The 144,179-nt window shown below is 45.4% G+C and overlaps 1 protein-coding gene across 1 annotated transcript; it reads right to left on the bottom strand.

Annotated features, from left to right (window-relative positions):
- Positions 1-50,762: 50,762 nt before the first annotated feature.
- SLC9A4 (solute carrier family 9 member A4) lies at positions 50,763-127,626 on the bottom strand (the record flags this gene model as incomplete). The annotated part of the gene is made up of 12 exons (XM_079791493.1): positions 50,763-51,109; positions 58,482-58,569; positions 59,299-59,430; positions 88,564-88,660; positions 96,613-96,774; positions 98,012-98,082; positions 101,247-101,333; positions 101,951-102,153; positions 104,421-104,638; positions 106,261-106,520; positions 121,809-122,272; positions 127,371-127,626. 12 exons carry the CDS (start codon positions 127,624-127,626, stop codon positions 50,763-50,765), a joined length of 2,385 nt encoding a protein of 794 aa, XP_079647619.1.
- Between the last annotated feature and the right edge of the window lie 16,553 nt (positions 127,627-144,179).

Genomic DNA, 144,179 nt, shown 5'->3' with positions numbered 1-144,179 from the left:
GGTGCCCAGCCTTGCCCTCAGCCGGACTCACCAGGGCCTGGGCCCAAACCCACTGCACCCGCCCAAGACTCATGCACCCGCTGTGGACAGAGCCCTGACAGTGCCTTCAGTGGACACCTGCGGGACCTCTGTGTGCCTGGCATGCATCCAGCCTGGACCCTGGACAATCACAGCACACCTGCCACTGACCTGGCAGCACTCTTCACCGCTATTGTGGACTCACCCAACTCCAGGTGCCGCCCCCTCCCCTGGCCCGCCCCCTCCACTGAGCCGCCACAGCCACGGAGCTGCCACTGCTCGGCTCCACTGCCAGGCTTGGGGGCAGGACCCGCTGAAGACCAGGAGGTGGGTGTAGCTTCCCCTGCCTACTAGAACCCAGGACCTGAGGAGACTGAAGAGGCTGTGGATCGGTGGTGAGAGGGGAGGCCTGGGACGGAGAGGAGGCCCCAGGGCACTGGCTGTGGAGACGAGTGGGTGCAGTGTGGAAGCCTGGGCTGAGTCCCTGGGTAGAGCAGCACCAGCTCCCCCATCGAGCAGCCTGGGAAGCTCCTCTGACCAGTGGGAGGGGCCATGCAGTGGAGCTCAGGGCCAGCCTCACTGGAGGGGCCTTAAGGACACACCCAGCATTGAATCTGGGGGGCCCTCTATTTCTAGGAGCAGAAAGGGGGCTGGGTAGTAGGGCCAGATAGAAGGATCAGTCCTGCCCACCTGGAGGCAGGGAAGGTCCCCTCTTTTCTGGCAAAACAGCTGCTTCTGAGATGACCTGCAGCGACCTGGGGCAAGGGGAACAGCCGGGGCCAGGAAATCTGTGCCCCTGCAGCTGGCAGAGAGGAGGTGCCAGCAAACCAGGCAGAGCTGAGGCATTAGAAGGAGGGGAAGGGCCTACCACTTCCCCTACAAGCTACTGGCACCACCCCCAACATGAGTCTGATCAAACCATCCCGGCCAAGACCAGGATACCCTCTAGAGCCCAGCTCCATGGGGGAGGGAGAAAAGCTTAGAACATGGACAATCAAAGCATAAGACTCCAGGCAGACCCTGCCTCTGGGCTACGGAGTCTCCGCCCACTGCACCTCTAGGGGTTCCAACCTATTGAACCTCAATCAGGCTGACCAGGGCCAGAAAGGGACAGTGACTCACACTGACCCTCACTAGAGAAGCTCAGGGAAGCCCAGGATAGACACACCAAGTGACCAGATTCAACACATCAGAGCAAAATCCTGCGAGTTCCACAAATAGCAGACCAAAAGTTTTTGAGTGTTTTGTGTGTGTGTGGCTTTGTTTTTTTTCCCCCCATTTATTTATTTCTTCTATTTTTTTTTGCATATCTCTAAGTCCTCTCTTTCCTTTGATTCTATTCTCCTTTTGCTTCTTATTGTTATTATTAATTTTTCTTATTTTATTTTTCTCCTCTTTTCTTTTATTTCCATTTTACTTTTCCTATTTATATCTTAACTAGAGGCCCAGTGCACGGATTTGTGCACTAGTGGGGTCCCTCAGCCTGGCCTGTGCCCTCTCACAATCTGGGACCCCTTGGGGGATGTCTGAGGCCCAGTGCATGGATTTGGCCTGATCCCCACAGGCCAGGCCAGGCCAGGCCAGGCTGAGGGACTCCATTGGTGCAAGAATCCATGCACCAAGCCTCTAGTATGCATGTAAGATCTTTGTTTAATCTATTCCTGCCCTCCCACCTCCCCCCTTCCCTCTGAGATTCATCAGTCTGTTCCATGTTTCCATGCCTGTGCATTGAGCGTCTGCCCCCTGGTGTTCAGTGTGTGTCATAGTTATTGGTTGAATGGTTGAACGGTTGAATGGTCACTTAGGCTTATATATATATGGATATATCCATTATTACTACATTTTAAATTCATTATTATTATTTCATTTTTGTTTCCTTCTTTTTCCTCCCTATACTAGTTCTTTTAGCTCCTCCCTTGTTTCTATATTACCATTTATTTTTCTTCTTCTTTCTCCCTTTTTCTTTCTATCCCCTCTAAGTCTTTGGTCTCATGTCTTTTAGAATTTTTACTATTTTTTCTTTGCTTTGCTTTCTCTCCTTATTCCTTCTTAGTCTTTCCTGTTGTTGTTACTTTGTGTAGCTTGATTTTGGTGTGTTTTTGTTTGTTTGTTTGTTTGTTTTTGTTTTTGTTTTTTGGCTCAATCCTGTTGTGTCTTGTTTTGTTCTGTAAGCACCTGTGTAACAGCTGGCACTGTCAGCAAGTCAGCAGGGAGATTACTCCCATGAACAAGACATCAACAATCAAGCCCCAATTACAATAGGAGAGCCCAAATAACACAGACAAGGGGCAATCCTAGAGCACCCACCTCAGGTGAACAAAGAGACTGCATCACTAGACCTCTCAAGACACTTTCTACATAAGGCCATTCCACAATAGTTCTATCTAATACATAGAAACAAATTCAAAGAGACTGCTAAAATGAGGTGACAAAGAAACAACCCCCAAATGAAAGAAAGAAGTAATCTCCAGAAAAAGAACTAAGTGAAATGGAGGCAAGCAATATATCAGATATAGAGTTCAAGTAATGGTTATAAAGATGCTTAAGGAACTTAGTACAAATCAGATATAGAGTTCAAGTAATGGTTATAAAGATGCTTAAGGAACTTAGTACAAATTACAAGGAACTCAGTGGGAATTACAACAGCATGAAGAAGGAAATAGAAACCATGAACCAGAACCAGACAGAAAGGAAGAATAACATATCTGACATCCAATCTACTATTAATTCTGAAAGGAATTAATAGTAGATTGGATGAAGCAGAGGATTGAATCAGCGGTTTGGAAGACAAGGTAGAAATAAATACTCAATTAGAGCAGCAAATAGAAAAAATAATTAAAAAGCAGGAAGATCACTCAAGGGAACTCGGGGATAATATGAAACATAACATTCACATCATAGGAATACCAGAAGGAGAAGAATGTAATCAAGAAACAGAGAACCTGTTTGAAAATATAATGACAGAAAACTTCCCCAACCTGATGAAGGAAAAAGTCACAAAAGTTCAGGAGGCACAGAGAGTCCCAATCAAGATGAACCCAAAGATACCCACACCTAGACACAGCGTAATTAAAATGGCAAACGTTAAAGATAAAGAAAGATAAAGGAAGCAAGAGAGAGACAAATATTACCTACAAAGTAGTTCCCATTAGAATGTCAACTGACTTCTCAATAGAAACACTTCAGGCCAGAAGGGAGTGGCATGAAGTATTCAAAGTAATGAAAAGCAAGGGCCTAAAATTGAAGGTGAAATAAAAGGCTTTCAAACAAACAAACAAACAAACAAATGGTTAAAGGAATACATTACCACCAAAAAAGCAATGCAAAAAATGGTAAAGGGATTGCTTTAAGAAGACAAGAGAGAGGCATAAAGAAAATAAATATGGCAATAAATAAATACCTATCAATAATAACTTTAAAAGTAAATGGAGTAAATGCTCCAAAAGATATAGGGTGACTGAGACTGAATGGATAAAAAACATTACTCAGCTGGGCCAGCATGGCTCAGTGGTTGAGCATCAATCTATGAATCAGAAGGTCATGGTTCAATTCCTGGTCAGGGCATGCTCAGGTTGTGGGCTCGTTCCCCGGTGTGGGGCATGCAGGAGGCAGCCAATCAATGATTCTCTCTCATTGTTGATGTTTCTATTTTTCTCTCCCTCTCCCTTCCTCACTGAAATCAATAAAAATATATTTAAAAAAACAACAACAAACATTACCTATATATATGCTATCTACAAGGGACCCACCTCAGATCAAAAGATACACACAGACTAAAAGTGAAGGGATGGAAAAAAATCTTCCTTGCAAATGGAAAGGAAATAAAAGCTGGGGTAGCAATACTCATATCTGACAAAATAGACTTTAATACAAAGGCCATAACAAGAGGCAAAGAAGGCCACTACATAATGCTAAATGGAATAATTCAACAAGAAAATATAACCTTTATAAAAATACAGGAACACCCAAATATATATTTAAAAAACCTCTTGATGAACTTTAAGGGAGACATCAACAGCAATACAGTCAGAGTAGGGGACTTTAACACCCAACTGACATCAGTGGATAGATCTTCCAGACAAAAAATCAACAAGGAAACAGAGGCCTTAAATGACACACCAGATCAGATGGATCTAACTGTTATTTACAGAACATTTCACCCCCAAACAACAGAATATACATTCTTTTCAAGTGCAGATTCAATATTCTGAAAGATAGACCACATGTTAGAACACAAAACAAGTCTAAAACAAAACAAAACAGAAACAAAAAAAACTATACAAATTCAAGAAGATTGACATCATACCAAGCATCTCAGATCACAATGGCATGAAGTTATAAATCAACTACAATTAAAAAAAATTACCTCAAAAACACTCAAATACATGAAGGCTAAATAGCATGTTATTAAACAATGAATGGGTTCCCAATGTAATCAAGCAAGAAATAAAATGTTTCCTGAAAACAAATCTAAATGAACACATAAACAAACAAAACATATGGGATACAGCAAAAGCAATCTTGAGAGTGAAGTTCATAGCATTACAGTTCTACCTCAAGAAACAAGAGAAAGTACTAATAAACTACCTAACCCTATAGCTAAATGAATTAGAAAGAGAACAGCAAGCAAGTCCAGAGGAAGTAGGAGGAAGGAAATAATAAAGATCAGAGCAGAAATAAATGACATAGAGACTAAAACAGTAGTACAAAAGATTAATTATTCCAAGAGCTGGTTCTTTAAAAAGATAAACAAGATTGATGAACCGTTAGCCAGACTCATCAGAAAACAAAGAGAGAGGACCCAAATAAATAAAATCAGAAATGAAAGAGGCGATATTACAACTGACACCACATAAATTGTAAGCAAATACAAAGGATTGTAAGCAAATACTATGAACAAATATATGCCAACAAACTGGACAACTTGGCTGACATGGACAAATTCCTAGAAAAATACAATCTTCCAAACCTAATCAGGAAGAATCAGAAAACTTGACTAAACTGATAACAACTAATGAAATTAAGGGAGTAAAAAACAAAACAAAAATCAAAACTCCCAGCAAACAAAAGTCCTGGGCTAGACGGCTTCACAGTTTGACCAAATATTCAAAGAAGAACTAATAATTATCCCCCTAAAACTATTCTAAAAGAACTCAAGAGGAGGGAAGACTTCCAAGCTCTTTTTATGAGGCCAGCATTATCCCAATTCCGAAACCAAAGACACCACAAAGAAAGAGAATTATAGGCCAATATCCCTGATGAACATAGATGCTAAAATCCTCAACAATATATTAGCAAATCAGATCCAGCAATACATTATAATAAGATCATACACTTGGACTAAGTGGGGTCTATTTCAGGGATGTAAGGTTGGTACAATATTCGCAAATCAATAAAGGTGATACCTCCCATAAACAAAATGAAAGATAAAAATCACATAGTCATATCAATAGATGCAGAAAAAGCATTTGACAAAATCCAGCACCCGTTTTTGATAACAACTCTCAGCAAAGTGAGAATCGATTGATCATAACTCAACATAATAAAGGCCATATATGACAAACCTACAGCTAACATAATACTCAATGGGAAAAAAGTAAAAGTGTTTCCCTTAAGAACAGGAACAAGACAAGGATGTCTGCTTTCATAACTCTTATTCAACAAAGTACTAGAAGTCCTCGCCACAGCATTCAGACAAGAAAAGATAAAAGGCATCCAAATTGGAAAGGAGAAAGTAAACATGACATGATATTATTCACAGTTGACATGATATTATACATAAAAAGACTCCACCAAAAAACTACTTGATTTAATAAATGAATTCAGCAAGGTAGCAGGTTACAAAATCAACATCCAGAAATCCATGGATTTTTATACATCAATAATGAACTCTCAGAAAGAGAAACTAAAAAAACCAATCCCATTTACCATTGTAACAACAACAAAAAAATAAGATGCCTAGGAATAAACTTAACCTATGAGGTAAATATAGGACATTGAAAAAAGAAATAGAGGAAGATACAAACAAATGGAACTATATACCATATTCATGGATGGGAAGAATTAACATCAAGAAAAAGTCCATACTGCCCAAGGCAATTTATAGATTCAACACAATCTTATTAAAATACCAATACTATACTTCACAGAATTAGAAAAAATACTCCAAAAATTTATATGGAACCATAAAAAATCAGAATAGCTGCAGCAATCTTGAGAAACAAGAACAATGTTAGAGGAATCACAATACTGGATATCAAACTATACTACAAAGCCATTATAACCAAAATAGCCTGGTACTGGCATAAGAATAAGCATATAGACCAATGGAACAGAACAGAAACCACAGAAATTGACCCACACCATTACAGTCAATTAATATTTGACAAAGGAGGCAAGAGTATACAATGGAGTCATGAAAGTATCTTCAACAAATGGTGTTGGGAAACTGGACAGACACATGCAAAAAGCTGAAACTAGACCACCAACTTACACCACACACAAGAATAAACTAAAAAAGCTGAAACTAGAAACCAACTTACACCATAGACAAGAAAAATAAATGGGTAAAAGACTTAACTATAAGACTTAAAATCATAAAAATCATAGAAGAAAACATGGGCAGTAAAATCTCATACATCTCTTGTAGCAGAATTTTTGCCAAAACATCTCTTAGGCCCTAGGGCAAGAGAAACAAAGGAAAAATAAACAAATAAGATTACATCAAAATAGAAAGCTTCTGCACAGCAAGAGAAACCACTATCAAAATAAAAAGGGAACCCACCATATATATGGGAGAACATATTTGCCAATGATATGTCTGATAAAGGGCTAATCTCTAAAATATATAAAGTACTCATACAACTCAACAAAAAGAAGACAAACAACCCAATTAAAAAATGGGCAAAGGACCTAAATTGACATACAGATGACCAAGAGACACAAGAAAAAATGCTTAAAGTCACTAATCATCAGAGAGATTCAAATTAAAATGACAATGAGATATCACCTCACACCTGTCAGAATGGCTATCATCAACAAATCAACAAATGACAAGTGCTGGTGAAGATGTGGAGAAAAGGGAACCCTAGTTCACTGCTGGTGGGAATGCAGACTGTGCAGCCACTGTGGAAAACAGTAGGGAGTTTCCTCAAAAAATTAAAAATGGAATTCCCATTTGACCCAGTGATCCTACTTCTGGGAATATAAACCTCGAAACACTAATCGGAGAGAATGTATGCACTCCTATGTTCATAGCAGCACAATTTACAATGGCTAAGATCTGGAAACAGCCCAAGTGCCCATCCATCAGTAGATGAGTGGATAAAAAGCTGTGGGACATTTACACCATGGGATACTATGCAGCTGTAAAGAAGAGGGATCTCTTACCCATTGGGACAGCCTGGAGGGGCCTGGAAGTCTTCCCTCCTCTTGAGTTCTTTTAGAATAGTTTTAGGGGGACAATTATTAGTTCTTCTTTGAATATTTGGTCAAACTGTGAAGCCGTCTAGTCCAGGACTTTTGTTTGCTGGGAGTTTTGTTTTTTGTTTTGTTTTTTACTCCCTTAATTTCTTTAGTTGTTATCAGTTTAGTCAGGTTTTCTGATTCTTCCTGATTAGGTTTGGAAGATTGTATTTTTCTAGGAATTTGTCCATTTCAGCCAAGTTGTCCAGTGTGTTGGCATATATTTGTTCATAGTATTTGCTTACAATCCTTTGTATTTATGTGGTGTCGGTTGTAATATCACCTCTTTCATTTCTGATTTTATTTATTTGGGTCCTCTCTCTTGGTTTTATGATGAGTCTGGCTAACGGTTCATCAATCTTGTTTATCTTTTTAAAGAACCAGCTCTTGGAATAATTTATTTGTGGAATTTAATGAACAAAATTAATTGATCAACAAAATAATATCCGAAGCATGGAGGCACTTCGATGTGAGGTTGGGGGGATGAGAAGAGATCAACCAAATAACTTATATACTTATATGCATAGCCTATGGACATGGGCAATAGGGTGGTGAAGACCTTGGGTGGGGGTAAAGGGGCTGGGTGGAGAAGGGTTGAGGGGGGGAATGGGAGACATCTGTAACACTGTCAACAATCCTATCTAATAAAAGAGTAATATGCAAATTGACCATACCTCCACTACACCCACAAGCCATGCCCACCAGCCAATCAGGAGCAAGTATGCAAATTAACCCAACCAAGATGGCTGCAGCCACAGAGAGAGCAGGAGGCTTGGGTTTCCCTGGCAATGGAGGAAGCCAAGCTTTCTGCCTGCCCTGGCCTGCCTTGGCCTCCTCTTAAGGCTACAAAGTTTCAATTATAGAAGATAAATCAATCCCAGATACCAGGGCCTCCGCTTGGGTCACCGGGGGGCGTGGCCGGCCTGCAAACTACCACAGGCCCCTCATCCAGGCCTCCCCATGCCCCAAGGGAACCCCCACCCTGATCCAGGACACCTTTCAGAGCAAACCAGATGGCCCCCACCCATGCACCAGGCCTCTATCCTATCTAATCCTATCTAATCAAAGAATAATATGCAAATTGACCATCACTCCAACACACAAGATGGCTGCCCCCATGTGGTCAAAGATGACTGACCCCATGTGGACACAAGATGGCCACCACAAGATGACCAACAGGGGAGGGCAGTTGGGAGGGACCAGGCCTGCAAGGGAGGGCAGTTGGGGGCAATTAAACCTGCAGGGGAGGGCAGTTAGGGGTGACCAGGCTGGCAGAAGAGGAAAGTTGGGAGTGACTGGGCCTGCAGGAAAGGGCAATTGGGGGGGACCCAGGCCTGCAGGGTAGGGCAGTTAGGAATGACCAGGCCTGCAGGGGAGGGCAGTTAGTGGTGACCAGGCCTGCAGGGGAGGGCAGTTAGGGGCAAACAGGCTGGCAGGGGAGCAGTTATGCATTAATCAAGCTGGCAGGGGAGTGGTTAGGGGGTCATCAGGCTGGCAGGCAGAAGTGGTTAGGGGCAATCAGGAAGGCAGGCAGGTGAGCAGTTGGGAGCCAGCAGTCCTGGATTGTGAGAGGGATGTCCGACTGCCCGTTTAGGCCCGATCCCGGTAGGATCGGGCCTAAATGGGCAGTCGGACATCCCTTGAGGGGTCCCAGATTGGAGAGGGTGCAGGCTGGGCTGAGGGACACACAACCCCATGCACAAATTTCATGCACCGGGCCTCTAGTCCTAATATATAAAAACCCAGGGTCCATAACAACTGACCGAAGGCTCAACCGAACATGGAAAGTCAGTCCTGCAGTCAGTGACTGCCGAAGGGCCTGTGGATCAGGCCCTAAGAGAGGCCCAGAGAGAGAGGCAGGGTCTGATTCGTAGCCTCCATGGCAGCTGTTGATCAGCTGTTGCCTCTCTCTTTCTCTCTGGGCTTCGCTAGCAGCTACACCTTTGTTTCTCTCCGGGCCTCTGTGGGGGCTGCTAATCAGTCCTGCCTCTCTGATCAGGCCCAGAGATAGGCCTGGAGATGCTGACTGGCATAGAAACTGACCAATCAGAACCAAATCTGGGTGAACTGTGAGGAGCCAATTGCTGTCTAGGAGGCGGAGATTTTGATGCTGATTGGCATAGAAACCAACCAATCAGAACCAAATCTGGGTGAACTGTGAGGAGCCAATGGCTGCCTAGGAGGCGGAGCTTTTGACACTAACTGGCATAGAAACCAGCCAATCAGAATCAAATTGGCTGGCAGGGGAGGGCAGTTGGGGGCAAGATCAGGCCTGCAGGGGAGGGAAGTTAGGGGTGATCATGCAGGCAGAGGCAGTTGGGGCGAGATCAGGCCAGCAGGGGAGGGCAGTTGGGGGTGAAATCAGGCCAACAGGGAAGGGCAGTTAGGGCTGATCAGGCAGGCAGGCAGAGGCAGTTAGGGCAATCAGGCAGGCAGGCAGGTGAACGGTTAGAAGCCAGCGGTCCCAGATTGTGAGTGGGTGTCCGACTGCTGGTTTAGGCCCGATCCCTGTGGGATCGGGTCTAAACTGACAGTAGGATATCCTCCAAGGGGTCCCTGATTGGAGAGGGTGCAGGCTGGGCTAAGGGAACCCCCCTCTGTGCACGAATTTTGTGCACTGGGCCACTAGTCTATATATATAAAAGCCCAGTGACCGGAATAGCAGAATGACCAGAATGACTGAAATGACTGGTGGCTATGATGCGCACTGCAGCAGCCAACCAGCCTGATCCAGGCCCCAATTGGCCCCTCCCCCCCACCGATCCGGCCTGGAGGGCCCCCATTGGGGTGGGCTGGTTGGACCCCACCCATGCAGAAATTCATGTACCAGGCCTCTAGTAATATATATTTATATACATAGACATAGGTATATCTCTATCTCCATCTCCATCTCCATCCCCTTCTCCATCTCCATCTCCATCTCCATCTCCATCTCTATCTCTATCTCTATATGATTAAACTTTTGCACTCGGATGTCGAGTGTGACTTGACATGGTTAGCATTAGAATAAAGGAATCGAGAAAAAAGCAAGCGAGTGCAAAGGGTTAACTTGCATCATTTTTATCCTTTCTATATTTCAAAACATTTTGTGGGCATTTTTCAAACAAGCAAACAGACAAAAAGTCCTCATGAATCTCTTCCTTTGAAAAATAAACTGATATATGTTAATATCCATCTTTTATTAATGGGAGTCCCTACAGCAGGTAACAGTCAGACCCTACCCGTTATCACCCCCTAGAGTGCGTACTGGTTCTCAATATCGGTTGAGGGGCTGTAAAAATTCCCGGTGCCCAGGCCTCATCCCAGGCCAATGACGTCAGAAACTTGGGGTGGGGGCTTGGCCATTTGTATTCTGGAGTCCGTTGTGCAGCCAGTTGCCCTCGGGTGTCTTCAGATTGTGCTCTCCAACACCAAAAGTGAGATTTTGTAAATGATATTTAAAAGTCTATTTCGTGGGAACTGCTTGACAAATGGAGGCCCTTGGTTCTAAACAGAAATTTCAGGAGGAATGCAGCGTGCTGTGGCAGCGGGCTTGGAGGAAATGAAGTGGAGGCTGCCAGTAATGATAGGCAGGCATATGAAATGTTTTGTGTCAATACGGCCGGAGCAGAGTTTTCGGCGTGATTAATCAAGTGCTGTTGCCCGGTTAAATAAGTAAACAAAGGTGGACTAGGGATAGGAGCGGTGTGATTAGCATGTGTTCCCAGATAAGGGCCCTCCCTTCCTCTGAGCTGGGTTTGTGATTGATAACAGGTGCTGATGGGAGGCCTCCAATGGCAGCGCAGTCATTGGTTTTCATGGCAAAAGATTGGAGGCACGTGACCTGGCTGTTATCACTTCTCCCCTAAGTGAATGGCTACTCTCCCACTGCAGTGAGCTGTAAGCAGTGATCACTAACTGCATGATGAAATCGGTATTATTAAAGGTTGTTTTAAACATTTAGTTTATTAAAATCTGTGGCAATTATTTTTAATTCATAAAAATTGTTAGATATTTCCATTACACTATGGACAAACTATGTGAAAAGTAAATAAGAATGTGTAAGTAAATTGAAACTTGTTCAACTTTATTTATAGTGAAAGATCTCAATGTTCATCTAATGTTCATTTCCTGTACAAGTTATTTTTAAAATGAGTGTGTAGTGCAGGTGAAGTTAGCAGTGGAACTGATATATGTCTCCATTGCTGGAGACCACATGGAGTGGCAGAGTGTGCTGGAAAAATAATTTGATGCTACTTACAAAGGCTTTTTAAAATTCATGTCCTAAGTAATAGCAACGAGGTAATATTAATATAATGCATGAGGTTTGTAATATTTTGGTTCAAAAACATGAGAAAAAAAATAAAATTTGAAAATAATAGAACTATTTATAAATACAGAGGAAATCCACAAAAAGTAAAACCTTTCCTTGAAATGAAAATTAAAAACCAGGGCAAGGGTGTATATTTATTTAAATATCCACAAGTAAAAATATTTGGAAAATAATTGAATCTACATATAAGGTACTGCTAAGATATTTTCAACATGATAAGAGTATTAATTTTATAATTTAAAAATGATATATGAAGCAACATGGAACATTTTTGTGCTATGAATTTGATCAAGAATGAGTGGACTCAAAGCTCAAGGCACAACGATGAAATGACTTAAGAACTGGGTAAGGATAAGAAAAGTCTAACAGAGTGCAATCTTTGGAGGTGGTGATTATTATGGGACTTAAGATAGAGAGACAATAACTTGTATTGGGGGTTTAGTAACTCTAGAATAAATGACAATTTAGAACATAATGTCAGCAGGCAGATATTTGTGTAAAGCAGGTTCACCAGCTGTAGAATGCAGATAATCAATGGGAGAAATACATGCATATAGAAAGTATGTTGGGGAAGTGAAAAGATATCATTTTGTCAAGAACAAAATATTCATACCCTTTACCCAGACATTCACTCATTCATTCAATCAGCCTATGTCTATTGAGCAGCGACTTTGACCAGACACTTCCAGATGCACATTATATGGTGGAAGAACAGAAACAAAAACAGCCCCTGCATTCGTGGGGCTCATCTTCCAAAGCATCTGGCAGAAGGAAGTGTTAGGTTAACATAACTTCTAGGCACTAATTTTGGGTCACTATGCTTCTAAGGCAAGCATGTCAAACTCACAGCCCACAACGACAATTTTTGCGGCTCAGCCAATGTAACGTTTTAATAAAAATTTCGTAACTTGCCGAAACCGGTTTGGCTCAGTGGATAGAGCGTCGGCCTGCGGACTCAAGGGTCCCAGGTTCGATTCCCGTCAAGGGCATGTACCTTGGTTGCGGGCACATCCCCAGTAGGGGGTGTGCAGGAGGCAGCTGATCGATGTTTCTCTCTCATCGATGTTTCTAACTGTCTATCCCTCTCTCTTTCTCTCTGTAAAAAATCAATAAAAAAATCGTAACTTAATTTTTACAATATCCTGTTATACATAATTATTAATAACAAATTACAAGGTTCTCTAACGACTGATGACTATAATCGTGTTGCATTAATTTCCCTTACGCGTCTTACGCGCAGGCGCACCATTTCTCTCCATTGACACCAGCAGCAAATATTTTAGTGGCCGATGGCCACGTCATTAGTCTTGGCCTGTCTTGTTTGGTGTGCGCAACAGGAACTATTTCACTTTCAGAGAACAAGAAAAATAGGTTTATTTGTGTTACGCTTATTAATTAGTTCAGTTATTCAGTGCCTGGTAAGTTAATGTTAAAAATATTGATTTTTATTAAAATGTTCTATTATTTTATGTTAATGATGACTCATTTATTTCAGCCCTTTGTATTCAGCATGTCTCTATCGAAATAAACCTACCTTTCTATGAAAATTGAAGCTTTTGTTTTTTGTGGCCCACATAAACTTTAACCTTGTTTATTTGGCCCGTGTTAGCCTTTGAGTTTGACATGCTTGTTCTAAGTATTTATTGTTAGATTTAATGACAATAACAACCTTATGAAGGGAAAATTGTGTGAAGCCCCTTTAAATTAGGTGAAGGAGCAACTAGCTAGAGATCAGCACGCAAACTAAAATTGCACTCCTGCAAATCAATTTCCAACAGAAGAATCAGAACCAGCAGGAATAGGGATTATAACTCTTTGAAGGTGCATATAAATAAGGTGACCAGATTTTAACACTGGTAAAGCGGGACACCATTGACCGGGGGTGGGGGTGGGTGGGTGGGGGTCCTTTTTTTAAAAAAATATTTTTTTGATTTTTTACAGAGAGGAAGAGAGAGGGATAGAGAGTTAGAAACATCAATGAGAGAGAAACATCGATCAACTGCCTCTTGCACACCCCCTACTGGGGATGTGCCTGCAACCAAGGTACATGCCCTTGACGGGAATCGAACCTGGGACCCTTGAGTCCGCAGGCAGATGCTCTATCCACTGAGCCAAACCGGTTTCGGCCCGGGGGGGTTCTTGATTAAAAATTTGGTCTATATTGTAATTGCTTTTGGTTTTTTTAATAAAAGGAAATTCACTTCTTAGATCATCGTTGAATTTGCATCCTCTTTTCTTACTCATTATGTTAAAAATCTAAAAAAAATAATTTAAAATTATATTATAAATTATTATATACATATTGCTTAAAAACACAGTAAGTAGGTACATAATTACATGAACATATTTTATTGTTAGTTTATAAATTAAATTAATTTGATTGTTATAAAGTAACTATATTTTAAAAATTATTTTAATCCTATATTTCTTTCTAAATAATAACAATACTAACTTGTATTATTTTTCCTCTGAATTTGCCGTAACGTAAGTCATAAGTGTCACTGTCAAGGCCGGCGCTAGACTTTTTGCCACCACTATAAAATATAAATAATACGAGTACTGTCTGCTAAATTCAAGAAAATTTATGTATTTATGAAATAAATAAATAAGTTACTTACCTAAATTATCTGAATAGCTGATTTGTAATGACATCACTTGTTTAACTAGCTTACTAGCATGCAGTACGATGTGTATCGTCTGAGAGACAGTTACAAAATGTTTTCGTCGTTGCCAATCCCCAAAAATGCCATTGTTCATTAAGTCCAAACAATGGTGGTCGAATTCTAACAACTGATCAACAATGCGAACTTTGATAAGCAGTTCTCGATAATCAGTTCTCAACAATTATTTGTTATTATTAAAGTTTAACATTATAAAATTAACAAAAATAATATAAAACTCATATCCTGGCTAAATAGCCACATGGCCGCCCAAAACCATATATTCCCTTCCCGTTCTCCCGCTGTTCCCTAGCTTGTTTTGCATTCTTTCCAAAAATCGGGACTTTTTAAAAACGCCGCGGGACGCAGGGCAAATTGTTAAAAATCGGGACTGTCCCGCCAAAAGCGGGACATCTGGTCACCTTAATATAAACCAATAGTTTTTCATTTATTGGAATTGGTTTCCCTCCCATTTCTGTGCATTAGCATTCTACCTGAACTTTGAGACTGAGTATAAAGTCACACCTTCCCTACTTAAGAAAATCCATTCATTTAATAGAGAAATATTTGCTTGATACTTACTAAGTGTTGAGCATGCTGTTAGGCCTGGGACACAGTCAAATAATCCCGCTCTCTGTTCTCAAAGAGCCTGGAGACCAGTGAGGAGACCACAGGCCAGGGGGTCACGCTGACAGTAATGCGCTCCACACCAAGTCTGCAAGCAGGGCCACTTCCTGAGCAAGGTGGGATGTGAGCAGGGTTTTGGGGGGTAAGAGTTAGCCAGGTTAACGGAAAGTCAGGCATGATGGAAAACATTCAAAAGGAAAGGTACAGGATGATAAAGATGTTAAGCATTTATACTGGATGTCATACATTTTACACACATTAATCAAATCTTAACCTTATGAAGTAGGAATTGCATCATCATCTCTATCTTTAATAATAAAAGGGTAATATGCTAATTAGACCCGACAGTCAAACGACCTTCCGGATGTCCTTCCGGACAACCTTCCGGACAAAGCCGGGGCTTCGAGGCCTGAGCCCCTTGCACGGATTTTGTGCATTGGGCCACTAGTGTGCAATATAAAGAAATTAAGGCATAAAGCTGTTAAAAAGTGTGGCTCTAGATCCCGATTTTTATCCCTAGAGACTAATTAGACTCTTCTGCTTCTCACAGTGTGGGGCCCTCTCTCCAACTGCAGAGCATTCTATTGGCTGTGCGGAGCTGGGCTGTGTCCGGCACAGACAGGCTTTATCTCCCAGCGACACGGGGCACGCGGAGAGCTGCATGCCCTGCTTTCTTGTCTGAGGGTGTGTGTTACCTTACAGCCGCGGCGAGGCTTCCTTCTAGCTGTTGGTTGGAGAAGGAATGTCTGGCTTAGCAAGCCAGAGAGTAAAGAAACAAGTAAAGAAAAAAATCCCGCTCCGGCCCGTGTCGCTCAGTTGGTTGGAGCATTCTCGAGTGAGGATTAAACAAAAAAAGGAAAGAAAAACCTTTGGGAGAGATGATACTGGTCTCTTTGAAATGTTAGAAAATAGTCTAAACACACATAATTTTCCTTAACTATTTCTTCATATATCCAGCACACGTAAATGTCTCAAGAATGCTCTTAAAATCTTTTATATAACTTATTTGTTGATAATTTATGGGTGAAGTATACATATTTTTATCTTCCAAAATGTTCTCTTCCAAGCTGTGCTGGGCCTTTTCCGCTGAGAGAAGGCAGTGGCTTTGTCCTTATTCACATATTTTTCAATATCTCTGAGGTGAGAGGCTGGCTCTCGGGTCCGCAGGGATGCAGTGTCATTAGCGGGTTAAGTGGGAGGAAGGGAGCAGAGGGAGGCCGCACCACAGGCAGGTCACTGGGCGGCTTCCCAGGAAGCTGCAGCTGCACCCGCTCCAGGGAACCACCCCCATTCCCTGAGAATCACGGGGGAAGGACTGGACAAAGGGGAGATGGGTGCAGGAGCAGTGAAATTGGGGTGACATAGGAAAGGTGCCTGTCAGTCAAACCTGAAACAGAGATCGTTGGCCAGAGGGGGCAGGGACACTGCAAGCTCCCAAATGTGGGGACACATAATCACAGACAAGGGGTTCTCACTCTGCAGGCTCTCTGTGGCTCCCTGGCAGGCGCCGTGTCCCTCGAGGCCGCACGGCCGTCCAGGGGACCCGCACCCGGCGGCCTGGTGGCTGCAGTTGGGAACACAGGCCCGGCCGGCCGGCGGGTGCTGCGCTGGCCTGTGCAGACATGGGAGGAAATGGGGCAATGGCTTAGCCTTAGCTCTGCTGGGAGCGGAGTGGGACCGCTTCCGAGGTGGGCCGGCGGGCCGGGACCTGGAAACTCAGGGGTTTGCTTCCACAGAAAGCTTTCTACGATACCCAGTCCTCCTTTTCTCCTGGCATTGCAACCAGTGGGCACAAGGAGCTCCCACCGATAATGACAGTGCCAACCAGTCCACGCTTCTGAGAACACAGTAATACTGGAAAGCATAGCCTTATGGGGAATGTTAGACTCTGATCTATTTATTCTGCCTCTCACGGCAACCTCTATACATTTAAACTTCGAGTTTCTTTTCCAGATCTGCTATGTTTTTCTTCAAGTGTGGCAGCCGGACTCACAGGACAATGTTCTAGGTGAGCCATTTTCTCCAAGATAAAAAGCTTGCCCTGGGAGAACTGAAGCCGCAGCAAGAGGGAACTTGTGTCCTGAGTGGCCGCACTGGCCGGAGGGAGGACCTGGCCACGCATGGCTGCGCCGTGCGGCTCCCCAAGTGGCGCCCGGGAGGGCAGCGCGGGAGCAGGAGCCGGAGTCAGAGCCGCTCCGTGGCCCGGTTCCGGGCGCCCTGCTGGCCCAGGTGGGCGCTTCCTGCACCTCACAGCTCCCATTCCCCGACCCAGCACAGACCGATCGGTCACGTGGGAGGAGAGGGAAGGTGTGCAGAAATCTGTGTTCTGACAAATTCCCAAGTGACTCTTACACATAAGGAAGTTTGAGAATCATTAAGATAAATGTTGGCATAATAAGTGTTATTTTACAAGAGATTATTCTTGCTCTTAAGAAAACATTTAGTGTGCCCAGTTGTCCAGAAAATAACCTTTTAAACCTTTCACTTGTCCAGTGGCCTCTAATGAAAGCCTCCCCCCGCCCAGAAGACAATTTGAAATTGCGTGGCCAAAAGCAAGATGACACATTTCTTGTCCTGTCCACTCAGCTTGGAGGCACTCAGCTCTCAGTCCTACTTAAAGCGGGGCTCCGAGTCGTGTCAAGTTCTGCTGAAGCACTTGTTCAGACCCACTTTTTTTTTTTTGGGGGGGGGGGGCGGAGGTTGGATTTGTACACAGATCTGAGCCATCACATTTCTTTGGAAGAAGAAAGTGGGAGGACGCCCTTCTTTCCCTGCCCCCTACCCCTGCCCCTGCCCCCAGAGAACAGCCCTTTGGAGGTGATGGCTAGTGCTGGCAGGAGGCTAGCTACCAGAGCTAGTGGAACCATTCGCTCAAAATGCAGCCTCTTGTCTAAAAGGGCCGAGGAAAGATTGCCTCACTCTGCCCAGATGACAGGCCAAGCCAGGGAGCAGCGATGAGGCCATAAACGCCTCAGCCACACTGCATTTGCCACGGAAGAGGAGAGGCCTTCTCTTTGCTGCTCTGCAGCTCCTTCCTGAGAGCCTTAAGGAAGGTCACGCGAGGACTTCCAGAGTTTTCTTTGGTGGCTTCAGAGGGGAGAGATAGGAGGTGGCTTTGAACAAACAGGAACCTCACCCAGAAAGCCAATCTCAGATTTCACTCAGTTCCTCTGCCAGCTACAGCGGCGGCGGGGGCGGAGCGGAGCCACGTGCTGGGGAATGTGCCCTTCGGGAGGCAGAGCCCACCAAGCAAGGACTCACAGAAAGCAATCTCCGAAGCCAGCCTCCACCCGGCGCCAGCGCCACCCCACACCGAGGTCTCCCTTCCTCCCCAGGAGAACGAGAGCAAACACTGGGACTGGAGCCCATGGGGAGGGGTGCAGGGCGCCCGGGACTAAACCTCGGTGCTCTCCAAACTGTGGGCAGGGCTCTGAGGACGCCCCACAGGCCTCTGGGTCTCTCCCAGCTCACAGGCTGGGGGTGCTCGCCCCTCCGGTGACCCTCCACTGTCTTCAGGTGTCTCCTCAGCTCACTGCCACCCCAAGCCTGAAGGCACTCTAGGAGCCAAAGGGAAAGTCAAACAGGCAGAAAGCTTAGCATGAGATTAGCTCTCATTAAATTAGTTCACACTTTGTGCCCTGCAGGGCAGCATTTTACACGGAAAAGCTATTATGAAGTTTACTTTGGCTTTTAAAAGTTGATAATAAATTACTAATGTTATAAATTTCAATTTGAATACAGTTTTTTCTCTAAACTTTTATAGTCAGCTCATATTTGATTAATCAAATTTATAATTATTGAGAAACTTAAATTCTCTTAAACTCTCCATTGCTATTTGCAGTCTCATTAAGATGTCTACTTGAAAATCTCAGGATTATTTAAATTGCTTAGATATTCATTTTATATTAGAACTATAAAGTTAATCTGTTGTCTCTAACAGTTTATCTTAAATAATACAGATATGTAAATTATCAATTATGCACAAACTCATTAATTCAAAGATATTAATACCACAGATTAGATCTCACAAATATTTCTATAGTTTTAGTCTTCCCACCATTGAAAGACATTTACCCACTGAGGAAATATGATATGTCACACAACACTTCTCAACGTGGTGAGTGTTAATACTTCATCGATTTCAGGCAACATGAGGCTGATCCTTGTCTCTGACCCTATGGGGTGTGCCCGACCCTATTTTTGGCTGAATTAATAACTCCATTGTGGTGGGCAGACATGAGCAGGGCAAGGACGACGGGCCAGGTACAGAAGGTCACCAGGTGGACAGCCCCAGGTGCCTAGCCAAGGACAACTGTAGGGTGGGACCTCATCCCCTGGGTGACCTTCCTCCCCGAGCATATTACTTTAGACCCCCTGACCTTTCCTCCCCAGAGGTAACATCTGGGCCTCAGTTGTAGTTCAGCTCCAGGCCCAGAAGAGCAGCAAAACCAGACAAGTGACCCCACGGCTGCGGTCAGGCCCAGCTACATTGAATAATGACCCCCCTGGCACTGACCAATCAATCAGTGGAGACCATGACCCTGAAAGGACACACCTGGAAAGCTGCTGACTGTCCTACTGAGATCTTCCCCGGAACCTCCCCTAAGATCACCCTAAAACACTGAGGACTGAGGACCCAGCGCACTGTTCCTCCAGGGAGATGCCTGAGCCTTTCCCTCTCCCTTTCCTCCTCCTCCCCCCCCCCCCCCCGCCTTTCCCCCTTCCCTCCCATCCCCCAGGTGACTTACCATTATCTTTCTCGCTCCCAAGCTCCTAGGCCCTTCCTTTGCCTCTATAACTTGTTTCCTAAGCCCATTTATTTTAGGAATTGCTCCTTCTACCTCTATGGTTTTATAAACAAATGTTCTCTGATAGTTAGAGTCTTGGCTTTGAATTCTTTCCTAGCCCGAACTCAAGTACCAAGGTTGCTGGACCCAGGTCTGGTCCAACCGCACCGGTCTAACACCGTGGCCATTCTCACCACCTACAGCACCGTTACTCAGAGGAGGTGCCAGGTAGTCCCAGAGGTAGAACTAATTTTGCAGAGACGAGTCATTAGGAAAAGGGTCCCCCAGAAGTGGCACCGTGATGCAGAGTGAATTAGATTGTATATTTCTTTGGCTCCTAAGATATATAATATTTATTTATTTGACTCTGAAGATCTTTGGACCTGATGGAATCATACATTCATTTTCAAGTCCATTCTTCCTCTTCCTGAGAAATGACACCTGCTTGAATACTCCTCTCCTCTAAGGCTTTGTGACTACATCTCAGTTTTCACCGTCATTCTGCTGACGTTGCGATTAAGTTGAAAACTGTTAAGAGGCTGCCTAGAGAGCTATTTGAGGCTGATTCCTTGGGACACATGTGGATGATTAACTAGAGAGCTCCTTTCGTAAGAACTGGTCATGTTTTCCAAGCTACCTTAACTGGTCATTTCAGCCCTTACTTTTTACCCGTATAATCTTTGCTATTGCCAGACATAAATGTCGGGGATCATGTTAAAATAAAGCTCAAAAGAACAGAAGAGCCCATTGTTTTGTTTCACAGGAAGGATTAGCTAGACTCTGAAATTCCAGGTAGATAATTTTAGGAACAAAAATTTACTGATCTTATAATTAGAAAAGTAGAGTTTGGGAGTCGTCCAAAGACGGTAGAACCCAATGGTAAGATGAGTTCTAGGTACTGCGGGTACAATGGAAGACAACAGCAGGAACCAAGCAACACGCCACCACCAACCAACCAACCGGGCAAAATTATAGAAAAAAATAAAAAATAAAGTAAAGTACGAGTGAGCTTAGTCTCAAATGATGAAATTATCTGGGTTTTAATCCTTGTTCTGTCACTTACCAACTGTGTCATCTTAGGCAGGTGATAATTGCTCTGATTTTTATTTTATTTATTAATTAAATGGAAACAATACCTACCTTTCAGACAGAGATACATAAGCCAAAAGGGAGGCTTGTCCTATGCTTAGGGTACCAGAAAAGAAGAGCTGTAAAATAAAGTCTTGGTTTGTTAATGTGACATTTTATAATTCAAAAGAAAAAGGATTAATGTTATATTAAGAAAAGGAATAATAATTCTACTATATTTCCTAACATATTTTATATGTTAGATGAACACAAGGTTAAAATTATGAAACATATAGATGAACACAAGGTTAAAATTATGAAACTAATCATAAAATATATATATGGAGAGAGAGAGAGAGAGAGAGAGAGAGGTCTATAACACTACCAGAGATCATTATCTGGCTCAGTCCCAAGAGTTAGATGAGAATTATATATGTGAGAAAATTAAAAGTTTGGTAAACACAATAGGTGGCTGATAACCTTTAGTGTGAGAGGGACAAGCATTAATATAAAACCAGAGTGTCACAATTGCTTTGCTCACCCCTACCTGCCAGGGGAAATGCATCCTTGACAAATGGCATTCAGGCCTCCCTTAGCTACACATTGATTCCTGGAGCTTAGTATGCAGACTGGGTAAAGAGTAAGGAGTGAAAACTTAAAAAGGAAGAAAGATTACTTGTTGCAGAGAAGAAAGATTAGATGTGGAAAGAAACAGAAAGTATGAAAAAGGAATCTAGACCTTGCATAGTGACCTTTTGGGAGCCTTGGATAAAAGAATGATTTTGAGTACCAGCATACTGTGGTAGGTCCTAAGAATAAGAAAAATATGCAATTGAGTTTTAAAGTGTTTGATACATTTATCTTTGAATGTTCTTCATATTTAACCTTTTTACAAGAGAAAAATAAGAACAAAATTATTTTTCAGTTATTTGTTTTATTGCTTGACTATTTATTTTATCTTTGACTCCAAGTCTGTGGCAGGATGAGTTTTGAGGTCAGAACAAGCCATTTTGGCTTTGTGTAGGTTACATTATTATAATTATTTAATTCCAAATACACAGAGAAAAGCAAAAGGGTATTATGGAATCTATGCAGGGAAAGAGAGTAAGTTCAGACAATGAAGAGAAGCACATCAGAATGAAAAACACTTAAAATGAGGCATAGATCAGTTCAATGAGCGTGGGCTGAGTACCTGCTGTGTTGCAGGCATGGGGATAGAGCAGGCAATGCTTATAAACAAAGGCCATTCCTTCAATCAGCATCATTGCGAGTCCAAAGGAAGTTTGAAAGAGGCATATTTTGTTTGGAAATAATCGTAGCAATTAACATGTGTTGAGCAGTTACTATTGATGAGCAAAACCTTATATGCTTTCCAGGAAGTATATCTCTTATTTTCCCAACTCACATGCCCCTCATCATCATCTTTGAGATGGGAAATGAAGAGTAATTCCCCAACATTATAAAGGTAAAAGCTGATATAAAAACCCAAGTAGTCGGGCCCCAGAGCCCACACTCGAAACCACTAGTCTTTATCTACCTCCCCCAAAAGGAACATTTTGACACCTCCTCTTCTTGGCACTTATTCCCCCATGTTTGATCTCAGCAAGTCTTGTTACATTTCCTACTTGACACACCACTTTAAAAGTAAGCCCCAGCAATTCTTTTGTTTCTTGAGGTAGGCCTGCAGTGCTATGAACTTCCCGCTCAGGCCTTCAGGCCTCCCTTAGCTACACATTGATTCTCATAGATTTTGGGTTGTTGTGTGTTCATTTTCATTCGTTTCCAAGAAGTTTTTAATTTCTCCCCTGATATGATTGGTAACCCATTCATTGTTTAATAGCATGCTATTTGGTCTCCATGTGTTTGAATGTTTTTGAGTGTTTTTTTTTTTTTTTCTACTGTAGTTGATTTCTAGTTTCATGCCATTGTGATCTGAGATGCTTGGTATAATTTCAGTCTTCTTGAACTTGTAGAGACTTAGTTTGAGACAGCATGGAGGGACCTAGACAGTATTATGCTAAGTGAAATAAGCCCATCAGAGAAAGGCAAGTATCACATGATCTCACTCATATATGGAATCTAAGGAACAAAATAAACTGATGAACAAAATAGATGCAGACACAGAAGTATGGAACAGACTGATTAATCTCAGAGGGAAGTGGGGAGGGGAGATGGGGAGAGATTAACCAAAGAACTTATATGCATATATGCATGGATACAGACAATAGTGTGGTGAAGGCCTGGATGAGGGGTTGGAGGTAGAGTGGAGGGGGGTTACTGGGAAAAGAGGGGACATTTTCAACTATAAAGATAAATTTAATAAAGTAAACCCCAGCAGCCATAAGGTATATGTATCTGAGAAAGCTTTCATTAAATTATGTTCAAATCTGCTGTCCATTTATACATGTGTCATTGGGTGTGTGGCAGGGGATGAAACCACACTTTTTTTAATTAAATATATTTTATTGATTTTTTACAGAGAGGAAAGGAGAGGGACAGAGAGCTAGAAACATCGATGATAGAGAAACATCGACCAGCTGCCTCTTGCACACCCCGTACCGGGGATGTGCCCGCAACCAATGTACATGCCCTTGACCGGAATCGAACCTGGGACCTTTCAGTCCGCAGACCGACGTTCTATCCACTGAGCCAAACCGGTTTCGGCGAAACCACACTTTTAATACAAAAATTCTGACTACAGAAGTATTTGCAAAATACTGAGGCACATGTTCTCTAAACATCACATAAATATAAAAACACCCTTCTCATTTTTCTTCCATCCTTTAACAAACACTTCCCCACCCTGTACTCAACCATACACTTTCCTTGTTACCAGCCTGTGCAAGGATAGGTTGTTACATTTTCTGAATATGCTTTCTTACTGCTCTTTCTGAGTCATATTTGCCATTCTTATTTTTGGTTTCCTTATTCTCCTTTGTATGAGATATCTAAGTTTCAGAGAAACTCATGCTCATTTCCTTATCTTATACAAAACCAAACATTCCCTCAGAACATTTACAAAGTCTTATATTTAACCAAGATTGATGGAGCAGAACTTGATCTATGTGGCTCCTTTATCTGAGCATGTTTACGGTAAAGCTGAAATCATTTTGCTAAATGTGTTAGGCACTATATCAGGCTTTAGAGGAACAAAGATGAATAAGACTTGGTAGCGAATGATTCAGTGGCAGATTTGTTAATGGACCTTGTGTATCCCATGCATTTAGCAAATGGCTAGGGAAGGGAAACGCAGCCAGAGAAGCAAGAAACCTATCCCTGCAGGAGCCACATCTCCATATATGAAGATGGAACGACTTGGCCATTTGTAAAAATAGCCAATAACAGTCGAATGCCTAACAAGTGACAGACATAGTTTTAGGGTCTTTAAGTTTAATTTTTAAAAATCACCACAATCTTATGAAGTAGATATTATTATTATTGCTATTATCACCCCCAGTCCATATAGAAAAAACTGAGACACAGAGAAGAATGGTAACTTGCTCAGAGCCACCTCGCTGGCAGGGGATGAAACCACACTTTTAATACAAAAATTCTGACTGCAGAATTTGCATTTGTAACACCAAAGTCACATGCTTCCACTAACTGGGTAGTCTCAGGCAAGTCATTTTATTTTTTTATTTTATTTTATTTTTTTGATATATAAGGTATTTAATGACACATAAGAGGACAATGATACATAAAAAGGAAAATATATAGTACAGAAATCAACCATTAAGATTGTTTACAGAAAAATTAATAACATGAGACAAATACTTGTAATGTTAAATGAAAAATGTAGATACAGTATTGTATAATTGGTAATTGAATAAAATGTTATTTTGATTGAATAAAGTGTGATTTTTACTTTCTTGAAGGTGGATAAAGAAACCAGAAGGGCCCTAACCAGTTTGGCTCAGTGGATAGAGCGCTGGCCTGCGGACTGAAGGGTCCCAGGTTCGATTCCAGTCAAGGGCATGCACCTTAGTTGTGGGCACATTCCCAAAGGGGGCAAGTCATTGTATTAAATGTAAAACAATAGTATTTGTCCTACTTTGAAATAGTGATCACAATGAATTCAAGCACTACATTATTCTAACAAAGCAACAGTAAACTTTGCACTCATTGGAATGCCACTTGGCAGGCCATATATCAAGAAGCCTAGTTAGATGATGTTCAATCATTTATTTCTTAATCCATTCAAGAACGATTTACTGGACATTTATTACAGTTTTGACCGTCCTAGCTAAAGCTAGCAGAGAAATCCACGAACACAGCACTTCTAGACCTCATGAAGATTACACTATAGACAGAAGAAACAAACAATAAATACATGAATAAGCAAATAAATTAACCTATTTATCATGGTATTCTCTGCTTTTTTACCACTATCACCATATTATAAATATGTTTTTCATGTTGTAAAGATGTAATGGATTATTTAATTTTTAAAATTTGAGATATGCATCACCCTTCAAAAAGCAGTGCATTCCTGTGATGTGATAGCCACCTGCTATGTCAGACATCACTCCATCTTGCCCCTTGTCATTGAGACAGGGGAACTGGGCTCCTCCATCCAGGGCCCTGGTGTGGCGCTGGAGTTGGAAGGGAGCAAAGGGAGGAACTTGGTCTGCTGACACTTCTGTTGACGGATGAAGGCAGTGGTAAGCAATGTTCTGTGGGGACTGTGAAGTCCAGCCCCTGATACAAAAGTGGCATCAACGCTAATGCGTTTGAGTTCCAGCAAAGTCCTGGCTTCCAGCATCTGCCACCATGATGGCTGCAGCCGAAAGCAGCAGCAGCAGGAGCAGCAGCTTCCTCATAGGCTCCCTCTGGGGGTTGTAGGCATCCTATGTGAGCATTTAACCCCAAGCCCATCTCTCCGTCTTTCCCAATGATGCTAGGACCTGTAGAACAGCAATTAATATATTCCCATAAACTAGATAGTGGACTCTGTTCCTTGCAACTGAGGTCCCTAACCTGCCACATCAGTGAAGAGTTTCTGCCCAGAGACCTGGGGCATGTGAGACAATCCCTTCCAACAGAGAGGACACACATGTTTGCACCTCTCGTCACTAAGAAGCAAGCACGAGGGCTGGTGGACAGGCCTCTTTGGGTTTTAGAGCCAGCGTATTCCTCAGTTAGGAATACTTATCTGACCCGGCTGCCAAGTGGCACAGAAGGGTGCCAAGTGTTAGTGAGACTCAGCTCAGAGAAGGGCTCTCAACAGCGCCAAGCGGTGTTGCCCTCACAGAGGAAGCCTGTGGCAGTACAGATGCCTGTTGTAGGAAAAATGCGATATGGAGTCTACGGCAAGACTGTAGAAGAGCCACAATTTAACACCCTAGCCATACCATCTGCAGCAGAAAATTTCACATTATTTTTAAAACAGATTTTTAAAATCTTGTCATCCCACTGTGATCCTAGAGCATCTAACCGTGGGACAGCAAATAACTGTGCTGCCAACATGTTTGTCATGAACTGAGTTCCATCAGACCTCCATTGAGCCGGAAAGTTAGGTGGGCTGAGCAAAATGAAAACATCAAATCGGTGTACCTGGGACCAGGCCTGACAGGGCCCCGTGGGCACAAAAACTGCCCACGCAGGTGGCACGCGACTGCACCTCCAGGCCCTTCAGTCCAGGGATGGAAATGACACCCCCTTTGCTAGCCCCACCTTGTTGACATGTCTAACTTTGTCTTCAGCTTTATAAGTAGATCCTTCCCCAAACAATCCTTAATGACCAATATTTGAGGGTCTCATGGTTTCCTGAAAGAATCCCGAGGAGCGCAGGGAGGAATCACCTGTCTCAGACGAGTCGTCTCCAGAATCTCACTGATGCAGATGACCCTCAACTCTTCATCAGGTGGATCTCCCATTCTCTTAAACATCTACTTCTTAAGACATCCAAGATCCTTGCTATTTCCAGATCAGTTAGCCTTATCAGCATGTCATTGATGTAATGGACCAGTATGTCCTGCAGGATGATAAAATAGCCAAAGTCCTTGTAGCCTAATTTATGGAATAAAACTGAAGTGTTATAGTTTAAAACAAAATGGTGAGCCCTAGCTGATTTGGCTCAGTGGATAGAGCATCAGCCTGTGGACCAAAGGGTCCTAGGTTCAATTCTGGTCAAGGGCACGTACCTTGGTTACTGTGTCCTCCCCAGTGTAGGCCCTGGTCAGGGTTTGTGCAATTCTCTCACATCGATGTTTCTCTCTGTCTTTCCTTCTCTCTTCCACTATCCCTAAAAATCAATGGAAAAATATCCTCAGGTGAGGATTAACAACCACCACCACCACAACAAAAATAAATAAATAAAACAAAATGGTACAATAAAATGTGATGAAGTTCACTCTTTGCATCACTTGAATCCACTTGCCTTATATAACAAGGTAACCTATTTGGGAACATCTGCTCCAGGGTTCTTGGAGAATCTTTAAAGAGGGAGACAGGTTAGTGGATAAATTGTGCCCCCCACTCCTGCATCAGTCTTGGATTTGTAACTAATACCCTTCCCATGTTATTGTCACATAAAAATTCTGTGCATCTAGGTAGCTTTTCTAGGGGGGAGCTCAGACCCACATTCCTGATGGCTTTGGACCATTGCTCACTGTGCTTTTCCAAGGCTGTGGCTGCTATTAGATATGGAGGGCAAATCAATGGTGGTAAGGATGTTCAAGTACCTTCAATGAGAGCTGCAAGGGACTTAGTGAGAATTTCAAGGGTCTTAGTGAGAATGTCAAAGACATGAAAAAGAACCAGTCTGAAATTGAGCATACACTAACTGAAATAAAGAATATTATACAGAGATTCAACAGTGGAGTAGAGGATTCTGAGACTCTAATCAATGATTTGGAATATGAGAAAGCAAAATACACCCAAACAGAACAACAGAAAGAAAAAGGAATCCAAAAATGTGAAGATAGTGCAAGGAGCCTCTGGGAAAACTTCAAGTGTACCAACATTCACATTATGGTGGTGCCAGAAGAGGGAGAAAGAGAGAGCAAGATATTGAATACATATTTGAGGAAATAATGACAGAAAACTTTCCCTACCTGATGAAAGAAATAGACTTACAAATCCAGGAAGCACAGAGAGTCTCAAACAAGATGAACACAAAGAGGCCCACACCAAGCCACATCATAAATAAAATGCAAAAGGTTAAAGACAAAGAGAGAATCTTAAAAGCAGCAAGAGAAAAGCAGTTAGTTACCTACAAAGGAGCACCCATACAACTGTCAGCTGATTTCTCAACAGAAACTTTTGCAGGCCAGAGGGAGTAGCAAGAAATATTCAAAGTGATGAGTAGTAAGGACCTACATCCAAGATTACTCTGCCCAGAAAAGCTCTCATTTAGAATTGGGGGTGAGATAAAGAGCTTCACAGACAAGAAAAAGCTAAAGGAGTTCACCACCACCAAACCAGTATTACATGAAATGTTGAATGGTATTCTTTAAGAAGAGGAAGAAGAAAAAGGAAGAAGAAGAAGAAGAAGAAGAAGAAGAAGAAGAAGAAGAAGAAGAAGAAGAAGAAGAAGAAGAAGAAGAAGAAGAAGAAGAAAAAGAAGAAGAAGAAGAAGAAGAAGAAGAAGAAGAAGAAGAAGAAGAAGAAATATGAATGATAAAAAGGCAATAAATATATATCTATCAATAATTGAATCTCAAAATAAATAAACAAGGAATCTAATGAATAAAATAAACGGAAGAATAAAATGGAAATAGAGGCATAGAAACATGGTACAAACTGATGAATCTCAGAGGGAAGGGAAGAGGGGAGCATTACCTATGGAGACAGACAATAAGGTGGTGAAGGCCTGGGGTGGGGTGGGAACCAAGTGGAGGGGGACAATGAGGGGAAAAAGAGGACATCTATAATACTCTCAATAATAAAGATTTTTTAAAAATACTCAGCAAAAATATATTACAGAAGCTCTCAGTAACCAGATGAAGAAGAATTCAGGACATCAGTAATCCCAATTTCCTTTATTATTACTTGGTAATTGCATGGAAAAATTTTCATGAAAACAGGAACAGAAACTATGTATGAGCTAAATAATGGGAAATTTTCTTCATCAAAACTGATTTATCACCAGTCCTGAGTGCTTCACTTGCTCAGGATGTGACCAACCCAAAGTACCCAATCCCAGGATATCATCCAGTTTATTAAAGTGAAAATCTTTTATCGTGAAGTAATGATGATTTACTCTCACTGGATAGAAATTTATCGTATGTTTCCTCATGTGGATTTGAGTTATATCTAGTGTCCTTTCATTTCAGCCTGAAGGACGCCCTTTAGTATTGCTTGAATGGCAAGTCCACTATCAATGACTTCTCCCAGTTTTATTTATCTAAGAACATCTTAATTTCTCTTCATTTTTAAAAGGCAGTATTGAGGGGTTAAAATCCTTGATTGACAGTTTATTTCTTTAAGCACTTTGAATATGTCATACAACTGCCTTGGACCTACATGGTTTATGATGGGAAATCAGCTGTTAATCTATTGAGGATCCTGTGCATGTGATAAGTCATTTGTCTCTTTCTGCTTTCAGGGTTACCTCTTTGTCTTTGTCTTTTGACAATTTGACTAAGATGTGTCTCAATATGGACATCTTTGATTCATCCTATTTTGAGTTCTTTGAGCATCTTGAATGTATAGATTAATGTTTTTCACTAAATTTGGGAAAGTCTCAGTAATTATTTATTAAAATACTTTTCTCTTCTGGAGCTGTCATTATTCATAACTTGACATATTTGATGGTGTCTCATAGGTCTCTGAGGATCTGTTTATTTTTCTTCATTTTTTTTCTTTATGTTCATTATATTGGACAATATTTATTGACTTATTTACAAATTTGCTGACTTTTTATCTTATAATAGCTTAAATCAGCTGTTGATTATTGCTAGTGAATTTTTCACTTTGGGTATTATACTATTAAACTCCAGAATTTCTATTTGGTTCTTTTTTAAAAAAATAATTTCTGTTGTTTTATTGATAGTCTGTATTTGGTTAAATATTATTATCATATTTTATTTAATTCTTTACTTTTTTTTTCTTTATATTTTTGAACATATTTATAATAGCTGATTTAAAGTCTTTGTCTAGTAAGTCAAGCATTGGATCCACTTCAGGGATAATTTTGGTAATGCCTTATTTCCCAGTGTATAACCATACCCTCATGTTTCTCTTTGTGTCTCATAATTTTTTGTTGTTGTTGTTGAAAACCAAACATTTCAGGTAGCATAATGTGTCAACTCTGAAAATCCCTCCCATCCAAAATTTTTGTTATTGCAGTTTTTTTGTTTGTTTTGGCTGCTTGTTTAGTGCAGTGATGGCGAACCTATGACACGCGTGTCAGCACTGACACGCGTAGCCATTTCTGATGACACGTGGTCGCTGAGGCGGCCGCATGCCAAGGATGAAACATTTACTGCTCCTGAGGATGAAACATTTGCGAAATAATGTTTTTTCCTCAAAGTGACACACTACTCGAGTTATGCTCAGTTTTTTGGCGAAGTTTGACACACCAAGCTCAAAAGGTTGCCCATCACTGATTTAGTGAGTTCCCTGGATTATTTGATAAAGTGTGTATTTCCTGTAGTGCGCAGCCATTGAAGTCTCTGCTCTATTAGCTTAGTGATAATTGGTCAGAAATTTCTACAAATGCCTCAAGCTAGCAAATCTTCCAGTGACTTTGTTTATTTGTTGACTCATGCCTTCAATGCTCAGGCAGTTTACAAGTCTGCCTTAGCCTTTATTTTCTGCTTGTGAAGGAATTTTAAGATGACAAGAGTAACTGGGACTTTTTCAGGTCTATTGTACACATGTGTGAGGACTTCTAAATCCCCAGGAATGTCATAGCTTTAAAAACCCCTATGACTATCCTATTTCCAAGATCTTCTTTAAAAATTTCTGGCTGGTTCTTATTTTCTATTCAAATGGTATTGAATAGCCTTGGGCAGGTACAATATTAAACAATTGCTACTGATTCTTTTTGATGACCAAGTTGAAGATAGAGAGTTCCTCACTGAGCAAGTTCTCTTTCCCTCTCCTTCTCCTCCTTTTTCTTCTTCAGTGTCTTATTGATTCTTGGGCATTTGCATTTTTATGAATTTTAAAATATTCTTTTAAATTTAAAACTTTAAAATTTCTATAAATATTGAATATGTTTAGATTTCTATTTAAATTTTATTAAATAAATAGATGCCTTCAGGAAGAATTATTATATTTACTAGCAGCCCAGTGCATGAAATTGGTGCATGGGGAGGGATCTCTCAGCCTGGCCTGCACCCTCTCCAATCCAAGACCCCATGGGGGATGTCCATCTGCCTCTCCCAATTTGGAACCTCTGGTTCCTAACTGCTCGCTTGCCTGCCTGCCTGATTGCCCCTCACCCTCTGCCTACCTCCCTGATTATCCCTAACTGCTCCCCTGCTGGCCTGATTGCCCCTAACCACCTCTGCCTCACCCTGCACCCGGGACCCAGGATTCCCTCCTCCGGCCAATTGCAGGCACCTGGGACCTGGGCTTCCTTCCTTCTTGCTGGCTGCAGGCACCCAGGACCTGGGCCAGCTTCACCCAGGCTGGCCACAGCTGCAGGGGACCACAGGGCCGGTGGCTTGTCCCTCTCCCTGGCCGCAGGTGCAGGCTCAGCCACTGGCGCCCAGCACCGCTGGGTGGGCGGCTTGTCCCTCTCCTGGGCTGCAGCCTGGCTGGTCCCCATTCCTCTCTTGAGAGCTCATTTGTGCCTCGCTGCTCCCCATTCCTCTCTTGGGAGCTCATTTGTACCTGGCTGGTTCCCATTTCTCTTTCCCCAGTGTTGAGTGTCTGAGCAGTTATGGTGTGATGGTGTGAGGGCATGACAACGTGAAGGTGTGATGAACATTTGCATATTTGTTCTTTATTATATAGGATTATGTTGAGTATTTCTGTCTATCTTCTAACTTTGAGTCCTTATTAATTTTGTCCCAACAATTTTCATAATTTTCTCTAAAATGATCTTGTACACTACTTATTTTTGAGGGGAAAATGTCCAATAATCCTACCTAATAAAAGAGTAATATGCAAATTGACCATAACTCCGCTACACCCACAAGCCACGCCCACAAACCACGCCCACCAGCCAATCAGAGGGAGTATTCAAATTAACCCAAGCAAGATGGCTACAGCCGCGGAGAAAGTAGGAGGGAGGCTTGGGTTTCCAAGGCAATAGAAGAAGCCAAGCTTTCCCCTGCCCTGGCTGGCCTAAACCTCCACTCAAGGCTACAAAGTTTCAATTATAGAAGGTAAACAAATCCAAACAGAAATGGCTGCCAGCCATGGAGCGAGCAGGAGGCTTGGCTCTGCTCCAGGATACAAAGTTTCAATTGTAGAAGGTAAATAAATTCCAGATACCAGGGCCTCTGCTTGGGTCACCAGGGGTCGTGGCTGGCCTGCAAACCACAACAGGCCCCTCGCTCAGGCCGCCCCATGCCCCAAGGGAACCCCTACCCTGATCCGGGACACCCTTCTGGGCAAACCAGCTGGCTCCCACCTGTGCACCAGGCTTCTATCCTATCTAATAAAAGAGTGATATACAGATTAACCATCACTTCAACACACAATATAGCTGCCCCCATGTGGTCAATGATCCTGCCCCCATGTGGACACAAGATGGCCACCACAAGATGGCCAGCAGGGGAGGGCAGCTGGGAGGCACCAGGCCTGCAAGGGAGGGCAGTTAAGAGGGACCAGGCCTGCAAGGGAGGGCAGTTGGAGGTGATCAATCCTGCAGGGGAGGGCAGTTAGGTGTGACCAGGCTGGCAGAGGAGGGAAGTTGGGGGCAAACAGGCTGGCAGGGGAGCAGTTAGACATCAATCAGGCTGGCATGGGAGTGGTTAGGGGGTGAACAGGCTGGCAGGCAGAAGCGGTTAGGGGCAATCAGGAAGGCAGGGAGGCGAGCAGTTGGGAGCCAGCAGTCCTGGATTGTGAGAGGGATGTCTGACTGCCCGTTTAGGCCCGATTCTACTGGGATTGGGCCAAAATGGGCAGTCGGACATCCCTCGAGGGGTCCCAGATTGGAGAGGGTGCAGACTGGGCTGAGGGACACCCCCTTGCCCCCGTGCATGAATTTCATGCACTGGGCCTCTAGTACCAAATAATAGTATAAATATGAAATAACAAAAACACTAATACACTTTTAGTGCTTATGTAAATTTCTGTACTATTTGGTAACATATTTTAAATTTTACTGCTCACATACTCTATGATTTAGTAATTGTATTTCCTAGAAAATATTGGATAGTTTTTAGACATGGTAAGCAAATTGTGGTGTATTTTCACAGTGGAATAATCTGCAGAAGTAAAAATGAAGGAACTATGTAGCTAAATATAATAATACTAGAGGCCCGGTGCACAAAATTTGTGCATGGGGGGCTGTGTCCCTGCCAGCCTGATTGATGCCTTACTGCTCCCCTGCCAGCCTGTTTGCCCCTAACTGCTCTCCCCTGAAGGTCTGGGTCCCCCCCAACTGCCCTTCCCTGCAGGGCCAGTCGCCCCCAACTTCCCTTCTCTGCCAGCCTGGTCACCCCCAACTGCCCTCCCTTGCAGGCCTCGTCCCTTTTGGGGGGGCAGCCATCTTTGACCACATGGGGGCAGCCATCTTGTGTGTTGGAGTGATGATAAATTTGCATGTTACTCTTTTATTAGATAGGAGAGAGGCCTGGTATATGGGTGGGGGCCAGCTGGTTTGCCTGGAAGGGTGTCCCGGATCACGGTGGGGGTTCTCTTGGGGCATGGGGCGGCCTGAGTGAGGGGCCTGTGGTGGTTTGCAGGCCAGCCACGCCCCCCAGCGACCCAAGGGGAGACCCTGGTATCTGGGATTTATTTATCTTCTATAATTGAAACTTTGTAGCCTGGAGTGGAGCCAAGCCTCCTGCTCTCTCCGTGGCTACAGCCATTTTTGTTGGGATTTATTTATCTTCTATAATTGAAACTTTGTAGCCTTGAGTGGAAGCCTATGCTGGCCAGGGTGTGTGGAAAGCTTAGCTTCCTCCATTACCAGGGAAACCCAAGCCACCTGCTCACTCCATGGCTGCATCCATCTTGGTTGGGTTAATTTGCATACTCACTCCTGATTGGCTGGTGGGCATGGCTTGTGGGTGTAGCGGAAGTATGGTCAATTTGCATATTACTCTTTTATTAGATAGGATAGAGGCATCTTAGGAACATAATATGTAGTAAACAAATAACAGTTTCAAGATTACATATGACATAACACCACTTTTATAAAGTTTGAAAAGAAAGTGGAACAATATATCAGATAAGAATGCACACATTTGGAATAAAAGCATAAACATAAAAAATAAATGTAAAATTTAGAATATGGGCCATGACAGGGCACAGTAGAGAAGCAGGAATTGGGATAAAGAAAGAACACATGCAAGGATGTAAAAATTGTTCTGTTTTTTCAAATGGGTTTTATGTTTTATGCACAGCTGTCATATAGGAAAAGATAAGAATTATATATTAATTTAATCTTTAAATTTTTTAAACTCTGATCAAATCCTAGTCAATCTCTATGTAAAGTGCTAACATATTTTTTTTTAGCTTGGTTCTCAAAATACTGTGTTTTTAGTGATGCATACTGAAATGCTCACAGGTAAATTGATGTGCTCTCTGAGATTTTCCACAAAATAGCCTGGATGATGAGATGCCCAGGGGTGAGGACACAGCTGAAGTAAAGTTGGTCTACATTAATATTCACTGAATCTGAGGATGGATACCCTTCAACTAATTATAGTCTTTTTATTAGTTTTGTCTACATTACAATTTCTGATATTAGAAAGTTGTTCTCTTAATCCTAGCACCAACAAAAGAAATTTAACCAGTGATAGAAAAAAGGTAGGTCAACTGAAGCAAGTGGTGCAGAACTGGGAGCTGTGTGACCTTGAGTGGAGAAGTCTACACAGGTAGTCGATTCCCAGTCCAGGCAAGTTCCAGTTAGGTCATAATGGATTGTCTTATACCAAAGAGCTCATTGCTATTTTATTTTGTTTGTTTTTCAACTTGAAAGGTAGCAAAAACAAATGGAAAATTACTGGTTCAGTTTTAGCAGTGCTGTCAACAATTAAATAGCTTCCTCTCTTTAGGAAGTATGAGGAAAATTGTCCATATTTGCTATCTTTCCTATTTCACAACCAATCCCTAGAGGTCAATGGGCCTGTGCAGAAATCTCATTCAAGGAGTAGGTCAGAGTTCCCTGAACCAGTAATACAAAGAAAATATTGTTAGTACCTTAATTTCTCTCTCTCTCTCTCTCTCTCTCTCTCTCTCTCTCTCTCTCTCACACACACACACACACACACACACACACACATGTTCCTGGATAAATAAAGAATAAGGGTAGCTGTTTCTTAATTTATTTGGGCTTGATAGATTTTACATGTATTTTTGCCTGGGGTTTTACATGCATTACTTATTATGGTAACTTGTCTAAATTACCATAGTTTGAATGTTACAAGGCTGTAATTTGATACCACATCCTAAACCAATATTATATCAAGCACATTAAATGAAATGTATCCTATCTAATAAAAGATTAATATGCAAATTGACCATCACTCCAACACACAAGATGGCTACCCCCATGTGGTCAAAGATGGCTGCCCCCATGTGGATACAAGATGGCTGCCACAAGATGGCCAGCAGGGGAGGGCAGTTGGGAGGGACCAGGCCTGCAAGGGACGGCAGTTGGGGGCAATCAGGCCTGCAGGGGAGGACAGTTGGGGGGGACCAGGCCTGCTGGGGAGGGCAGTTTGGGGGGACCAGGCCTGCAGGGAAGGGCAGTTTGGGGGGATCAGGCCTGCAGGAGAGGGCAGTTAGGGGTGACCAGGTCTGCAGGGGAGGGCAGTTTTGGGGGGCCAGGCCTGCAGGGGAGGGCAGTTTGGGGGGACCAGGCATGCAGGGGAGGGCAGTTGGGGGTGACCAGCCTGGCAAGGGAGGGCAGTTGGGGGTGACCGGGCCAGCAGGGGAGGACTTTTAGGGGTGACCAGGCTGGCAGGGGAGTGCAGTTAGGGGCAATTGGGCCTGCAGGGGGCAGTTAGGTGTCAATCAGGCTGGCAGGGGAGTGGTTAGGGAGTGATCAGGCTGGCAGGAAGAAGCAGTTAGGGACAATCAGGCAGGCAGGCAGGCAGGCGAGCGGTTGGGAGCCAGTAGTCCTGGATTGTGAGAGGGATGTCCGACTGCCCTAAACGAGCTCAAGACTGAAGCACACCTCTCTACTTCTGAATCTGCTCAACTCTTGACCTCATTCCAGAATCACAACCACTTCAAGAGGGAGGTAGAGAAGATGTCTACCCTCAACTTAGTGATAAGAACTAACTTGAGAGGTCAAAGGGCTGGGACAGCATCACGCACGTGCGAGGGATGGCACTCCAACCCAGCCTTCAGATTCTGAATTCTTCCTTGTGGCTCTGTGGGAGGAGGCGGCTGCTGGGTCATCCCCAGACAGGTGGTACCGCCGGGTGACAGTCCTCGCTGAGTCCTGGGAAGAACTGGGCCTGGCGTGCTCAGCCACCAGCTGACCACTTGAGACTTACTCAGTCCTTTGAATGCAGCATCGCGTCCCCAGGGCTCTCTGTGTCGGGCATCTGAAGAGCTTTTAGTCTAGAAGACTTGCAAATAATGTGTCAAGTATAAATGTGTGGATTTTCCCCGAGTCTCTCCAAGTGCAGGAAGCGTCTAGTGGTGTGATGTGATCACAAGCAAACCTTTTCTCCTCCAAGGAACTCATCCCACCTCCTCCAGTCGTTACAAAATCACTACCTTGCTTGCGAGGACTCTCCAAATGGCTTATTTCCTCTCATTCGGCCTTGAGGAACTCCCCATGGATGCTTTTTATTTTCAAATATTCATTTAATCCTTTCACTATTTTTCCAGATATTTTTAACAGAGAGCCTGACACTCCATGTGCTGAGTAGTAAAACTGCACAAATTCCAGCTCTATTGTCTACACTCAGAACCTGAGATCCAGCCCCAGGAGTGCGGGTGGAGCGCAGTCCCATGCTGGCCCAGGCCCAGGCCCAGGCTCTGACACTGCCCTCCTGCTGGGCTCTGGGCCACTCCCAGGGGCGTTTCCCCGTGACCCCTGTCCTTTTGTCCCCTTCTTTTAAGAATATCCCCTTATAGGAGGACAAAATATTGATCTTCCTTTCATCTTTCCGATTGGTTGGCTTTTCCCTTCTGCATGTGTACCTCCGGGGACAGCCTTCTCCCCACGCACAGCCCGTGTACTGGCCGCGGAGCCGGAAGCAGGCCCTGCTGGGTCCTCCAGCCTGACTCCGCAGAGGGCGCTGCCGGTGACACCCAGGGGACACCTAGCCCAGCTCCACTTGCTCTCTGTGAACGAAAGGGGCCACATGCTGACCTGACAAGCTCAGGGGAGGCCTGCATGACGGTCTTGCAGACTCAGAGACCTAAAGGAACCACAAAGGATGGTCTGAAATTAAACTTTAACTAAAAGCAGTTGTGGTGGGTAGTCACCTCCTAGGCGGGTATCTTCCCTGACAAGGTCAACCTTTACCTTAACTGAGCCTATTGTCCTTTTGCATCTATGACAACATATCACTGAAATGTGAGGGTAACTTATAACTTCCCTTTTTCTGGACCCCTTGGGGCACAACCTAATGTGCTGAGCACCAGGACAGAGACCACACTTCCTTCATTGATGTTGTTATCCTGTTAACTGCTGACTGTTAACTATCCTGCACCCACCTAAGTAAAAGAAGCATGTGTCTATCATTTGACTTTTTATCCAATCCCAGGGATTTTCCTGCTTTGCTTTCTCTAATTCATCACCAATGGGTTTCATGTAACCCACCTAAGTCTCCTCCTTTGATTGCGAAGTAAAAAAATAGATGAAAAACCCGCCTTTCTCCTGAGCCCTATCCCAATCCGTTGAGATTCTGCTTCTTGGCAATTGTCAGCAGTTGGGCTCAAATAAACTCACAAACATTCTTTACAGGTTTCAATGTTTTATGTTGACAACTCGGTCACCCAGAAAATCCCTGAAGGGAAACCAAACACAAGAAGCCTGCGGGACGGGGCCTCCCTTCCCTCTGCACTGCTCCAGGGTCATGGCGCTAGGTGAGCTCTGATTTTAAGTCTCTCACTGATTCTATACTATTTCCATTAGTTCAAAGATAAAGTCCAATAGCGATAAAAACACTGAAAGTCTTAAAAAATGGTTGTAGTGACTGTTCTCACTTCCTTAAACTTAATCCAGGATGCAGGCTCCGGACCAGGGGTGAGCATAACCACTCTGGCTCCCAGCTGTTGCTTCCCTGTCAAGGAAATGGAAGGGAGGGGCGGCGGTGCCCCCAGGAGTGACCACGTGGGTGATGGCCGGGAGCACTGGGATGGGGGCATGAGCGCGCATTCCATTGCGGGTCGCGGGTGCATCCTAGGCAGCAGCTCTGAGCCCAGTGGGCAGCGTCAGTGGTCAGTGGCTCCGGAGTGACGCTCTAAAGGTTAATGTGCTGCCATTTGTGTCCTCGATGAAAAACGATTTTCTGAGACTCAATTTCTTCATCTTAATAATCACTTCATAAGATTGTTGTAAGAATTAAATTTTTAAAAGCATGTAGGTAAAGCTCTTAGTAAAAAGCCTGGCACAGCACGTTTTCAATGAATGGCACGTTGCTCACCACGAGCTCCCATGCAAGGTGTGGTCTTGGCCCTCAGTGGCTGTCGCTGTATTTCCATTGTCAGCACCCGTCACAGTGCAGTGTCTCCAGACTGCCATGACTGCGAGATTGTCTGCTTGGAGTTGTCAACATAAAACATTGAAACCTGTAAAGAATTTTTGTGAGTTTATTTGAGCCAAACTGTCGACAATTGCTAGGAAGCAGAACCTCAACGGATTGGGATAATGAGGCAGAGAATGGCAGGTTTTCACCTTGTTTTATCCATCGCAATCAAAGGAGGGGACGTAGGTGCGTTACATAAAATCCACTGGTGATGGATTAGGGAGGCGGGAGAACACAAAAGGGGGGAGGAGGGGGACACCGCTGGGATTGGATAAAAAGTAAGGTGATAGACACAGGCTTCTTTTACTTAGGTGGGTGCAGGATAGTTAACAGTCAGCAGTTAACAGGATGACAACATCAATGAAGGAAGTTATGGTCTCTGTCCTGGCGCCCAGGGCATTTGGTTGTGCCCTGAAGGGTCTGGAAAAAGGGAAGTTACAAGTTACTCTGACATTTCACAAGGATGTTATTATCCTAGATGCAAAAAGACAATAGGCTCAGTTAAGGTAAACACTGACTTTTATCAGGGAAGGTAAAGTGGGTGGTCTAGGACATGATTACCCACTGTAACTGCTTGTAGTTAAAGTTTAATTTTAGACCACTCTTTGTGGTTACTTAGGTCTTTGAGTTTGCAAGACCACCATGCAGGCCTCCCCTGAGCTGTCAGGTTAGCACATGGCCTTCTTTTTTGTCCACAGAGAACTCATTTGATAACCAAGAACTACGTTTTTTGAAAACAACATCTAATTGACACAATGCAATATACATATAATGTACTAAAGAATCGTACACTGGAAACCTATGTAATTTTATCAATTACCCCAATGCATTTAATAAAATAAATAAGTAAATAAATAAAATCAGACAGAATACATTTTATATGTCTGAAAAAATAATATTCATGACATAAATGATCAATCCCATCATCATCTAATTTTAGGTCATCCATTAAGTTGAAAAATCATATTTTCGAAATCCCATCATCTTGCACTGAATCGATTTGCCCATATTCTAGCAAAGTTCTTTCTGGTTGGATGGAGATTCTGCTCCTCCCACAGGTTCCCTCTGAGGTGAGGAAGAAGCATATGGATCTGAGTCATTAAATTCCCAGTTCTTCTCGGGGAGATGGTTTAGTTTGGTGGTTATGAACCAGACAAACCTGATTTCCAGGGTCTTCCTTGGTAGCAGGGTGACCTTGCACCTGTTACTTTACCTCTCTAACCCTGCCCCTTGTCATTTCAGGCAGCGTGAGGCTGCACTGCATATGCGAAGTGTCTTGAGTAGTGCCTGGCATAGAACAGGCGCTCTATAATGTCGGCTGCCATTCTTGCTCTAGTCAAGACTGATTTCTCCGAACACACAGTGTAAACCTTGCCTTCGGGACCATCCATTCGATCTGAGGTCTGTATTTCTGCGCCTGGAAGTAATAATGATCATCTTGGTTGTTTACCACCTGGTTCCAGTTACTTGCTGAACAAACCCTAACTTTAAGAAGGCCAGGCAGTGGGAAACTTTATTGCTAACCTTTCCTACTTACGTGAGCACTCCTGGCTTGGAAGCTCATTAGTGTCTCAGAAAAAAACTTATTAATCAGATATTGTGCAGAGATGAAACCACATGTCACTCACTAATTAAGGGTGAGAACAGCACCAGCGCAGGCAGCTGTCTGTTCTGCTTACTGCTCGGCTAGCTGTGAACAGTGTCTGGTGCCTGAGGGCGCTTCCCGCCTGCCCTCCTGGGCTTTCCAGGAGGAGTTAGAAATAAGCAGCTTGACAGAGTTCAGTCAGGAGAAATTAAAATCCTATATAATAAAAGCCCAGCGACGGAATGGCAGAATGACCAGAATGACCGTTTGACCAGACGCTCAATGCAGAAGCTGCTCCCTGGTGGTCAGTGCGTGGCGCTCCCAGAGCAGGAGCAGCCGCTCAGAGGGCAGGTCCACAGCCTCTCGGCTGACCAGGATGAGCGGAGCTCCCACAGCGGCTGACGTTGCAGGCCACCCCTCACCAGTGCACGAATCACAGCACTAAAAGCTGGCAGTTACTAAGCACCGTCCTTGTGGCAGGCAAAGGCCACACACTCTCCACGGAACCTCAGATAATCCCAGAACCTGCCTCACAGGGTTGATCTAAGGGTTTCTATTCATAGCTTTAAGAATGGAATGAGATCATCAGCTTTTAAGTAGTTGAGGGAAAACACACACTGCTCCTTTTTCATTCTCTTTGTCCGACCTTCTTTCAAGAAAAGGAACAACTGGTTCCCATGGTCCACCCTGAGTGCTGTGCGGAGAGCTCATGGGACCTTGGCTCCAAGTGAGTCTGCCCTCCAATGGCCTTTACACCTAATGCTGCTGCCTGAGCATCTTACTCAACCGTGTCACTGACTGAGCACCCGTATCACTGATTGAGCACCCGTGTCACTGCCTGAGCACCCGTGTCACTGCCTGAGCACCCGTGTCACTGACTGAGCACCCGTATCACTGACTGAGCACCCGTATCACTGCCTGAGCACCCGTGTCACTGACTGAGCACCCGTATCACTGACTGAGCACCCGTATCACTGACTGAGCACCTGTGTCACTGACTGAGCACCCGTGTCACTGACTGAGCACCCGTATCACTGACTGAGCACCCGTATCGCTGCCTGAGCACCTGTATCGCTGACTGAGCACCTGTATCGCTGACTGAGCACCCGTGTCGCTGACTGAGCACCCGTGTCACTGACTGAGCACCCGTATCACTGACTGAGCACCCGTATCACTGACTGAGCACATGTGTCACCGACTGAGCACCCGTGTCACTGACTGAGCACCCGTATCACTGACTGAGCACCCGCATCGCTGACTGAGCACCCATATCACTGCCTGAGCACCTGTATCGCTGACTGAGCACCTGTATCACTGACTGAGCACCCGTGTCGCTGACTGAGCACCCGTGTCACTGACTGAGCACCCGTGTCACTGACTGAGCACCCGTATCACTGACTGAGCACCCGTGTCACTGACTGAGCACCCGTGTCACTGCCTGAGCACCTGTATCTCTGCCTGAGCACCTGTATCGCTGCCTGAGCACCTGTATCGCTGACTGAGCACCCGTGTCACTGACTGAGCACCCGTGTCACTGCCTGAGCACCTGCCATGTCCTAGGCGGTGCCCGGGTGCTCATAGAGCAGCAGGGAGCCAGCCGCCCTGTCATACTGAGCGTGCGTTCTGCCAGGAGAGGACGGGGGTGCGGGCAGGAAACAGCCTCAGAGAGACGTGAGGTGCAGCTGTGAGAGGGCACGGGCACCGTGAAAACATGGGAATAGAGCCACATGGGGGCTCCACTAGGGAGGGGCAAAGGGAGGCTCACTGAGGGAAAGTGGACAGATGGAGGAGAGCAGGCAGAGGCCTGGAGAAGGGCATCGGGCAGAGGGGACAGCCCACAGAGGGGCAGCAGGACAAAGAAGAGGCCGAGTGGAAGGGGGTCAAGGCTGGGTCAGGGGGCACATCCTGCAGGGATTGAGGGCCCGTGAGAACCTGGCCTCCCCTGAGTGCAGGGGGAGGCGCCGGGGCTGTAGGTGAGGACCCGCTGGACTGACTTAGTGGGGACAGACCCTCTGGCTTCTGTGTCAGGAGCAGACTGAGGGGGGAAAGGAAGCAGGGAGACAGCAGGAGGCGACAGCACCCTCCCCGAGGGCGATGCGGAGACAGTGGAAACTGTGGCAGCTGAAGTGGTGGCTTTGGGGTGTGCTGGAGGGAAGCCAGAGCATGAGGAACAATGTGGGGGGCAGTGAGGAGGAGGCCCCATGCTCAGCTTGGCCTCTGGGAAGGCAGGGTCTCCAGCAGCTGCTGGCAGGGGGCCTGGGGTCAGAATCCATCCGTTTCGAGGGTCTGACTGTAAAACCCAGACCTTAGTTTGAGCTCCACATGAGGGACATGGATGTTCATGACCAGCCTCCCACCCTGAGGTCCAGGAGGCGGGTCATTTCTGTCTGGCTGCCCTAATCCCTCCATGCCCCCCCGCACCCCCCCCCCCAGGCTCACTTCAGTGATGACAAGTACTTATTGGAAACAAGCAAATGGTTTTATTTTTGGTACAAAAAAAACAATAAAACAGAATGTACAGTATTATGGAAAGCAAACGTTGAAAACTAGAAAAATGAAGCCCCCTTGTGGACACATAGATCAGCTGTGCCCGGAACCCGGGTCACACGTGACACAAAAGGGCTCAGGGTCCAATGCAAAGGCTTGCCCAGGTGGTCCGACTCCAATCCCCAACTTCAGTTCCAGGGCAGAGAGGATCCTGCACCATAGAACAGAAGGGCCGAGACCAACCCCAAGTCCCGGGGCCTAAGGCAATGCCTGCGGTGCTTGCAGAGAAAGAAACACTCCTGAGACCCTGGGACAGGGCGATCAGCATCCAGATCGCTGCCTCTAACTCCCACCCGGGGTCTGTGGTGTTCCCAGCTCTGCCCCTCCCCCCCTCCCCCATCCCCTCCCAGGCCCTTCCCATCCTCCACCCTCCTCAGCTCCGATGGCAGGTAGGGCGGGTGGGGGGTCATGTGGGAAATCTGAGGGCCTCTGCTTGAAGAGCCAGAGACAGCATCTGTCCACCCAGGCCCCCCTGGATGAACCCTTTAACACAGAGGCCTCATGAGTGAGTGTTTAGAACCGGTCCCCCTCCCTCCCTCCGACTCTGCCACTGAGTAACTTGGTTGTTTTGGGCACGTCGACCTCTGGAGTGTTAATTCTCTTTCCTTTAAAATGAGAACAAAAGCCCGGTGGGTGTGGCTCAGTGATTGAACATCAACTATGACTCAGGAGGTCAAGGTTTGGCTCCCTGTCAGGACACATGCCCAGGTTGTGGTCTCAATCCCCAGTGTGGGGCATGCAGGAGGCAGCTGATCCATGATTCTCTGTCATCAGTGATGTTTCTATCCCTCTCTCCCTCTCCCTTCCTCTCTGAAATCAATGAAAGATATCCTATATAATAAAAGCCTAATATGCAAATTGTCCCCTTGACCAGGAGTTCCATCGGGAGTTTGACTGCTCGCTATGACATGCGCTGACCACCAGGGGGCGGCACAGAACATGGCGGGCGTCAGCGATGAGGCACTGGCAGTGGGCAGCAGTGGAGGCACTGCCAGTCCCAGTGAGCTTCCGGGTGAGCAGGGCGGCAGCTGCCAGGACCTCAGGGGCCGGTCAGGCTCACCATGGGTTCACGCAGGAGCCGGTCTGCTGAGGCCAGCTGGGAGAGAGTGTGCTGCCCACCTGGCTTCCGTGTGGCACCGCTGGGTGGCCCAGAGGCCCATGCTATGCCCTGGCCTGTGGCGTCTGGCTATGTTTACCGCATCTCTGCGTGGGGACTCGGGTGCCATGACTCAGGTGGAAGTGGGCACGAGGGGCCCGGGGCCCAGGTGCTGCCCAGGGCCCAGAGGTCAGCTGGAACCTGCCCTTTCATGCCAGATGCTCGTGCTTCAATCACCGGCCAGGCCTAGGGACCACACCCATGCACGAATTTTGTGCACTGGGCCTCTAGTCTACAATAAACCATCTGTCTTATTTGTGGATGAAATATACTTGCAAAAACCTTAGACAACACCAACATATATTTATTGACTTTATTTTTAAAAAATTACTTTTCCTAATTTTAGAAAGTTATGAAACATCACTAGAAACTATTTTTTCCCTGCTGAAAATCCTTGAAAATGTATCCCTCTATTTTATATACATACATTAAAAACACCACTCTTTTTGAGGGAAGGCCTCTTATGGAGAAGACCTGGAGCTGAGGAGTGGAGCCACACCCTCTGGCTTGCCAGAGGAGCACTCCCTTCCTGTACTGGCCTACCGTGGGTACAGAGGCAGGCCTTGGGAATTCACGGTCTCTTTGGAAATAAACTGTGGTTAAAATTGGACACCAGGGTAACTGTCCCCAACGTAGGATATGCAATGATTTTGAGGGAACTACACAGAAATAAACAAGCTGTGATTGGGAAACATGCATCTATGTTCAGATCTCTCCTCTGGTTTTGCTGTGGACGGATGGGTGCTGGTAGAGACATGGCCAGGTGGTCATGTTTCAGTGCTTTCTGTTTCTGCCACATCCTCTCACCAGGCCCCCAAGTGTCCTCTATTACAACAACCCAATGTCTCTCAGGAAAGTCTCAGATTTCTGTTATTTATGCCTCCTCATGTTATCCACTCCCTGTATGCCTTTTCTCAGGAATAGATATTTTAGCCTAAATAGTTATAGCTGTTAGTCATCCAGCTCTTAGCATAAAAGAAGCACAAAGCTAAGAATCTTACAAGTTATTTTATTTAATCTTTGTTATCATCTTATGAAGTAGATGAAATTAATACCTTAGAATATTAATCAGTAATGTTCAGCTTAGGGAAGATAGTTAAGTTGCCCAAAGTCCTATAGCTAGGAGTGGTCTGACTTCAGATTCTGAGCTCTGAACTAATTATATTGATTTTAAAATCTAAATGATCTGAGTGGCAGGCATCCAAACAGGTAAGGAGGTGTGAGGGCTTCCCTGTGGGCTGAAACCAGCTCTCTCAGCTGAAGAGCTGAGTCTGCCACACACCTTCCTGAGCAGGCACCTGCCATACAGTAATGGTCACTCTGTCACTGAATTCGGGTGGTAATTCTAGCCCTACCTCCCATGATGCTTTAACATTTCCAAGAAGAGAAAACAGAAGTACATGGCCTTCATGAGCAAGAGAAAAGCGTGAAGGAAGCATAATACAACGCCCAGAATCTCCTCTCCACTTTGTCCTAGCAGATCCCTCTGCTACCGCTGGCCAGGGTTTCCCTGTTAGCAGAGTGAGATGAGAGCGGTGCCGTGGCATCACATCACGGCTGGGGAAGATGAATACGAACATTTACCATAAGAACCAGAAAACATGTGAAAAAACCTTAAGGTGGAAAGCCTCTGTATAGGTGAATACAAGGAAACGCTACTTTATCCAACTTCAGAATTCATGGAAACACAAAACCATTCAGCCTAGCAATATAAATAGGTCTGAGAAAACAAAAACAAAAGCAAAGTAAACAACTTACAGAGAAAATTAAGATTCTGTGGGCTGTGTGTCTGATTTTTTGAGGTTAAAGATAAAAGGGCAAATTCTGCCCCTGGTGGAGCAGGTAGACTGCTCAGGGGGCCAGCAGCCAGGCCCGGAGCAGCCAGGCCCGGAGCAGCAGGCCTGGGAGAGCAACCCTCATGGGATTGCAGCCCTCACGGAGCCGAGGAAGGAAGAAGAGCCAGATCTTCCTCAGCACTCGAGGAAACTTTTGCTGCTAACTTGTGTGGTGTCTGCTCAAAACACTTGTCCTCGGAAACTAGAGCATCCCTCGGGCGCCTGTTAGACACTCAAGTCATCCCGAGTCACGAAAGGAATGAAGATCAGATCACACTGCCTCTGGAAGCCATCTTGGATGGTAAACAAAGAGGCCAGCCCACCATGAGCTCTCAGAGTCTACCAGAGCCACCAGGACTGCTCGCTCCTCGCCTGCCGTGCCTTCCGGGCACACCCCAGGGCTGCTTCTCAGACATGGGCAGCCCTGACCAGACAGTGTCTAGGTGAGCAAAGTCCTCAGAGAAAACAACTCCATTATGGTTTCCACCAGTTAAAGGAGAACGTTCCAATGTACTCTCTAACCCTAACCCTCTCCCTGATGGAGCCAGCCTCTCCGAGAAGAACCATAGTTGATAGGGAAAATGAGACATTTTCGGGGGGCTAGCAATCGGAATTAGTCCCAGGAACCTGCTTTCTACCGCACTCTCTTGCTAGCCGATAGTTTACTCCATTTGTGAAAGAATGTGGGAGACGGGTCTGGTCCGTCCTTGGTTCCTCCCATGCCAGGTGTCTCCTGCTTACCTGAGCTATGCTGTGCTCAAGGCTGCAAGCTTTCTGCAGGATCGCTGCTAAGTAAGTCTTTCTCTGCCCTGTTTTGTTCTTTTTAACCCCTTCAATATATATAGAGGAAATTTCATTGTCCAGGTCATTCAAGATCTGGATCTCAGAGTCCCCTGAACCAGCAGCGCTGCTTTAATTAAAGGCTCTTTCCCAAACTCAGTGTCTGACGGTCACTTCAGCGCCAGTGTCATAGATTCCACATTCCGTAACATAGTCAGGTGACTCCCAGCAGCACCGCGGCAGCCCCGGGAGGGCCTCCGCAGGGCGGGCTCTGGCGCTGTGTGGAAAGTCCAGTGAGGGACCAGGCCACTCCCTACCTCTCAAGAACTTGCCTGCGTGTGGATTTGGAAAGGTGATTTCTGACCACCCCTCTGTCTCTGCCTCTCCATCTACCGGTTAAGGGTAGTGACTCACTGACACCCTCTCCAGGGCCACAGGTATTTTTCTGTGGCTTTGACGGCTGGTTTGTTTAAATAAAAAGAAAAGGCTGGAGATACCTGGGTCTTCTATGTGCTTAGTCCCTTTGGGCTGATTGCTTTTACGTGGTAGTATACAATTTTATTAAGATCCAAATATTTAGACAACTTGGAAGCAGTCTTGTATTTTATTTTATTTTATTATTTTTTAAATTTTTATTTATTTATTTTTAAAATAAATCTTTATTGTTCAGATTATTACAATTGTTTCTCCTCCCCCCCCACCCCATATCTTCCCTCCTCCCGGTTCCCACCCTTCCCTCTGCCCTCCCCCCCTCGCTATCCTTATCCATAGGTGTATGATATTGTCCAGTCTCTTCCCGTACCCCCCACACAGACACCCCCTTCCCCTGAGAATTATCAATCCACTCCCATTCTATGCCCTTGATTCTATTATGTTCATCAGTCTATTCTGTTCTTTAGATTTTTAATTCACTTGACTTTCAGATTCATTTGTTGATAGGTATGTATTTGTTGTTCATAATTTTTACCTTTACTTTTTTCTTCTTTTTCCTCCTTTTAAATGATACCTTTCAGCATTTCATGTAATACTGGTTTGGTCGTGATGAATTCCTTTAGCTTTTTCTTATCTGTGAAGCTCTTTATCTGCCCTTCAATTCTGAATGATAACTTTGCTGGGTAGAGTAGTCTTGGTTGTAGGTTCTTGCTATTCATCACTTTGAATATTTCTTGCCATTCCCGTCTGGCCTGCATAGTTTCTGTTGAGAAATCAGCTGATAATCGTATGGGTGCTCCCTTGTAAGTAACTAACTGTTTTTCTCTTGCTGCTTGTAAGATTCTCTCTTTGTCTTTTGCCCTTGGCATTTTAATTATGATGTGTCTTGGTCTGGTCCTCTTTGGATTCCTTTTGTTTGGGGTTCTGTGCGCTTCCTGGACTTGTAAGTCTATTTCTTTTACCAGGTGGGGGAAGTTTTCGGTCATTATTTCTTCAAGTAGGTTTTCAGCGTCTTGCTCTCTCTCTTCTTCTGGCACCCCAAAAATTAGGATGCTGGTACGCTTGAAGTTGTCCCAGAGGCTTCTTACACTATCTTCTACTTTCTGAATTCTCTTCTCTTCTTGCTTTTCTGGAGGTGTGTCCTTTGCCTCTTTGTATTCCAAATCTTTGACTTGATTCTTGTGTTCCTCTAGTCTGCTGCTGGGTCTCTGTATAATATTTTTTATTTCAGTCAGTGTATGTTTCATTTTTAGTTGGACCTTTTTCATATCCTTGAGGGTCTCATTAAATTTATTGACTTTTTCCATGAAATTCTTGAAAAACCTTATAACCGTGGTTTTGAACTCTATGTCGTCGTTTGTTCTCCTCCATTTCTTTTGTTTGGGATCTGTTTCCTTGCCTCCTCATTTTCGCTGCTTCCCTGAGTTGGTAGGGTAACTTTGTGTCCTATTGGTTCAATGGGTCAGCCTCCCAGTTACCTGAGGTGGACGCTCTTGGTGCACCGCTTTTTAGACTGTGTGTACAGCCTTGTTGTAGTTAAGTTTTGATTGTTGTTGGTGTCACTGGGAGGAATTGACCTCCAGACCAATTGGCTGTGAGGACCCGCTGTGTCTATAAAGGAAGAATTGCTGTGCTGGAGACACGTTTATGGGCCGGGACTTGTTCCAGTAGGGCTTTGGCACTCACTGAGTCTGCCTCTTGAATGTGTCCCTTATGCGAGTGGTTGAAATCTGGTGTCATCTCACACCGACCACTAGATGCCCTCGTTTCTGGGTCTCCAATGGGGTGCAGGTCAGCTACTGTCTGAGGCCACTCAGCAGGAGTTACAGCAAAAACTGCAGTTTTCTCCTCTTTGCTTGAGTGGTTTTGGAGCAGTCTCACTGGAACTGCAGTTTATTTGGTTAAGCTGCCACAGGGAAGGCCATTTATATGCAAAAGCTGCTGTTTGGAGCCTGGGCAGGTTTGTAGAATGTGCGGGGCGGGTCTCAGGGTGGGGCGGGGTCTCAGGGCGTCACTAGGCTAGGGCGTGGCAAACAGCAATGGCTGCTAGTCTGCCTTTTCTGCCTTTCCCGTTTCCAAGTCCCTGCGTCCCACGCTCCAGCGCAGTAAACACTGATTGCTGGGCGCACCTCTGCAAGAAAGTCACTCTCACTTTCCGACACGATGGCCGAGAGTCCCACTTCTCCCTGTAGGTGTCTGGGTCCCCCGCGCATCCCCAGAAACTGGATTTCAGAGTGATCAGGAGCTTATCTCCCTTTGGGTTGGAAAAAAAGCTGCGCGTCCCATTGCCCGCCACCAGCCCAATTCATGCGCCTCCGCACCTCAGCCCTTCCACGTTTGTTCTTTCTTTTTCCTTCTTAGTTGTAAATCTACCATTCAGCCAGCTTTCCCGTGGTTCTGGGTGGTAGACGCTTTGTCTTTTAGTTGTATTTTTAAAATTGTTGTGCGCGGCGCAGTTTAGTTGTTTAACTTTGCTGCCATCTTGGTTCTGTCACCAGTCTTGTATTTTAGATTCAGAAGAAGAAAGACAAATGGTTCCTTTGCCATTTTTACCACTGCAGCGGAACCTGAGTGAATGCCATTCACAAACTATAAACCCGTGGGAAGTCCTGCATTTTCATCAGCCACCTGCATGGGGTAACACCAGAGGACAAGGCTCTGGGGAGCTGGGCGACCTTTAAAGATGTACAGGGTTAAATCAGTTGGTGATGCTCAGAGATGTCAAAAATAGCAGCGATAAAGGACATATGGTTAATTTATCATTATAGATTAGCCATTTGGCACAATAAATAGTACTTCATAAATCTTAAATATCTAGGAGGCCAGAAGACAGAGAAGAGGAAAAGAGGGGAAAGAGGGAGGAATGATAAAGCCATAGAGCAAAGTTGGTGAGCTGGAGTGTGAGGTTCAAGGTCAAGTTTGGGGACAATGAAGATGGAAAATTAAATTGGAGAATAGTTTCAATCCTTAGGGCAAAATACCATACCTTAAAATGCACATCTAATAAATGCCTGTTATATAATTGCTATTTAAAGCTTGATTATGGCTATTTTGTTTCTAATATTTGTTTTTGAAAGAAATATTCCAATTATAATATAGACAAGCTCATTGTCTGCAGATTAATTCTTTAGTCTGTATCTATTGTTGTTACTGATTAAGTATAGCAATGCTATGATAGGTTTTACCTCTCCCTGTAATTACTGAATAGTGCGAATCAAAATCAAAATCAAATGCATGCTCCTGGGAGGGAGGTCAATTAGCTTGTGAAGCAGCAACTCACCATGTGACCTTGGGCAAGATGTCCTCATTTGTAACCTCATGGAGTTGGGTCAGAATATTTCTAGGGCTCCTCTGAGGTCTACCTTGATTATAAATTGTACATGCATATTGTCAAGGTAAATTACTAACCACATTGTAACTCAATAAATTAAATGGATCACACACTCTTAGAAATCCTTAGTGAATAATTTCTGGGGTGATAAAAGTCTTTGACTCACAGGAAAGCATCTACAAAGTATATCAGCTAAGAATATGGCACCGCCTGCAGGTTAGTGCTCACATCCTCCAAACCCCCTGCCTCTTATGCCTGACTCACAGCTTCAAAAAAGCAAGCTCAGTAGCTTTCTTCAGAATTCTGAAAACCCTCCACCCACACAATAAGGAGATGGCTCAGGAGGAGTGCACGAGCAACCCTGTGCCCCAACACAATTATTTCCTTTGGAGCAAAGGCCTGCGAGACCTGCCGGGCTCCCTCCTGTGCTCAGCCGACTGTCTGGCGCCCAGGGCTGAGGCCTCTTCCCCGCTCTCCTCTCCAGATTCACGCTCCTCATCCACGGTGTGAAATAGTGGTTTGGGCCTCAAAGCCTTTTTTCTCTGGCCAACATGCTCTTCTTGGCTTGGACTTATTTGATAACCAGAGCTGGACGGCTTCCCTCCTCTGTTTAAACTCTTCATTGTGGTTATTTGTTGTGTCCGTTGTCTCTCTTGCAGCGATCGTGTTTGAGAGTGCGCGTCGAACATGATGAAGGAGAGTTCTGAATCGCTGTTGTCTGCATCTAGGAAAGCATGACAAGAAGAGGTAAGAGCAAGACCAGGTCAGAGAGAAGAGAAATCCCGATGGCGAGAGCTCAGCGCGAAGCAGGCCTTTTTGAGGGTCCAGCTCTGAGACTCAACGTTCTTATCAGCGTGACCTTCTCCCTCAGGTCTGCTACCCCAGCGGGAGAGTAGAGTACAGTTGACTCTTGAGTAGCATGGGGATGAGGGGCACCAATGGCCTGCACAGTCAAAAATCCATGAAAACTGTTGACTCCCCAAAACTTTACTAATTGCCTACTGTTGACTGGAAGCCTCACCAGTAACCCAAACCGTTGATTGACACATGTTTTGTCTGTTAGATGTATTCCTACAACTGTAGTCTTAAAATAAAGTTAGCTAGAGAAAATAAAATGCCATTAAGAAAATCATACGGAAGAGAAAATTACTTTACATAGTTATTTAAAAATCCACATATACTAGTAAGTGGACCCATGCAGTTCACACCTGAGTTGTTCAAGGATCAACTGGAGAAGCTCTATGTGCAGTGTCATTAACCTGTGTATTAAGCTTGTCTCGTCCAGGTAAGCTTGTCTCCTCCAGGTAAGTAGGGAGTGTTTTTTTTACAAAATCAGAACAATTGGTCCTTTGTGTTGTCAAAGACTGATGCTAAACTGAAGGGTAATGATTCTGTGACATGAAAAGGACTGTCTTTAGCTAGGTTTGTTTTGTAATCAGTGTTGCCAGAAAGCATTAAATCTGAGTTTTTTCCCTTTTAACCTTGAACTAGCCAATTTCAGAGAAACAGGGTCAGAGTGCGAGCACAGTAGACAGCCATGTGTGGCAAAGCAACTATGACCAGATGCTCTCATTTCAAAAGAGGGAAGAAGGGGAACACAATGGCCATGACAATGAGGACAAAGTCCATTTGTTGGAAACATATTATGTGTCTGCCACTGTGCTAACCATCCTACATCTATTATTATGCCATCGGATCCTTATCCTGACCCTTTGTGAGGAGAAAGAGTGTGGCGCTCATTTTCCAGGCGAAGGCTTCAGAGGGTAAGTGACTTTCAGCATCACACAGTGAAGGCAGGTCTGGGCAGAGCCTGCCTGGCTCTCCCCCTGTACCAGGCTGTCACCTTACAATGTCACGTGCGGTCCGGACAGCTGCATCAGGAGACGGGGAAAGCCACTGGGGACCCAGGCAATGTCCCCTCTTGGCTGCCCTCACAAAGAGCTGCAAGGTGCCCAGGACATGGCCTTTTCTTCACTGTGCACACACCCTCAAAGGGTATTTTTCACAAGATCTTTAATTCTCATTTTCTCAAAATGTTAACCTCAGACATTTATTTTCCTTTAAATATCCTCCTGAGAATTGAGGTATTTTAAGGCCTTTTTTAAACCTGAAATCAAGTTCTTTCTCCCACTTTCTTCTCCCTTCTAAAAAGCAAGACAAAAAAACAGAATCCCCAGAGCTAGTGCTAACATGCACACAGGCTTACACTTGACCCCATGTGGTTAGCACCTGGGACATCACAAAATCTTAAATTCCTGTTCAATGATGTCTTCCAGAAATGTGACCAGTTTATCCTGAGGAGGTGGTCTGGAAGATGAGGGGGACAGAAAGCTGGGATCAACGCTTTGAATAAAGAAAACATAGTATACTAGAGGCTCAGTGCACAAAATTTATGCGGCGGGGGGGGGGGGGCGGATCCCTCAGCCCAGCCTGTGCCCTCTCGCAGTCCAGGAGCCCTTGGGGGATGTCTGACTGACGGGGGAGTGGGCCTAAGCCAGCAGTAGGACGTCCTTAGCACTGTTGCGGAGGTGGGAGAGGCTCCCACACCTCTGCTGCGCTCACCAGCTGTGAGCCCGGCTCTGGCTGAGCAGCGCTCCGGCTGTGGGAGTGCACTAACCACCAGGGGGCAGCTCCTGCATTGAGTGTCTACCCCCTGGTGGTCAGTGTGTGTCATAGCAACTGGTTGTTCTGCTGTTAGGTCTATTTGCATATTAGCCTTTTATTACATAGGATTACTTGTTCATTTTTAATGACTCCCCTTTAACTTGTGCTCTACAATTGGCCTGGAAGCAGAGATCCCTTTATTCTTTGGTGCTTGGAACACTACCTAAACACCTAAGAAAGCACAGCCCATGTGTCTCCCTCAGCGCCCAGCCTTCCCCCTCCCCCCGCCCCGGCTTCCAACCACTCCTTTCTAACATGTGCTTCATCAGTGGGCAGGCTCTACTTGCCATCTCCTGACCACCTTCTGGTTATTAGAAAGTGGGTTCTATACACGAGGAAGAGGCTTGGGCAGGCGACTTTGGACATGAGATCTGTCCAAAATGGGAGAAAGTAGTTCCGTGGAAAGTGGGGGGAGGAGGAGAGTGGGGACGACTCTCTGTCCCATTTGCACACCCATCCTCCCACACCCAGGCAGCACAGTGCCAGGGGCAGGGGAGGGCATGGAGAGCACAGTGCCAGGGGAAGGGGAGGGCAGGGAGAGCGCAGTGCCAGGGGCAGGGAGAGCGCAGTGCCAGGGGGAGGGGAGGGCAGGGAGAGTGCAGTGCCAGGGGGAGGGGAGGGCAGGGAGAGCGCAGTGCCAGGGGGAGGGGAGGGCAGGGAGAGCGCAGTGCCAGGGGGAGGGGAGGGGAGGGCAGGGAGAGCGCAGTGCCAGGGGGAGGGGAGGGGAGGGCAGGGAGAGCGCAGTGCCAGGGGGAGGGGAGGGCAGGGAGAGCGCAGTGCCAGGGGGAGGGAGAGCGCAGTGCCAGGGGGAGGGCGTAGAGAAGTGTCCTCAGCAGTAAGATGTGAACATCTGGGCTTCCATCTGCCACAGGGAGACCTCCCTTCTGGACCTATACCAGGCGGGCGGCAGGAAGGAGAAGCAGGGCAGGCAGGGCCTCTGCTCAGGCCGGAGCCTGCTACTGGGCTGGGAGCTGAGTCCGGTGCAGACCTAGAGGCAGGGCAGCCCTCCCCACGCCCTCCTGGCGCTGTGGTAGGTTTAGTTGTGGTAAAATACACGTCACATACAATTAGCATTTTAGCTGTTTTTCATTTTAAGCATTTTTGGGTGCACAGGTCTGCGGCACCGGGTGCCTGCTCCGTGCTCCACAGCCTTGGGCACTCCATCCAGAGCGCCGCGTCTCCCCGCCTGCTCTGGTGCCAGTCTCAGCCATAGAAGGCTGTCCAGGCAGCACCTCTGTTCCTGTAGCATCAGGTGAACCCCAAGGGCGAAGGAGCCTGGGAAGAGGAGGTGGCGACCCCCCAAACCAGCAGGGAGCTCCCAGACACCCAGAGCCAGGGCTGGTCTGCCCCTGGAAGGCGAGGGCGGGAGGCCGGAGCGCCGGGCCCCTCCGGCTGCTCCCCAAAGCCCCTCCCCATTCCCTGACCTTGTTCGGCCCAGAAGGCCTCGAGGATTTCAGTAATTGTGCCCAGATACACACCAGGACTGTCTCAGTCTCACCAGGATGGCTATTATAATTCTTTAAAACGTGTTAAGGATAAGTCCCCTGCACTGCTTCTCCCTCTCAGATTTCCAGGTGAGCCAGCGTTCACTCCCGGAAGGACGTGTGGCTCAGGGGCACATCTAAAAGGAAAACCACTGGGAGGAGGACGTCACTTCACAGCTCCATCAGTTCACGTGGAGCTGACGTTTCTGCTGTGCTGTCTTCCTTCCCAGGATCCTCTCCACCTCCCGGCCACGTCCTCTCGGCCCTCTCCACGAGTAACACAACCGCTGGTGCTCATGGCGCATTCGCTAGCACTGGTGTCCCCCCCTGTTCCAAGAGCTTTTTGTGAGCCGACTGGCTTCCCTTGGGGCCACACTCTGCATGCCGAAAGGACCAGGACCCTGCCCTTTACAGATGGAATGGCAGCACGAAGAAGTGGGGTTTGATGTTTTCTTCATGTAAGTCCTGGGTAGATCTTCCTGGGATTTTATGATTTTTACTGAAAGTATGAGTGAGCTGCCTTTTAGGACATCGATTGCAAGGATATGCTCTTTTGACCTGGTAATCTGGTGAATAATGTAAACACATTTCCAAATGTTCAACAACCACATGTCTGGAGTACATTCCACTTCGTAAGGTGCAGTATTCCTTTAACGTTCTGCTGTATTTTTAAAAAATATATTGTTATTGATTTCAGAGAGGAAGGGAGAGGGAAAGAGAGCTAGAAACATCAATGATGAGAGAGAATCATTGATCGGCTGCCTCCTGCATCACCCCGCCCCCCGCCCGCCCTCGGGGATCAAGCCCACAACCTGGGTATGTGCCCTTGACCAGAATCGAACTTGGGCCAATGCTCTATCCACTGAGCCAAACCATCTAGGCTGTTCGGCTGTATTTTGTGTCTAATGCTTTATTAAGATTTGTGCATTAGTGCTCAGGAAAGTCGTTTTCTGCTGCCTTAGCAGGTGGTATTGGGTTCATCTCACCAGAAAGGACTGTGAAGCTTCGTGTCTTCTGTTCACTCTCACAACATAAACAGCACCGATGAGTCAGAGCATAAAGAATTAATCTATTATGCACCTTGTACTGGAGCTCCTTTTGTTTGCTTTTGTTTGTGTAATAGCCCTTTCATAACATAAAATGATACTAGTCACGAGACTGTGATCTGAGAGATACTAGACCAATGAGACAGAATTAAGAGTTCAAAACTCTCTCAGGATGAGTGGCTTTAGTACAACAAAGATGGCATTTAATTTTAAAGATAAAAATGGTGTGGGGACAGGAACATAACCATTTGAAAACAATCTCTATCTTAATCTCCACAAAGATAAATCTCAGATGATTTGAAATATATATGAGAAAGTCAAGCTATTGAAGTTCTAGATGAAAAATATTGGGTCTAGTCAAACCCTGGTCCTCAAACCAGGTTGTTTATAGAAATAATGTCTCAAGTTGTGGAATTTCAGTTCTCAACCTCATAACCCTTTCTTGCTGATACAATAGCATGACAAAAAAGTGTCCCTCAGGCCACAAAAAAAAGGAGAGGATGTGAGTTAGTTTACCACTAAACCTTGCTTGTTATCTCAGGAAGTTGTGCCATGAATATTTTTTAGGGGAGATGTGTGTATGTGTGTGTGTGTGTGTGTGTGGGGGGGGGGCGTTGCTTTTGTTGCTGATGAAATGGACAATTAGCACAATTTTAAAACATAAAGCGGCCACCAAGTGTGCTAATGTTGCTAAGGGTGTGAAAGAAACAATGACCACAGGCCATTGGAGAGGCAGGAAAACTGTGGCTGATTTGGGTAAAGGAACAGCAGTTAGCCCTGGCAGCATTTCCAGGCAGTGAGGTGTGAACAAGCGAAGGTGCCACAGGCTGCCCTGAAAGACACCCCTGGGACCAGTGCTGAAGGGGGTGGTTTGATAAATTTAAGAGAAGTGTGTGTTTATAGGTTAAACAGTACATTAGACATGTACCGTATATAAGAAAAGTTAAAACAGGGAATCATTTGGGGGTCTGGAATGAGTTAATTCAATTTACATTATTTCTAAGGGAAAAAAATGATTCGGTTTTCAAACAAATCACTTCTTGAACAGCCTTCCAGAATGAATTAAGTTTGAGAACCAAGGTTCCACTGTAAGTCATTTCCTAATTTTTCTTTGGAAATCAAGTAAATTTGATTCATCAGAATCTGAATGGCAAGTGTGTCCAAAAACTAAAAGATAACTGTGAAACTTGAGGAAAAAGCATTAACAACAAAAATGAGACAATAGATGATGTCTTAGTTATATAATGTTCTTCAAATTCATTTAAGGAAACCAGCAACCGAATAGAAAACAATGTGCCAAGGAAACACAGAAGCTTCCTCAAAAGAAAGACAGATGGTTCTAAAATTATGAAATGATGCTCAACCGCACTAAAAACGAAAGGACTCACGAAAATTAAATTTTATCCTATCATATCATAGATTACTCAAAAGTTTGACAATAGCCAGTGATGGTAAAAGTGTTCAGCAATGACCTTTCTCACAGACTTTTGATGTACATAAATTTAAATATATATAATTTTTTAGCCAACATTTTTACTTCCAGGAAAAAGTACTAAGAAAATAATTGCATGTTTGTGCAAAAATCCATCACAAGTGATCCAAGGCACTTATTATATATCATTGCTTATATTCACACAAAAAATGGAACTACCGTAAATATTGGTCAATAAGGATTTAGCTAAATAAATCATGGTGCTCTTATGTAATTTATTTTTATTAAGTCATTAAAAATGATCAAAAGGTTCATATCTATTGACATGGGAAGATGTCCACAACATATGGTTGAGTGAATTAGACAATTTATAAAAGTTACAGAACAGTGACTATGCTATGATTTTATGTATATGATGGTGCTGGTGGTTTGTGACTTTTGTTTTTGTGTGTTTTTTGTATCAGGTCTGGATCAGGAGGGTGTAGAGAGAATTATGGGATTATATAGTGATTATATCTGGGTTTGGGGTTTCAAGTACTTTTAACTTTCTTTTTATTCCTTTCAATACTGGTTGATTTTGTTTTTATATCAAACAAGTTTTAAAATCAGAAATAAAAAAAAATAATTTTAAAGAATAATTTATTCACTTTTCAAAGATTTAATTCTAAAAACCTATATGTGTCCAGCCGGCATGGCTCAGTGGTTGAGCATCTACCTATGAACTGGGAGGTCATGGGTTCAATTTCTGGTCAGGGCACATGCCCGGGTTTTGGGCTTCATCCCCAGCAGCCAATCAATGATTCTTTCTCATCATTGATGTTTTTATCTCTTGCTCCGTCTCCCTCTCTGAAATCAATACAAATATATATAAAATAAAATAAAATCATATATGTTTAGGTCATTGGAATTTCAAATGTGATTTAAAATCTTGAAATTTTAGGAAAATTTAAATTGGTATGCATGCATATGTGTGTGTGCATACAGATATTAAAAGAGAAATATTTAATCAGTAAATTTGATAAAATTATTTTAGTAAAATTTAACCAACTTTGGAGAATTCTGGAAATTTTTAAACCATGGGTGAATTCTGTGACTTTAAAAATGTGCCCATTTTTTTTGTTTTTCTAAGACGGGGGTTAACAAATTAGGAGCCTTGGGCTATATTCAGTCTGCAGCCTGTGAACTGAAAATGGTTGTTACATTTTTAAATGGCTGAAAAAATTAAAAGAATATTTCATGACAAGTAAAATGATAGGAAATTCAAATTTCAGTGTCCATCAATGAATTTTTGAATTAGATTAATAAAAAAGTTGTTTTTTTTTTTCCCTTTCTCTGTCTCTCTCTCCCTCTTTTTGGTTCTAGAAGTACCTATATAATAGTCTTGATTTTTCATTTTGGCCTCCAAGCCCCAAAATATATATCATCTGGCTCTTTCCAGAAAAGAGGACAGCAGCCAGACACGCAAGTCACCTTGGTGGGCAGCAGCCTCCCTGTCTCCCCTTGCCGGCTGAGGATGGCTGTAGGGAAAGGAGAGGTAGCGGATGTTTTTGGCACCGGCCTGTAGGGAACAAGCAGAAATAAAGGCAGAGTTAGCTACTGCGATTTGAAGTTTCACGTGGCAAACAAAGTGAAGGACACAGACTCACCATATACTGTGGCATCTTTTTTGGATCACTGGCTTTCAGTTATTTTTGTTTAAAAACACAGAATGCTTCAGCCTTTAATATACTGTGTATTTGCTTTCCTTATCGTGATAAAACAGACCATGATAAACCTCTCAAAGTTATTCCCACAGCCTCACTGAGATTAGGGTGGAGAGGAGGACCTACCCCAGACCCAACTCCATCCATTGGTCCCAGTAAGGCTGCTTTGATATGGCCTCAAATGGAATAGCTCAGATGCACAGTGGATAATATGGAAATAAGGTCCAAGTGTCTTGGCTAAAACAACCTCTTCGCTGGGAGAGGTGTAAGCTTCCTAGAGCCAGGGGCGCTGGTTCCCGGAGGTCCAGGCTGTTCAGTCCTGCTCGCCATGGAGTCCCGTCCAGACTCAGGGCACAGCACGGGCGCTGCCGTGGCTTACCCTCCCGGAGGAGAGATCCCGTGGGTTCCTCAGATCCTGGACTCGGAGAGGGATACCTGAGTGTGTCCTGCCCCGCTGCTTTTGCATTTCTCTGTCAACAAGGCAGTGGTTTTGTTTGTTTAAGTGTCAGTGGTCGTCACCTGAGGAGGCCCCGTCCTGGGATGAGCCAGCTCTCAGGTGTGTCCACCTTACAAGCCCCTCTTACCGGCGTTCCCCAGGGCAGGCTGTGGCCTTTCCTCATACTCTCCCGTAAGGTGTTCTGGCGGCGGATCAGGATCTCCTTAGCCTGCTTCTCAATTGTTCGGGGTTTGAGGTTGTATTTGTTATAGGACGGTGTCTGCAGGAAGAGGAAACATCAAATACGAAGGGAATCTCCAGTAAAACTGTCATCCTCAGGAGGTTATAAAAGTATCACAAATTAAGACTACTAGAGCAAGAAGACACCATGCAAGTCGTCTGAGCATTTTCCTCAATCACAGGGGAGCAGGCTGTGGCCCCCAAAAGAAAAGTCCGTGACTGTGGTCACCCCTTTTGGGACTCCTGTGGTTGGAGTGGTGCCTCCTGGCTCACAGAGCAGTGCTCTCCCCTGTCCTGTCCCTCTGTTACGCTTGCAGGTACCCCCAATGTTCACAGACTTGTGCTGCCCCATACACACAATTTCTTTCCTAGTGTTTTTTATACTAGGCCAGTGGTTACTGAATTTAATGAATCAGGAAAATGTCAGAACTACGTTGGGAATTTCTATAAGGTTGCTATTTTTTAATGTTGCCAACTAAAGATAAATTTAAAAAATCAACCAAATACATCATCTCAGATAAAGAAACAGATCCAGAGACAGAGAAGCATTGATCAAACCATCAAACCTCAGAGGGAAGGCAGGGGAGGGTGGGGGTAAGAGGGAGAGATCATGCATATAAGCATAACCAATGTACACAGACACCAGGGGGGTGAGGGCATGAGCAGGGTGGGTGGAGGAGCAATGGGGGGATGAGGACACATATGTAATACCTTAATCAATAAAGAAAATAAAAAGGAATAGTCCTTCAAACTGAATCAATTTAGCTTTATGAAAAATTACTTCCTTGTCCTTATCAAGGCCAGGAAAAACCTCTGTTGTACCACAGACCAACATCAGTCCTCAGATGTTTACAAACTGGAACTTCTTCTCCCTTCTTTTCACTCAACGTTACCAGTGAATGTCCTGTTTCCTGAGGGTTAGTAGGTCTCTTAAATAATGGGACCAGGACTGAAGATGCGATCACTCTTGGCTAACCAATGCTTTAACAGAACATTCAATTCAATAGCAAAAGAGCAAATGTCTATGTACAGGTGCCATGATAGACATGAACTTTTAAAAAATGGTTAAGTTAGAATTATGATCTTCAAAGGGTTCTAGTCTACTGAGGGAGTTATACACATAAGTATATACTGTTATGTGCTCAGGTAAGTGAGAAGATGTTGGGGTGTGCAGGGAGTATGGAGGACAGGCAAAAGGCAATCAGTTGTATAGTGTTTGTATTTTAATGTGTATATATATCTAGTGAAGTATATTTGTGGCCTTTATCATCTATTAACTCAATCACAGTTATTAAGCCTCATAAAATGGCAATTGTCTAAAAATCCTCTCTAATAAAATGGTAATATGCAAATTAACCATCACTCCGCTACATAAGCCACGCCCACCAGCCAAGCCACACCCACCAGCCAATCAGGGTGAGTATGCAAATTAACCCCAATCCAAGATGGCTACAGCCACAGAGAGCAAGGTTTCCCAGGTAACAGAGGAAGCCAAGCTTTCCATAGCCATTGCAGGCCTAAGCCTCCACTCAAGCTACAAAGTTTCAATTATAGAAGGTAAACAAATTCAAACAAATGGCGGCAGAATGGAGCTTGAGAGAGCAGGCCAGGGTTGCCGGCGGCAACAGGGGAAGCAAAGCTTTCCTGCACACCCTGGCCGGGCTCAGCTTAAGGCTACAAAGTTTCAATTGTAGAAGGTGAATTAACTGCCACAGAAATGGCTGCCAGAGCCCCAGGCTTGGCTCTGCTCCAGGCTACAAAGTTTCAATTGTAGAAGGAAAATAAATTCCAGATACCAGGGCCTCCCCTTGGGTTGCCAGGGGGCGTGGCCGGCCTGCAAACCACCACAGGCCCCTTGCTCAGGCCGCCCCACACCCCAAGGGAACCCCCACCCTTATCTGTGACACCCTTCAGGGCAAACCAGCTGGCCCCCACCCGTGCACCAGGCCTCTATCCTATCTAATAAAAGAATAATATACAGATTGATCATCACTGCAACACACAATATAGCTGCCCCCATGTGGTCAAAGATCCTGCCCCCATGTGGACACAAGATGGCCACCACAAGATGGCCAGCAGGAGAGGGCAGTTGGGAGGCACCCGGCCTGCAAGGGAGGGCAGTTGCGAGGGACCAGGCTTGCAAGGGAGGGCAATTGGAGGTGATCAACCCTGCAGGAGAGAGAGTTAGGGGTGACCAGGCTGGCAGAGGAGGGAAGTTGGGGGCAAACAGGCTGGCAGGGGAGCAGTTAAGCATCAACCAGGCTGGCAGCAGAGTGGTTAGGGGGTGATCAGGCTGGCAGGCAGAAGCGGTTAGGGGCAATCAGGAAGGCAGGAAGGCAAGCAGTTGGGAGCCAGCAGTCCTGGATTGTGAGAAGGATGTCCGACTGCCCATTTAGGCCCGATCCCACCAGGATCGGGCCTAAACGGGCAGTCGGACATCCCTCCAGGAGTCCCAGATTGGAGAGGGTACAGGCTGGGCTGAGGGACAACCCCCTGCTGTGCACGAATTTCGTGCACCGGGCTTCTAGTAGTTCCATAAAAAAGGCATAGGTTGGGGGGGAGGGGTGGTCAAGGAAACAAAGGTGAATTAGCAAAGCCAGCTTTCTCTTTGTGCTGATGGGAGAGCTTTGACAGCCACTCTTGACAAATTAACCAATGTGATAAGAACGTGTCCAAAAAGTTGAATTTTAAAGACAGTTTGAAATATGGGTTTTTATCTACCATCACTAATGATGGACCTCAACCTAAGTATCTATATTATAAAAACCCAGTGGTCCTAACAACCAAAGACTGGTGCGGGTGGGAGGGGCTGTGAGCACGGCAGGGCGTGCGGGGGTGGGCATCTGTGAGATTTTGCGTGCTGGGCTTCTGGTATTTTATATGTTGAGACATTAAAGAAAGACATATAACACTATCATAAAATATTTTAAAAATAAACATCTAGAATATTAAGACAAACTTTTATAATTTTTTATCAATGTTAAGTTCACACAAAACTGAACTCAGTGTGTGTGTGTTTACACACATATACATATACACTGAGTGGCCAGATTATTATGATCTCTGAATGCATAATAATCTGGCCACTCAGTGTGTATCCTATATAATAAAAGGCTAATATGCAAATTGTCCCCTCAACCAGGAGTTCGATCAGCAGGCAGGCCGGCCAACCGCCCATGTCCCCTCCCCTGGCCAAGCTGGCTGGACCCCACCCATGCACGAATTCATGCACCGGGCCTCTAATATTTATATATACACACTGAGTGGCCAGATTATTATGTGTTCAGAGATCATAATAATCTGGCCACTCAGTGTATATGTATACATATATGTGTGTGTACTTTTATATATATTTATTGCTAGTAGGGTTTTCCTACACCTTGATTTGAGAGAAGGTTGTACTTTAAAAAAAATTCAAACACTTTTTTTTCTATTTTGCCTCATATCACATCACTCATGTGCTTGTCCAGTTTCCCTGTCTGCAGGGAGCATAGGAGGTGCTATGCATATAATGTATATTTAAGTTGTTTTCCTTTCCTTCCTCCTTTTCTGACTTTTAATGAGGAGTTGGTGACTGTTTAAAACCTGTATTTCCCACTAAAACTTGAGCTCAATGGGATAAAGATGTGCATTATAGATGTGCATATCATTGCTGAAGGGAACTGAAGCTAAATAAATTGAAACTATATCCTTTGAAAGTATATTGAGGAATGACATCAGAGGAATGGCAGTGTGAGACATCCCCCTGGCATCTCCCCCTGAAATTTCAAAAATGTAACCAACTATAATTCAACAAAGAAATCCCTACTCAATACAGAGGCATGCCTGAGAGACCCACTCACTGAAACATCTAAGGTGGGCAACTGGGAATAAAGAGGGAGATGAGAAGGGAGGAAAGCACAGATGGTCTGCAGATGCAGCCCTACAGCCAGGAGCTCTTGGCTGGGCCTGGAGAGGGGAGGAAGCCAGCAGTAGCAGGTGCTTCCTTCAGATGGGAGGAACTGACAGCTGGGGGGTAGAAGGGGGGAGGGAGTCCAGCAGGGCCAGTGAAGGGGACAGTGATGGAGCCAGCAGACATCTGACAGAGCACCTAAAGTGTTCACCTCAGGTAACTGGGAAGGCTGAGCCACTGGGCTCTATAGGACACTTACCACACAAGGCCACTCTATCAACTCAAGGAAACTTAGCAGCTCTGCCCAATACATAGAAACAAACACAGGAAGCAGCCAAAATGCGGAGACATAGAAACATGTCACAAATGAAAGAAATGGAGGAAAGCAAACTACTGGATATAGACTTCAAAACCACAGTTATATGGTTACTCTAGAATCTTCTAGAAACCTCCAAGAAACTTAGTGAGATTTTTGAGGATCTTAGTGAAAATGCCAAAATAATGGAAAAGGACCAGTCAGAAATTAAGCACACACTGACTGAAATTAAGAATAATATACAGGGATTCAATAGTAGACTAGAGGGTCCTGAGAATCAAATCAACGATTTGAAATATGAGGAAGCAAAAAACACCCAACCAGAAGAGCAAAAAGAAAAAAAAATCCAAAAATATGAAGATAGTGTAAGGAGCCTCTGGGACAACTTTAAGCATACCAATGTTCGAGTTATGGGGGTGCCAGAAGAGAGAGAGAAAGAGAGCAAGATATTGAAAACCTATTTGAAGAAATAATGACAGAAAACTTCCCCTACCTGGTGAAAGAAATAGACTTACAAGTCCAGGAAGCGCACAGAACCCCAAACAAGAGGAATCCAAAGTGGACTATACCAAGACACATCATAATTAAAATGCCAAGGGCAAAAGACAAAGAGAGAATCTTAAAAGCAGCAAGAGAAAAGCAGTTAGTTATCTACAAGTGAATGCTTATACGACTGTCAGCTGATTTCTCAACAGAAACTATGTAGGCCAGACGGGAGAGGCAAGAAATATTCAAAGTGATGAATAGCTAGGACCTTCAACCAGCAAAGCTATCATTTAGAATTGAAGGTCAGATAAAGAGCTTCACAGACAAGAAAAAGCTAAAGGAGTTCATCACCACCAAACCAGTATTATATGAAATGCTGACGGGTATTCTTTAAGAAGAGAAAGAAGAAGAAAAAGGTAAAGATAAAAAATATAAACAACAAAATGCCAGCAAATACATATCTATCAACAATTGAATCTAAAAATCAAACAAGTAAGAAATCTAATGAACGGAATAAACTGGTGAATAAAATAGAATCAGAGGCATGGAAATGGAACAGACTGATGATTCTCAGAGGGAAGGATGGTGGGAAGAGATTAAGCAAAGACCTTATATGCATGTATGCATTACCTATGGACACAGACAATAGGGTGGCGAAGGCCTGGGGTTGGGGGGGAATTGGGTGGAGGGGAGCTATGGGGGGAAGAAAGAGATACATCTGTAATAATCTCAACAATAAATATATTTAAAAAAAAATCCTTATACATCAATAATTGCCCTAAATGTAAATAGTCTGAATTCACCAATAAAGAGGCTGAGTAGCAGAGCGGATCAAAACCAAACCCAACTATATGCTCCTACAAGAGACACATCTAAGATGCAAAGGCAAAGTTAGTTTCAAAGTAAAGGGGTGGAAAATTATTCTCCACGCAGGTAACATCCACAGAAAAGCAGATGTAGCCATATATATATCTGATGAAATAGATTTCAAGATAACAGCAGACAAAGATGGGCATTTTATAATGATAAAGGGGACACTTCATCAAGAAAATATAACACTTCTTAATATATATGCACCCAACCAGGGAGCACCATATTATATAAAACAGCTACTAACAGAACTAAAAGGACAATCAAAGCACAATTATAGTTGGGGACCTTAATACTCCATTGACAGCTCTAGACAGACCAAGCAAACAGAAAATCAATAAAGAAATATTGGCTTTAAACAAAACACTAGACCAAATAGACACAATTGACATTAACAGAACATTTCATCCCAGAACATCCGATTATACATCCTTTTCCAGCGCGCATGGGACATTATCAAGGATAAACCATATGTTGGGTCACAAAACTAGCACAAATTCAAGAAGACTGAAATTATACCAAGCATATTCTCTGACCACAATGCCTTGAAATTAGAAATCAACTGCAAAAAGGAAGTAAGAAACCCACAAATAGGTAGAAATTAAACAATGTACTACTAAAAACTGACTGAGTCAAAGAAGAAGTAAAAGATGAGAGCAAAAGATATATAGAGACAAATGAGAATGACAATATAACATATCACAGCCTATGGGATGCAGCAAAAGCAGTGATAAGAGGAAAATTTATATCATTACATGCCTATCTCAAGAAACAAGAGAAATCCCAAATAAACAACCTAACATCACATATTAAAGAATTAGAAAAAGAACAAAAGCAACCCAAAGTTAGCAGAAGAAAGAAAATAAAATAGAGCAGAATTGAATGAAATAGAGAACAAAAAGTTCATACAAAAAATTAATAAAACAAAGAGCTGGTTCTTTGAAAAGATTAAAAAAATTGGCAAAACCCTGGCTAGACTCACTAAGGAAAAAAGAGAAAAGACCCGTATAAACAAAATCAGAAATGAGAGAGAAGTTACCATTGACATCACAGATATACAAAAGATCATACTAGAAATTATAAAAAACTATATACCACCACATTCAATAACCTAGAAGAAATGGTAAGGTCCTAGAAATATATAACCTTCCTAGACTAAATCATGAAGAACTGAAAATCTATGCAGACTGATCAGCAGTGAGAATATTGAAACAACCATGAAAAAACCTCCCAAAAAATAATTCCATGACCAGATGCTTCACCAGTGAATTCTACCAAACTTTCAAAGAACATTTAAAACCTGTCCTTCTCAGACTCTTCGAAAAATTGAAGAAGAAGCAATACTTGCTAACACATGTTATGAGGCCAACATGACCCTGATACCAGCTCCTGGCCAGGACAACACACAGAAAAGAAAACTACAGACAAATATCTCTGATGAACACAGATGCAAAAGTCCTAAATAAAATACTAGCAAATAGAATAGAACAGTGCATCAAAAATAATACATCACAATCAAGTTAGGTTCATTCCAGGGGCACAGGGATGGTTCAACATACACAAATCAATCAATGCAATACACCACATTAACAAAACAAAAAAAGGGTAAAAATTATATGATCTTATCAATAGATGCAGAAAAAGCATTTGATAAGATACCACAGCCATTTATGATTAAAACGACCAATAAAGGGTGAAGGTTGGAAGACGGCTGCTGACGGAAGGCAGACTGCAAGATAGTGCATGAGTGAGAGAACAAAGGGAGAGTGTGTGGTCGCACGGGGAGTGTTTGTTGGTGAGTTGAGGGACTGTGGGGGACTGCTGGACAGGGTTCTCCTGACCGGGCAGCCTCCACTACTGCTGGGATCCCTCCCAGAGCAACTGGCTCTGACACGGAGACCACGCCATCTTGAAGGGGAGAGTGGATGTTGTCGGAAGCCTGAAAATCCCAGGAATCTACAACTATGGCACCCAGCAAACAGCTGCGAACCCGAGAACATCGGTCCCCAAGTGGCACGAGCATGCGGATTCGGAGGAGCTCTGTGCCTCCTCAGGGAAAGGTCAGATTTCGCCTGGCATAAGGTGAGGTCTGTAGTCTGGGCAGGAGAGAGAAACGCACAGGGCAGGAGCTGGAAGACCTTCGGAAGTCTGCACCCAGAAAAATCCACAGGTGTTGGGGCTGGCGTGATCCGTGAATGTGGAAGGGGATCTGCAGAGCTGCTAACAGAAGGGAACTCTAAAAAGCAACCCATTTTGATCTGGACGCAAAAGAACACCCTAAAATTTTAAAAGTGTGCGGGCTGCTTAGACCCAAGGGGAAAAAAGACTGCACAGACTTGCACCACAGCGCCGGAGTTCGCACACTTACTCTGGCTCTTTTTTATTTTTATTTTTGTTTTTATTTTTTTCCTTTTTAAATCCTTGCTTCTGATTACTAAGTCCAATACATAGGATCACCCAAATGGGGACACTCTAAGAGACTGCAAGGGAATCAGAGCGGGGAATAACGATCAGAGAACCAGCTCTGGGTCAGCCCATTCCCCCAAACCGGTATTAAGTGCCACAAAGAAAACAAAATCTAAACTCTAGCTAGAGAGGACCTATAGACCCAGAGGTCAATCCAGAAACACTGCCACCCAGGGGTTGAATCACAAATTAACTCTTGTGTAAACACAAATAAAGGACTATAAGAAATAAAGACATACTGCCTGCTTGAAAATCAGGACTGGCTTACAACACTGAGGAGCAGTGGAATGCAGGGAACTTCAATACTGTCCTGACTAAGAAACAGGCGTACCAAACAGAACAGTAGAGGAAGTGAATGACCTTCACTTCTGCACATTTTTATTTTTATTTTTTTTCATCTTTTACTTAAGAAACTAATATTTTTCTTTTTTCCTCACTTGATTTTACCTTTTTAATTATTACATTTTTATTTTCAATCAGTATTATTACTATTACTATTTTACCCTTTTTTAAAAAGTGTCATTTTATTTTCTCTTTATTTTACTTTGGGATTAGTGTTCTACATTTTATTTTCATCTTTCCCTTAGCATCATTTTACTCTTTCTCAACTTTACCTTTATGCCAACACTCTCTTCCTCACTTTTCCCCTTTTGTTGTCCTGTTTCTCTTACCCTATTCCTGCTTTAGATTTTCCCTATTCCTTCTTTTTACCCCCTGTTAAAATTTCACTCTACTTATATATCTAACTTCCAATCCCCTGCTCCAAGTCCATACACACCTCTCTCTTCTCTTTCTTCACTATCCAATTTTTTTTTCTGTCCGTCCTTTTGTTGTTGTTTGCTGGATTGTTGATTTTATCATTTGTTTTTTTTTAATGCTTGTCTGTGATATTGTTTTTCTTTTTTTTTTTTGTTTTTTGCTTCTGTTTTCCCTCACCTCACTTGATATTAGTTGTTGTTTGTAGTTTGCATTAATCTCTAGGTATTTGTTGCTGGCATTTGTTGGGATTAGTGGCTGTTCTATTGGAGTTTCACCCCATATAAATAGTTTTCCCCCCTCTTCTTTCTTATTCTCTTTCTTTTCTCTCTTACTTTTTTCCCCTTTTCCCAATTTTATTTTTGCACTCCATTTTTCCTCTTCTTTCTTTCTTTCTTTCTTTCTTTCTTTCTTTCTTTCTTTCTTTCTTTCTTTCTTCTCCTTTAATTCACTTTTCTCTGGTGGTCACCTTTATTTGGGGTTATTAGTATCATGAATACATTTGTGTTCAGTGCCTTGTGCATTGTGCCTTGTTGTGTTGCATTTTGTGCCTTTAAATCAACACAGGAAAGAGAGAACTACATAAGCAGACACCCGGAGAAGAGAGATCATTAGGAGACCAAGAAACAGCCCACATATGAAAGAAAAGCAGGCATCACCAGAAAAGGAAGTAAATGAAATGGAGGAAAGCAACCTGTCAGAGAAAGAATTCAGAGAAATGGTTATAAGGTGAATGAAAAGAATGGAAGACATATTCAACACTTTGTGTAAGAACCAAGAGAAAATGAAGAATAACCAAGAAGAAATGAAAAATGACATTGTTGCTATAAAGAACTCAATAGAAAGCATCAAGAGTAGACTAGAAGAAGCAGAGGACCTCATCAGAGAGCTAGAAGACAAGGTAGGAAAAAAATACTCAAGTAGAGCAGCTTCTAGAAAAAAAATCAAAAAGCAGGAGGAGAGCCTAAGGGAACTTTGGGACAACATGAACTGAAACAACATCCGCATAATAGGGGTGCCAGAAAGAGAGGAAACTGAGCAAGGAATAGAAAACCTGTTTGAAGAAATAATAACAGAAAACATCCCTGATATAGGGAAGAAAACCCCACACAAATCCAAGAAGCCCACAGAGTCCCAAACAAAATGAACCCCCTCAAAACCAACACCAAGGCACATTATAATTAAACTAGAGGCCTGGTGCATGAAATTCATGCACGGAAGGGGCGTTTCCCTCAGACCAGCTTGCACCCTCTCCAATCTGGGACCCCTCAAGGGATGTCTGACTGCCTCTTTAGGCCCGATCCTACGTACAGTCGGACATCCCTCTCACAATCCAGGACTGCTGGCTCTCAACTGCTCGCCTGCCTGCCTTCCTGATTGCCCCTAACCGCTTCTGCCTGCCAGCCTGATCACTCTCTAAACACTTCCCTGCCAGCCTGATTGATGCCTAACTGCTCCCCTGCCAGCCTGTTTGCCCCTAACTGTCCTCCCTTGCAGGCCTGGTCCCCCGCAACTACTCTCCCCTGCAGGCCTGGGTCCCCCCCCAACTGCCCTTCCCTGCAGGCCCAGTCGCCCCAAACTTCCCTCCTCTGCCAGCCTGATCACCCCTAATTGCCCTCCCCTCTAGGCTTGATCACCCCCAACTGCCCTCCCTTGCAGGCCTAGTCCCTCCCAACTGCCCTCCCCTGATGGCCATCTTGTGGTGGCCATCTTGTGTCCACATGGGGGCAGGATCTTTGACCACATAGGGGCAACCATCTTGTGTGTTGGAGTGACAGTCAATTTGCATATTACTCTTTTACTAGATAGGATAGAGGCCTGGTGCATGGGTGGGGGCCAGTTGGTTTGCCCTGAAGGGTGTCCAAGATCAGGGTGGGGGTTCCCTTGGGGCGTGGGGCGGCCTGGGCAAGGGACCTGTGGTGGTTTGCAGGCTGGTCACGCCCTCCCGGTGACCCAAGCGGAGGCCCCGGTATCTGGGATTTATTTATCTTCTATAATTGAAATTTTATAGCCTGGAGCAGAGCCAAGCCTCCTGTTCACTCCATGGCCGCAGCCATTTTTGTTGGGATTTATTTATTTTCTATAATTGAAACTTTGTAGCCTTGAGTGAAGACCTGGGCCCGCCAGGGTGTGTGGAAAGCTTGGCTTCCTCCATTGCCTGGGAAATCCAATCCTCCTACGCTTTCTGTGGCCGCAGCCATCTTGGTTAGGATTAATTTGCATACTTGCTCCTGATGGGCCAGTGGGCGTTGCTTGAGGGTGTAGCGGAGTGATGGTTAATTTGTATATTACTCTTTTATTAGATAGGATTGGCAAACACCAACGAAAAAGCAAGAATCTTAAAAGCAGCCAGAGAGAAACAGAAAGTTACTTACATAGGATCCCCCATCAGACTAGCAACTGATTTCTCAACAGAAACACATCAGGACAGAAGGGAATGGAATGAAATATACAAAGTTGTGCAGAGGAAGGGTCTGAATCCAAGAATAGTGTACCCTCAACCAAAATGGAGGGTGAAATCAGGAGCTTCACAGACAAAAAAGGACTAAGGGAGTTTATTACCACCAAACCGGCAATGTAGGAATGCTAAAGGGTCTGCTGTAAAAAGAAGAACTAGGAAGCGAAGAAGGAACACAGGGGTAAAGAATAAAAATGGTGACAAACAAGTACTTATCAATAACAACTTTAAATGTAAATGGATTAAATGTCCCAATCAAAAGACATAGGGTAACTGACTGGATAAGAAAACATGACCCATATATCTGCTGTCTACAGGAATCCCACCTCAGAAAAAAAGACGCACACAGACTGAGGGTGAAGGGATGGAAAAAGGTTTTTCAGGCGAATGGAAATGAAAAAGAAAGCTGGGGTAGCAATACTTATATCTGACAAATTAGATCTCAAAGTGAAGGACATAAAAAGAGATAAGGAAGTCCACTTCATAATTCTAAAGGGAGCAATCCAACAAGAAGAAATAACTCTGGTGAACATATATGCACCCAATACAAGAGCACCCAAATACATAAAAAAACTCCTGGAAGATATCAAGGGAGAGATTGACAGCAATACAATCATAGTATGGGGACTTTAATACCCCACTGTCACCATTGGACAAATCGTCTAAACAAAAAATCAGCAAAGAAACATTAATCCTAAATGACTCACTAGACCAGATGGAATTAATTGACATCTTCAGAACATTTCACCCCAAAGCCACAGAATATACTTTCTTCTCAAGGGCACATGGGTCATTTTCAAAGTTTGAGCATATATTGGGTCACAGGCAAAGTCTCTTCAAATTCAAGAAGATAGAAATCATATCAAGCATCTTCTCAGATCATGATGGCATAAAACTGGAAATCAACTACAATAAAAACAATCCAAAAAAGTCAAACACATGGAGACTAAATAGCATGCTATTAAACAATGACTGGGTTACCAGAGAGATCAAAGAAGAAATAAAAACACCATTGCAACAAATGTCATTGAAAACACAACAATCTAAAATATATGGGACACAGCGAAAGCAGTCTTGAGAGGGAAGTTCATAGCTCTACAAGCCTACTGCAAAAAACAAGAAACAATGGTAATAAATTACCTAACCCTAAAACTCAAAGAGTTAGAAAGAGAACAACAAGAAGAACCCAGTGTAAGCAGAAGGAAGGAAATAATAAATATCAGAGAGGAGATAAACAACATAGAGGACAACAACAACAAAACAATACAAAAGATCAACAAAACCAAGAGCTGGTTCTTTGAAAGGATAAACAAGATTGATGAACCTGTAGTCAAGGTCACCAAGAAGCAAAGAGAGAGAACCCAAATAAACAAAATCAGAAATGAAAGAGGAGAAATAACAACAGACCTCACAGAAATACAAAGGATTGTTAAAAAATACTATGAACAACTCTATTCCAAAAAACTGGACAACCTGGAGGAAATGGACATATTCCTAGAAAAATACAACCTTCCAAAACTCAATCAGGAGGAATCTAAACATCTCAATAGGCCAATAACTATGGAAGAAATTGAAGCAGTCATCAAAAAGCTTCCAGCAAACAAAAGTCCAAGGCCAGATGGCTTCACAGGGGAGTTTTACCAAACATTCAAGGAAGAACTAAAACCTATTCTCCTCAGACTATTCCAAAAAATTCAAGAGGAAGGAACACTTCCAAGCTCATTCTATGAAGCCAGCATCACCCTAATACCAAAACCAGATAAAGACAACACAATGAAAGAGAATTATAGGCCAATATCCCTCATGAACATAGATGCCAAAATCCTCAACAAAATTCTAGCAAATCGGCTCCAGCAGTACATCAGAAAGATCATACACCATGACCAAGTAGGATTTATCCCAGGGGTGCAAGGATGGTACAATATCCACAAATCAATAAACGTGATAAATCACATAAACAAATTAAGAGATAAAAACCACATAGTCATATCAATTGTCACAGAAAAAGCATTTGACAAAATCCAACACCCATTTTTGATAAAAACTATCAGCAAGGAGGTAATAGAAGGATCATACCTCAACATAATAAAAGCCATATATGACAAATCCACAGCCAACATCATACTCAATGGACAAAAACTGAAGCCATTTCCCCTAAGAACAGGAACAAGACAGGGATGCCCACTCTCACCACTCCTGTTTGACGTAGTACTGGAAGTATTAGCCATTGCGATTAGACAAGGAGAAGAAATAAAAGGCAACTAAATTGGAAAAGAAGTAAAACTGTCCTTATTTGCAGATGACATGATATTGTACATAAAAAACCCTAAAGATTCCATAAAAAATGAATTCAGCAATGTAGCAGGATACAAAATTAATGCCAAGAAATCTATGGCATTTCTATACTCCAATAGTGAACTTACAGAAAGAGAGACTAAAACAGCAATCCCATTTACCATCGCACCAAAAAAATTAAGATACCTAGGAATAAACTTAACTAAGGAGGTAAAAGACCTATACGTAGAAAACTATAGGACACTGAAAAAAGAGATAGAGGAAGACATAAACAGATTGAAGAACAAACCCCATGTTCATGGATTGGTAGAATCAACATTAAAATGTTCATAGTACCCAAAGCAATCTATAGATTTAATGCACCCCGCATTAAAATACCAACGGCATATTTCACAGACCGAGAAAGAACTCTTCAAAAATTCATCTGGACTAAAAAAAGACCCCGAATAGCCACAGCAATCCTGAGAAAGAAGAACAAAGTAGGTGGGATCTCAATACCAGATATCAAGCTGTATTACAAAGCCACTGTTCTAAAAACAGCCTGGTACTGGCACAAGAACAGACATATAGACCAATGGAATAGAATAAAGAATCAAGATATCGACCCAAACCACTATGCTCAATTAATATTTGACAAAGGAGGCATGAACATACAATGGAGTCAAGGCAGTCTCTTCAATAAATGGTGTTGGGAAAATTGGACAGATACATGCAAAAAAATGAAACTAGACCACCAACTTACACCATACACAAAAATAAACTCAAAATGGATAAAGGACTTAAACATAAGACAAGAAACCATAAAAATGCTAGAGGAATTCACAGGCAGTGAAATCTCAGACATATGCCGAAGCAATTTCTTTCCATTGCCCTAGGAGATACCGCTCCTAGAAACTAAAGAGAAAATAAACTAAAGAGAAAATAAACAAATGGGGCTAAGTCAAAATAAAAAGCTTTTGCACAGCAAAAGAAACCATCAACAAAACAAGAAAGCCCACTGTATGGGAGAACACATTTGCCAATGTCATCACTGATAAGGTTTTAATCTCCAACATTTACAGGGAACTCATACAACTTAATAAAAGGAAGATAAATGATCCAATAAAAAAATGGCAATGGTCCTAAATAGATACTTTTTGAAAGAAGACAGAAGGAAGGCCAAGAGACATATGAAAACATTCTCAAAGTCACTAATCATCCAAGAGATGCAAATCAAAACAACAATGCCGTACCATCTCACACCTGTCAGAATGACTATCATCAACAAATCGACAAATGATGAGTGCTGGAGAGGATGCGGAGAAAAAGAAACCCTGCTGGTGGGACTGCAGACTGGTGCAGCCACTCTGGAGAACAGTATGGAATTTCCTCAAAAAACTAAAAATGGAACTCCCATTTGAATCAGTAATCCCACTTCTAGGAATATATCCCAAGAAACTAGAAACACTAATCAGAAAAGGATATATGCACCCCTATGTTCATAGCAGCACAATTCACGAAAGCTAAGATTTGGAAACAGTCTAAATGCCCATCAGCAGATGAGTGGATTAGAAAACTGTGGTACATCTACACAATGGAATACTATGCTGCTATAAAAAAGAAGGAATTCCTACCATTTGCAACAGCATGGATGGAACTGAAGAGCATTATGTTAAGTGAAATAAGCCAGGCAATGAAAGAAAAATACCACATGATCTCACTCATTTATGGAAAATAAAGTACATTATAACTTGATGAACAAAAAGATAGATACAGAGGCAGTAAAGCATCGAACAGACTGTCAAATTACAGTGGAAAGGCTGGGAAGTTTTGGGGAGCGGGGAAAGAGATCAACCGAAGGACTTGTATGCATGCATATAAGCACACCAATGGACACAAGACACTGGGGGTGGGGGAGGGGGTGGGATGAGGGCATGTGCCAGGGGGTAGGGGAGGCTGGGGGAAGGTCAATGGGGGAAAAAAAGGAGATATATGTACTACTATATGTAATACCTTAAACAATAAAAATAAATAAATAAATAAATAAAACAACCAATAAAATAGAAATAGAAGGAAAGTACTTCAATGTAATAAAAACCATATAACCCTCAGCTAATATCATGCTCAAGGGTGAAAAACTGAAAGCTTTCTTTTCCTCTAAGATCAGGAACAAGACAAGTATGTCCACTCTCATCACTCTTATTAAACACTAGTGACCCGGTGCACGAAAGTTCGTGTACTAGGGAGGGAGGTGACCCTCAGCCTGGCCTGCCTCCTCTCACAGTCCAGGAGCCCTCATGGGATGTCCTACTGACAGCTTAGGCCCGCTCCCCCTGGGGAGCGGGTCTAAGCCACAGTCTGGCCTCCCTCTGTGGGAGGCAACCGGCCGATCAGGTATATAGATACTTTCTGAAGGCAGCACGAACTCCTTCTTTATTTCTTTCCTCTGTGGTTGGAGAATAGGGGACTAAAAGGTGGAGACATAGCTGTGGCCGGGCCTGGGGCTTTTGTAGGCAGCAGAAAGAGAGAGAGGGCTGGGAAAAGTCTAGACAGGGTTTCCTTCAATTGTCCTCCCTTCCTCCAGGCCCCTCCCTCCATTATTTCCTTATTGTGGTGGATGCTCGGGCCTTGGACTGACAGGAGCCCAGCAACAGTGGGGTTCAGCCCCTCACTTCTCAGCTGAACGTACAGCCACCTCACATTACAAGAGGGGCTGTTTTCAAGTGGCTAAAGTGCTAGGAATTCATGCCTCCCAGCCTTTCCCCTCTTGGTTTCCTCCTTGGGCCTGTTGCAAACTTCACTGAGACACCGAAGCAGCTCTTCCCTGGTAGTTGTGCACTGGTCCCCATCGGGGCCCCGCCAGGCACTCTTCGTTGAGGTCTCTGGGTCCACAGTCTGCACTCGGGGAGGTCGCCCAGAGCCTGTTCCCCGGGCAGGTGGGGCGGGGGGCTAGCTTGGCAAGCTGGAGGAAGATGGCAGAGTAAGAGTTGGTATGAACCAGTGCCTGCTCAGCCAGACTTCCTAAGCTCCCCACCAGGCCCAGGCCGGGCCCCTACCCCGCGCCGGGAGGATCTCGGCTGAGGTCCCCTCCCTGCACCCAGTGCCCTCCTTTCTGTTCCACCACTGGGGGGTGGAGGGGGGTGGGAGCACCTCGCCCCCTCTGGACCCTGCCAGCCTGGCAGGCAGCGGCACAGGTGGTGAGACCTAGGGCGCTGGTGGCCATGAGCCTCCTCCTCCTCCCTGAAGCATGGGGTGGGGTCACAGCAGCTCGTCGCCACCCCTGGGCGCCATGCATGGAGACACCGTTTGCCGCTGAGCCACCGTCCGGCCCGGGACCTGTGGGGGCTGGGGTGGCCTCGGGCTCCCGCTGGCCCCATTGAAGCCAGACTTGGCTTGGCTGGCTGTCCCCACTGCCCGAGGGCTGCATGTGCCTGGTGGGTCTCTTTGCCTTCGTGAATCGCCGTGGCCTGGCCGTCCTGTCCCAGGAAGTGGCTGTCCCAATCACCATGGCTCACTCCCCGGTGTAGTCAGGCCTGGGCATGGGCATGCATATAGGCAGGAGCTGGGCTGCTGAGGGGAGGGAGGAGAGATGTGTGGGCGGGGAACTTGCTGGTGTAAACACAGCCCCCCCCCCATGCCATGCTGGCCCCTGGCACTGCATTCCCGGACCCCCGGGTGGCCTTGCCCAGCGCTGTGCTCTTGGGCCTGGGGTGGGGGCTAGGGACCTGGAGCTGCGGCCTGGAGGTAGCCCTCGCTGGCTTGGAGTCACAGTGGTTGGTCATGGAGGGATGCAGGGTGCCATGAGGCAGCCTCACGCAAGTCCCTGCTACAAGTCCCCACCTCTCTCTCTCTCCGAGAGTTCAGCAGTTCAGCCCGCTTGGAATGCTGCGCACCCAGCCTGATGTTGTTCGGTCGAGCCTTTGGTTGTTTTGGATGTTACAGACATTGGCTCTTTATATATATATATATAAAGATAGATAGATAGATATAGATATAAAGATAGATAGATAGATATAGATATAGATAGATATATATGATAGTGCTGGAAGTACTAGCCAGAGCAATGAGGCAAGATAAATAAATAAAAGTCATCCAAATTGGGAAGAAAGGAGTAAAACTGTCACTTTTTGCAGATGACATGATTCTGTATGTAGAAAACCCTAAAGAATCCACCAAACAACTATTAGAAACAATAAACAAATACAGTAAAGTTGCAGGATACAAAGTCAATGTAAAAAAATCCATTGCTGAAGTACCACCAGCATATGTTACAAGGTACACAATAACTGTTTGGTGTTTTGATGCAGAGAAGAGAGCCCAAGCTAAAGTAAAATATCAAACAGGTAAAACAGGTGTGAGGGTTCTGATTCAATCAGTAAAGACGTCTTATAGAGAGACTTTGATCCAGCAATACCCTACTTCACCTCCAATGATTGTTGATGTTGTTTGTTAACTTGTGACTACAAATAAATGGGATAAAGAAAAATAGACAACCAGTTGGCATTTTAATAAGGAAACAGAAACAACCTTTTTGTGTTGCATCAGAAAGATTTGACCATGTGGCTTTGTACTGCATGACTGACTCCAAACCTGTGATTGCTTATGGAAGAATATAAGCTACTGGCTGAGAATGGTTTCTACACCTGGGCATGAATAAGTGCCCTAAGTAGCCTTGTTTCATTCTTACATTTTGTCAGATCTGCCATCTAGCTGAGTTCATTTCATCTCTCCCTTTTTTATATAGTCAAGTTTGAATTTGAAGTAATTTTTGTAAAATCAGGTACAATTTCTCAAAACCACATTGAGAAAAAATTACCGCATTGTTCCCCAAAATGGCATCAATCTATTTTTGTAAACCTCTTCATACTATTAAATTTTGACCTAAAAGAAAAAAAAATGTCCATTGCCTTTTTGTATACTAACAACAAAACTTCAGAAAAATAAATGAAAAAAAAAAATTCCTTTTGCAATTGCAACCAAAAGAATAAAATACCCAGGAATAAACTTAACAAAGAACATGAAAGACCTATATACTGAAAATTACAAAGCATTATTAAAAGAGATTGAAAAAGACACAACAAAATGGAAAAATATTCTGTGTTCATGGATTGGAAGAATCAACATAGTTAAAATGGCCATATTACCCAAAGCATATACAGATTTAATTCAATCTCCATCAAAATCCCAATGTCATTTTTTAAAGAAATAGAATAAGAAATTATCAGATTTGTATGGAACCACAAGGGACCCCAAATAGCCAATTCAATCCTGAGAAAAAAGTACGAAGTTGGAGGTATCAAATTATATTACCGAGCTACAATAATCAAAACAGCATAGTATTGGCAGGGAAATAGACACATAGATCAATGGAACAGAACAGAGAGCGCAGCTATAAAACCACATGCATATATGGACAGATAATTTTTGATAAAGGAGCCAGAAGCACACAATGGAGTAAAGATAGTCTCTTCAATAAATGATGCTGGGGAAACTGGAGAGCCACATGCAAACAAATGAAACTGGATTACAGTTTGTCCCCAGGTACAAAAATTAATTCTAATTGGATCAAAGACCTAAATATAAGAACTGAAACCATAAGTCACATAGAAGAAAATATAGGTACCAACCTTTTGGATCTTGGTAACAGAGAACATTTTATGAACTTGACCTCAAAGGCAAGGGAAGTAAAGGCAAAAATAAATGAATGGGGCTATATCAAACTCAAAATCTTCTGCACAGCCAAAGAAATGGACAACAAAACACAGAGGCAGCCAACCAGATAGGAGGTGATATTTGCAAACAGTAGCTCCAACAAAGGTTTAATTTCCAAAATATATAAAGACCTCAAAAAACTCAACACCAAACAAATAAACAATCCAATAAAAAAGTGGGCAGAGGACGTGAAAATACCATACAACTCTCCTAAGAAGACATATGAACAGCCAATAGATATATGAGAGGATGTTCAATCTCACTGGCCATTAGGGAAATGCAAATCAAAACTACATTGAGATACCACCTCACACCTGTTAGAGTGCCCTTATCAACAAGACAAGTAATGACAAGTGTTGGAGAGATTGTGGAAAAGGGGACCCTCATTCACTGCTGGAGGGAATGTAGGTGTTATAGCCACTATGGAAAACAGGCTGGTGATTCCTCAAAAAATTAAGAATATAGCTACCATATGACCCAGCAATCCCACTCCTGGGTATTTACCCAAAAAACTCAAAATCATGCATTTGCAAAGATATATGCATCCCTGTGTTCACTGCAGCATTATTCACAGTGGCCAATACATGGAAACCAAAGTGCCCTGCGATAGAGGACTGGGTAAAGAAGACGTGGTCCATATACACAATGGAATACTACTCAGCCATAAGAAAGGATGAAATAGCACTATTTGCAACAACATGGATGGACCTTGAGAACATTATGCTGAATGAAATAAGTCAGTCAGAAAAAGTTAAGAACCATATGATTTCACTCATATGTGGGATATAAAACTGAAACTCATGAATACAAACAGCAGTGTGTTGGTTGCCAGGGGTAAGGGGGTTAAGGGTCTTAATATATGGTGATGGAGGATCCAAGATGGCGGCCGATAAGACAGCAGTGAGAAAGAGAGTGTGCGTGAGTGAGGGAGTGAAAAGGGAGTGTGTGGACATGTGGGGCATGTGTGCGTGTGTGAGTGAGGGGTAGTTATATTCCACAGGACTGTAGGACCAGGCTCCCCTAGCTGGGCAGCCTCTGAAGTCTCTCCCACAACAGCTGGCTCTGCCACAGAGACTACGCCATCTTGAAGGGGAGAGCAGCTGTGACTAGGAGCCCAGCCTCACTCCACCCGGGGAGATCTGGGACACTGCCCGAGACCCCACAGCCACACCAGCCAGGGCCCAGCTGCCTTGGCTAAGAACCCACGAACACACAGACTCCAGCCTCCCTGGCCTCAGGCTTCTAGAAGTTTTTCAGAGGGGGAGACAAAATGGCAGCCGAATATGCGGTCGGGTCCTGTGCCTTCTCACAGAGCAGATAGAAGAGACAGCTGAATTGAATAACATCCACCCATAATTGGCAAATTAAACACAGCTGGTGAGGCAATCTGTGAACAGAAAGGTCAGAGGTCACCTGGAGAGTGGTGGGATTGGGGATCTGAGCTGGAGGGAGAAACGCATGTAGCCTGGACTTGAGTCTCAGAGGGAGACTGTGCTGCACCAAATCCGTGTCCCTTGGGGACAGGGTAGTGATCGACTGTGGAAGGGGGTCCACAGGGATGCTGACAACTGGGGACTCTAGATCTAAGCCCACAGCCATGGGAGGCTGTGTCCAGAAAGGCAGCCTGAAGTTCTGCACTGGCTGTGCAGGACTGGGGGAGAGAGACGTGTGGTTGCTTTTTTTTTTTTTTTATAATATCCTTGCTTTTATTCGCTAAACCCAGTGCATAGGGTCTTTCAATTACTAACACTCACTGAGGCTGCGGTGCGAGGGAAGGTGGTTTTGTGGAAGCTGGGGAGCAGAATAGGGAGAGCCAACCAGGAAGCCAGCTCTGGGACAGTCCATCCCTCCAACCCTGAACAGACACTTTCCTCCTGAAGACCAGACCCCTCCTGCAGCGCAGCCACACCCAGCCTTGAGCTAGGCAGGGAAACAAAGATTCTAAATACTGGGATGAGGGGCCATTTGGTTCTGGAAACTAATACAGAAACACCGCTACCTAGAGGCCATGTCAGAAATAGACACTTGTGTAAATACAACTGAAAGCAGGCAGAAAAACAAAGTGGGTAGATTGATCCCATCTGCCTGAAACCAAGGTTGTGGCATCTGACAAAGAGGAGCAGTGGATTGCTGGGAACTTCAACATGGTGCTGAGGGAGTGTGTGGACATGTGGGGCATGTGTGGTAGGCCCCACCCCCCATTGCTCTGCCATCATGGCCAGTGGCCTCCCTCTGTGGTAGGCTCCACTTAACAAGAAACTGAGACGTGGCAGGCAGAACAGTAGAGAGGGGTCTTAAACCAGCCCCCATATAACATAAAAACTCAGCTGAAGCAAACAAATTTCACTACTTCACATTTTATTTTTTAATCTTTTACTTAAGAAACTAAATAATTTTTCTCTTTTCTTTATTTTACTTTTAAAATTATTTTTATTTATTGTTATTACTAGAGGCCTGGTGTACAAAAATTTGTGCACTTGGGGGGGAGGTCCCTAAGCCTGGCCTGCACCATCTTGCAGTATGGAGCTCATGGGGATCGGGCCTAAGCCACAGTCTGGCCTCCCTCTGTGGGAGGCAACCAGCAGGCTGATTGGGGGATGGTGCCGGCCAGTGAGCAGCTGGCCCCACCCCCCATTGCTCTGCCATCAGGGCCAGTGGCCTCCCTCTGTGGTAGGCTACAGGTGGGCCCATCGCTGTGCCACCAGCCGGCCACCACCTGATTGTCCCTCTGCAGCTGCTGGTAACTGCTTCCCCCCCCCCCCCCCCCGGCTTCCCCGATCATAGTTCCCTCCCTCTGCCCGCTGGCACCTGCTTTGGCTGGCCTGGTGCTGCCTGCTTATTGGCCCCACCCCCCTGACCAGTTATGCCACTGTTTGGTTGATTTGCATATTAGGATTTTATTATGTGGGATTATCTTTTTAATCTTTCTTTTTTTAAATTTTTACCTTTTATGGATTAGTGTTCTACATTCTATTTTTATTTTTTAATCATTATTTTACTCTATCTCATTTTTTCCTTTATGCCAACCCTTTCTTCCACACTTCTCCCTTTTTCATCCTGTTTCTCTCTGTTCCTGCTTTAATTTTTCTCTCTCTTTCTTTTTACTCCTTGTTAAAAAATTGATCTTCTTTATCTGCTTTATTGGTGCATTACTCTGTTGGCTTACTCATATGTCTAATTTCCTCTCTTCTGCTCCAAGTCCATGCACACTTCTCTTTTCTCTTTCATCGCTAGCCAATTTTTTTTCTTGTTGTTTGTTTGTTAGTATTTTTGTTTTTTATTTTATGCTTTTGTTTTTCCTCTCCTCATTCTCTTCTGATACTAATAGCTTAATTAGTTTCACTCGCCAAACTCAGGCCTATATGCTGTCTACTCTATTCTCCTTTTCCAAAAATAGATGAATATATAGATAGATAGATTAAAGAAAGGGAAATATTTTTTTATTTTTATATAAATAAATTTTCTTATATATATATTTAAATATATTTTAATTATCATTTTTAATTATTATTCTTTATTATTATTATTTTAATTGAGTATTTTGTTTTTTACTTTTCTTCTTATACACTCATTCTATTTCTACCTCCTCTATACTGAATTGTGGCCATTCCCCCGTTCATTCAATTCCTTCTGGAAATAAGCTCTGCCTCTTCATATTCAGCGTCCTTCCTTTTTTTCTGGGTGTTAAGTTGTTGGTTTTGTGGAGTTATCTCCCCATATATGTATATATTTCTCCTCTTCTTTTTCTTTTCTCTCTTATCTCTTTTCCTTTTATCAATATCATTTTGGTGCTCTTTCTCTCCCCTAATTATCTTTTCTCTGGGGGTCACCTTTATTTGGGGTTATTGGTATCATGAATACATTTGTGTTTTGTTCCCTCTGTGTTGTGTCTTGTCCAGTTGTATTTTGTACCTTTTGGTCAATGCAGTAGAGAGTGAGCCACATAACCAGACACCTTGAGAGGAGCAAAAATGGGGAGACAAAGAAAAAGTCCCCATATGAAAGAAAAGGAGGAATCACTGGGAAAGGAATAAATGAAATTGAGGCAAGCACTTTGTCAAAGAATTCAGAGCAATGATCATAAGGATGCTGAAAAGGATGGAAGACAAATTCAACAACATGTGTAAGAACCAAGAGGAAATGAAGGAGAACCAAGAAGAAATGAAGAATGACATCACTGCAATAAAGAACTCAATAAAAAGCATCAACAGTAGACTAGAAGAAGCTGAGGACCACATCAGTGAGCTAGAAGAATAGGGAGGAAAAAAACACCCAACCAGAGCAGCAACTGGAAAAACTTAAAGAAACAGGAGAGCCTAAGGGAGTTTTGGGACAACACAAAATGAAACAACATCTGCATTATAGGGGTGTCAGAAGAAAAGAAAACTGAGCAAGGAATAGAAAACCTGTTTAAAGAAATAATGACAGAAAACTTTCCTGATGTTGAGGAGAAAAAACTCACACAAGTCCAAAAAGCTCACAGAATCCCAAACAAGATGAACCCTAAAATACTGACACCAAGACACATCATAATTAAACTGGCAAACACCAATGACAAAGTAAGAATCTTAAAGGCTGCCAGAGATAGACAGAAAGTTACCTACAAGGTATCTCCCATTACACTATGAACTGATTTCTCAACAGAAACACATCAGGCCATAAGGGAATGGAATGAAATATACAAAGTGATGCAAAGCAAGGGACTGAATCCAAAAATACTATACCCAGCAAGGCTATCATTCAAAATTGAAGGTGAAATCAAGAGCTTCACAGACAAAAAAGGGTTAAGGGAGTTTATTACCACCAAACTAACAATGCAAGAAATGCTAAAGGGTCTGCTGTAAAAAGAAGAAATAGGAAGGGAAGAAGGAACACAGGTATAAAGAATAAAAATGGCGACAAACAAGTATCTATCAATATAAACTTAAATGTAAATGGATTAAATGCTCCAATCAAAAGACATAAGGTAGCTGAATGGATAAGAAAAGATGACCCATATATCTGCTGTCTACAAGAGACCCACCTTGGGACAAGCGACTCACACAGACTGATAGTGGAGGGATGGAAAAAAATTTTCAGGCGAATGGAAATGAAAAAAAAAATATATCTGGGGTAGCAATACTTATATCTGACAAATTAGACCTCAAAGTGAAGGCCATAACAAGAGATAAGGATGGCCACTTCATAAAGCTAAAGGGAGCAATTCAGCAAGAGGATATAACTCTGGCAAACATACAAGCACCCAATACAGGAGCACCCAAATACATAAAACAACTTCTGGAAGATATCAAGGGAGAGATCAACAGCAATACAGTCATAGTAGGGGACTTTAATACCCCATTGACATCACTGGATAAATCCTCTAAACAAAAAGTCAGCAAAGAAACATAAATCCTCAACAAAATTCTAGCCAATCGGATCCAATATTACATTAGAAAGATCATTCACCATGATCAAGTGGGATTTATTCCGGGGATGCAAAGATGGTACAATATCTGCAAATCAATAAATGTGATACATCACATAAACATACTGAGAGACAAAAATCACATAATCAGATCAATCGATCCAGAAAAAGCATTTGAAAAAAAATCCAATACCCTTTCCTGATAAAAACTCTCAGCAAGGTGGGAATAGAGGGATCATAACTCAACATAATAAAAGCCTTATATTCAAAACCTCCAGCCAAAGTCATACTCAATGGGCAAAAACTAAATCCATTTCCCCTAAGGATAGGAACAAGACAGGGATGCCCACTTTCACTGTTCGATATAGTACTGGAAGTGTAGCAATAGCAATCAGACAAGAAGAAGAAATAAAAGGCTTCCAAATTGGAAAAGAAGAAGTTAAACTGTCCTTATTCACAGATGACATGATACTATACATAGAAAACCCAAAAGACTCCATCAAAGAACTACTAGATTTAATAAATGAATTCGGCGATGTAGCAGGATACAAAATTAACATCCAGAAATTTATGGCTTTTTATACACCAGTAATGAACTTACAGAAAGAGAAACTATAAAAACAATCCCATTTACCATTGCACACACACACACACACACACACAAAATTAAGATACCTAGGAATAAACTTAATGAAAGAGGGAGGTAAAAGACCTGTGCTCAGAAAACTACAGGACATTTAAAAAACAGATAGAGGAAGATGTAAACAAATGGAAGAACATACTGTGTTCATGGATTAGTAGAATCAACATCATTAAAATATATTTACGATACAGCTCCTAGGGCAATGGAAACTAAGGAAAAAATGAACAAATGGGACTACAGCAAAATAAAAAGCTGCACAGCAAAAGAAACCATCAACAAAACAACAAGGAAGCCCACTGCATGGGAGAACATATTTGCCAATGTTATCTTCGGTAAGGGTTTAATCTCCAAAATTTATAGGGAACTCATACAACTTAACAAAAGGAAGATAAACAATCAGAAAATGGGCAAAGGATCTAAATAGACACTTTTCGGAAGAGGACATACAGAAGGCTGAGAGACATATGAAAACATGCTCAAAGTCACTAATCACTCAAGAGATGCAAATCAAAACAACAATGCAGTACCATCTCACACCTGTCAGAATGGCTATCATCAACAAATCGACAAATGACACGTGCTGGAGAGGATACGGAGAAAAAGGAACCCTCCTTCACTGCTGATGGGAATGCAGACTGGTGCAGCCACTGTGGAGAACAGTATGGCGTTTCCTTAAAAAGTTAAAAATGGAACACCCATTTGAATCAGTAATCCCACTTCTAGGAATATATCCCAAGAAACCAGAAACACCAATCATAAAGGACATATGCACCCCTATGTTCATAGCAGCACAATTTACCATAGCTAAGATTTGGAAACAGCTTAAGTGCCCATCAGCAGATGAGTGGATTAAAAAAACGATGGTACATCTACACAATGGAATACTACACTGCTGTAAAAAAGAAGGAATTCTTACCATTTGCAACAACATGGATGGAACTGGAGAGCATTATGCTAAGCAAAATAAGCCAGTCGGAGAAAGATAAATATCACATGATCTCACTCATATGTGGGATATAATGATCAACATAAACTGATGAACAAAAATAGTTCCAGAGACAAGGGGCAGGGGAAGGGGAGTGTTAGGGATCAACCAAAGGACTTGTATGTATGAATATTAGCATAGACAGTGGGGTCGTGGGGGCTTGCCCTTGGGTGTGTGTGGGGGGTCAATGGGGAAAAAGGAGACTCATGTAATACTTTAAACAATAAAAATAAATAAATAAATAAATAAATAAATAAATAAATAAGGTGATGGGAGATTTGACTTTGGGTGGTGAGCACATACATATCTTGTAACATAGAAACCCACACCTGAAACCTATCCTATATAATAAAGAGGTAATATGAAAATTGACCATCACTCCAACACACAAGATGGTCAAAGATGGCCGCCCCCATGTGGACACAAGATGGCCAGCAGGGCAGGGCAGTTGGGAGGGACCAGGCCTGCAAGGGAGGGCAGTTGGGGGCTATCAGGGCAGTTGGGGGGGACCAGGTCTGCAGGGCAGGGCAGTTGGGGGGACCAGGCCTGCAGGGGAGGGCAGTTGGGGGGGACCAGGCCTGCAGGGGAGGACAGTTAGGGGCGACCAGGATGGCAGGGAAGGGCAGTTAGGGGTGACCGGGCCAGCAGGGGAGGCCAGTTGGGGGTGATTGGGCCAGCAGGGGAGTGGTTAGCAGGTGATCAGGCTGGAAAGCAGAGTGGTTAGGGGCAATCAGGCAGGCAGGCAGGCAGGTGAGCGGTTGGGAGCCAGCAGTCCTGGATTGTGAGAGGGATGTCCTAAACAGGCAGTCGGACATCCCTTGAGGAGTCCCAGATTGGAGAGGGTGCAGGCTGGGCTGAGGGACACCACCCCCCTGTGCACAAATTTCATTCACCAGGCCTCTGGTAGGATCATATTAACCAATGTCACCCCAATAAATTTAATAGAAAAGAAAAATAAAGCGTATTGAAATTCTGAGTGTGACCTGATCACTTAGGCCAGCCCAGGGACTGCCCGTCAGTCTCTGACTATTCTGGGTCTGGGTGAAGGCGGGTCTTTCCCCGTGTAATGTGGGATGTTTCTCAGTGTCCATCCCCACTTCATTCGAAGCCCTTCTGCTGCGGTTGTCCCACTGAGAATCTCCAGGGGTGAGTTCTTCAGCTCCCTACCAGCGAAGACCTTGCACTAGATGTGCTGAGCGTATAGCTTCGAACGGGAGTAGCCAGAGCGCTCCCAGGGAGAACAGACCTCGCAGGGCCTGCTGTTTCAGATTCACGAACTAGGATCCTCCAGAGTCCAGCCCTGTGCTCATCCGGCCCTGCCCAGACGTGACTCCTGACTGCCAAGGTGGCCTCTTCCAAGAAGGGGACTGTGAGCAATGTCCCAGCACCTGTGAGGGGCCTGGTGACCTATCGCCCAGGCTAGAGGGCTACAGATGTCACCTTTTGTGACAATCCTCAAAACTGTAGATTGCCCACTAGGAACAAAGCAGTCAAATGGCTGTTCTGGTGGCATCTTTAGAGCTCTATTTCCTCCAAGAGAGCAAGAGGACCGTGGAGGAGGTGAGGAGTCACATGACCTAGGAAGGACAGGAAGTTGCACTCTCTCAAAGTAGAAAAAGTGGAGGCAAAAGCCCCCTTGGAGGCTTGGAACGTCCTGTGGTTATTATTTGTGGTCTCCCCGTGTGACTTTCCACGCCTAGCTGCTTATTTGGGGACAACAAGAAGCCACAGCTTAGAGGGAGATGCCTAGAGGACACTGGACAGGCAGGAGGCTCCCTGGGTAACCGCACACGGAAACAAAGGGAGATTGGCAGCTAGCCTCCGTTTAGACTGGGCTGGAGACCCAGGGTCTCTGTCTCTATTTCCGGAGCTTTCCCTAAATTCAACCTTCATCAACCTGGGGAAAGGCTGAGCACAAGGTAGCCCATGTTCTTTAAACCGGCACTTTCTTAACTATTGAGCGAAGGCAGAATGTGATACTCGGACGGAAACAGTTTCACTTGGAAGGAGTGGGAGCTGCCGCATGTGCCCTGAGCGAGCTAGGGGGCTGCTCAGCTGTGTTCCTCCAGCAGGTGCAGAGACCACCAGGACACAGTGCCCGCAACCACTGCCCCCACAGGCAGCCAGAAGCCCTCAGGCCCGCGCCCTGTGAACACAGAGCCCACGTGGGAGGAGCGTGGGCAGCAGGCAGAGGGCCGGGCTCATGTGTTTGTTTTGTGACCTTCCACAGTCGGGTCAACAACTCCCTATTTTCTACTAGACGGGTTTTTCGGTCCCATCAAGACTAACTGTTGACATAGTCACAAAAACCAAGGCCCTCGTGAACAACTCGCTTATAATCATCCTCAGACTTGGGAAGTTCAATTGAAACCTCAAACTGAAATCCCTATGAGAGGACGCAGGTTTGCCGGTCCTTGGACCAAGTCAGAGTCTCGGAGAGCCCACCCCCTGACTCAGAACTGGCCTTCCTGTGCACCGGGGACCGTTCCCAAGTGCGGGGGACTCCACACCCTTTTCCCAAACTGGGAAGTCACACACCCAACACAGCTCCGTTTCAAGGTCGAGGCTTCCAGCTTTCTTGCCAAACCCTCTCAGCCTCCTGAGCTCCCTTACAGTCGCTCAGCTGGAGGCGGCCAACTCAGGCAGTTCTGTCTGTGGCGGCCCCCGGGCCCCACACTTGCCCTCAGGTGGGAGGGGCCTGACTCCTGCGGCCAGCCACTGGCTTTTCATTTCTTCTCCTGCCACAGATCCAACTCTGCAGCAGAAACTTAACAATTAGCGCTCTGTTCTCCACAACAAGCAGGGGTCAATGGTCCAGCAGAGAGGCTGCTTAGAGTGGATGGCCTGGCAGGGCGGCCAGAGGACGGCTCCCGGACGCCAGCAGGAGCAGCCGGGTGGCCCTACTCACCCTCTGCCGAACTTGGTACATGTTGCGTGTCAGAAGGTCCCTCATGGACGCCACGTCTTCAGGGGAAAGCCTCTTGGTTCCCTGTGTCCGCTGGGCCCTGGGAGCCATTGGAGAAAGGCAGGCATTATTTCCCCACCTTGGCAAGGGAGCCTGAAAGTATCATGGGCTCGTGGGAGCTCCAGAAGCTTCTCATCAGCCCTCCGCTGCTGCCCAAGCCGTGAGAGAGAGGGCATTGCATGTCTTGACTCACACTTTGAAAATATAGTTTCTATGCCTTTTAGCTTTTATGTTGAAAATACAATTCATTTTATTCCCTTCGTATCTGCTATGATCAAACATGTTTGTAAAATACAAAGTCAATTATTGGAAAATAAAAAATGTAAAAATACTATAAAATGCAAACCAAATATTTTACTGTTCGATTCAACAGCAATAAGACTCCCCAGTCAAGGCTGTTCTTGACCTGCCTTGTGCTTGTCGTGGGCGTGAGCCACGCTCCTGGCAGCGCTCTCCACACGCCACCTTTCAGCAGCACTGAGCTAAGTCCCTCTACCGAGGGAATGCTCCTTTAGGAATTTTATCTCCAGTTAAAGGACCTTGTAAGAAACTAGTATCATATTTTACAAGGAGAATTGGGACGTTTTCATCATGAAAAAGCCAGCCCAGTTCTGAGACACTGGGACTCAGTGAGATTCTAGAAACAGTTGACTGCTCACTGCCTCCACACAGACCAGCTCCCCACAGTTTCCTTCATCCTGAGTTCCCCCAGCACCCCCCGGAGAGGGCTCAAAAACCAAGTCATGCTCAGGTCAGCCTCAATGCACAATTGTCCTCTGAGGATTTCCAAGTCATGGCATCACATTGAGAAATGTATCTGATTTCAGTCATTTGAATTTAGGGGAGGTAATTTCTATTACTATTGCACGAGTAATGTATGTTCACTACAGAACATAAGAACGAAAAAGAGAGCACTAAGGAAATTAAACCCATCTTTTATTACAATTTCTTCCTGTTTTAATACTATTACCTTAACACTTGGTATAAACCCTTACAAAGTTTTGACTTCTTTTTTCCCTCTCTGGCTGCAGCTCTTCTGAATGTGCTAACAGCTGCTTGCAAAGCAAGTCTTAGGGTAATTGATCACAGAGATGAGTAGTTACTAGTTTCCAAACAGGCCACTTTTAAACAATTTTCCCAAGCATTGGTAGCTATCTATCTATATAAAAGCCTAAGCGACCGTTTGACCGGTAGCTATGATGCATACTGACCACCAAGGGGCAGACACTCAATGCACAGGCATGGAAACATGGAACAGACTGATGAATCTCAGAGGGAAGGGGAGAGGGGGGAGGGTGGGAAAAGATTAACCAAAGATCTTATATGCATGCTAGAGGCCCAGTGCATGGATTCTTACACTGGTGGGGTTCCTCAGCCTGGCCTGTAGGGACTGGGCCTAAACTGTCAGTCTGACATCCCCCATGGGGTCCCGGATTGTGAGAGGGCTCAGGCCAGGCTGAGGGACCCCACCGGTACACGAATCCGTGCACCAGGCCTCTAGTATAGCCATAAATAGCAAGGATGTCCTGTAAGTAATTTTCAATTGGTAAGAGTGTTAAAGATGTGACTACTGGCCATCACAGTATGCCAGGGTGGGCTTAGCAATGCTGTCTGCACACTAACTAATGCTCTTTCTACAGAATCACTGAACCAGAGTCTCCATAGCTTAGCACTACAACTGTCAACACTATTGATATGCAGTTACCACCCTTGGTGAACTGAACATTATCATAAAGACATTTCAACTTAACTGTTTAAATGTCCTTCAAATAAAATTTATTCTGATTTAGATACACCCACACGTTCCAACAATCTGAACACATGCCTGTATTATGGTGGAAGTAATCTATTGCTAAGCAGAAAAAACAGCTAATCAAACAATTCCATTTTCTGTATGCATCATAAAACAACCAAATGGAAAACACCATTGGTAAAGGAAACGTTAAAGTTAAACTGTCAGATAGCAGTGGATCTAACTTGGCACACTCCTTGGTTTACAACTGACCACGTTAGGAAGGGCCAAGCGTAATTAAAAGTGCATACAGGCTGCTGCTGGATGTGTGGCACAGGCCCTCAGGGCGTCCTCTCTCACTCCTCTCACTCATCCACAAGAAGCTGCAGCCGCAAAGCTGTGCAGATGAGCTCTAACAGGGGCAGGTGACACTGGGAGTTTCCCACAAGCCACTCGGTTAGCAGAATCACCCCTGAAATACTAACATCACGAGCACAGGAGAGATACAATCCTTAGAGAAATGAAATGTTAATAATTTCTTGGTCAAAAAAAGAAAAATTGTGAACTGAAAGATCTTTGTCATTTGAACCTTCATTCATTATCCATAAAAGAAAGCTCTGTCACCTTAAATAAAAGTTCTATGGAAATTTCATGGCTATTAAAACCAAATGGGCCCTGGCTGGTTTTGCTAGGTGGATAGAGCATTGGCCTGTGGACTGAAGGGTCTCGGATTTGATTCTTGTCAAGGCCATGTACCTTGGTTGCAGGCTTGGTCCCGGCCCTGGTCAGGGCGTGTGCGGGAGGCGACCAATCCACGTGTCTCTCTCTCTCTCACATCAATGTTTCTCTCTCTCTTCCCTTCCGCTCTCTCTAAAAATAAAACATATCCTTGGGTGAGGATTAACAAACAAACAAAAATTGAATGGGAAAGTATGAATCTAAATGTATTCAAATAAAACGTTGACATTTCTCCTAACTTTTTAAAATGCCAGAATAATGTAAAAAGAGGCTTCAATTCTAAGTAATATAGACATAAAATCTGGTAGATGTTATATTCATGCCATAATATTAATTCCCCAAAATAAAATGTTATACCCTGGTTCATGTAGAAGAATCCATCCTCTTAATAGCTTTATACACGAAATCCCTGGGAAATATGTTAAGATACTGAAGGCCATGCTCACTGAGTGAAAGATGTGCCCAACAGCCTCCTGTGAGTGGGCTGCCCATGTCTGCCTCTCCCATTACACCATTGGGATGGCCTTTAGGAAGGTCCCCACACTGGCCAGCATTTAGGAGGAGTGAAGAGTGAGGGAGCAGGCCTGACTCCCTCAACAAGGCTCCATTATAGAATGAAAATGGCATTGGGTCTTCATTCCAGAGTCTCTGGCATAAGAATGCATAAAGCTAAACTTATGCCTGTCAACATGTGATCAAATAAAAAACATTTAAACTACAATAATTTTATACCTTTTATAAGTGACATTAAAATTATTTGGAAATTTTAAAATATAACATTTTTAAGTTGTAGAGTTGTAGTTTGCTATGCCTATAAATTTATAAATATTTCAATAGCTCTAAAATATTAAGCAAATATTTTTTAAAGCTTCCACAGTTTTAATCAATTTGAACCTCTATTCTCTGGTATTTCTAAGAGCTTACTACTTGCTGGTAAAATGAGATGCCTCCCATTAAAATAATAATTCAAGGACATACTCTACCTATTCCATGGGGCTGTTCTGAGGTTCACGTAAAACCGGAGAAAGTCCCGGAACCAGCAGAGTGCAGCGTGCTGTGGACAGCTTCGGGGAGGTGCCCCGAAGCCCCAGTTCGCAAATCTAAGCCTCTTGAGGAACAATCACTTAACTTCTAAAAAAATACATGTGCATTTTGCTGTTTTCATTTTATACAGAATAATAAAAAGTGAGCTGAATGCACACGTCTTTTTCCTATTATTGTATGAAGGTTTGTTTATTAAGAAATTAGCTGCTTTGATCTTAGGAGCGGAATTCCTTTTTGCATGGTGTCCGACATATTTCCGATGAGATCAAATAAATGCAACTTAACTACTAAACTTGAATGAAATATGAGTTTAAAAAGCCTCTCCACCATTTGGGCAATAGATGGAAACATTTGTCTCTCACCTAGAAGGCTTTCTTATCAATCTTGAGTCAAGGTTTTAAACCTGTCTGGAAAAAATAAAAACCTTAACAGAAGCTCCCCCTGACCTCCCCCCCCCACCCCTCCTCCCCCCAATAAAGGTGGCTTAGAATTCCTTCAGGCCAGAAGTGGGGGCAACTGTTTATGCCAGTGCCATGTAATACAGAGATTCAGGTTAAGCTTTAGCTCAGGGTGGACTGATTGTCGCTGAGATAAGCATTCCTAGGCCAAGTGCTCACCTAACTAGTAAGCAAACCACATGAGGAAGTCCCAGGCCTAACCTGCCAGAGCCTGTCCAGCCCTCCTGCTGTGCACCGAGTTAGCGCCCATCCTCCCTCCAGTGAGCAGGTCAGAGCTGGGACCCAGGTGAGTTGTACCTCTATACTCACATAGCTCCCAGGCTTTAGGATTATCAGTGTGTGACCTTTGACTTTATTAATATAACCTTCTGTATGAATGTCATGACACAGCTCCATGAGGGCAGGACTGCGTCTGCTTTCACATAACAGGTGCCTGAGGAACAGGGTTGGGCCCAAAGTAAGGCCCAGGAGGCACTTGCCTCTGGTAAGAGGGTGCCCCTCCCTTCACCTGCCTCCACACCGAAGCTCAGCAATCAAGCTGATGGGATTTGAATGCAGTTCGTTAGGAAATAAAGGTCAATGCAAAGAATCCATGATGAATCAAGTATCAACCTCTTAAATAAGGACAGGATCGCTAGTACTGAATGTTCTTTCTGCTTCAGGCTCTCACATGGCTCAGCACGGCCGCCAATGCACACACTTGCTAGCACTTCCTCTATTAGCTTCCCGAGTTTTCTCGAAGCCATGCAATGGGCAGCACTGACACAAAAAACTAATCAGCCTCAAAACAGTCCCACTGACAAATGGGCAGGCGGCTTCCTGCTGACCCGGGGCTCACGCAAGGCCATGGAAGGAGGCGAGGTGCTGCCCACTCACTAGGGGTGAGAAATAACACTCGGACGTGGTGACAATCTTAACATCTATTCTTAGCTCTTCTCTCAACGTGAGGACATTAGTAAAGCTCATGATCCAGTGTCCTTACCAACTGAGTAGATCAGGTGGAGGGGCTGGTGTTCCGCACTCTAAGTAGACGTTCTGATTAATTTGCTCAAACCAGAAGGCATTTCTTAGAAGAAAACTGGGCATCGGAGGGTGGTGGTGAATTCATTCTTGTGATATTGAAGGGGCTCTTGTTAAACGTTAGAGAGTTAAAACAGCTTTAAAAAATATTGAACCCAGTTGGCGTGGCTCAGTGGTTGAGCGTCAACCTATGAACCAGGAGATTGTAGGGCACATACCTGGGTTGCAGGCTCGATCCCCAGGGTGGGGTGTGCAGGAGGCAGCTGATCAATGATTCTTTCTCATCACTGATGTTTCTATCTCTCTCCCCCTCTCCCTTCCTCTCTGAAATCAATAAAAAATGTATTAAAAAATATATTGAGCCAGCTCTTAGGATAATTGGTTTCCTGATGCTCCAATAGAAGCACCACGCCTCCAAGGGAATCGTCTTATAATACTGGCCTTCTGTAGGTCTGCCCTCCACACACACTGCCTCTCCACCAACTCCCTAAGGCCCTGGTCCACAGAAAGCCTGTCCCCTCCCAATCCTGTTCCAAGCTAGTCTCACACAGACTCAAGGAAAATCTCACAATCTCACACGGATTTTTTTTTTTTTTTGCCTTAGACACAATGACAAACAGCTTTCTTTTAAAATAATCTCCCAACCATCATGCCTCTTGCTAGCCCCACTCATCCCTAAATCCAAGTTAGTGCCTCAGAATGCTGACTTCATACAAGAGAGGAAGGAAAATGACTCGTGGGAGGAATGCAATGGCAGGATTAGCAGAATCAGGTGAATAGGGGTCAGAGGGTAGAGACTTCTAATTAGAAAGAGAAAGAGAAAGTCTTGTAAAATATGCTAGAATTCTAAATATTCACGTGCCCCTCCCTTCCAAAGAAGGCAACCTTTGCTGGAAAGTAGTTTCAGGAATTAGATGAAACAGGTTGGTCATGGCCAAGCTATAAAATATCAAGATGGTCTATTTTTCACAATTCCTCCCTCATATGTGTACCTTTTCACGCCCAGGATTACCCATCATTAAAGCAACAAGTCAGTGCCCCTGGGAGTCCTGACCTTGAACGTCTACATCAGTGTTGCCAGAGGGGAGGGGGCTGGGGTGCTGGTGAAAAAGGTAAAGGATTAAAAAGTACAAATTAGTAGTAACAGAATAGTCACAGGGATGTAAAGTACAGCACAGGGAATATAGCCAACAATCTCTCTATATAAAGAGGTAATATGCTAATTGGTCCTAATGGTGTCACAGTAACAACCAATTTACATATTGACAGACCAGCAGGAGGATGCACCTGCAGCAGGGGGCGGGTGGCTGGAGCCAAGTAACCGGGGGTCTGAGGAGAGTGCCTGACAGGAGCCCGGACTGCAAAGAAGGAAGAGGAAGCGACCATGGGAAGCTCTTCCAATCTCCCTGCACAGACACCCTACCTCAGCCCCCGCACCCCTAGGGGGATGGGGAGGCTGACCGGACAGGGAGAAGACCCAGCCTTGGGGGTAGCTGCAGCCCACACCTCCAACTCCCAATCTCTTCCCCCACCACCCCTGCCACAACAATAGCACACCAGCGACCACTCCTCAGCACCCCGAGGCACCTGGGCCTGTGGTCTGCCGCTGCCGGCCCCCTCCAGTGGGGCTGGGCACATCTCTCCTCCCTACAACTCCAGACCTGGGTGGAGGCAGGACTGAGTGGCCCCCCAGGGTCAGACCCTTCCCCCCGACAGCAGCAGCGGAAGCACGCTGAACCTCGCTGGGGGCACGGCTAAACCTGCCCTCCTAGCCCACCTGTCTCTGCCTTGGCCTGGCCCCCACCCCGCTCTAGGAGATTGGAGCCCCACACTGAGTAGGTACAGCTATAAAACAGCCACAATTTAAAGAATTGTGCCAAGTACAATTTAAAGAATTGCGCCAAGCGGGAAGGTTTGACAGTTACCTCCCCTTCAGCCTCGCCACCCTCTAACACCCCCTAATGCCCTGCCCCCTGCCAGCGCCTCCAGGAACGACCACCACTACAGGGCTGCTGGCCAGAGCCCACCCCTCCGAGGCCTGCAGAACCCTGTGCAAAGCTTCCATAGCTACAGTCCCAGGAGACAATCATGCCCTCCTCCCCTAATCAGCACCTGCTACCTGCGAGGGTAACCGTGGGCTTAAAAATAACAATCCCTTCCCGTTTAGACATCATTTACTTGATGAAACATTTCTAGGTTTATTAGGTCAGAACCTCCTCATGACAACCCAGTGAGGTAGGCGGAGAAGAGATTACAGTTCCCATGGTATATGCGTGTGTACTCAGAAATGAAGCTTGGAGAGGAAGAGTGTCAAGCCCAGTGGTTCCCAAGGAGCAGCACACGCCCCACAAGGAGGCAATTTGATTTTAAATGGGGGCAATTTGAAAATGAGTTAACAGTGAACTTTTTGCATTTCTTATGGTTCTAGAGGCCTCATCTACAGCATATCCTATATAATAAAAGACTAATATGCAAATGACTGAATGGTGGAATGACCAGTCACTATGATGCGTGCTGACTACCAGGAGGCAGACACTCAACGCAGTAGCTGCCCCCTGGTGGTCAGTGTGCTCCACAGGGGGAGAGCTGCTCAGCCAGAAGCTGGGCTCATGGCTGGCGAGCACAGCGGCAGTGGTGGGAGCCTCTCCCGCCTCCATGGCAATGCTAAGGATGTTTGACTGATGGCTTAGGCCCACTAAGCTGTCAGTCAGACATCCCCCCAGGGCTCCTGGACTGTAAGAGGGTGCAGGCCAGGCTGAGGGATCCCCCCCGCCCTGCAAGCGCCCGAATTTCATCCACCGGGCCTCTAGTATTATAATATCTATGCATGGTGTCAGGTGGGTACTTGAAATATCAGGGGCCACTTTGTAAAGTATATGATCGTCTAACCACTATGCTGTACACCTGAAACTAATACCCATAATATTTAAAGTAAACTGTAATTGAAAAACATTTTACATCTGGAAAACTAATCTAGATTAGAGCGCAGCTAGCACTTACGGATGGGGCCTGGCGAAGGCTGAGGCGCTTAAAGCCCCGGTCTCTGCCATCTCCAGAGCTTGCTTCACTTCCAGCTTCTTGTACAAGGAAACGATGCTGGATCTCGGCAGGTTCTCTCTGATTAGGATTTTCCGTAAATATTTATGATCAAACTTCTTAAACCTAAAAATGAAAACCAACGTTTTGGAAATGTTTATTTTCTGTGCATGTTATGTAACTATGCATTTTTCTTAAACAAATTACTACTTAACTTTAGTCTGAGAAACTCCAGGACAGAGCCTGGAATTCATAGCCGCTGAACACATGTTTTAAAAAATTTATAATCATAGAATTAATGCATTTTTTAAAATAAAGGAAGAATCGATGAAACAAAAGGAAGGGACCAGCAATCAGGACAAAAAGTGTGCATAAGTGGGGAGCGGCGGGCCACCTCGCTCAGCTCCGGTTGTAAGAGAAGAAATGAGGGGTTGGGCTTTTGAGCAAGTGTTTCACTCTAATAGCTCGCAGCAGCGGCAGCTGTCCTACAGCAATCCTGGACTCTCCACCCCAAACCTGGTCAGTTTCAATGGCCTTGTGGTTGTAGTCCTTCTGCCCATTGTGCTGAAGGTCACTTTCAATCCTGCCAACTGAGAGGGCGGGGAGGGGAAAGCCCACACACACCTCGCATGACGGAGAACCTGCTCTAGTCGCTCTTGGCGGCTGGCGGTCATATGGACCTCTGGCAGGCTCATCAGACTGACCTGCGTGTGCGCTGATGTTCGGAGCCGGCCATTGTTTGGAGTAGGAATGCTGGGCGCTTCCAATCACTTTATACTCCAGAAGTAACTGGTCTGCCTGCTCTACCTGCTGCCATTCCCCTTGCCACTTGCCACGTGGCTCCGCGCGCACTGGGCCTTTCCACCGTGCCCTCCGCCTCCTCCTGGACACCAGCTTCCCTTCCACGGAGTCTCCTCCACCCTTTGCTTTCTCAGAGGCTCTGAGTCCTGTCCTCAGCCAGCTCCCCCTCCTCATCCTCTGTGGTGACCTCACCCACGCCCATGGCTTTGGTGACCAAACACTCTGGCAACTCACAACCTTTACCTCTAGCCCCAATTTCACTCTTAAACCCGAGACTAAATTCCAAAATGGGTGCTGAAATGCATTTGAGACATCTTACACAGAATCTATTATTTAATTCTAAACATTGCTCCATGACATTGTTACCGCCCTACACTCCGGACCTGGACGTCTGAGAGTCAGTCTACTTCCCCTGCTTCTTGTACGGCCTGGCTCCCAGACCCTTAGTCTTTCTGGTCCCTTCCTCTAGATTCCTCTAGCTTTATGCTCAGCTTCAGTGTAGCCTTTGGAGGTTCCCATGCCATCAACATCCTTTCTAGAGAGTGAAACCCTGTCTCCTTACTTGTCTCGCACTTGGTAGTGGCTCCATTGCCCACACACATCTTCAATTCCCGCCTTCAAGTGATCCATCAGCTGCCAAACCAAATGCAAGAAAATGATTGTTGGTGAAAGGTTAACGCTACAAGACACACAGGGAACACTGGTGCACCCGGGCACAAAGGAGGCCTTAATTTCTCGGAGCTTAGCCTCTTCTCTCACTCTGTTCATGCCAGTGAAACGTGTCATTCTTTTCATAGTGATTTAACTTCATTTCGTGTTTGAAAGACTGTTGAAAAAAGTTCATTAATAATGCACAAACTTGCAATGAAAACAGGTTACCTGCCATTTCCTTTGAATCATATTTTTCTAGGGTGATCTAGGAAATATCTCATTATTGAAATCACATGGATATAAAGCCTAGTAAATAATTGTTACTTCTAATTTCATTGCAAAAGAAAAGATAATAATATCCAATTTATGCAGTTTCTAAAATATAATACTACAAATATTTATTATAAAAACATATAACAATAAAATTTACCCATGTCTCTATTCTTTTATCTGACATTTTGTCTCAGTATTTACATTTCATCATCCAAGCCAATTATACTACATTTGATTTATAAAAATTGTTCATAGGAATTTAGGGAGAAAGGATAATCTCTTAAACATTTATAAATTAGTCTTTATATAATTTAAATTTGTGATCACTAAGGTTCATAGTAGCTTCTAAATTTTTTTTGCAAAATAGATTAAAATACTAAATTAATTCTGAAATATTTAATTGATGGATATTCTATTAATAATTATAACTTTTTTTGAGAAAAATAAATAAGAAGAAAATATCCAATTTCTATTGTCTTAGCTATATAATCTCTAATTTCTCAAAATAATGAGCATAGGGGATAAAGATAGAAACAAAATTTTTTTAATTAGGTTAAACCATTACTTATTTTAAAATACTCCTTATCCTCATCTATTGAATATTTTTTAATGAATTTGAAAATTTTTATTTTGGGTTTTCTGAAATTTAATTGCTTTATTTCCTCAGGTGACTTTGGCCATGAAATTCAGGGCTGATTTTGAATGATTTCAGCAGTTTCTCCAGCTTTAGCATCATGAATTCACAAGGATGAAAGAAACCTAAAAATTACCTGAGTCAATCATCCCCTCAGACCTCCGACCTCCTGTACAATATCTATGCCACATGTTCCCAATCATTGCTTGCACACCCCCATTTAGCTTTGGGTGTGCCATGTAAGAAACAAGTCAGAGAGCTCTTTATTAACGGAGCTGAAGTCTCTTTCCCTATATCTTCCATATACCCATTCTCATTTTTATTCCCTGGAGCCACATAGAATGACATTCCTTCACGATTGTATAGAACTTCAATAAAATAAACAGGTAGAAGCCATGCTCAACTTCACTCTCCTCTTTGTCAGACGTGGATATTTTCAATGAACTCCACCACGGAGCCATTTGCGGGGGTAGTAGAATCCTTCACCCCTTTCTAATCAAACATCAGGAAGAGCAGAGGACCAGGTAGGACAACTCTCCACATTAGCCACAGTGATAGTTTTCTGAAGTGTCGTTACCTAGGCAAGTCCCCAGTTATTACTAACACCATCTCGATATTGTAGCGAAGGCATTTTGCAGATGTGATTAAAGTCCAGAGCCAGCTACTTTAAGTAAAGGAGAGCACTCTAGAAAATGTGGAGGGGCCTGATTTGATCAGTTGCAAGGCCTGAAGAGTGGAGCTGAGGTTGTTACTTGAGCACAGAAGCTGTAGCTCATGCCCAGTGTAATCATGGAAGTCTTTACTATGGAAGAGGAAGGCAGAAGAGTCAGTACTGGAGTGACACAGCAGTTTCCCAGCTTTAGAACTTAATGACCTATTTATAGATTTTGGACATGCCTAGCCAGTCCCCACAGTAGACAAGCCAATTCCGTGTAACAAAGGACTTAATATATATATCTCCTACTGCTTCTGCTTTTCTCCTCAGAAACACTGCCAGCTTGGACCAAAAGGGAGAGAGGAAAGACAAAATAAAGAAGGCTTTGAGATCCCTGAAACTCTACAGGCAAGAAACAGGCTGATCAAATTAATGAGCTCCAAACAGGCCACCTTGGATGAAAAAAGGAGTATGACTCAGAGGGTGGAGTTTAAAACCAAGAAAGTAGAACAAAGAATCACAGAAGATTGTTCTCAGGCTTTGAAACCAAATAGTTTTCCCAGGTGAACTGAGAGATATGCTTGGGACTGGTGACTCCTTTTTTCCTTCCATTTCTCCTCCCTTTTGAAAATAAATATCTACAGCTGTTATCCTATGACTTTCCCACCAGTGTGTTTTGGAAGCAGATAACTTACTTCTTGAGTGTCACAGGTTCAGAACTGGAGAGGAATTTGGCCTCAGGATGGATTATACCCAGGGCTCCATCCATGCCTGATTTAGATGACTGTGATGATCATCTTTGGGACTTCTAAACTGATAAGATTTAGATAAGATTTTTGGTCTTTGAGTTAAAATAACGTATTGAAACTTTTAGGATGTTGGGATAGAGCTAATGTATTTTGCATGTGGAATAGACATGAACCTTTGGAGGGCAGAGGACAGACTGTGGTAGGGAGAATAATGGTCTCCAAAGATGTCATGTCTCAATCCCCAGAGGCTGTGAGCACATTACTACATATGCAAAGATGAATTAAGAGCAGATGGTTTTAGGGTTGCCAGTAAGCCGACTTTAAGATAGAATATCCTAAATTATCCACATGGCCCAATATAATCATAAAAGTCTTTAATATGGAAGGGGAAGGCAGCAGAGTCAGTATTGGAGTGACACAGCATGAGAAAGCCCTGCCCGGCCACCACTAGCTACGAAGAGGAAGGGGTCCAGGAAGCCAACGAATGCCAGCAGCTTCTAGAAGCTGGACAAGGCAAGGAAACAGGTTCTTCCCTAAAACCTCCAGAAAGGAATGCAGCCCTACAACATCTTGATTTTAGCCCATCGAGAGTCATTTTGAATTTCTGACTTCCAGAAATATAAGATAATAACGGTGTTTTTTTTTAAACCACTGAGTTTGTAGTGACTTCTCACAGCAGCGATAGGGAGTTAGTACGCCACTCTTGGTGGAGCTGAGAGGAAAGAGGCTATGTCTAGGGAATGCACACACGTTTCATCAAAGCCCTAGGTTACTCCCAGAGGCGGCAAGTGGAACGCATTTCACTAACTTACTAATTATGACAGAATTAACTTACACGGATGTGAAGCTCTTCATTGATGGATTCTTTTTTATTTGTTTTTTTAACATCCAGATATCTGACCAGAGGGCCAATTGTGATTCCCTAGAGCATAAGTAAGAAAATAAAGGGTTTTGTTGTAGTGAAGATTGTCATAATAGAGAACAAGTCTATTAATGAAGCTGCTAGAACTCCCAATTTTTATGTCTTTGTTTTTTACTAGCTTCTATTGGCTAAATGCTTCACTCTTTAGTTATTATTTAATTCTTTTAAATTATGTAATAAAAATAGGCATTATGCCACTATTTTTAAAGCAGGAGTTTAGTTTCCTCCCTTCAAATAACCTCTTATTACTTTGCTGAAAAGTAGCTCGAGCTAAAATAAAAATTTGTGCTATTGAGTATTAATTGGAATATCATTTTTAGCAACACACCATAGAGTAGCTATAATTCACCTGTTACCCAGGAATATTTTGATGAATATTTTACTGGTTAAAAACCAACATATTTTAGAGGTTGAAGGATACCACAAACATGATTTAGAAATATTTGGGAATTTAGTTTGGATATATTATCTAATTTCTAAAAATAATAAACAGAAGATATAGAGATAGAAAATCATGTCTGAGAATCAAATAAAGTGTACTTTTTCGGTATTATAGTAATTTAATGCATAATCCTGAAAGAATCTACTTATTTCAAATAAGAATAAAATCTACCAACCTGAATAAATACAGTGAAATATATAACTACTAAAGTAGCAGTGACGAACATGTTCTTCCTAGGAAACAGAGACAGGGGCAGCAAAAATGCAAGAGAAAAGCTCCCAGCTCCTCGAACGCCGCTGTAGAAGATGATGCACTGGTCCTTGGTGGAGAAGGGGAAAGTCCGGAAGCGGTTACTGATGTAGAAGAGAGCAAATACGCCTGCAAAGGGGGAGACATGTGTTAGAGCAGAGGGTCGTGAGCGACTGGAGGTACAATGCTAGAGAACCACGTTGTGCGCGGTGCCTTCAAAGCTGGCACCCTCATTCCTTCTACCCGTGACACCCGTCCCGCACAGCAGTGCTCCAGATCAGTAGCTTCCTAGAGTCCTCTGAGTGTGTGCAGTTAACGTCATAACATTTTTATACTTTTTGATATGAGACATGACCTAGACTTTCTAATCTATGCTCATGGTTTTGCTCTGCCTTTCAAAACAAGATAAAGCCAGAGTATTGTCTGGGGAATAAAACATTTCTATCATCTCATGTTCTCACTGAGTAACCAAAGAAGGTGTGTAATTTTCAGTGTAAAAGGAGTCTTCTTCTCTGTGACTGTGGTCTCTACAGGGTGAGCACATCTGTTGTGGTTGGTTTGGTTCTTCTTGAGATTCTATGCAAACAAGAAAGGATGTTGGCAAGAATTCAAGAGGAGGGTTCTTGCTGTAAGTGGAGGGTGAAGGGCGGGAGAACTTATTTAAAACAGAGGTACTTTCTACCACATTGATTTTCCACCTCCAGCAGGTGACCCCGTGACCTACTGCCATCAGTGCAGTGGTTCCTGGTGCAAGAGGTCCCTGCACTAACACTCCAGCTCTCAGCATCGTCATGTGACTTCTAATCACCAGACTTCATGGCACCCAACCTTTGATTACAGGCACACTGGTAGCTCAAGACAGTCACATTCCCTTTTTTCACTTCCTGTTGTTTGTCCTGGCTCCTCCGCTTACTTATGAATCATGAGACCTCGGGCAAGGCTCTTAATTGTGTCATGTCCTCAATGTCGCATCTGCTTAAGGAAGGTACTAATCGTATTTCCAGCAGAAGGGGGAAGTGGGTTGAAGTTAATGTCATAGCTATAAGTAATTATAGAGCAGGGCCTATGTGTTATGTACCTCCATGAGTGTGAACTAGTATGAGTTGCAATGAGCCAGGCTGGGGGTGGGAGAACGGCATCTGACCCTGGCTCTGCCCTCACTGTCAGAGGAGGGAGTCGGCTGGGTGGTTGCCAAGGTCAGTGGTGTTGAAGGGGCCCCAGTGTCAACCCCCTAGATGGTTGGTATTGCTGGCTGGGCCAGAGCTCAATCATGTCACTTCTCTCCTGTTAGCTTTCCTAACGCTGCATTCCTACAGCATGAACACTGACAGGGGACTTGCAAAGCTGTCCACACCCACAGTTTGTGGTTGAGGAGGAATATTTGGAGTAGTTAAATATCTGTCCAAAGTCGAAGAGCAGTTTAGTAATAGTGCCAGGATTTGATGTGGGATTATACATTTCTATCAAAGTCTCCTTAAATTTTTCCCTCTTGAGACACACATATTCAGAGTAAGTTTTATGAATATTTTAATATTTCTTCATTCGTATTCCTTTCAAGATCCTAAAACCTATCCTAAATTAATTTAATGCTTAATAAGTTCTCAGCCATTTCTCCTAATTTTTCCTTGAGTAATTGGCTTGACAATATTGATCAAAATCATTTAAAAATGCTTTAAATATTAGCCAAATCATTTTAAAATATAATTGCTTCTAGTCAAAAGTCAACACCTACATTGTAGTTCAGCGCTTAATGTTTTTCTAGATCCAGAAACATAAAACAAAATAAATCAGCAGCCATTAGTCAAAACATCTCACTTTTTAAGTTAGGCATATTTTATAGGGGTGGTGCCAGTTACATCATGTATAGAGTTGTCTTTATTACTTAATACCAAGCACTTTTTATAAGTAAAGATTCATTCCTGGTCCTTGATTTCTGTACATCAGACTCACCCCTCAGCTGAAAGCATCGGTGTTATTTAGGAAAACATTTTTAACAGTACTTGCCTTACATAGGTCACAATTTGTGACATCTCACTTTTCCTGTGACAAAAGCGTAAATGCCCTCAGCTCGCAGCTCGCGTCTATATCTGACTCAGGTGCAAGAGGGCAAAGCAACAGCAGCTGTGCGGAGCAGGGAGAAAGGCGCTGCTATATTTAATGTGAGATGTGGAAGTTCTTCCTCCAATTAACAAATAATGCTCCTTGCTCCAGGCAGAGCCTTATCAGCCACTAAGGACTTTGAACTGAGTGAAGGAGTAAACAGCATTCCGGGCCACAAGGTGCCCATACTCCCCGAACCAGTAGAACCAGTTGGCATCACCTCACACTGTACTCAGGAAGGGATAAGGGAACATTGAAAAGCAGCAGGCGGGGCTCCTGGGCCCGCAGCCCCTTACTGATGGCTCTCCAGATCAGGCAGAAGGCCAGCGTGAAGCCCACGAAGGCCCAGTTCCACTCGTGGTTCTTCCCCACGGTGGACACGCCCATGAAGATGAAGATCAGGGTCTCGCTGACACTGCTCAGCATCTTCATGAAGTACTTGATGGTCGTGTAGGACGTCTGGGACACGTTTTCTTCCACGTACTTTTTCATTGTCACCGCACAGGCCGTGATGCTGCAGGAGGAGCCGAGTCTCAGCGAGAAGCAGAGGGCTTGCCCCTCCCCACAAACCCACCTTCACCTTATTGCTGATGCCACAGACACACAACCCCTGTATTTATCCCGAGAAAACATCTCCATCCTCTCTCTGGCTGCAGCCTTTCCACAGATTCTCTTTCTGCCTCTTCGTCTTCCCTAGGGGTTTGCGGGACTTGAATGTGGTAGGAGGAGGGCGCCGTGGCCTTCCCACAGCACAATAGCAGGCAGTTCATGCCACACTGGAAGCCCAGCTCTTTCTATCTTGCCCTCCCTTCCTAGAGCTCTGCCGATCCCCTCACTCTCTACCTCACTCTGCCTTTTTAACCCAAATAAATCCATGGCGGTTCCCTAGGAAGAGTCATTCAACATGGTCCTCCAGTGTCTCCCCCTGAGCAGCATTTCTTCCAATAATTTAATGAGAAAGTTTTCATTTAAAATATTTCTGGTCTAGATCCACTTAGGAAGGGTGTGGGTAAAGAGAACTTTGCCTTGTCTTAGTAGTTCTGATAGTTTTTAAGGTGGGAAATAGGAGTTCCTAGCTTTTACACTGTTATATTTAATTAAAGTAGTTATCTCTGTATAATAAAATTAACTATTGCTGCCCAAGTAGCTTCATCTATACTAATAAAAGGGTAATATGCTAATTGGACCGGTCAACCGGCCATCTTCCGGATGTCCGACTTCCTTTCAGACAAAGCCATGGTGGTGGGGGCCAAGGCAGAGGCTGGTAGGGGTGATCAGGTCTCCAGGGGAGGGCAGTTGGGGGCGAGATCAGGCCGGCAAGGGAGAGAAGTTAGGGGTGATCAGGCAGGCAGAGGCAGTTGGGGGTGAGATCAGGCCAGCAGGAGATGGCAGTTAGGGGTGGTCAGGCAGGCAGGCAGGTGAGTGGTTAGGAGCCAGCGGTCCCAGATTGCGGTCGGACATCCCCCAAGGGGTTCCCAATTGGAGAGGTTGCAGGCTGGGCGGAGGGAACCCCTCCCCTCCCCCCATGCACAAATTTCGTGCACTGGGCCACTAGTATGAGAATAATGTCAGAGAGAAAACAACATGACCAGGTGTAAGGGCCACATTGAGAAGCCTCATTCCAAGACCGACACAAGAATAAATGTTTACACGATGTTTTTCATTAAGAAAAAAGAGACCTGGATTTCCAGTATTATCCCATCAGCCTGGTTTCACTCTGTCCTGAAGGTCCTGGAGCTGCGATTCGGTTTGAAGGAAATGCAGAAGGCAGAGCCCGATAGCAGAAGACAGTCCCACATGGCATTCTTCCCCTTAACTCAAAGAGTGAATTTTTCAAAGAAAAAAAATGTACTGTCTCCCAGATTTTGTCAGCAGCAGCTTTTCTGCTTATTTTTAAGTGACCTTGTACTTGCTGTGCTCTCCTCAGGCGATCACGAGAAGAGAGCACACACAAATGCTGGAAAGAGTGTTTGGCAAAGGACCTGCATCAGATTTCACGTGTGCCTGATAAACCCGAATCCTGCCACACCTCTGAGAATTAGCATCATCCGCCCAGCTTCACCAGAGGCTGGTCCACAGGACGTGGGCCTAAATGCTCTTTTATTGCTACGAGAGTTGGTCCTTAGTTATACTCACGCCAGGATGCCAGAGAGATAGAGGGTCTCAGCAGATAAGTAAGACAAATAGCTGAACATGAAGACGATGAGCGGTTCAATTGCAGAGATATTCTGAGTGAAACGTGTGATAAACGCAGAAACAAATCCAAAAATAATGCCGAAAAAGACTCCCCCAACCCCCACAATAATGAATCGGGCACATCCAGCCAAAATGTCGACAGGCTCTATGCTTTCGAACTTGTGCATCTTTGTGAAGGCGATTAGTATATTGTATAAGACCTGGGCAAACAGAAAATCAAGAGAAGAAAAGAAACATGAATTAGAGTTGAGCACTATTTCACACACAGATTCTTAACTTTGTGTCAGTTAAATAATTCACAACAACAAATGACATGACAATTTTAAATGTATTCCAACTAATTTAAATGCATCCAGTTTTTCTGAATAACTATCATATTCACAGCTTTCAATCACTGAGCACCTACTATGTGCCAGTTTCTTGCTCAGTTCCCTGTCATGACCAGTTTATCTCCTCTCAGCTCCAAATGCACCCTTCAATACGGGCTCTACAGCCAACAATGAAACTCCTATAAGCGTTTCTTCTTTAACGTGAGCACCATGTGGAGCTCTCTCAGCAGAGGGACATGGAGGAGGAAGGGGCTTCCCGCAACTTCGTCACAGCCTGGGAGGGTCAGCGTGCGGGAAGGAGGACTTCGTGTGGATCCTGCCAGAGCCACGGGCCCTGAAAGTGGTAGTTTGCCTGGTGATCGCTGGGGTAAGCCCAGCAGGCCTGTGCAGCGGGCGGTGGCCAGGGGTGCCCTCGAGCAGCCCTTCTCTGTCTGCCTGCCTTCCCCTCCCGAGAGCAGGATCCCCTGCAGGTAGGTGCTCCGCTGACTGCTCCTGTCCGCCCCCGGGAGGGTGGTCTATCGTCTGTCTGCCCAGCAGCTCCGCACCAGCTCCAGGCCGGCTAACCCGCAGCTTCTCCGGGCCCAGTGCCCCATCCACGCCTTGTCCAGCGAGACTGAAACCCCTTCTAACTCTGTCCTTCTTTGCAGGCCATCTCTCAGCCTGAGGCTACCACAGGGAGTCCCTTATATCTTATAGGCTTTCCTTTAATGCAGTTTTTAAAATTTTCATTGAATTTATTAGGGTCATATCTATATCATCTATCTATCTCTATCTATCTATCTATCTATCTATCGAGAGAGGTAATATGCAAATTAGGCCTGGACACCGTAATGGGTCACAATCGGACAGGAGGAGGTTGTGCGTGCAGGAGAGGCCCTGAGCGGACTCAGACAGGGACGGGGGCTGGCCCACAGCCTCCGCGGCCAATAACAGTCCCTGAGAGGCAAGGGCTGGCCGATTGCAGGCCCGGAGTAAAACACTGTCAGCAAGTCCTCTCAGTGTAATTGGGGCATTCGAGGTCCACAGAATGATCATTTCCTTTCCTATGAAACACATAACTCTGACACACTATTTACATTAAATAAGTTCCATATATTTTGACATTTTACAGCCCTGGGAAGTTACATATAATGATCAGCAAAGTGAGAAGATGAAAAGAATTTTTAGGCTTTTAAAGATGCAACTAATTTCTGTCTAGAAGACAAACCAATTCAAAAAGTGATGGTTTTATTGTCCTATAGGACATTAGCCAGATTGTATCTAATTTAGCAGTTTTACTTCAGGCTTTCATCTTTGGCAATCTCCTTTGAACAGCATTATCATCCTGCCAGTCCCTTCACTGAGTTAAATAGAACTTTTGCATCTGCTATTATGTATTTGAATAAGAATTATGTATTTAACACATGCAAAATTTTGTTTTGACACAATAAAACAAAAGATCATTTGATTCTTCCCTGGAACACAGAAAAGCACAAACTTGAATCATTGGTGTGGCTTAGGCTAATTTTCCAAATATTGTTAATAAAATTCATGTAAGGATCATCACAGAGCCAAGAATTCTTTTTCAGGCCTACATATTCAGCATCTCCAAGGAGGAGGCCTGTTATTCTGTGTTTTGTTTTTTAATACTCACCAGAGGATATTTTTTCACTGCTTTTTAGAGAGAGTGGACCAGAGGGAGAAAGAGAGGGAGAGAGAGAGGGAGAGGGAGAGAGCCCGTTCACAGCCAAGGGCAGGCCCTTGCCAGCAGTTCCGCCTCTGCATGTGAGCTGCAGAGGGAACACCTTTTATGACCACTCATTGGCTAAGCTCCCTGTATGCTACTCACAGTGTTCTTGGTAACTTGCCTAATAAGAATCCAAGAAGGTGATCTAGGGCTTTTCCACCTCACTCCTGGAGGAATAAACGAAGGTCCACTGCTGGAGGGCTAAGAAATATCATATCCTGCCCTAGCAGGTTTGGCTCAGTGGATAGAGCCTCAGCCTGCTGACTGTAGGGTCCGGGTTCGATTCTGATCAAGGGCATGGACCTAGGTTGCAGGCTCCTCCCTGGCCGGGGCCCAGGTCAGGGCTCATGCAGGAGGCAACCAATCAAAGTGTCCCTCTCACATTGATGTTTCTCTCTGTCTTTCCCTCTCTCTTCTCCGCTCTCTAAAAATCAATGGAAACATATCCTCAGGTGAGGATAAAAAAAAAAAAAAGAAAGAACAAAATGTCATATCCTATGAAAGAGACATCTTAAAAATGCCTAAAGAAAGTTGTCATTTTTTCATGGTGAAGGGACTGGAGTCTGTGTTTATGAAAACACCTTGGCAGCTGCAACGGCCAGCAGTAGCAGCAGCAGTGGGGTGATGGGGGCGGCGCCTTCCCCTGATCAGCCAGATTGCCTCCTGCAGAGGGAGGCCTACTGACGGCTTAGGCCTGAAGGCAGCGGGCCTAAGCCATCAGTAGGACATCCGCTGAGGGCTCCTGGACTGTGAGAGGGGCCAGGGTGGGCTGAGGCACCTCCCCTCAGTGCACAAATTTTGTGCACCGGCCTCTAGTTTGTTAATAAAATTATATAGATTTCAGGTGTACAGTTCTACAATATGTTGTATATTGTGTTGTGTGTTCACCATCCAAAGTCAAGTCTCCTTCCATCACCATTTATCCCCCTTTACCCTCTCCTAACTCCCCTCACCTCTCCCTCTAGTAACCACAATACTGTTGTCTGTGTCTCTGAGATGTTTTTTTTTTTTTTTTTTGCTTAATCCCTTCACCTTTCTCACCAGCTCCCCACCCCTCCCTTCTAGCAGGTGTCAGCTGCTGCCTGTCTATATGAGTCTGTTTCTAAGTTTGTTTTGTTCATTAGTGTTCACATATGCTGTTTAGCCTACTTGTGGTTTCTCTTCCCTGATTGGACCCCACTGGCTACACTTTCTCACTGACCTTACTCCCCAGAAAATCCCTAGCCCATGTGATGCCTACTCCCAATGCTTCTCCATTTCTCTACTTAGTTCACATTTCTGTGAAGTTGTGGTGATCTGCTGGTTGCGGTCATGCCACTGGTGAGTCCAGAACTGGCACCGAACCTCTGCAGAGAGGCCGCTCTGAGGCAGGGAGAAGTGAAGCAGGAGCTCTGAGAGGGAAGGCCAGGCCCAGAGCCTGGGCTCACAGTTCACCCTGTAGCCTTTGCTTCTTATTCCACAGCAAAGACAACAATCAGATGGGGCAGAGGCTAAACCTCAAGGAAATGGGGTCAACAATCTGTTTACGTATCAACCATGTTTTGCAAACTGGTATAATACTGGTCTACTTTATTTAAGCAAAATGAAGCCCCGTTTTAAGAAAAAGAAATTGGGACAAAGCCAAACGACACTTAGTGGTTGTATCCCAACTCTCTGAGTTTGTTTAGTCCAATTCCACTTTTTGCCTGACCTCAGAGCAACCCACACCCGGGTCTGGAAGCCCTGGGTGCTGTGCTCATATTCCAACGAGCTAAGCCAAGTGGAGGCGCCAGACGCTTCCACTGACCTGACAAGGTGGGACTGGACGCACCCAGGTGGGGCCTGAGAATTTATTTGACTCTCAAACTCAGAGAAAACGCAGGGAATTCAACTGAGACTCAAAGATTTGCATGCTGTTGCCACACAAAAACTCCTTTGCATAGCTCTCCAGGTTAGAAGTAGCGACCCAGTCTGTTCCAGAGCCTGGGAAAGCCATTCAGGTCAGCCCTGTCCCTGGATGCCACGGTGCCTGCCCGGAAGATGCCACAGCAGTTTCAGAAGTTAAAGCGGTGCATCTAACGCACAAGACCACATTTACAGACACAATGCGTATTGACAGCATACAAACCAATTCTTATCTTTCAGATTACCAGGCTCTGGCTGTCATCGTTGTGAAGATTTTCTTTGGACTCATTTTGACGTACAGTGATGTGCATGTATTTTCACACAGTGGAGAGCAAAGTAGCCAAGGCTAAATCTCAAACCAGTCCACAGCACGAATGGGACCCAGATTACTGGCCCTCTTTACTCGGTGTGGGGTGTGATATGGTGATGTAATAAGATATATACACTGAGTGGCCAGGTTATTATGATCTCTGAACGCATAATAATCTGGCCACTCAGTGTATATCCTATATAATAAAAGGCTAATATGCAAATTGTCCCCTCGACCAGGATTTCGACCAGCAGGCAGGCCGGCAAACCACCCATGTCCCCTCCCCCTGGCCAGTCTGACCTGACCCACCCATGCATGAATTCATGCACTGGGCCTCTAATCCTCTAATATGTATACACACACACACACACACACACACACACACACACACACTGAGTGGCCAGATTATTATGCGTTCAGAGATCATAATAATCTGGCCACTCAGTGTATGTGTGTGTGTGTGTGATATATATGTTTTGTCTTTGTCTCCTGACACAGACACAAACACGGTTGAAGTTTACTTCTTATTACTGGTTTGTTTTCATATAAAGGATTCAACTCAGAAACAGCCTGAGGTATCAGGCAAAGGGTGGGGGAGGGCGCAGACCTTCCTTCCCACCCCTGCCACACTGCCCCTCCCCCCACGCTCCACCCCTAAAAGCCATTTAAAAAAAAATCCCCATCTAATGATATGTTTTCCATTGATTTTAGAGAGTGGAAGAGAGAGAGAAAAAAACATTGATTAGTTGCCTCCATATGCATCTCAACCAGGGATCCACCCCGAAACCTGGGTATGTGCCCCACCTGGGAATGGAATCCCCCACCCTTCAGTGTACTGACAACACTCCGACCAAGGAGCTACCGGCCAGGCCGAGCTGGTGACTTCCTGAGTGACAGGTGAGAGGACCTGTTGCTATCCATATGAGGGCAACCTTACCTAAGCTTATGCTAATGAGGTGATAGCTTCAGGATGGGGGCTGGTTGCCAGAGTACCCAGTTATGGGATTTAGAAGGATGTGAATTTTGATCCCGCCCCGCCCCCTACCCCTGACCTCCAGGGAGGAGTTGAGCTGAAGATTATGAAAGGCTAATATGCAAATTGTCCCCTCGGGAATTCGACTGCTCACTATGACGTGCGCTGACCACCAGGGGGCTGTGAGGAACTAAGGGAGGCCCCTGCTGGCTGGCAGCCAGAAGGCCCCGATCGGCCCTGATTGCTGGCCAGGCCTAGGGACCCTGCCTGTGCTTGAATTTCATGCACCGGGCCTCAAATAAACACTTTGAGCTCAGGCTCAATCAAACTGGACTGAACTTTATCTCCAATCTGAAGGAGTTGGACTTCATGACCATGGTTTCCTCCCATGCTGTGAGTTTAAAACTCACTGATGACCCATTGCTGGTCCTGGTTGGTCAGGAGTGACACAGACAACCGCAGCCGGGGCCAGAACAGTGGCTCTGCCTCTGACCCATAACCTGGCCCTGATGGTACAGAGCGGGCGGGGTAGCAGGTTCTGCTGGGTACTGTTCATTACGTCCTCACAGGAAGCTGTAGAAAAGTTATCTGTCAAGTAGCTCTCCCCAAACAGCCAGATTATGGGGCTTTTCACATAATTCGGAGCGTATTTTTTCCATAGCAGGGCCCACCACGCCCTGAGAAGGTGTGTACATGTGCTGTGGGGAGGGCAGGCTGCTGACAGCCCCTGACTGCGGAAGCCTTGCCTGAGGCTGTGGGCTTTCCTGCACGGCCATAGTTTCCATCAGTGGGTTACGTGCCCTCCCAGGAGAGTTCTGTGGGTTATGTGCCCTCCCAGGAAAGCTCTGTGGGTTACGTGCCCTCCCAGGAGAGCTCTGTGGGTTACATGCCCTCCCAGGAGAGCTCTGTGGCTTGAAAGGACCATAAGAAGATCCAGAAGAGTAGGTCCTGGGTGACTGTAAGGGAGGAAGAACTTACAGAGAAAAGAGAAAAGTGAGACGTTCGGAGGTGTGGCTCCGCCAAGGCAGGGCGTGCCCGGGGCCCGGCGCTGCGCTCGGCTGGGGCAGCGCAGGCGGCCCGCGCCCACAGAGCAGCTTCCACATGCTTTGTTCTCCTGTTGACGATTCCCTAAAGCTTGAAGAGAGTTGGCTTTTCTCCGTAAGTGTGTTTTTTCAAATACACCTCCGGGGCTGCGCCTGGCTTCCTGAAGAGGGCCTCCAAACCCGCAGGCTACACGTGCGACTAGGTGAGCTCTCAGCGCCCCGGGAGCCACAGCGGCTGGGAAAGCTGGTTTATGTCATTCCCATCTCAGTCGTCTGTTTCTTCCGCCGGAAGAACATGGCCCACACACGTGCCTGCGAACCCACTGTGAGGGTTCTAGTGCCGCGGTGGCTGGCCGGTGGCCTCCGCAGGCCTCTGGGGGTGCATGGCGTGGAGCCGTGTGCAGGCTGCTGGGGAGGGGGTCTGCAGCGGACACCCAGGCGTGTGGGGACGGGGTCACCACCTTCCCAGCTGGGCAGGCTGGCAGTCAGGTCTGCCCCTCCGGGCAGGTGGGGCTCATTGCCGCCAACTCCCTTGTTCGTGGGACCTGCCAACACTGGCTGCCCTCTGCCCACGCTCCTCCCAGCTCCTCCCACCGCCTGCCTGACCCACAGCATCCCAAGCTATTCGTGTGTGTGTATCAGGCGTACACACATACACACACTCACACACTCACATGCACACAGACTTAGACCCACAAACTCATAACACGGCCCCTCCCCACCACGGACCCGAACAGCCAGCACCATAGCTCACTGCCAATGGCAGGTGTGGCGGGGGGGGGGGGGGGCGGCACACCGGCAAAGCCCGGGAAGCTGTGGCTGCTGCAGGTGCGCAGGAAAAGGTCTGGGTGCTGGGCTGGGTGGGCAGACACCTGCCGGCCCCCCCGTGGATCAGAAGCGGCCGGTGGGCCCTCCCGGCACAGGGCGAAGCTGGGGAGGCTGCGCAGCCCTGGCCTGGGTTTCGGGCTCGGTCCCACTTTGCAGCAGACGCCAGCGGATTGCCTGGTTCTGGGTCTGCCTCTCCCGGCGGGAGGCCGCCAGGCGCCTGAGTCTTAGTGCACACCTCCTCCGAATGACCCTCCGAGGTTAGAGAAACTGAGGCACAAAAGGGTGGAGCGCTTGCTCCAGGTCACACAGTTGGGGGTTCAAGCCCCCCTAGACACCGAGCTCTCACCGTCCTGGCTGGAGGAATGTGCCATCACAGAGGTGCCGGAGCATCTCACCTCCGACCCCGAGCCTGAGTAAGACGAGAGGCCACGAGAGGAAAGGAGACGCTGCCTGCGCCCCCTCACACGTGGCCAGGTGCGTGCATGGCGCTGCCCACGGGAAGGCCGAGCCGGAGCCGGCTGCTGGGCGAACGGGAGGGGGGCTGCAGTGGCTGGAGGGAGGCGGAGCCCCCAGGCCGGGCGGCAGCCCAGCCACCACATGCTCACGCTCCAGGTGCTGTTTAAGCGCCTCAGGGTAAAGACGTACATCGTACGTCCACCCTCACACAGCTACGTCCCCCCAGAACGGGACCGAGACCCAGACGGGGGGGGGGGGGGGCGGTGACCTGAAAGCCACAGCTGCAGGTCGCAGCCGGGAGGCACTGAGGCTGAGCCTCGCCGGCTCTGGGCCCCTCACTGTGCTGGGGGCGCCACTGCCGCCAGGACCCCGCGGAGGAGGGACAGGCGAGCCGCAGAGGGTTCTGAAGGAGGCTCACCCCGAGTGGCCTTCCATGCTCCTCGGGTCGCAGGCAGCTTCCCTGGCGAGCTGTGCCCAACGCCCCCTGGGCGGCACCGTCACCTGTCCTCACCGCTCCCAGGGCCCAGGCCTGGCCCTCGTCACAGCCATTGCCTGCGGCTGACCAGCGCATTCGCCTTTACATGCCCAGTGCCCAGCGCAGTGCCAGGGCAGACGGCGCCCCGCCGGGTGGGAAGGGAGGACGCTTCGCTCTCTGTACCCCCACACCCACCCCACCGCCACCCCCACCCCACCCGCCCACTGCCACCCACCCCAGCATGTAGGCTTGGGCAATTTGAAGTTCAGGGGAGGCACTTAACTCTCAGGAGGAAACAGCCCAGCTCACGGCTGCTCTGGCAAATCCACTCTCAAGCGGAGTGTCACTCTCGAGGCCAGCAGCCTCTGGGGCCTCTGCTGTTTGCGGCTCTGTCTCCTCACAGGGTCCCTGCCACCGGGACTCCTCAGCAGCGCGCAGTGCTACACGCGGCCCGTGGCGATGGGGAGCTGCTGGAGAGGAAGCCCAGGCTCCACTGGCAGCCAGGCGGCCAGAGGCTGCTGAAGGGGTGGGGAGGGCAGAGGAGAGGAGAGTGAAGACACTCCAGCATCAGGGGCTGGGACTTGGGATCCAGCGCAGCAATAAGCATGCATCTTGGAGGGCAAGTCGGACAGAGGGTAAGGCTCACGCTGGCTGGTGTGGCTCAGCGGATAGAGTGTCAGCCTGCGGACTGAAGGGTCCCGGGTTCGATTCCGGTCAAGGGAATGTACCGGTTGTGGCTTGAACTCCGGCCCTGGTCATGGCACATGTGGAGGCAACCAATCCATTTGTCTCTCTACATCAATGTTTCTCGCTGTCTCTCCCCCTCCTTTCCGCACTCTCTAAGAATCAATGGAAAAGTGTCCTGGGGTGAGGATTAACAAAACACAAAAACAAAGAAAGAAAGAAAGAAAGAAAGAAAGAAAGAAAGAAGGAAGGAAGGAAGGAAGGAAGGAAGGAAGGAAGGAAGGAAGGAAGGAAGAAAGAAAGAAAGAAAGAAAGAAAGAAAGAAAGAAAGAAAGAAAGAAGAAAGAAAGAAAGAAAGAAAGAAAGAAGAAAAGAAAGAAAGAAAGAAAGAAAGAAAGAAGAAAGAAAGAAAGAAAGAAGGAAAGAAAGAAGAAAGAAAGAAAGAAAGAAAGAAAGAAAGAAAGAAAGAAAGAAAGAAGGAAAGAAAGAAAGAAAGAAAGAAGGTAAGAGAAAGAAAGAAAGAAAGAAAGAAAGAAAGAAAGAAAGAAAGAAAGAAAGAAAGAAGGAAAGAAAGAAAGAAAGAAAGAAGGAAAGAAACAAAACCAAAGGTTACACTGTCTCTGCTCGGAGCCGCCCTCTCACTGCTGGCGGGGAAGAGCGAGGGCAGCTCTTCAGTGTGTGTTGGACACAGAGCCACACGGAAGTCACATGCGATACATTAAGTGACTTCTCTGCCCGAGGCCTGGCAGTTCGTGCCCCTCCAGACTCTCTCTCACCCCCTTCCTAGAGGATGGACTGCAGGCGGGAGGGAGAGGGCGTGGGGCAGCAGTTGGGGCAGAGTCTCTGCAGCCCGGGTGCCGCGCCAGATCTCAGCCGGCCCACTGGGCCCTTTGGACTGTCAGAGAGTGAGCGAGGGGAGAGGGAGGGGCTTTACAGAAACTCTGGCTTATTCAGCAGCCGGATCCAGGGAAACCAAGAAGGAGCGTGAGGACAGTCTGCCCCATGAACGATGTGGCTCCACAGTGAACAGCAGGTGCTGTGAAGAGAACACGGCCACCATGCCAGTCCGCGAGCTGGCCCGGAGCAGTCACGCTGCTGGCCTGGCCTCTCCCTGGCGGAGAGCTCAGTGTGGGCTCCAGGGGCTCTGTGAGCTAGCTTATATCAGCATGTCGCTTTCACAGAAAGGCAGAGACTCAGCGTCTTTCCAGGGCCGACACACTGGATGTGGCCAAGCCAGGCAGTTCTGCCGTGGACAGAGCGCTGCTGCACCAAGTGGATGTGAGCCCCGCCTCCCTGTCAGCACCACTGGCTGTTCCCCCCCCCCCCCGCCCCCCGCCAGGGCCCTGAGTGGAAAGTCAAAAGGCAGGGAGGGTCTCCAGTGGGTAACCGCTGAGGTCCCCCAGCAATAACCAAAGGAAGAGATTGGGACCAGGCGGCCCAGAGCACTGTGCTGTCTGTCACTGGCTGGAACTTTGTCCTCATTCAGTTTATTTTAACTTACTTTGCTTTCTCCATCTGTGAAATGCGGGTATGATTCATCCTCAGAGTAACATGTGAAGATTCAATATAATAACCGGTGTGAAGGTGACGCGACAGGCCAGGAGCTAATGCTCCTTCCTTCCCGCTGTGCTGGTGCCGTGCGATCAGCTGGAGACACTAGCTATTTGTAAGCAATGGGTTCGTCTCTGCTCCCTTCGCCCACAATTAAGAGTAAGTTCTGGTGATAAGAGTCAAACAAAACACTGAGCAGGAGGGAGAAGCCAGCGGGAGGAGAGGCCGGAGGGTCCGTTTGGTAAGATGATGGCAGTTCTGCAGGAGCCCCTTCTCCCGGTGAGAAGGCCGCTCTTGGTGCACACACATCTGAGCGCTGTCGCATGGAACCACAATCACAGGCCGCCCGGGTGACTCAGACTGCGGAAGGGCCTGCTGTGACCGCGGCCTGGGAAGGCTCCCTCCCCGTGGAAGGGCGAGGCCAGCTTCGCTCACCAGGCAGCTGGGCCGCATTACTACCGGCTGCGCCCACATTAGCTGCTTTCTAATCTGCCCTGGCTGCTCGACCCGCAGGAACGCCGGCCGGCGCACGCTGCACATCCCTGTGCTGTGGGCGACCGAGGGCACCCCAGTGGTGCGTGGGCAATCTCTGAGCCAGGACGTTGGCCCCGGAGGTCAGGGCAGTGCCCTGGGCACTTTGCTAGTAAATTGTCATTTAAAGATTGTCCAAGTGGAAGCAATTAAACTTTGGAAAGTCAAACAGATGTTGCTAGAAAAACAAAGCAAGGGAAGCCCAGCTGCGACTGGTTGTCCGTGTTGATCCCAAGGGAGGCTGGCCCAGGGCGGCACCGGCCACGGAGGCAAAGGCTCCCCTGCGGTGACGGGGCTCCTTCTCAGCACCAGCGTGCAGGCCCGTCCACTGGGGCGCAGGGAGCCCCCCTTATGAGGGAAGGCTGAGATGAGAAGTTACTCGACGGCAGCCCAGCGCGGCCTGAGGCTGTCACTCGGGGGGTTGCCCGTGGAGGGGGTTCCAGCGAACTAGGCGCCCGAAGAGCTTAGACGTCAGTGACAGACGAGGACATCTGGGAGAATCACTATGAAATGAACACACCAGGCCTCGCAGCAAAGTCCCAGCGGAGGACACTCACTCCACGGTAACAAGACGGAAATGTGAAAGTAGCCGAGGGAGAAGGTGCGGAGCGGCTCAGAGACTCAGCGCCCCTCCAAGGAGGTCCTCCTTCCACACAGACCTCACTCAGCCAGAGCAGCGGCTCTCCAGGCGAGCTGCACACACAGACCCCAAGTTCCCTCCCTGAGAGCCTGGGCCACAGGTCCGGGTGGGCGGGCCCTCCGAGGAGTCATGCTGAGGGCCCAGGGCCGCACTGGGCAAAGGGCACATCTGTGGGCGCCTGGAGCCCCGGCTCCCTAGCAACTTCCCGACACCTGGGCTCTCAGGGACCTTGTCCAGCGGGAAAGTGGGCGCAGGCTGGCGACTCTGGTACTCTGTTCATCGGCTAAAGATCGTGCTTATGAATAAATAAATTCCCTTCCCACCTCACGGCGCTACCTGCGGAATCCACCCGCAAAGCTCGGGCTACTTCTCAAGAGCTTCTGTTCCCCCACACTTTCTAGTTTTGGGAAGTAAGTCCTCAGGATAAAATGCTATGTGACGGGTGACTGAATAAGGAATTGTAAAGGGGAAATAGAAAACAGTATGGCTGCCTGTCTTTTGGCTAGGCACAATCCTAAGCAAGGTAAGAACCCCAAGGCAATGAAGGAATGCTTCAGTTAGATTTGACCTTATAAAAATTTAAACCTTGTATAGAATAATGGATACCATAATTTTAAAAAATAACAGAATGGGAGGAAATGCTTGATTTTTATGCAATATTGAGGAGTTTAAAATGCAAATAATTTAATGAGTTCTTACAAATCAATCCTATCTAATAAAGAAGGAATATGCTAATTGACCACACCCTCACAAAGATGGTGGCACCCACAGCCAATAAGGAGAGGATATGCTAATTAACTGCCACGCCCTCAAAGATGGTGGCACCCACAGCCAATAAAGAGGGGATATGCTAATTAACTGCCACGCCTTCAAAGATGGCAGCGCCCACAGCCACAAGATGGCGGTGTCCAGTCCCCTCAGCCCCGCCAGGGTGGCAGGTGGTGCGGTATGGCTGGGCCCACCACCAGGGGTGTCTGGTCACTCTGTGTGCCTGCCTTCAGAGTCCCCCAGTCCCCTTAGCCCCTCAGCTGCCCAGGGCTGGCCTGAGGCACAGGCAAGCCTCAGATGGTGGCTTCCCAGTCACCCAAGGCTGCCCGAGGCTCAGGTAACCAGGGCCAGTTGAGGCTTGCGCTGCTGGCAGTGGCAGCAGCAGAGGGGTGATAGGAGTGTTACCTTCCCCTGATTGCCGGGTTGACTCCCGCCCCTGAGGGCTCCTAGACTGTGAGAGGGGGCAGGCTTGGCTGAGGGACGCCCCCTCCAGTGCATGAATTTTTATACAACGGGCCTCTAGTTAAATATAAAAACAATAAACAGTCCCCAAGAAAAATCGACAACACTCAATATTTGCGATATACTTATAAAAATTACCTGTAGTTTCTATGAAATTCAAATTTAATTGGGTGTCCTGTATTGTTTTAAATATGGCAACCCCCAAAGAGTAAAGCTTCCAATTTTCAGCATGAGAAACAATCACCCACAACCACTGGAAAGATGCTGCCACGCGCCACAGGCGAACGCCGGCAGGAGCTCCCTCTGCTCGTCAGGCTGGGAAACATGAAGAAAACATGCCCCTTGTTGATGCGACGCCAGGAAACATGCTCAGTGCACTGTCTGCAGAAATGTAAGGTCTCTACCTTCCGAAAAACATTTGCAGCCGTGGTGTAAGAGCTAATATTGCATTCTACCTTGACACGTGCTAAAACATGGAGGGTCTCCAGTGGGTAACCGCAAGGCCCTCCCCGCTCTGACCCTGTGGATGAGGTCCCCCAGCAATAACCTTCCTATAGAGGGGACCAGGCACAGCTCCTGCGTCTCCCTGAGTGGTGGGTTCCAGCCCCCGTTAGCCGGTGGACTTCTTCAAACAACAAACCTCATCGTCCATGGGAGCCAGGAGGCAGCCTCCTCTCAGCACTACTCAGCCTGCCTCTCACACCCCACTGTGGCCCTGCGTGTGTGCCCGTGGCCCTGCGTGTGTGCCCGTGGCTCTGCATGTGTGCTCGTGGCCCTGTGTGTGTGCTCGTGGCCCTGTGTGTGTGCCCGTGGCCCTGCGTGTGTGCTCGTGGCCCTGTGTGTGTGCTCGTGGCCCTGTGTGTGTGCCCGTGGCCCTGCGTGTGTGCCCGTGGCCTTGTGTGTGTGTGCCCGTGGCTCTGTGTGTGTGCCCGTGGCCTTGTGTGTGTGCCCGTGGCCCTGCGTGTGTGCCCGTGGCCTTGTGTGTGTGCCCGTGGCTCTGTGTGTGTGCCCGTGGCCTTGTGTGTGTGCCCGTGGCCCTGCGTGTGTGCTCGTGGCCCTGTGTGTGTGCTCGTGGCCCTGCGTGTGTGCCCGTGGCCTTGTGTGTGTGCCCGTGGCCCTGCGTGTGTGCCCGTGGCCCTGCGTGTGTGCCCGTGGCCCTGCGTGTGTGCCCGTGGCCCTGTGTGTGTGCCCGTGGCCCTGCGTGTGTGCCTGTGGCCCTGTGTGTGTGCCTGTGGCCCTGCGTGTGTGCCCGTGGCCCTGCGTGTGTGCCCGTGGCCCTGTGTGTGTGCCCGTGGCTCTGTGTGTGTGCCCGTGGCCCTGTGTGTGTGCCTGTGGCCTTGTGTGTGTGCCCGTGGCCCTGCGTGTGTGCCCGTGGCCCTGCGTGTGTGCCTGTGGCCTTGTGTGTGTGCCCGTGGCCCTGTGTGTGTGCCTGTGGCCTTGTGTGTGTGCTCGTGGCCCTGTATGTGTACCCGTGGCTCTGTGTGTGTGCTCGTGGCCCTGTGTGTGTGCCCGTGGCCCTGCGTGTGTGCCCGTGGCCCTGCGTGTGTGCCTGTGGCCCCATGTGTATGGCCCATGGCCCTGCGTGTGTGTGTACCCTCCTCCCTAGTCTTTATTGAGCTCATCTGGCCAGGATTACCTGTCATTCCCTGACAGGAGTGGGGTCCCTCCCTCATCAATCAGACAAAGAAGTGGTGATTAAAACAGCAGCATCTTAAAAATTTTTTTAATGTACCTACTTTTTACCCCAGAGATGTCACTTCCTAGAACCTGTGAAAGCAAAAATATAACGTGATCTTACCCAATGTATGTAAGATAACATATGTCTACATGTGTATTGGGTTGTTTCATCCAGGGCGAGAAGAGGGCACTGGAGGCTTGGTGCCTTTAGCTGTATAATTTGTATGGTTTGACTTTCACACTGAAAATCATTCTAGTTTTACTTATGTGATGTGCTACAAATTTCAAAATAAGAGAAGTGTATCAAAGTATACACAAAAATCTCAGACTAACAACTGGTGAAAGTTTGCAGTAACATAAGAGACTGAGCAATGGGAGGGCTAGTCCGGAACATTCTAGCACCTGCAGCCACGGGCATCTCTGGGCCTTGATGTCTGAGCTAGTCTCAGTCCTTCTGGCTCCTCTCCAAGGGCTCCTGAGCAAAACCCTGCTCTCACATTTCCCGAACGCCTGCAGTCCTCACTGTCACATAAGGGGCACGTTTCACGGCCCTCTGTCACCTCTCTCATTCACTGGCACATCGCATGCAGCATGACAAGGTACTTAGCACACAGAGCCTGCGGTGAGCCTGCAGTGAGCAATCCCGGAAAAGCCTTTAGCAAGTTTCTGTTTGCACAGTGATACACTGAGTTTAACTACAGAACGATTTGTTCTCTCTCCTTTTCCACTCTTTAAAGAAGCTAGTTGGGCCCAACCTGTATGAACCAGAAGGTCATAGTTTGATTTCTGGTCAAGGGCACATGCCTGGGCTGCAGGCTGGATCCCCAGTGGGGGGCGTGCAGGAGGCAGCCGATCAATGATTCTCTCTCATCATTGATGTTTCTATCTCTCCCTTTCCCTGCCTCTCTCAGATCAATAAAACTATATGAAAAAATGAAAAAGAAGCTAGTTGGGAATTGAATGGCAAGCAGTGTTAGTGAGCAGTCATCCTAAGGAATGTCACCTAAACTTGGGCCACCTGCACTGGCCAAAGCCAATCTCTGTCCTGCCTGGGCTCAGGCCTGCTCAGCCCTCTCCATTAGCCCTGGACTCAGTCTCCTGGCGCCTGCCCACCAGAGCCCCGCTCCCGGGGACATGCCCGGCCACCTCACCACACTGATGCCATCATTGAGAAGGGCCTCCCCGAAGATCATCATGTACAGCGGCTCGTTCACGCGCGCCTCCTCGAACACAGCCAGCACTGCCACCGGGTCCACGGCGGAGATCAGGCTGCCGAACAGCAGGTTCTGAAGCAGGTTGACGTCGCTGAGGCCAAAGGCCTTGATCTGGCAGATGAGGTAGAGGGAGAGGCCGATGCCCACGGCGTTGACCAGGGCCCCCAGGCCTGCCCACCACAGGATGGAGCCGATGTTCTCAAAGAAGGGCCGGGTGGGCATGAAGTAGCCGCCCTCCAGGACAATGGGAGGGAGGAGGTACAGGAAGTAGATGTTGGAGTCCATGACCGGAGGCGATTTGTGGTCAGTGCCAAAAATGATGGCCCCCACCAGGGCCCCCACAATGATGAGCAGGCAGCTTTCCGGCATGAGGCCTGGCAGCCTGTGGTGGAGGTGGAAGCCTGGGGAAGAGCAGAGGCCACAGTTAGCTGCTTGCTACCGAGACCCCAGGAGATGGTGCGCAAGGGCTCTACAGCCACGCATATGGCTCCGGCGCCAGCTGGCCGCGCTCTCTGTGCGGCAGGACCTGGGCGCGGTGGGGGCTTACACAGGACCACGTGCTTCACATGCCAGCCCAGCACGGGCTGTGGAATCAGTGTTCTAGGCAGCAGTCACCCCTTCGTCCTTCCTGCTCCCCCATTTGACAGGACTGAGCACTGGAGAGAAGAGGAGAGAAGCAGGTGGGCCTGTTTGTGCTCATGCAAAACCGCCTTCAAGGCTCATGCAGAGTCTTTTCTGTCGCCTGACCCTCAGCTTGTTCCAAACTGACCTCATCTCACTTCCCTCTCCTCCAAACAAAGTAACAAAAGGTAAGTCCTTTATTCCCCTTATTTAATCAAGGACATTGCCATTCACTCAGTCACTTAAGGGGAAATCAAGTCGCATTCTCATGACCCCCCATTACTTTTGCCCCTTTATTTAATCAGCTGCCTATTTCATCAGTAACGTCTCTCTTCAGCTGCCCCTGCAGTCCATCCCCTTCCCTCCAATCCCACAGCCACCACCTCTGCTCAGCACTGCCCCTTCCTTCTTCTAATTACTGCCTTATCCTCCTGACCTTCTTTCTCCCCTCAACCCCCGCTCACCCCCTCCTGCCGCCAGGGGACTTCCCTACACCACGTGTATCTGATGGCCCCATTCCCCACCTGGTATGTGAGGGTACACACACATCTCAAGGGTTTGAAACTGAGGGTTTTTGTTAAGCATCCCTGCTAACCACCCACGGGGAAGTACTGGGAGGTGCAGGACCTAACACGTTTTCTACAATTCCAACCGTTGACAACACTTTAGAAATAAGACATTAACAAATAATAAGAAAACAACAACAAAATGTGTAAGTATACAACTAAATACACATTGAGACGGGCAGCAGACAGGATGGGCAGCCAGGGCGTAGCACGTCACCCTGGGGCTCTCTCGGAATCACCGTCCCACAGGCAGCCACACACCTTTGCACCTGCGGCCCCTCGCATCTTCTCACCCTGTTGTTGCTGCCTGAATTGTCCTTTGTTAAAATTTTTTGGTCCTGCTCAATCTTTGAGGTTAAGCTTTTCCTCATCTCTTCTAAAAAGAAATAATATGTCTTCCCCTGAATTATTATAAAATTTCATACATACTGGTCTGACAACAATGATCCCTTTCCACTATTTTTGTGTGCATGCTTAACTCCCCTACTAAACTCCAAGCTTCTCAGCCTGAGGCAGAATGGCAGACATCTTTACATCTGCCAATGCGCCCCCCCCCCCCCAGGTGTCTATGGCACAGTGGCCCGCCGCCTGCTGGAAGAATCACGTGTATAAGGGAATGGGTGGGCAGGCTGCATGTTTGTGAGAAAAGTTTTTACATGGTAAGTAGAAGTTGAACAGGCTGTTGGAGAATGCTTATGACTCACATAGACAAAATGGAAGATATTTCAGGCTGGGAGAATGCCAAGAGAAAAATAGAGAGATAGGAATGGCCCAGCCAGATATGTTTGATTCATTGAGGGCACCCACCTGGCTGGGGCAAATTTGGAATTGGGAAGAGCATAGGAAAAAGATGCTCTGATGATTTTGAGCCAAATAATGGGGGCCTTGAATTCAAGGTTAAGGAGTGTAGCTTTTCTCCCATAGACCATGGGGAGCCATTGAATGTCTCCTTAGGAATATTTTAGGGTCAGCCATCCAAGGAGCATGTGCATTTCCCTGACCATAACTTTGAACTTCTCCATTCACTATAGCAGGCTGGTTAATACAAGGGCACATTATTAGCATCAAGAGACATTATCCCAGACCACACACTTAGTCCACTGGCTTCAAAACCAGCGTAAGGTCTCCTTCTAAAATCCTGCTCTCTCTGTTTCTGAAGAGAACTTTCTCCTCCTCTTCCCTCCTCCTCCCCTTCCTCCTCTTCTTCTTGTAGTGCTTATTTCAACCACATTGAACTTTCTAAATGTGAGAGAGGTGGAAGAGTCCCTATGCAGTGTTATTAGGCCCTCTGTCTCCCCAGTTCGGCCCTGCTTTCTGCACTCCAGTGTCCTGAGATGGATGCAGCATGCCCTACCTTCAGCGCGTGCACCTGCCCCGCCCGGGGGAGGCGCCTGCACGCAGGGCCCCAGAGGCAGTGCTGCCTGTCCATCACTCCAGAGCTTTCTCCCCTTCATGACAACAATAGAGTCAGTCACTTGAGAATTTTTAGTTTTAGTGACTGAAACTTAAATAACAATGTCCTACCTACAAGCCAAAGAGAGTTCTCCATTCCATTCTGCCCAGATATTCAGGACATCCTTCTATAAACTTACAAGAAGTGGAACTGAAATAAAAGATGAACAAGTCTGAGGTGACTTTGTATTATCTTTGTTCTATAATATCATACTTTACAACGTGCATAGTTGGTGTTTTAAAAAGGATCGGGGAGTCTTGGCCAGTGTGGCCCAGTTGGTTGGGTGTTCTCTGGGGGGCACCAGGAGGTTGCCAGTTCGATTCCCTGTCAGGGCACATGCCTGGGTTGCAGTCTCCATCCCCAGGAGGGGGTATGCAGGAGGCAGCCAATCAATGTTTCTCTCTCTCATTGATATTCCTCTCTCTCCATCTCCCTTCATCTTCTCTAAAATCAGTAAAGACATGTTTAAATAAATAAATAAACACTGAAATCAGAAGGACTGGGGAGAGTCTGATGTTTCCTGGCAGAGGCCTGCCAGGCAGCGTTAGGACCCCCACCCCACCCCCGTCTTCCCCATGAAGCGCAGTCCCTGCGGCCAGGGACCATGGTCATTTCCACACATTGCACAGCGCTCAATGAGTGTGCTTGCTAGGATGATAAATGAAATAATGAATACTAATAATGATTATTAATTGTATCTTAACTAAAATTTCATAATGTGGAATCTAAAAAAGTCTGTATTGGTTTGTTTTCTTAAAGTTTTATGTCTTCCTCCACGCTCCCCCCCACCCCCCGCCCAGGTGAATGAACCACCATATATAAACCTACAAGCACAGTAATTGGCACCTAGTATGTATCCAATGAGCACAGCCCTCTTTTCATGTACAATGTAAAAATAATCTGAATTTGGAAAGACTAGCAAATATGAAATTGTACTTGAATGCGCATGATCCATCTGAAAACCTACTTAAGCTATTTTCTTTTTCTAAAGTATGTTGAATTATATCAATTTGAAAATCAAGAACATTTAAACCACTACAACACTCCAGACTTCTAGACATAGTGAGTCTGGGCACATATGCTACCTCTAAAGAGCAATCTATGTTTTATGCCAATATCAAATCAAGATAAAATACATCCTTTCTGCATTTTGATGTTTACTGACATAGAACATAAGCCTCTTTTATATTAGAAAATCCTTATTTGCACCAAAAAAGGGTTTTAAAAATAGTTTCACAGATGAACAAGCTGGTGCTTAGAAAGACACAGTTACTAGCCAGTCACAGCAGATCTAGTTCATGACCCAGAACAGCCTCAGCATTCCTGTGCCGGGGAGGGGCGGGCGGGAGCATCCCTCCCGTGTGTACAAAGGAACATTTAAAACACACTGAGACCCCCTGAATGTTTTCAGTCCATGTGGCTGCCTGAGAGGTGCTGGGCCCTCAGCTCCACGCTGAGCCTATCACCCCTTTAGAAAGCTATTCTTATGTGAGCACTTCTTAGAGATGATGTGAGACCCTTTGTATAACTTAACCATTTGACAAATCACACAAGAGTTCTTCAAGATAACAATCCATTTAATCTCCATACCTCACTAGCTCAAAATGAATGGCAGTTATGAAGGAGCACCTGACTAATACACTGCACCCCAACACCCCCGGGGGTCAGGTGAAGACAGAGCCCACAGTCCTGATGCCAAGGAATTAGCTGGCAGATCTCATGGCTCAACCCATCTTCTACCCAGCCTAGAGGTTAATGTAAATGGGCACCATAGTTTCTAACAAAGCAATTTATCTATTCAAACGACAAATTTCATAACCGTGGCAAAGGGTATGTTATACAAAGTAATTGAAATAATTGTATCAGTTTTCCACTTTCGAATAAGCTGGTTTTATTTAAAAAAAATTTTTAATCCTCACCTGAGGATTTGAGAGAGAGGAAGTAAGACAGAGAGAGGGAGAGAGAGAGAGAAAGAGAGAGAGAGAGAGAGAGAGAGAGAGAGAGATGTGAGAGAGAAACATTAATCAGTTGCCTCCCATGCTTGCCTTGATTGGAGATAGAACCTGCAGCCTAGGCGTGTGCCCTGACCAGAATTGAACCCACAACCTTTTGGTGCTGGGATAATGCTTCAACCAACGGAGCCACCTGGCCTTGGCTCTAAGGAGCTGGTTTTAAGGAGAAAGGGGGTGGCATTTGGAAATAAATGGTCACAGAGTGTAAAACATTACATTGGGTTTGGTACAAAGAACCTTGATTAGAATTTAATCCATCAACTTGAATTCACTTTATTTCACAAAGGAAAGTGTGGGTGTCCCACTGGCTTCACTTGGCTCATGTGTAAATCTACATTCTATTGACAGATAAAATCTCCGGTATCCCCATTTCCCATCACCGAGGGACCTAAGAGTTGCTCTCTGCCAATTTGCAAGGAGCACAGCCCACTTTTACAGATTTCACAGTGGGCGCCATTGATGAAGCCCCTGGCTACATGGCCAAGAATGAAGGGAGAATATTTTACAGAAGAATCTTTATGTGATTTGTGAAATTCCCATTGGCCATCGTCCTGGGACCGGTGTGCTTCACTCTCTAGTGATTTTTAAAGCACAGAACCTTGAGATTGTTGCACGCCAACTAATGCCACATGGCTGTCACACTGAAATGAGAAGAAATCAAAACAACCCAGGACCGAAGGTCCACCTTTACATTCCACCAGCGGCTGCATGGAGAGCTGGTGCCCCGGGATGAGGGCAGAGCTGACGTGACAGCAGCACAGTCAGACCCACCCGGCGCCCATCCCAGGCGCGTCCACACGCAGCATCTCATGCGGGAAACGCGCACAGCCCGGGTGTGGGGACTCACCTATTTTTGCGAGGGAAGCGAGAAGGATCCAGAGGGTGACTTCATAGGGGACTTGCACGTAGTCATAGTCCAGTGCAAAGACAGTGATCTTCTCGCCCAGCGCTGGGCCCGAAGCAGCGAACCCAGCCCCAGGCTCCTGCTGGGCCGGGGGATCGGTGGGTTTGTTCAAATCAGACGTTGCTTCCGAACCCTTGAGGGCCACTAGCAGCAGCAGCCAGTGCCAAGCACGAAGTGGCCCCGGTGCCTGGGAACCCATGCTGGGCCCCCTCCTGCCCCTCGCACTGTGGGCCCTGCCCCCAGGGTCCCAAGCACAGGGGTCCGCCGGCCAGAGGGACACGCGCACAGTCCACAGGCCCAGCAAGGGTCCGAGTGCGGCCTTGAGTCCCGAGTGCAGATGCGCTCCAGTGGCCTTGGTGAGATTCCGTTCGGGCAGCTCAGCTTCGGCCTGGCACGCAGTCACTCAGCAGCTTTGTTCCCGCTGGGAGCACCTGTGTGGCCTTTACCTGACGGTGAGAAGCGCATCTGTGAAGGGAAAATCTCTCTTTGCTCAAAGCTCTCTCACCGCACGGCACACGGGTTTGTCCTGGGAATCAAAATTGAAAAGGATGCCACGGGCTCCTTCCAGCCATCGCTGGGGTCCTTCTACCGGGGGGCCCTCCTCTCCCAGCTTCGGGCGAGGGCTGCTGCCTCGCACCTGCCCCTTCTCTCCTCCTGGCTCTCTCTGTCGCCGGTGCTGAGTGGCCAGGCTGCAGGTAGCTCTGATCGACACTAATTATTCTCCCTGATTGGACTTTCCTGAGTGCTCGCTGGGGGTTACACTGCTGACACCTAGTGGGCAGCCACCATAGGCCCCTTGGCATTTCAATGACAAACCTCTCAGGCAGCCCTGTGACCAGCATCTGAACCAGGGCCCCTCTGAGAGTAAGAAGAGCTATCCATTCATGCCAGGCCCAGTATAGACCAGGAAGGTCCTGGCACCCGGGTCAGATGGTCTCTATAATGTCCTGGCACCCGGGTCAGATGGTCTCTATAATGAGGAGGAAAAGGCGGAGGTATGACTCATTACTGGATTTGAGCAGTAATTCAAAGAAAAAAAGTTCTAGTTCTCTGTAAACTTTACATAGCACAAAAAAAAAAAAAAAAAAAAAAAGCAATAAGCTGAAGAACAAGCTCCAAACTACATGTACAAATCTAGTTTTTGAGAAACTCCCTGGCACATCTGAATGTTCAGGGTAAAGGATTTTGTTATTGTATTTGTTCAAAAACAGCACAGCAGAGTTTATGAAAGGATGCTGAGATGGATCCTGTGGGTCCACTCCTAGCTCTACATCAAGCCAGGTGACCATGCCACGGTGTCCTCATATGAGAAGGGGAGGATAATAATAGCTGCCTGATGCAGTGACTAGGAGTGTAAATGAGGTAACAAATGTACACTATCTGGCATTTAATGTTAAAATTTATTATTTTCAAGAACATTTCTTATTTTATATGAGAAATAAGAATTCTGTGGCGATGACAGAGTGCTCTGCTCAACAGCCCAGCTGGCATGGCTCAGTGGTTGAGCATCAACCCAGGAGCCAAGAGGTCCCCAATTTGAAGCCTGGGTCAGGGCACATGCCCAGGTGGCAGGCTTGATCCCCAGGAGGGGACATGCAGGAGGGAGCTGATTGATGATGCTTCTCTCTCATTGATGTTTCTATCTCTCTCTCCCTCCCCCTCTCCCTTTCTCTCTCTCTAATATCAATGAAAACATATTTAAGAAAAAGAGTGCTCAATAGAAAATGAGAATTACTATTCACTGTCACTACCTCAACACTCTTCATATCAAACTGCAGGATGGTTTATATTTCTTTTCTTAGTTTACACTAGTGAGTGCAGACAATTATCCCTCAACAAACTCAATAAAAATCATTGGAAAATTAGGCAGAAAGGGTTAAAGAGGGCTAGTATCTAGTTGCAACTTCTTGGTAAGAAAGTAGAATTAAATGCTCACAAATGGATTAGGCAAAGCCTTTCTGATAAACAACAAAACCACAATCAATAAAAGGAAAAATAGATAAATCAAAATAAAAAACTTTTGCTCTAAACTATGTTATCAAGGAAGTAAAAAACACACCCACCTAATAGGAAAAAAATAAATCATATATCTGATAAGGGATTTATATGCTGGAAGTATAAAGAACTCATGAGAGATTTGAAGATCCTTTATATAGGTAAACACTTGTACTCGGTGCCTCCCACAACCACATCAAAATTACAACTAAAATACAGAACAATCATCATCCAGAACCGCTGGAAAGCTGGCTGGCTGGAAGTCCTACAACTAGAGAAGTAAAGAAGAAAGCACATTGAGACCGGCAGGAGGTGCGGAAGTGCAGAGTTGTGTAATGGGCTGGCCCAGCACCCACGTGTGCTGCTTTTTTAATAGGGAGGGTGATCATCTCTGTGGAGGCTGCCCAGAGGAGCAGGCGGTCCCAGCTCCAAACCAGACCCCCATCCCAGGGTCCCAGAGCTGGGAAGAGAAGTCCCTATGGGCAGTAAGAACTATGGGCTGTAAAAACCAGTGCAGATTGGGGTTCAGTGACACAGAGGCTGCTGGAGACCCAGCTGCTCCTCTTAAAAGGCCGGCACCATGAACTGAACTTACAAGGTCCTGCTTCCTCTGAGCTCCAGCACCAGGGCGAGGCTCTGGGGGACCCAGATACATATGAGGAGGAACTGGATTGTCTGGCATTGGGGCAGGAACTTTGGGGGCAGCTTTCTCCCAGAGGGAAGTGCTCTTAGGGATCATTATTCCTATGCTGGGACCTCCCGGGTTGCAGGGCTGACTGGCAGCCATTTCTTTTTGCTCTGCCCTTGTGATTCCCTAAGACCCTGCCTCATCTAATTTACAACCCCACCCAAGCTGCCTGCAGTGGCTTTTGCATATAAATGGCCTGTCCTTGCTCAGGCTAAAGGCTCTCAAACAAGCTGTAGCTGGGTCAGGAGCCCCAAACCTATTAATAAAAGGTCCAAGATCTGGCACCAGCACCAGCCTGCCTTGCCTCATAGCTGGACCTCATCTGGGCACTTCTAAACCGGATACAAAGAGGAGGAATCTGAAGATCTCTCTGTAGCTCCTGCTGGGTGGCCCCAGCAGTGGCTGACTTTGCACTTCCCTGGAGACCCAAGAGCCAGTGTACCCAGTGGTCAGTGTCAGACCATAGCAGGTTACAACTCTATACATCCATAAGCGACACACTCAAGGGGCTGACTCAGTGAGCACCAAAGCTCCACTGAAGCAAGTCCTGCTCCATAGGGGTGTCTCCTGTACAGCAGCTCTCCCACTGTAGTCACAACTGCTCCTCACAGCCAATTGGCCTGGAGGTCAGTTCCTCCCAGTGACACCAACAGCAATCAAAGCTCAGCTACAACAAGACTGTGCTCACAGTCCACAAAGGGGTGCATCTAGAGCTCCCAGCTCAAGTGACTGGGGAGGCTGAGCCACTGGACCCTATAGGACACCTACTACATAAGGCCACTCTATCAACTCAAGGAGACTTAGCAGCTACCCAGTACATAGAAACAAACACAGGGAAGCAGCCAAAATGCAGAGACAATGAAATATGTCACAAATGAAAGAAATGGAAGAAAGCAAACTACTGTGCAGAAGCTCTTTATTTTGATGTAGTCCCATGTGTGTATTTCCTCCTTAGTTTCCTTTGCCCTAGGAGCTGTATCTGTAAACATACTATGAGAGATGTCTCAGATTTTGCTACCTATGGTTTCTTCTAGGATTTGCATAATTTTATGACTAACATTTAAGTCCTTTATCCATTTTATGTTTATTCTTCTGTATGGTGTAAGTTGGTGGTCTAGTTTCATTTTTTGCATGTATCTGTCCAATTTTCCCAATACCATTTATTGAAGAGACTGTCTTGACGCCATTGTATGCTCTTGCCTCCTTTGTCAAATATTAATTGAGCATAATGACTTGGGTCAGTTTCTGGGATCTTTATTCTATTCCATTGATCTATGTCTGTTCTCGTGCCAGTAACAGGCTCTTTTGATTACAGTGGCTTTGTAGTATAACTTTCAAGGTGTACTATAACTTAATATGTGGTATTGTGATTTCTCCAACTTTGTTCTTCTTTCTCAAGATTGCTGCGGCTCTTTGGGCTCTCTTTTGGTTCCATATAAATTTCTGGAACATTTGTTCTAAATCTGTGAAATATGCTGTTGGTATTTTAATAGGGATTACATTGAATCTTGTAGATTGCTTTGGGTAGTATGGACATTTTAATGATGTGGATTCTACCAATCCATGAACACGGTATATTCTTCTACTTCTTCATATCTTCTTCTATCTCTTTTTTCAATGTTCTATAGTTTTCCAAATACAGGTCTTTTACCTCCTTGGTTAAGTTTATTTCTAAGTATTTTAATTTTTATTTTCAGTGGTTAAATGGGATTGTTTGTTTAGTTTCTCTTTCTGAGAATTCATTATTGATGTATAAAATGCTATTGATTTCTGGGTGTTAATTTTGTATCCTGCTACATTGCCATATTTATTTATTAAATCTAGTAATTTTTTGGTTGAGTACTTAGGTCAACTCCATTATTTTTAGACTGTAAAATAACTTTGTTTTTTATCTTGAATAATAGAAAAAATAACTGTCTGACCTTGCAAGCTAGCCATTTAAAGGGGCTGATACACTGATACTGATATTAATTCCCATATTCTTATGCCAAGTACAAACTCATTATGTATTCAAGGTTACAACTGTCTGTAACAATAACTCACACAAAGATCTTTGTAATATCTGCAAACAAAGAGGCTTGAAAAGTATAAATACGGAAAAACTTCCTGTATGGGTTGCTCAGAGATTTGTAAAAGACACCTCCCTCTGGGCCATGCTCAAATAAATGACTCCTAATTAATTGGCTCATTAAGGCATCTTGTATCTCATTGGATGATTTACAATACAACATTTGGAGGCACCAGTGAGATCAGAGACAGATGCCTACCCACACCTAGTCTCAGACACCTGGGATGGAGGCCTCCCCTGCCTGGCTGCCAGGCCCTGAGGATCTCTAGGGGAGTTGCCACCTGATGAAGTTCCAGGGCTCCAGAGACACTTCTCTGTGTATGACAGCCAGACAAGGGAGCCTCTGCATTCTTTTGGAGTCATCAGAAAAACCCTCTGGAGGTGAGTGAATTCAAATTCGATTAAGGAATTTTGAGTTCATTTTGCTGTCTGCTGTTTGGAACTAGCCACTTTGTTACCGAGAAAGGGGACTGGACGCAGTCTTAACTCCTCCTGTAGGTTCTCACCGAGATGTTGGCCGAGAATTTTGGGGCGTGGGTGCCGGGAGTGTCCCCATGTCCATTTGGAGAGTTGGGCATTGTTTCAATTATTTGCTCAGCTCCCATTCAGGCTAGTCTACTGAGAGAGTGTGAGTACGGATGTTTGTCTGTCTTGGAAAAATTATCTGTTCATTAACTGGTCTATAAATATAAGTGTAAGAGCCTGTGTAAAAGCGAAAGCTACTTTGATTTATTCTGCACTTCTGTTGATTCGTCTGGCTAAAATGTTTGATTTATTAAAGGCTGAACCCATGATAATCTGCAAAAGTCTCAAGCAGCGCTGCTGAGAGTTATTTTTCTCAGGGATGTTTGCTCTTTGTCACGGAGGGAATCAGCCCACTTAGCTAATAAGAATTTCTGTCTATCGGTTGCGTTGCTCTTCCCTGAGTTGTGAATTTGCTGCATTAAATTGAAATTTTGAAGTTCTGGGGTAGATTTAAAGGTATAAATTTGTGAAAGGGTTTCACCCAAAGACTGGCTAGGTTCCAAGATTGCTTGGTTCTGAGATTGCTTGTAAGAAAAACAAGAGAAACGTCTTTTTAAGTTAACTATTTGCAACAAAGTAGTAAATTTCAAAGAACAAAGAACTTGTTATTTATGGCTTTTCTTATCTCTTTTGGTGGACAGAGACTTCCAGGGGCAGGGCTTGCCAAAAACTCCCACAGGACCCAGAGATTTACAGGGCCCTGCCCCTGCCTGTGACATCATAGTCCCATGCGAGCCACCCAAGGCAGAACTAAAACTGAAATAGGAGGTTTCTGGCTCCAAGCCTAGCAAAATAAATTGTGGGACATTGAAGAGAAGGGAATCCAACTAGTGTTATTATAAACAGCTATCTATGGACCCCGTTAACCCTGGTTGTGCATCTTGTGCAGTCCGTTGTCTTCATGGTTGTGTGTTTTGTTTGACTTGTGGTTTTCAGTCATTTATTAGGGCCCTCCTAGAAGACATAGCTTGGTTCCACCCCCCTTCTTACACCCCTGGTGGTATCTATGATTGCATTGAAAACCATTTCCTTCAGGGGACCTTCCAGGATTTTGATCCGCAAGAAATCTCCCTACACACCCTTATCCTCATCAGCTATCTTTCCCGTCTGACTAAGAGTCATTTTTCTCCACAGGTCAGTCCCCAGCTTCCAGGAGGGAGGACTACTACAGCGACAGCCTGTAGTTTTCTCCGAAACTCCCACTGTTTCTATTTCTCCACTCTATAGGAATTGTCTTCCTCTGACTCACAATAGGAAAGGGAGATAAGCAACAGGCCCTGGGATCTGTGAAAGTAACCGGAAATAAAGCTTGTAAAGTTTCCCATTTGCAAATGTACTGAAAGGGTTCAGTACCTGTTGCTGCTGGGAGAGGAGGGGCTGATGTCCCCTTCCAGTGCCTTGAACTCTCCCAGAGAAGCTGAAAGATTTAACCCCTTAGACTAAGGGGTGAGCCAAGACACCTGGTTAGGAGGTGGGAAGGCAGATGCCCTGTTCTTACAGAGTAAATGGTAATGCAGAGAGAGGGGTGGGGGGGGGGGGGTGTCGGCAGGGAGAGCAGGGAGACATAAGTTTTTGTTGATTTTCCTGGCTGCAAGCCGCTCTGCTGCATCCTTGGTTTCTCACTTATCTGAGTTGTGCTAGATCAAGGCCGCAGTCTCTGCCAGGAAAGAGGACAGGTGGGCAGGCAAGGGCCTGAGCCCAAGCCACCACAGCAGGAGTGCTTTGCTATGTGCAAACCGTCTCTCCCTGTAGCCCCATCTGTGTTTGGCTCGCCACTAGGAACCAAGCAGTGATAAGAGACAGGGATGGCAAGGCCTTGTAACTGATAAACAGGGTTAACAGGAGAGGGTAAAGGGGAGGCACTTTCCATAGACCGGAGAGCCTTCAGGATTTTCAGACGCTCCTAGAGAAGAGGAGTCTGACTGACGGACTGGCCGAGACCCTAGTTGGGTTAGGACAGTGGTCAACAAACTGCGGCTTGCGAGCCACATGCAGCTCTTTGGCCCCTTGAGTGTGGCTCTTGCACAAAATACCACGTGCGGGCACGCACGTACAGTGCGATTGAAACTTCGTGGCCCATGCGCAGAAGTTGGTTTTCGGCTCTCAAAAGAAATTTCAATCATTGTACTGTTGATATTTGGCTCTGTTGACTAATGAGTTTTCTAAATACATTATAACAAAATGTATTATAACTGTCTGTAGCAATAACTCACACAGAGCCATTTGTAATATCTGCAAACAAAGAGGCTTGAAAAGTATAAATACAGAAAAATTTCCTGTATGGGTTGCTCAGAGATTTGGAAAAGACACCTCTCTCTAGGCCTCGCACGAATAAGTGACTCCTAATTAACTGGCTCATTAAGGCGTCTTGTATCTCATTCGATGGTTTACAATACAACAGTGCAGCCTCCTTGATCTCCTGAGCTGGGTGCTCTAGAAATGTCCCTTGTGTGGGTTATGTGGGCCCTCCTGTTGTAATTGCATCTTGATTGCTATTGACTCATTTGTGGGTTGGATTGGCCCTCAGGCTGGCTGACTATGAGGCTCAACCCCAATCATGTTGTGCCAACTGTTTTACAGGTGTTGATAGAATGAAACAAAAGAAAACAAAAACATCACCAACAACAAAAATAAAAACAAAAAATAATTTAAAAATAAACAAAAGAATAATAAAGACAGAAGAAAAAATATTAAGTAAAAAAGAGGAAAAATGAATATGAAAGAAAAGCAAGGAAAAAATAAAAAATAAAGAATTAGGAAAAGGAAATGGAAAAAAAAGAACAAGGAAAGAAAAAATGCAATTTAGGAAAGGAAATAAATATGAGATAAAAGAGAGAAGAAAAAAGAAAAACAAACAAAAAAATAGAAAAGAAAAAATAAGGGAAATAATAAAAAGAAAAGGTGGCGTTTGCCTCAGCAGAGTTTAGTGCCTGCTGTGACCTCCCCTTGGATATGCTGCTGTGAAGCTTGTTTGATCCTGCCCCGAGGCTGTCCAGAGCCGGCCCCTTGGTGTGCTGGTTCTGGTCCTCCAGGGAGGTTCTCTGGTGCAAGCCAATGTCCGATGGTGCCCACGCGGCCCTGGCCCTCAGAGAGGTGTCCGAAGCAGTCTCAAGGTGGCTCCTGCCAGTCTGTGGCTAAAAGTCTCCATTTCAGATAGTCCACATTTGGGAACTTAGGGTGATGGTTCCCCAATTTAGTTGTAATTTCCAGTTTGGTTCTGGGAGGCATTGCAAGCATGATCCACCTACTTTGCCTCCATCTTCCAATCTTTCTCCTGAAAGAAGCCTCTCAAACCTGCATCAGTGTGAATGCAGCTCCTTTGGCCTGAAACCACACTACCCCGGTGCCTGTCCAATTCTATCTCCTGTCTCTCACTGCCCTTCCTCTGAGTGATGCATTTTGGTTCGTTAACACTCAGAAAGAGGTACTCACATTTTTTTTTCTCACTCAGAAGAGAGTTTCTCCTCAGATTTATGTTAACCTGTCTCCTCCCACCAGACAGTGAGCTCCTCAAAGCAACGGTCGTAATGCTCATCTTCAAGCTGGCCGCGCCCAGGACAGGGCCTGGCGCAGGGGCTGCCAGGATTGACAGATGCTGAAATAAAATGTTTCCCCACTGGCCTCAGCTGTGCCACAATCTGATTTCCTCAATAAGGGAACATTAAACTCCTTCTTCAAAGTTTCACAGCAAACCCATTTCCTTCAAAGGATCAAAATTAAGGAAGACAAGCTAGTAAATCCTGGTGGAAAAGCTGTATCCTGAGAAATATTCTCAGTGAGACAATACCATAAGGTGGTTAAGAACACAGGTTCCAGAGTCAGAAGACCTGGGTTCAAACCCAGCTCTACCATTTACTGGCGGTGTGACCTTGGGACAGGTACGTAACCTTTCCCAGCCTTGGTTTCTTTACCTGTAATGTAGGGAAAGTAATAAACATAAAAGTGTTTTGAATATGAAATAATTTTATATTCTTAAAGTGCTTAGTTCCTGGCACATAAGAATCACTAAGTAAAAATGTGTTTAAGAAAAGGGGGAGAGACAGAATGATGATGAAGAGGGCTTTCTTCATTCGTTCAACAAACACAAAGCATTAACTGCCATGTGTTCTGGGCATGACAGAAAGGAGGGGATATTGTGCCAGGAAGAGAATATGAAGTTTCAAGAACACACTTCGGGTTGTGCAGGGTTCCCAGATTAGAAGCAAGAAGATGCAGACATTGAGGAAGGGTCAGGGCAATAGATAAGAAGGAGCCTTTTACTTAGATCCTCATAACTTAATTGAATCAAGTTCTTCTTGATGTGCCTACATTGTCATAAGATCCAAATTATAGTTATTGGTTAACTTAATTCCTTGAGAAAGATCAATTAATGAGGTCTCCAGGCGCCACAGGATGGTGGACACTCGCCTGTCTATAGTTGTTCACAGAAAAAGAGATTTGTCAGGTGAAGGGAAGAATAGAAACTAACCTTCAACTGCAAAGCAGGGATTTAGAGTAGGCGTCCTCAAACTACGGCCCGCGGGCCACATGCGGGTGTTTTTGCCATTTTGTTTTTTTACTTCAAAATAAGATATGTGCAGTGTGCATAGAAATTTGTTCATAGTGTTTTTTTAAACTATAGTCCGGCCCTCCAATGATCTGAGGGAGAGTGAACTGGCCCCCTGTTTAAAAAGTTTGAGGACCCCTGATTTAGAGGAATTACTCTGGAATTTTAAGGCAGTAGCAAGCTACTGATTTACCTGAAGCTTTTAGTCTAATTATCCAGAAAATGATATTGGCAATAGAAACCTGGTCTGTTCTGACCCTCTTTGGTGCCAGACCCCTCAAATCCATGTGATCCTTGTCATCTGCTCTTCGAAACCCATCTACTCCAGTGTGGGAAGGAATGACCGATATCCAGTCCACCCTCATGAGACTAATTGAGGGGGTACACCCAACAGGGGACTCTCCCACCATCCAGGGCTTCATCTGCACACAGGTGGAAACTGAGTTGGGGGTTTTGTTTTCTTCCCTTTTTGACTTCAGGTTCCCAAGGCAACTTTTGTCTTAGAAAAGCTCTGACAGAGACAAGAGCACAGCTGACTCTCCTTTGCCAGCGCATAATGAATCAGTCACCCTCAGAACAGTTTTAAACAAAATGATCAGCACATCTTTCCTTCCTTCCCACAGCGTGTGGCGGTAATCAACTTTACCTAAAAGTGTTTGTGCAGCATTTCTGGGACACAAGTATCTGTTGCTTGTCCCTGAACTCTTGTTACTTTATAGAGACTCAAATTTCTATTCCTTTTTTAGAAAGAAGAAGAAAAAGAAAGCAGCGATAGAGAATTGGTCAGCGCTGTCCAGAAACATGATTTTCTTTCCAAGCCCATAGCTAGCAATTATGCTGGATGGCCTTGGATTGAGTTCTGGCACGGCATACCCCTAAATTGAAAGCCTGCATCCCAAGCTGGAGGGAAGTCAAGAGCTTTGACCCTGTTTTTCAGGACAGAAAAGCTGAGCTCTGTTCTTGCTCCCCAAAGTCTTGTACTTCTAAGAAAGAAACAGAGGGGGCAGCTGGAGGGTGCAGTGAACTCTGGGAGGTGCCCTAGTTCGGGAGGAGAGGACAGGCACCCAGGTGGTGTGGTGAACATGAATGTGAGCTTTGGAACAAGACATGGTCTTACAAGTCTAATGTGATAACTTCCATAAGGAAACAGGGGTTTTGTAGAGCAGAGAAACGAAGCTGTGTGATCTTGGGCATGTCTTAAAGACCTCCCAACCCTCAGCTGCTTCGTAGTTCTGATTCGCATTTCCCTAATTGCCAGTGAGGTTGAATGTCCTTTCATACATCTACTGGTATTGGCTGTTTGTATGTCTTCTTGGGAGAGGTGTCTGGTCAGGTCCTCTGCCCATTTTGTAAATTGGGTTGTTTGTCTGGTGTTGAATTTTATGAGTTGTTTATATAATTTGGAAATTAAACCTTTGTTGGAGCGATTGTTTGCAAATATCATCTCCTATTTGGTCAGCTGCCTCTTTGTTTTCTTGTGGATTTCTTTCGTTGTGCAGAGCTTTTTAGTTTGTTATTGTTCCATTTATTGATTTTTGCCTCTTGGAGTCAAGTCCATAAAATGTTCTCTATGACCCAGATCCATAAGTTTACCTATTCTCTCATCTATGTAATTTATTGTTTTGGGTCTTATATTTATGTCTTTGATCCAATTGAGTTAACTTTTATACATGGAGACAAACTACAATCCAGTTTCATTTTTTTGCAAGTGGCTTTCCAATTTCCCCCAGCACTATTTATTTATTTATTTATTTATTTATTTATTTATTTATTTATTATTTTTTTATGGTACCGTCTGTATAAGCTGAATCACAAGGATGCTCACACTGTGACAGACCAACAGGGACTTGGTTCATGTTGACCAACAAGAGTCAAAATGAACTTTTTTAGGGAGGATAATGTAGGGAGAATTATAAAGAGGCTTTCTTTTCTCCACTGTGTGTTTCTGGCTCCTTTGTCAAAAATTATCTGCCCAAGTACATGTCATTTTATATCTGGGCTTACAGTTATGTTCATTGATCTGTGTGTCTGTTTTTCTGCCAATACCATGCCAGTTTGATTATCATAGCTCTGCTGTATAATTTGAAGTCAGGTAGTGTGACACTTCCAGCTTTGTCCTTTTTTCTCAGGATTGCTTTGGCTGTTCAGCGTATTTTGTGGTTCCATACAAAACTGATGATTTCTTGTTCAATTTCTGATGGGGATTGCATTAAAGCTGTATATTGCTTTGGATAATGTGGCCATTTTAACTATGTTGATTCTTCCAACCCACGAACATAGGATATTTCCCATTTTGTTGTATATTTTTAAACAATGCTTTGTAGTTTTCAGTATATAGGTCTTCATGTTCTTTTTAAGTTTATTCCTAGCTATTTAATTTTTTGGGTCACAATTGCAAAAGGAATTTTTTTTTCATTTCTTTTTTTCTGAAGTTTTGTTGTTAGTATACAGGAAGGCAGTGGATTTTTGTACATTGATTTGTATACTGCAACTTGACTGTATTTGTTTATTGTTTTAATAGTTTTGTGTGTGGATTCTTTAGGGTTTTCTATGTACAGAATCATGACATCTGCAAAGAGTGACAGTTTTACTTCCCAATTTGTATGCCTCTTATTTCTTTCTCTTGCCTTATTGCTCTGGCTAGGACTTCCAGAACTATGTTGGCTAAGAGTGATGAGAGTGGACATTCTTGTCTCATGCCTGACAAGGATGGAAGAGGATGGATTGCCTCTTCTTTAATTTTTTGGAAGAGTTTGAGAAGGATGGGTTTAAAATCTTTTTTGAAAGTTTGGTGGAATTCACTGATGAAGCCATTTAGTCCTAGACTTTTTTGGGAGAGAGGTTTTTGATGGATGGTTGTTTCAATTTCCTCACTGCTGATCAGTCTACATAGATTTTCTAGTTCTTCATGATTTAGTCTAGGAAGGTTATATATTTCTAGGACCTTGCCATTTCTTCTAGGTTATTGAATTTGGTGGCATATAGTAATATTCTAGTATTCTAGTGTGATCCTTTGTATATCTGTGATGTCAGTGGTTACTTCTCTCTCATTTCTGATATTGTTTATACGGGTCTTTTCTCTTTTTTCCTTAGTGAGTCTAGCCAGGGGGTTGTCAATTTCATTAATCTTTTCAAAGAACCAGCTCCTTGTGATATTAATATTTTGTACAGTCTTTGTAATGAGTTTAAAAACTTCTTGTAAGCCTCTTGGTCAGTGGATGGATTTCTTCATCAGGATCTTCACTGTGTGGCAGTTCCTAAAGCAGAACTCCAGGACTCAGTGACATTTAATAATTACTGACTGAACTACTTGGCCACAGGAACATAGTTCAGAATAAGAAGGCGAAAAGGAGAAGGCACAGAGGAGAAATGAGATGGGCACTCAGAGGGAAATCAGGACTCTCCCCACCAAAAGGAAACTGTTTTAATATAACTTTCTTTGACGCTGAAAAACATGACAATTTCCGATGGCAAAGTTCTCAGAGTGCTCCAAGGTGTTAAGAAGAGCAGCGCAGCCTCTGTCTTATATTAGTCAGGGAGCCCCCTTCATCGGGAAGCAATGCCAGCACAGCATGTGGCCCTCACGGGGAGAGAGTATGGAAATGTTATACTCCCACTTAACGGCCTCACTCCAGACATCACATATCACTTCCATTTACCTTCGAGAAAAAACTGTCACCGGTTCCCAACCAGCTACAAAGGAGGCTGGGAGAGTGGCCACCTTGTGTGTTCAGAGGACAAAAGGTTTCGGTGAACATGTAGCACTGTTGTTGCCACACTCTGCGCGGGCTCCACGTGGACACCATGGGGTACAGCCGCACCTCTGTGCGGGCTCCATGTGGACACCATGGGGTACAGCCGCACCTCTGCGCGGGCTCCACGTGGACACCATGGGGTACAGCCGCACCTCTGTGCGGGCTCCACGTGGACACCATGGGGTACAGCCGCACCTCTGCGCGGGCTCCACGTGGACACCATGGGGTACAGCCGCACCTCTGTGCGGGCTCCACGTGGACACCATGGGGTACAGCCGCACCTCTGCGCGGGCTCCACGTGGACACCATGGGGTACAGCCGCACCTCTGCGCGGGCTCCACGTGGACACCATGGGGTACAGCCGCAGGAGTGATTGTCCATTCTTAGTCAAATGGTTGATTTGCAAATGATCTTCCTTTGGGATCAGATCAGGAGATGTGAAGAGGCCGTGAAGAAGTGGTGAGGCAACGGTGGGAGGAGAATAAAGCCATTTCCCGCAGACATCTTGGTAAGTTCCACATGGCAGAGGTTTGTGAGAAACTCCTGGACATGGAATGAGCCAGAGTAGAGCGGTAAGAATAGCCCGTATGTGACATTTAAGTGTGAAAACATCTGGTCAGAAACTTGCCTTTACACAGTGGTGGGGAGGTGGCTATAACAAGATGCTAAACAGGACTTTTCCAGTGACTCTGGACTTTAGCAGAAGTCATACATGTAAGTACTACAAGTGACAAATGCCCTCTTGGTCCAAACAGAGTGATAGACTGAACCCTTGCAGGACTTGCTAAGCCACCAGACTGCCAAATCGCACCCCTGGCAACCTCCACAGGAGGCGCTCCAGCTGTCTCCCATGAAGGGCTTGTCCGCAGGAGGCAGCGCCCCGGCCCTGGTGAGGGCAGAGGGGCTTGTCGGCGGGGGCAGTGCGCCCCCTCCCTCCCCTGGTGAAGGCTTGCAGGGTGAAGAGCATCAGCCCTGCAGCATCCATGAGCATAGGATGCAGGAGAGTGAAAAGGATCCGGGAGAGTTTGCTGCTTTCCATCCAGGACACAGAGGTGAACTGTGCCTGTGCTTCTGCAGGAGACCACTGGGGGAAGGGGTGGGGGGAGCGGAGCCTGCAGTGGGAGAGCAAGGGAAGGGGAAGAGAGGGCCGTGGGGACACCCAGAGAAGGCAGCACCTGCCCCAGTGGTGGGAGGGTGGGGAGGCTGTCCACATAGCCGCCTCACAGCAGTGCCTGCAGTGTGACAGTGGGGTCCCTCATTCAGAGTTCACTCCATAGGGTCTACCTGAGTTAAAGGTCCTTCCTCCTTTGCCTTTGGCTCCTCCTCCCTCTAAACCCAACAGGGAAAAGCAGAACCAGACCAGTGCAGGGGCGGGAGAGACATGCGAACCCACTCCCCGCCCAGGGCTGGACTGCAAAGTCGCAGGCGTGGGCTTTGCCAGGGTCAGGGGACAGGTTTCACCTGGGATAGAGATTAAAGATTTGAATTTGGATTGGACTAAACTCTTTAGATGTTTATTTTTAAACGAGAGTCCCAGTGCACGAAATTCATGCACGGATAGGGTCCCTAGCGACTGATGACTGCTGACCGGGGCCTTCCTTTATTCCATGCCAGCCCTTGGTGGTCAGCACACATCATAGCACACAACTCCCGGTTGGTCGAACTACCGAGGGGACACTTAACATATTAGGCTTTTATATATATATAAATTAGCATATAATAAAATTGATCTTTTTGGTATGCAGCTGTATGAATGTTAGCACATATATACAGGGCAGGGCAAAAGTAGGTTTACAGATGTGAGAACGTGAAACACAGAATTTATTCTCATGTTATTATTTATTAACTAGTGACCCAGTGCAGGGATTCATGCACATTGAAAGGAAATTAATTAGAAGGTGGCTGGTGGGGTGGGACTGGGCGAGATGGGCCGGACCCTCCCTGGAGTCAACCTCCTGCAGTCCCTCCCCGGCATCTGCGGAGTGAGCTGGGTCCCTCCAGCAGGTGGGGTCCCTCGGCCTGGCCTGCGGGGTTCTGGCCGAAACCGGCTCTCCGACATCCCCTGAGCAGTCCTGGAGTTGAGAGGGCACTCTTCAAAGTTGCTGTCGTACAGGGTGAGGAATGCAAACACAAGTGTGCAGTAAACCAGATTCAGGGCCGACAGTGCCCCAGCAACAACATAACCCACGGCCGATGGTGGAATCATGTGGCTCTGTGAGGAATCAGGCTCCCTCCTCTCTGGTTTCAGGGTGTATCACCCGAGAATTGCCGCTGCCAAGTCACTGCAGCTCAGCAGCTCCTGCATTGAGTGTCTGCTCCCTGATGGTCAGTGTGCATCATAGCGACCGGACGGACAGAGGGTGGGACACTTGGCATATTAGCTTTTTATACATGTAGGTTACTGCATTACTTTCCTTAGGCACAACTGTGAGCCTGCTTCATAGATCCACATAATCAGTAAGTCAGGTTCCCTTTAGTGCTCTCCCTCTGCCTGTCACACCCGCCCCAGCCCCAACCCAGGGAGGCCACAGACCTCTCCTCTCCACAGTTTCGCCTTCTATAAAATGTCATGTAAGCAGAATGTAACCTTCTGAGATTGTTTTTTACTCAGCATGATGCTTTGAGAGTCATCCAATTTGTTGTGTACCTCAGTGGTGTTTTCTTTGTTAGATATTGAGAAATATTTGATTTTTGCATCACAGCTGTTTTATGACTGATTTGGCCTATGCCAGTGAACACTGTATTTCCCATCAGCCCAGAATTCACTATTCTCAACTGCTGCAGACACAGGACTGGTCCGAGATTGAAGGCGAAGCTGTATGAGCAGAGGAAGCTGGAGGGCACTGCTCTCTGTCACCGCATGGGCGTGTGAACACATCTCTTGCTGGATGCAATTTGCTAATGTTTTCTTGAATATTTTTTTTGTCAATGTCTATAAAGAATGTTCTTCCATAGTTTTCTTTTATTAGTTTTGGTATTAGGAAAATTCTGGTCACATTGGATAACTTTGGAAATGCTCCCTTACCTTCTATTTTCTGGTAGAAATTTTGTAGAATTGGTGTCAATTTTTTAATGTAATTAAATGTTTGAAATGTTCCAGGTCTGAAGATTTCTTTTTTGGGAAGTTTTAAACTATGAATTCAACTTCTTTATTAGTTCTGCACAATTCAGGTTA

This window comes from Cnephaeus nilssonii, assembly GCF_951640355.1.
Source record: "Cnephaeus nilssonii genome assembly, chromosome: 15".
Classification (NCBI taxonomy): domain Eukaryota; kingdom Metazoa; phylum Chordata; class Mammalia; order Chiroptera; family Vespertilionidae; genus Cnephaeus; species Cnephaeus nilssonii.
The sequence above is the reverse complement of the archived record's forward strand: the minus strand, read 5'-3'. Positions and strand labels throughout refer to the sequence as shown.